The following is a 144179-nucleotide window of genomic DNA, read 5'->3' as shown; positions in this document are numbered from 1 at the left end:
AATATGCGATTTCTTCGGTGAATGAACTGGACAGCTGCTGATGAATAGGGTATAAAAATAAAAAAGACATGACACATTTCCTATAACCTAAACCTTAAATAACACTGAAGTGTACATATAAACATATTATATAAACTAATAATAAACTAAATACTATCTGCTCATAAATCACTGTGGATTGGAATCAATATAAATATGAAATGTTAAATGCAAGTGTGTGCATGCGTATTTTACAGCGTGATCGCACTATGCCACGTGTAGCGAGAGCATACTGAGTGCAATCGCACGATAAAACAATATTAACCAATATACTTTCGTTCATCCAATTATACGACTTCGACAGTATGGGACCTTATAAAAATTGGACCTTCTAAATCTGTGAAACAGAGCTAAGGACTTTGGTATTCCAAGCTGCCATTCAAATGTTTTGGCAATAATAAAAAACACATCTACCACTCTAATCTGCAAATGATTTTCAAGGTAATGTTATCAAGTTACAGCACTGGGGTCAGGAGTTTCAGAGTTTGAATACCAAACCTACGTTAATGTTCGGAAGTTCCTCCATCAATCATTTAGGAAAGTAAATGTTCAGCACCAAAAATTAGGAGACAGGAGCCAAAGCAGGTTGGTTGCATTGGAAGAGGAATGACGTTTCTAGTGTGGATGAAGATTGATATGTAGTGGTAGGCCATGTCAGGTGATTTGGGTGAACATATTTTGAACCATATACCAGAAATATATGTTTACACACGTTTTCAGCTATTAATACGGAGCTCACTTTTATCTCCTCCCGCAGCAACCGTAGTAGCTGTGGCTGACAGTGGCGGAGGTCGCTCCAGCGTCACTGCAGCTGACCGACCGTCTACCGGCAGTTAAATCTCAGGCAAACATACCTGCAAACCATTAAACAGGCCCTCAGCTTCACCTTGTTGCTGACATAGCAACCTGAGGGCATGCTATCCATGCCCTCTGTCAGCACTCAGAGCTCAGGACAGGAAAAAATTGTAGCCCTCATCTTTTCTCTCTCTCACTATGCAGTACTCTGCACTATGATTGGTTAGCTAAGCAAATATGGGCACGTTCATGTCTCACACAAATCTCTCCTACACCTGTGTGTGTGTGTGAAATGGCTGCCTGTCCATCCGAAAAAATGGCGTCCGTCGCATATGAGACGAGTACTCTGTGCTCTGCAGTGAGGAAGACATTAATGTTCACCTGGCCTCTCAATTAAAGCAGTTATTTAATCCCACCTGTCCTTTTCCTTCACTCCTGCCACTTTGAAATTTGCCAGAACAGGCTCTGGCGTACTGTGAACATGATGTTATGGCCACCAGTGCGGCATAAACTCATAGAACAGGTAGAAGAGGTCTTTACCTTTAGCTGCCGCCTTTCCCGTAGAGACTGGTTATGCTCACAGGTACTCGGATGCGCCCAGGTCTTATGCTCAGAGTAGTATGAGTTTATGCTAACACGGCAGCGCACAGGTACAAGAGGTACAAGAGGTAGCACACGGAGTAGTGGCAGGCCAGAGATCAGCGGACTGGACAGAGCACTAGAGAGTATGTCAGGTACAGGCAAAAGGGTCATGGTCACAGGCACAGGTTCAGGATCCAGGAACAGGCGATAGGTCAGGGTCACTAGCACAGGTTCAGAATCCAGGAACAGGCAAAGGTCATACACAGGTAATTAATCTCAGGTTACAACACTAAACACAGGAACTGGAGCAGGCAGCAGTACTGGAACAGAACGCTATAACCGGCAGTGAGGCTCAGTACTCACAGCCAATCAGGGAAGAACCCTGAAAGTATACCCAGGACTTGCTTAATTAATAAATGACACTACTGGCCAATAGGGAAGCAGAGTGCCCAGCTGCTTAACAGTCAAACAGCCATGAATGGCTGGCCCTACACAGACCTGCGCGCACGCGCCCGGCTGTTTGACAGCTGGCCGGGCGCAGCAGCAGAACTCCAGCGTTCCGGTTGTTGCCCTGGCAACCGGAACGAAGATACCAGAAGTGACGTCCCAGTCATCATAGCGATGGCCGGGACACTTGCAGGAGGCAGGTAAGAGTCGCGGCGGTGCCCACGACTAACACATGACAGCTGATTTTTCCAGAGATTTGACAGACATTGGTAAACATTGTTAATGAAAAATGGCCCTAACCAGTAATTGGTGTGTTTTATTGAGAATACACATACAATTAGCCATTTGGCATAAGTGAATAGGAAGTCTCATACCAACATGAATACATTACATACAGTGTATATGACCAATTGTGAGGCTCAAATCCAACCCCAGTGTGGAGTTGAGATCAGAGATGCTATGGGAATGAATACCAACAGAATTACTAGTGTTAATGTGTGCTAGAGTAGACACTCTAGGGGGAGATGGGGATAGTAAATCTTACACCGTATAGTGTCAGTTTGGCCCTTGCAGTAACTTGGATTCTAATCGGTAATCAAAAGGTGTTTGAAAAGCCATTACTCTACTACAAATCTATACTCCATTTTAAAGTAGAACTGTACAAATGTTTGGGGAGTGCTTTGCCTGCCTGTCATTTGCATTTGAATATCTGTCTTTAATTTGGGGAATGCAATTTTTGGACTCTACATCGAATTGTGTCATGGTTGTGCACAGTTAACATTAGCCCTCTTGGTAGTGCTTTCCTTTAAAAACACAGTACCTGTTAGTCACAGGATGGCCATGCAGACTAGGGATGTGCACCGGCCACTTTTGGTGTCTCGTGTTTTGTGTTTGGATTTGCTTGAGGTTTTGGATTCGGATTTATTTTGAAAAAAAAGCATAAAAAGTTCCAAAATCAAGTTTTTGTGCTTATTTTCACCTCAATAACATTCAATAACAATCATTTCCAGTCTATTCTGAACACCCTCACACCTCACAATATTGTTTTTAGTCCAAAACGTTTCACCGAGGTAGCTTTCTGGACTGCATAGTGGAGTGGTCCCAATACCCAATTTGGTACCGGGGCCACAATATATCACCCTCAACTGGTCTCAATTCCACCAAAAAAGTATCTGGACTGCGTAGTGGAGCGGTCCCCACAATATAATAAAAAATCCCTCAACTGGTCTGAATTCCACCAAAAAAGTATCTGGACTGCGTAGTGGAGTGGCCCCCACAATATAATAATAAAACCCTCAACTGGTCTGAATTCCAGTGCACAGATGGCGGACACCAGATGGACGTCTAAAACCAACATAGCAGTTAAGGGTGCAGTTCCTCTTTTTTGTGACTGCACAAACAATTAACGTAGTAATAGAAATGAGGTTTTTTTTTTTAAATATAGAAAGAAAGATGGTAGTAATAGAAATGGCAGTTATTCGAATCCCCAGGAGAGTCTAAGTGGGGTGAGCCACAGAGAGATTATTTCCCTCAGTTTCTCTAACAGGTTGTCAGTGTTGTGCCTCTTCTTAAAACCTGTGATACATAACTACACACACTCGGCAAAGCTTTTACAAATTATCTGCGGCACAGGAGAGTACCACTGGACTGTACTTTAATAGCAGTACCTATTTTTGGGTACAGCAACAGTGAATGATCATAGTTAGACTTTTAAATAGCAGTACAAGCTAGATTTTTTAAAATTTTGTAATATTTTTTTTCCAATTATTTTTGGAATTTTTTTTTTTATAAATTTAAATTAGTTTTTTTTAGAACTTTTGGATAACTTGGAAATAACAATGCCCTTAGCAGAACAGACCACAGGACACAGGAAATACAGAAAGAAAGAAGGTAGCAATAGAAATGGCAGTTCCTCTTTTTTGGAACTGCACAAACAGTGATGAAAATGAAGGTGGAGCTGGTGGCATGTCACGGACCTCTTCAGAGGACAATCTCCTGACCAGCAGGTCTTTGCACCGCTGTAGACTTTTGTCCGCCGGAAACAGACACAACACACGCTTTAAACAGAGGATCGAGAACGGTGGCCAGAATGTATTCCTCTGACTTTAAAAGAGTGACCACCCTCGGATCCTGGCAAAGCGTACGAAGGGCTTCATCCACAAGCGCTACATGCTTGGTGGAATCGCAATGATGTACCAGCTCCTCCCTCACTTTCTCCAGTTGCTTCTGCAAAAGCCTGATCAGGGGAATCAAGCTGGCAGTGTCGGAATGGACTTCTCGTGTGGCAAGTTCAAATGGCTGCAGAACCTTGCACAACACGGAAATCATTCTCCAGTGCGCTTGACTCAGGTGCATCCCCACTCCTTTTCCTATGTCGTAGGTGGCTGTGTAGGCTTGAATGGCCTTTTGATGCTCCTCCATCCTCTGCAGCATATAGAGGGTGGAGTTCTATCACGTCACTACCTCTTGTTAATTTAGATTGCAAGGCTTGTAAATACTTTGAAAATAAATAAAAAAAGCAGGCTGCACAGACTGTGGAGCTAGAAAGTGAAATTAAATGGACCACATTACTTTGGTGGCTATCTATGCCCCCCCCCCCCCCACCCTACACTTGTAGTTGAATATAAAAAAAGCAGCCTGCATAGACTGTAGAACTAGAAATTCAAACATACAAAGAAATGGACAAAGGCAGTTTGGTGTCTGTCTGCATCAGATCCCCTCTCCATTAGGAGCAAAATAGAAAACTATTCGGCCGTTATATAATCTAGAATATAAATTGAGAAAGGCAATTTGGTATCTGTCTGCATCATAATCATTAACATCCTCCTCAGTGCCAGCTACATCAATATCCTCCTCCCGGTGTACAACATTCACACCTTCATTAGCCAAATCTGTAACTGGACTGTGGGTGATCCTTCCAGCATATGCAGAGGGCGTGCTGCAAATGCTGGATGGAGTCACCTCTTCCCGTACAGTGATGGGAAGGTCAGGCTTGACAACCACCAACACCCTTGGACTCACCTTGGGGATTTGTGATAATTTCTCTTTAGAAGGCAGAGTTGTTTGCTGTTTTCTTGCTGACAGCATAACTCTCTTAAATCTTTTGTAGGGGGGGGGGGGGGGGGGGGAGAGGAGGGCTTAGTTCCTTGGGTGAAGCTGAACCACTAGTCATGAACACGGGCCAGGGCCTAATCCGTTCCTTGCCACTGCGTGTCGTAAATGGCATATTGGCAACTTTACGTTTCTCCTCAGATGATTTTAAGCTTCTCTTTTTGCTACTTTTACTGAACTTGGGCTTTTTGGATTTTACATGCCCTGTACTAGGAGATTGGGCATCGGGCTTGCCAGACGACGTTGATGGCATTTCATCGTCTATGTCATGACTAGTGGCAGCAGCTTCAGCATTAGGAGGAAGTGGGTCTTGATCTTTCCCTACTTTATCCTCCAAATTTTTGTTCTGCATTACATGTAGCACAAGAGAATGTACCCCGAAGCCACACACACTCGGCAAAGCCTTTAAAAATTATATGCGGCACAGGAGAGTACCACTGGACTTGTACTGCAGAATGAGTGAACTTTGTAATATTGCAGTACCAATGGACTTATACTGCAGGATTGTTTTGGGATTTTTTTTTTTATTATTTTTTTTTTTATAACTTTTTTTGAAATTTTTTATAATTTGGGAATAATGGGGAAATAACAATGCCCTTAGAAGGACAGAGCACAGGACACAGCACCACTGGACTGAGCAGAACACAGAGCACAGCACAGCACGAGATATAGCAGGACAGAGGACCACCTAACACACCCTCCCTCTACCCTGATCAATGCCCGAGTGAAGATGGCGGCGACTAGCGGGGAATTTATAGGATCCGAGTATCGCGAGATACGACAGCGGGATTATGACTCAGAGCCTCGGTTTCAGTTTTGCAATTGGCGGGAATACCCGGATCTGTCTTGGATCTGGCTCGGATCCGCAACGTTCGGGTGGGCTCGGATTTCAGAAATCAGAGTGCGCTCATCTCTAATGCAGACATGGCATATTCCTTGCCTATTAGCTATTTAGGTACACAAAACTCTGCTTACTGATTGGATATAAGTCTAAACACACCTTGGTGTAAATTAAGAAAAAAAAAAGTGTGTCTGCGCTATTCAACAATCTGAACCATATAAAAAGCAAATTTCTCCAATTGCATAAGGAGAAATTGACAGATAATATAGGGTATATATAAAATAACATTTACTAATAAAGATCCTGTATAGGATCTTAATTTCTCAAAAGGTTTTTATAACATTTTTAGTAAAAGAATATGTAACAAACATAGCATTTACCACAGAGTACAGTGTATAATGTAGATCCAATAAATCAGACAGAACTGCCCATAAACATTCAAAAAAGTAACAAAAAACAATAACACAGGAAGGATTCAATTACACATAAGACAAAGACTTCAAGTGGGAGGAGGGAGGCAGACAGGGGGGCAGGAGTCGGAGACTGGCCATATTGAACCCAATCAACCATAATGGCACATTTTGAAAACAGGGCATCTACCTCCAGAGAGGTATACAGCATGGGAGAGTTAGGTGGCAGACACAGGTCTATACTTAGAAAAAAATTCGTACCACGTGAACCATTTAACCAGGGGTGAGGAAGCCCTTGAGGTATAGTTAAAGCCTATGGTTGCCATCTCATAGCTGTGTTGAACATTTGCTGATGATTTTGGTAACAGATGGAACCAAGGTGGATTTCCAGCTTTGAGCTATTGCGGCTCTGGCTGAGATGAGTATGTGCCCAGCCACATAGTGGTAATGATGCTGAAGATGAGGGGAATATAGGTGTAAAAGCGCCATGGCCTGGGATGGGGATAAATCATCCTTAGAGACCTGGGTGATTAGCTGGAAGATTTCAACCCAAAGAGGTTGTAGCTTAGGGCAGTTCCAAAAAACGTGTATAAACGTACCAACTTCCCCACAATTTCTCTAACAGTACTTAGTTTCTGACGGACAGATTTTATGCAGTTTGTCTGGCGTAAGATACACCATGTGAATCATTTTAATAAGCATTTCTGAATGGTTAATACACTTTGACATTTTGTATATATTCGGATATATTTTCGCCCAGACCTCTGGCAAAATATCTAAGTCAAGTTCTCTCTCCCAGATCCCCTTTACCGAGAGATTTCTGCTGTCCACAGGAACAATCAAGAGTCGATACCAAATGGAGATGCCTCCCGCATGAGAAGTGGGAGAGATGACACAATACCAGTGGGAGTCGGTTTCAAGGCCGGTGGGGATGAGGGATGAGAATGTACCCAATGTCTAATTTGGAGGTACTTGTAAAAGTCACGGACTGGGACATCATATCTCTCTTGAATTTGGGGAAAAAAAAAAAAAAAAAAAGAGAGAAGTGAACCTCCCTCCATAAGGTCCTGCACCCGGCTAGCCCCCTGCCTGTGGACAGTGCAATTGTAGAAAGGTTAGAGGAGGGGAGATGAAATTCTGACAGAAGAGTCAACATCTTATCCCAGACAGAGAAAGAGTCTGACACTTCTCATGGCTTGAGAAGGACTCGGTCTACTTGGCTTGTCTAACCATAGCAGGTCTAGTAGTGGGATTGGGAAGAAACTATGTTGCTCAATGTCAACCCAAGGCTTCCTTAGCTGGGGATGGGCATGCCAATCCCTAAGCTGGTCTAGGAGAGCCGCAAACTGATATGTTTCTAGCTTAGGGGCAGCTAGACCACCTTTTACTTTAGCTCTAAACAGCTTATCTCTTGATAGTTTGGGACATCTATTGCTCCAGATAAATTTAAACGCTATAGAATAAAATTTCTCAATCAAAGACATAGGCACCAGATAAGGAATACAACGGAATAGGTATAGTATCTTCAGAAGAAGCATCTTTATGGCTGCTACTCTCCCCACCCAGGAAACCTCAAAGTGAATCCAGGATTTAGTGAGTTTATCAAACAAGCCTAGTTGGTTACCTGGTTGGTAATAAAATTGGATAGTCAGGTTGGGGTCAGATGGTATATATATGCCTAAGTAAGTTATGGAGAGGGAACACCAATGAAATTTATATGTAGATTTAAGGAGCTTCAAGGTATCTTGTGTGAGGGCCACCCCCAAAGCTTACGATTTGGTAGTATTAAGCTTATAATAAGATACCGCTGAGTAATCTTGTAAAATTCTGGATAGGGCGGGTAGGGAAGACTCAGGGTTTGAAACAAACAAAAAGGACATAGTCAGCAAGCAAATTTTATGCTGTTGAGAACCCACCACATTTTGATCCATTCTAACTCTAGCCGCCAGAAATTCCATGGCAAGGATAAAAATCAGGGGGAAAATGGACAGCCTTATCTGGTACCATTGCTAATCTGAAAGGCAGAGGAGTGGAACCCATTACTGAGGACTGTAGCAGATGGAGTAGTATACAAGGTAGCTATAGCTTGCAGAAAGGAGCCCCCAAAACCAAATTTAGTAAGAACAGCCATCATATACTTCCAGTAGATTCTATCGAATGCTTTTTCAGCATCCAAGGAGAGCAACAAGAGGGGCACAGAGCTAGTTGAATGCGTCTCTATAATGTTCAGAACTCTCCTCGTATTGTCTGGAGCCTGTCTACCTGGAATGAAACCTACCTGATCCATATGGATTAATTGTGGGAGGATAGGGTTTAAAAGGTTAGCAATCAGCTTGGCAAATTTTTTTAGATCTAACTTAAGGAGCGCTATAGGCCGGTAATTAGGACATTGTGTGGGGTCTTTCCCCGGTTTTGGAATAGTGATTATCAGCGCCTCTAACATTTGCGCCGGTAAAAACGTGTCATTAGTGGCGAAATTAAATAGATTAGTGAGCACCGGGGACAGTTCAGATCGGAAAGAGGAATAGAAGTATTGCGTGAATCCATCAGGGCCTGGGGCCTTCCCACGCTTCATGGATTTTATAGTGGTGTGGACTTCGTCCTCTGTCCAGTCCAAACATAAAGCCTCGGCATCCTCGGGAGACAAAACAGGAAGCGAAATAGAGGCAAGAAAATCATTAATAGCCTCTGGGGAAGGTTGGGTCAACGTTATATCTGACTTTAGATTGTATAAACTTTCATAAAAAGAAGCAAATCTGTTTGCTATATAAAGAGGATTAGATATATGGGTACCCTGTGCATTGCATATAGATTTAATTCTGTTAATAGCTTTCTTCCCACGTAGTTTACGGGCAAGCAGCTTACTAGCTCTGTTACCTAGAGGGTAAAATTTTTGGTCAAGCTTAGCTATTGCATTGTTAATTTGTAACAGAGATTTTCATTAATTTTCCTACGGAGAGTTACTAGGTCAGCTTTAAGGGGTACGTTTATGAAGAGTCTCTAACGATGCCAGCTGTGACTCATGAGGGGAGCACTTCGGACTGTGTTTTCCTAATTGTTGCTGCTGCCTGAATTGCCGCCCCTCTCATTACTACCTTAAGGGCACACCAAATCGACATATACTGAGGTGTCCTCAGGTTTGTTGGTCTCCAAATAAGAATCCAAAGCTACCCTCATAACTTGATTACCTTCAGTACTGGTTAATATATGCTCTGCTAGTCTCCAGGCCCTCAAGGGCCGGTCTCTAGCAATGGTCTCCAGATGCCAAACCAGAGGAGCATGGTCCGACCAGGTGATAGGTAATATCTCAATTTTCTCTATACGCTGGAGGGAGCATTTGTCAGTTATTATTATTATCATTTATTTGTTAGGCGCCACAAGGTATCTGCAGAGCTGCACACAGTACTAAAATTGATTCTTGAATATGAGTTATGAACATGGGAGAAGAACATATAGTCCTTTTCCCCCGGGTGCAATACACGCCAAACTTTGTATAAGTCATATTCCGCTAACATTTGGGAAAAAGCTAAAGAAACAGCATTAAGAGAAGATTTAGATTGCTTGGAGAGACTCGAGGAACGATCTAACTTTAGATCTGAGGCAACATTATAGTCTCCCATACATATCATTCTGTGTATTAACCTTGTAAACAGCCTGACAGAGCTTCCTGAGGAACGGAATTTGTCGGGAGTTAGGCGCATAAATAGACAAGCCGATTTTCCCCACCAGGATTAGATATCTACCATTTTTATCAGAAACTTGTTTATCTAGTTTAAAAGGACACTTAGCTCCAATATAGCTACACCATTTCTCTTAAATGGGCCAGATGCGGCATAACAAATAGGGTATTTAGAGTTATGGAATTGGGGTGAAGCATGTGATGAGAAATGAGTCTCCTGGATAGCTACTATGTCAGCCCCTTGGGATGTAAAACTCTTAAGGGCAATCAGTTGTTTGTTGGGGGAATTTAGACCCTTTGCATTAACAGAAAGAAACTTGAGCATATCAGAAATTTTTTAAGATAAGTAGTACAGCTTACCCAGGCTTCCATCTTTTGGGGCCTTCTTCTCCATAGAGTCTCCGACAGGAGACAAAACACAAAGGAAGACACAATAGGGAGGGGAAAGACAAAGAAACACAAATAAACTGAAATAGCACCCATGAGGGAACTAGTTCTTTCCCACTAAATAGGAAAATAAAATAGGTAAGTGGCAAAACTGAGTATATATGTGAGGACGTGCGCCCAGGACAGGGGCACTCTAACCCAAGGAAAGAAACCGTCTAAACAGATAACTATGCTAAACAGTCCACTACCATAATGTGATATAGTATCTATCAAATAGGTAAAACATTCCTAACTATGGGTAAAGGCGGTGTGTGCCAGATTTAAACCTAAGAGCTCGATCAACAAGAAGAAATGGTAGCATGATAAATCAAACCATATTGGTAAAAAAAGGTATTGAAAAAATAGTAACATTAGAAATTTTGGACCGCTGGTCCTGAACACAAACTGAACTGAAAAATAGGTTCTTCGCCCCAACACCTTCTCAGAGAGAGGGGTCAGCATCCGGAATTCCAAGAACCATTAAACTATTTCAGATCACTACGGGATGTGACCAGAGCAACAGGATGCGTCGACCACCCCTCGTAGAGGAAATATAAATTGTGTAACAAAACAACTCTTAAAATACCATCATATATATGAGAGCTCATGTATCAGGTGTGGACCATTCTCTGGTGACCCGGATGGGCTTAGGTCTGGCTGGTGGATCTTGGAGCTGAATATCCCATTCCCTCAGTAATGCTGAGCCCTTTTCAGAAGAAATTACAAGAACTCCGTTTCTGTGAACAAGGAGTTTGTATGGAAACCCCCAAGGATATTGGATGTTGGCCGATCTCAGGGCTGAGGTTATATGTGAAAACGACCTGTGCTTAGCCAATGTAGGCACCGAGATGTCTGGAAATAGCTGGAGATCTCCCAGTTCATCCCTGGAGGGGGAAGACGGCATAGCGGCTCTCAGGATCTGTTCCTTGATTTTGTAGAAATGAACTCTGAGTAGGGTATCCTTAGGAGCTGTGGTCGGAGCATTCTTAGCCTTAGGCAAGTGGTGAATTCGATCTATGAGCAAATCCGTGTCAGAGGCAGAATGTAGAAGCTTGTGGAACAAATCTGTGGCATACTGATATAGTTCGGCGTTGGTGACGGTCAGGTATACCTTGGATCTTAATGTTGTTTCGGCGTGACCAAGGTAAAACTAGTTTATTTGTATGACCGGAGACTTCCTCCTGCAGAAGGTCATGTGCTGAGATTAAGGTATTGTGGGAGCTAACCAGTTCTTCAAATTTTTGTTTCATATGGTCTCTTATAGATCAGAAGATATCAGCTTTAAGAGCAGACAAGAGAGAGTGAATGGATCTCAATGTAACCGGACCATCTATTTCTGATGCCTGTGTGTCAGACATATCTCTAGATGTTTCCGGATGCACCCCATACCAGGCAGACTAAGGTAGCTGGTGAGGTTGGCGTGGCACAGATTGTACTTAAGAATTTTCCGCTGAGGATGAATTGGAACCAGAACTGAACAAATTCACAAGAGGTGCCGATTTGCTCGGTTTGACTTTTTTGGGAGGCATAATGTCCAGGATCACCTACAGGCTAAGAGGCCCAGCGGTCTTGATATTACATACAATAACTGATGTTAGGACATATAAGATGGCTTAATTACGTTAGAGCATGGCCTGAAAGAGTAGTTTTCAATTAGGCATCCTCAGTCAGGCATCTAAATTGACAAAACTTGTAGACTGCAGCCCTCTGAGGCCTCATAACATAGAAGGGCTAGTTGATGTAAATCTTTGAAATGCTCTAAATCTTTCAACTTCAGACTTAATGTTGCTGAAAGGACACTAGATGGCAGCAGAGCTGCACCAATCAGATCTCATTGATGCTAGAAATAGTAATCCTTCCAAATGAGATATAAATACTGCCAGTAGCTGTTAGATAATCAGAGCAGTTTGACAGGCTAAAAGCAATTAGCTGAGAAGACACCTTCACTGCTGATCACTAGAACAGGTACTCACTCAGTGTTCTGAAGTATTCTCAGTGTCTCCGAACAGAGGTAGACAGGGGTAGTGAACTTGACCACAGAGATGTAGATGGAGGAGCTGGCTTCAGACAACAGGACAGATGGAAATCCCAAGGTAATAATCGCCACCTAGCAGATCCTCTAGGTAATGACCAGGCAAGATGAAGCCGGAAAAGAAGAATGGCAGCCACAGCTTCCGATCAGCGCAGGGGATGGGAGCACAGTTCAATTTTTTGGGCAACAAACCCAGGGGGGGGTCTTAAGCCAGTGCTCACTGCCCTTTCAGAGGGTCCCGCCGCCCACACACTCCGATCATGGGTCCGGCCTCCTCCTCCTCACCACCAACCACTTCAGGGGCAAACAATGGTGGATACAGGATGCAGCAGCACCACCTCCAATCAGGGCAGCCAGGCAGCAAACAGGTAAGGGGGTCGCTGAGAAGGCATTTATTTCCACCTTATAATAGCTCTCAGTTTCGGGAGAGCAGCGAGTGCGTGAAAGGGGTCACTAAGGGGGTTATGTACTTCAGCCCCGCAGTCCTCACTAACGCTGACAGAAGTGCCACAACACGCCAGGGACAGTCTCCCCAATCTCCCCTATCCCCAAATGCCAGACTCAAGGGTGGAACTGACAGGAAAAGCAAGCAGGCACGGGAAGGAGAGAGCTGCTCCAGCATGCATCCATTCAGAACGGCTGCTAGGCCACACCCCCTGTATAGGATCTTAATCTAAACTAAAATAAGCCTGATCACGTAACACACATGATAAACGTAGCATGTATATAAACAATCACAAGTATAATACAAATAATAATAAAGAACATACAAAAAAATATGCACAATTCCCAGGTTGTAAAGAGAGCTGAAATAGGTATTAGCATATAAATAAAGATTCAAGTCAATATATTGTATAATGCAAAAATGAACTCGTTGAAAACGTGGATCATAAAGCTGGATAATAAACCAGCTACTCACGATTGGTAATAGAGTAATGGTCCGAGTTGAACACTGCAGTGTTTAGATAATTAATATATCCTGTGAAACAGCTGAAACTGTGTAGAAAGAACCAAACTGGTGTCACTACACGGGTTTCTTCTGACAATAGGTACAGTAATAATGCAATGGTGTGCCAATTGTTACTGAACAGATCTAATTGTACAATGCTGGCCAAGGATTCAGCCCGATCAATCAAAATGGGTTTCTTTGATGGTAGACAGAGATCTGTCTAGCATACACCTCAACCAGGGTTCTAATCCCTTTGAGGACACAAAAGGCAAAGACCTCTCCAATATTTTTGTTCTTTTTAGAAATAACATAATATATTTTTATCATTTCAATTAAAAATCCAAAATCAAAAGAAAAATAAAAAAAATTAAATAAAAAAGGAAAACTTAAAAACTATGAATGAAAAAAAAAAAAAAAAAAAGCAGAAACAAATCGTAAATCCATAATGAATAATGATTACAGCGATAATAAAAAGTATGAACTAAACATTTAATCAAAATTGAGATCAGTGAATTAATTCAATCCATTGGGTCTTAATGTACCCAAACAATGGATCCAATGAGTTTCTCGAAGGCTTAGCCATTGCAATCTATCGCCTCCTCCGATAATCGGGAGAACATATTCCAGACCAATAATTCTCAAAGAAGGGTTATTATTATGATATAAATAAAAAACAAGACAATAGTATACCACGTAATTTTGAGTTATAACATTTCGTCTGTGTTCCATATAACGGATCTTTAACTTTCTGGTTGTTGTCCCCACATATTGATACCCGCAAGGACAATATAATAAATACATAATGTATTAGGTATTACATTTAACGTATGTCTTTAATGGAAATTTTTCTTTAGTAGAAAAAGATTCGAAAGAATGAATGCAATCAATAAATCTGCAAGTAGTACATCTATTTGCTCCACATTTAAAGCATCCCAAAGATTTTTTGGGAGCCAGTAACCAAGTGAATTCGACCTTATCTGAACAAACATTTCTTTTAACAAAGTAACTAGGGGCTATATAATTGCCTAGATTTTTGGCTTTTTTAAAAATAATTTTAGCTTTAGTCCCCAACATAGGTTTTAACAGGGGGTCTGAACACAGAATATTGAAATTGTGATTGATAATATTTCTAATTTTCATAGAACTCTTATTGAATCTAGTAATGAATAATGGTTCATGTTATATGGAGGAGCGAACTGTAGTTTTGGATTATAGAGACCCATTTTCTCTCAATAAATCTTCTTTATTAATAGAAAAAGAAGTCTGTAGTGTATGTTCTAACTAAGAGGCTGGGTATTGTTTTTCTTGAAAGTATCCATAAGGTCTTTAGCTTCTTCTTTAAATCTAATATCGTTTAAACAGTTTCTACGTAGCCTCCGTAGCTGTCCCGATGGAATATTATTGAGCCACGTTTTTTGATGATTACTAGAATAGTGGATAAAATTGTTAGAATCAACTTTCTTTCTGAAAGTGCAAGTTTCAAATTTAGTTTTCCACTATCTTAAGTGAGAGATCTAGAAAATCCATACATAGTGTACTTGAATGACCAGTGGAAGTAAGATTGTAGGTATTGGAGTTTAAATATGCAATAAAGTTGGCCCAATATATGAATTACACACTCACACTACTTACAGATATTCCCAGACTGAATGTGGTTTAAGTCTAAGGTTTGATTATTTCCGGCCCCATTACCAATGTGAATGCTAGTGCAAATCACTAATAAATTCTTACACCCCCAATCCAATATGAACATTTGATTTCACATCCAAACTACTTGTACCCCAGATTTTGAGGGCCACAAAATACACAATATGACAGGTGTGTGCAAGCCAACAACCTGTGTTTTCACACACATTTTACTAGGCTTCATAGTGTGTATATGTGTGTTGCTGCAATGGAACATTGCATGACTGAACCAATACACAATATAGTTGATGTGTAACATATGACAAATAGCGTAGGACGCCGAACAAAAGTGCAGTCCAAAAGGGAATTTCAAAGTAATGTAGAAACAGACTTGCATCTGACAAAAAAAGCCTTGGACTTGATTATGTGGACTTGGAATTGTGGCCAAATGCTACAAAGTTGCGTTTGTGACGCAAGTCTATTTTGGGCCTGTTTGCTTCAACAGGTCCTAGCCTAGGAAGTGTTGTGGTCAATGTGATCAACATTTAAGGAACACCCTTTTAAAGAGGCGTTTCCCAAATCTCTATAATTAAGTTCACACACCATGTTGAACGTGAACAATACCACCTCCTAACACGTGGTACAACCAAAGAGACCAGACATACTAAAGACGCAAACGAACAATCAACAAATGTGAAATCACCCATTTTACATTGCCAGTAATTATAATGGTGGTTGTTGTCATTCGAAAGAGTTTTTAAAGAAATCTTTACACAAAAGTTTAATGTTTGTGCTAGATAAAAAACATCTAATACTTTTAACCATGCACTCAGCACTCCATTCAGGCAGGTGGAATGGTATTTACAATACCCTAACCATCCATTCCGGCATACATTAAGGCAGTTAGAACAGATAACTAATCTATAGGTGGGATCTCCAATAAATATATTAGAGATATATATATATATATATATATATATATATATATATATATATATATATATATATATATATATATATATATATATATATATATGCAGTACTCTAGTATGTGCCAAATTTGTCCCACATAATCTAGAGAACATATCTGTGTAGCATACCAAAACGCAGTATACAGGCCTAGAAAAGACAGCAAGCTTTACTCAAGACACATCAAACAGCAAAGGGCGCTATATAAAGCCGACTCATTCCGGCGTTCCTGCAGTTCCGGATTTAACCCAAAGGCCAAAAATATCAATGCGATGGAGCTTGAGACACGTAATCCTTTACGCAACAGATATTCACACTTTGCGCACCATATTGTGGTGGTTTCCGCAGTGCAACGCCCTGTTTCGTGCATGCACAGAAATGATTATCTTATTATCCGCAAGATGTGCAGATTGCGTAGCTTGATGAATCAGGCCCGCAGTGTGGAAATTTGGGGGGCACTAGTGCCATGCAGTAAAATGAAATATGTCTTTCAAAGAAATAATTTTGTTAAATTACCCTGATGTCCCGACTCCCTACCCAGTCCGGGAAAGCTCTATCCACAGAGAAGGCGATGAGCTATGGTGTCCTGCTGGTGGTGCTGCATACAATTAATTATACAGCAAGTGCCACTTTGAAATTATTTACTGCTATAAGTGCCTAGACAGTAAGAGTGCACACATTATCTGCATCAGTGCATATGCAAATATAATTATGCATGATTTAAATATTAGATTATATGATATTTTCCTGCAATATATTAAGTATCAACATGGTATCTGGCAGAGTGCATCAATTGGAAGCAATATTATACTATGAATTTACAAATGCAGTAGCTATCCCAAAGACAAATACGTTTGTGTGCATTGCTTTATTTTTAGGGGTGATCATGATTTCTATATTATTTTTTAAGCACATTTAAAATCAACTAGTTGTTAGGCTGACAGTCAGTACACAAACTCACAGAACTAGTTGGCGGAGGTCTTCACCTTTAGCAGCCGCCTTTCCCATAGAGCTTTATACGCTCACCGGTACTCAGATGCCCCCAGGACTTATCTTCAGATGTAGTGTGAGTTGGTGATACTAAACCGTAACGGCAGGCCAGGAGGCAGTGTAGAATGCAGTGAATGGTCAAACGAAAGCAAAGGTCAGGGGTCACTTGCAAACAGGAATAATCAGAAAACACGCCAAAATGTCAGGGTCATGAGCAATATAGCGGGGTCCAAGGCACAGGCAAAATGAATCAGGTGTCACAGGCAAATCCAAGGTACAGGCAGGGGTCATAAACGGCAAAGACAATTCAAAAAGGGTATATACCAACAGCACATGAGCAGGCAGAGAACTGGAAGCTATAACCGTCAGGGAGGCTAAGCCCTCCCTGCCTTAAATACTAAAAGCAGTCAATCAGAGCCTGGCTCTGAAGCATCCACAGCCCCCTGCATATGTTAAATTAATACTCATTATTTAGCCCGCAGGCTAGTGGGGAGGCTTTGCGCACGCGCCCGGCTTTCTTTCACTGCTGGGACGCGGCGCTGAGGAGGAAGGGACGTCCCGGTCGTCAAGGTGACGTCCGGGACGCAGGGGAGCACAGGAAACGAGTTGCGGTGGCTGTGAGTACCGCCGCGGCTCGTTACACTAGTTCAAATATTTATTCTATAGTAATCCTTACCTATCCCACTGGAAAGCATCACAAGTAGGTCAGGGGTCAGGGTGGGTAGGGGACTATCAGGGGCATCTGCCCTCCGGGCCAGTCCCACAATGGGGTACCTTGGGTTTGTTCACTGAGCCACCTGGGTTTTTTTTCCTTAAAATAGGCTGCTGAGTCGAATCTTGCCCCTTGGGCTGAAATTTGCCAGACCTCCCCTGGGGACTATGCACTTACTTTCTATTAAGAGCCGCAGTGGCCTTCTGCTCCTGGCCGTCTCCATGACAACCGGGACGTCACTACTGGTATGCAACCTGGCTGATGCTAGGGCAACGGCTGGACGCTGAGTTGTCAGTTCTCATGTCCCGGCAACGCAGGGCAGCCTGGCGTGTGCGCCACCAAGCCTGTGGGCTGTCAAACATTAACAACATTTGTTAGGCCATACCTGGGGGGCTCAATATGCCGTTTCCCTGCCTGTCCCTGATTGGCTGTCATGACCATTTAATGCAGTGGGGGCTTAGCCTCCCTGACAGTTATAGCGTAGATTCTGTCTGTTGGTGACCTGCTCCTGTCCCTGTTTGTCCCAGTGTTCCTGTGGACCTCCTGTTGTGACCCGATTGCTTGTTTCTGGATTCTGCTCTCGTGCTGGTGACCCTGACCCTTTGGCGCGTTGACTCTCCTGCTTGCTTGTGACCCCTAACCTCGGCTTACGTCGGACCATCCATTACCATCTATATAGCCTCCTCTGGCCCCTGCCGCTGTGCTGTTGTTAATGAACTTACACTACATTAAGAGTAAAGTCCTGGGGGCATCAGAGTACTTGTGAGCGCATAAAGCATTACGGGAAAGGCGGCTGTTATAGGTAAAGACCTCTTCCATCAGTTCTGTAAATTCATTATCAGACCTGCAGCTTAACATTATAACCGGCCTAAAATTCTAAGAGGAATTCCTCGGGATGGATGAAAATGAAACGAACATCTCCAGCTCAAGTCCTGGCTGATCAAATTCAGACCTTGTCTCAGATGGTTCAGAGTTTATCGCATCGGCTCTCTGCTCAAGAGGAAGCCTCTAGGACTTTACAAGTCACATTGCAACCCAAATTAAAATTTGCCGGACCGGTTTTACGGGGACAGAGCACTGTTCCGGAATTTCAAGGAAAGTTGCAAGCTCTATTTCCGTCTGAGACATAGGTCTTCCAGTTCTGAACAGCAAAGGGTCGGTGTCACTGGCTTTTAGTCTGGCTCCAAGTCCAATAATGCAGTCTGTGGATGCCTTCTTCAATGCCTTGGGTCTGTTCTATGATGACCCGGATCTAGCAGCCTCCGCTGAGGCTCATCCGAGGGCCTTGAGGCAAGGTCGGCGTTCTGCTGAGGAGTACTGTGCTGAATTTAGACAATGGTCTGCGGATGGCGAATAGAAAGATCCGGCGTTACGTAGTCAGTTTCTCCTAGGGCTGTCAGAACAGATCAAAAGAACTTTGTACAGTACTCTTCTCCACCATCTCTGGAGACCCTCATACAGCTTGCCATCAAAATTGACAGAAGGATCAAGGAGAGGAAGGCGGAAAAGTAGTCACCATCTTTTTCATCTGCATTTTTTCCCGAATCAACGGACCTTGAAGAACCCATGCAATTAGGAGCATACAGTCTTTTGTGTGAGAAAAAGATTAGAAAGACAGACTCAAGGTCTCTGTCTTTACTGTGGCATCAAGGGCGTTTCCCGCTCCTGTCCTAACAAATCTGGAAAACAGCATGCCTAGGGAATGAGGGGGAAGATCACATAGGTCTGCAAATCATCTCCTCCAAAAATGCAGTTCTAGTTCCTGCACAAATCACTCACGGTGCCTGTTCTGAGGTTGTCTCAGCCTTTATAGATAGTAGTGCCGCTGGCAACTTTATGGACATGAGGTTTGCTCATTCCTCTAGGATTCCTTCTGTGAAGCTTGACTCTGCTATAAAATTGTTTGTGGCCTGGATGATAGTCCATTGCCTGGTGGTAAAATTGTTTATGAGACTCCTCTGCTGCAGTTAACCGTGGGTGCTCTCCACTCAGAAGCCCTGTCCTTTTACCCCATCGATCACCCATCTGTTCCATTAATTTTGGGCCATCCCTGGCTCTCCCTCCACAACCCTGTAGTGGATTGGGTTAAAAGGGGAGATTACTTAATGGAGCCCTTACTGTTCACAGTCCTGCTTGTCCTTGCACCTCCGGATCTTGCAACCAGTGGCTGAGCAGATTCCTCAATACCATGAGTTCCGGGATGTGTTCTCTAAAAAAGCGACTGACTCTCTGCCTCCACATCGTGACTTTGATTGCGCCATTGAACTGATTCCTGGTTCCAGACTACCCAAAGGGAGGTTGTACTCTGTCTCTGGTCCAGAGACCAAGGCCATGCAGGAGTACATAGAAGAAAATTTGGAAAAAGGTTTTATTAGGCCTTCTATATCTCCAGTAGGAGCCGGATGCTTCTTTATTCTCAAAAAAGGACGGTGGATTGCGGCCCTGCATCGACTACCGGGGTCTTAATCAAATCACAATTAAAAACACCTATCCTCTTCCCCTCATCTCTGTGCTTTCTGATCAACTTAAGACTGCCACCATCTTCACCAAAATTGATCTCTGCGGAGCATATAACCTTATCCGCATCAGAGAGGACGACGAATGGAAAATGGCATTCAAACAAACATTCTGGCCACTACAAGTACCTGGTCATGCCGTTTGGTCTTAGTAATTCACCTGCAGTGTTTCAGGATCTAATTAATGAAGTGCTCTGTGAATTTCTTGGTCAGTTAGTTGTCGTGTATTTGGATGACATCCTGATGTAATCAAGTCATTGTCTCTACATCAGTGTCATGTTAAGCAGGTTCTCCAAAAACTTTGTGATCACCATCTTTTCGCAAAGTTGAAGAAATGTGAATTTGAGGTACAGAAGGTATCATTCCTGGGGTACATAATTTCCTCTGCTGGTTTCTCCATGGACCCAACTAAAGTCCAAGCCATTCTAGATTAGGTACAACCCAATAACCTCAAAAGCTGTCCGGAGATTCTTGGGCTTCGCAAACTATTATAGAAGATTTATCACCGGATTTTCAGATCTAGTGGCCCCTATTGTTGCCCTTACCCGTAAAAGGAATGGATCCCACTAATCGGCCCCTACAGGCGGTAACTGCATTTGAAGTCCTCAAAAAGGCATTTGTCTCTCCTCAGGTTCTCAGACACCCTAATCCAGATATACCCTTTGTACTAGAGGTTGATATCTGATGTAGGAGCTGGCACTATCCTCTCCCAGAAAGACCCTCATACTCACGGTTTACATCCCTTGTGCATATTTCTCCCGTAAATTTTCTGTTGCTGAAACTAACTGATTTAGGTAAATTTTTACCATCAAATGGCGTCATTGGCTGCAAGGAGCCATTCATGCAATCTCCGTTATAAACTGATCATAATCTTCAGTACATCGAGTTTGCCAAAAGGTTGAACCCCAGACAGGCCCGCTGGGCACTCTTCTTTACCCGTTTTAAGTTCATTATTACCTACAGTAACGGTTCCAAAAACATTAGGACGGATGAGTTATCAAGGAGCTTCATGATGCATCATGTGCCCGTTTCTGAACCACTGCCTATTATTCCATCATCTACCATTCATGCTGGATTAACACAAGACTTGGGTGTCACTCTCTGTAGATTTCAAAAGATAGCACCCGCAGAAACTCTGGTGAACAGTTTGTTTGTTCCAGTCCACTTAAGAAAAACGATCCTTTCTGAAGCTCATGACAACCAGGACGCCCAGCGGTCTTGCATCTCTAAGACAGAGGAGATCCTTGCACGCTCTGTGTGGTGGCCCTCATTGTCCTCAGATGTCAGGAACTTAATCTTGTCTTGTGAAAGTTGTGAAAGGATTAAGATTCCCAGGAACTGTTCTTCAGGCCAGTTTGTCCCATTGTTTATTCCTTTGAATCCTTGGACCCATTTATCAGTGCACTTTATTGTTGATCTTCCATCTTCTGCAGGGCATAACACTATATGGGTGTGTCACGGCACCAACGAGGAGAAGTTGGGATCCGTGCAGGCGAGTGCACCCGGGCAGCCGCTGCAAAGAGCCAGAGGAAGTGTGCCGGCGGGGACGGAGCGGAGGGGCAGCAGGTGAGTGCGCTGGCTCCTGGACAGGCGCTGCGGGAGACCAACTCGTGACAGTACCTCCCCACCTAAAGGCAGTCACCGAACAGATAGAGCCTGGTTTCTTCTAAAATTTGGTGTGAAAACTCTTTAGCAGTAGGGGAGCATTGATATCAGAAGCACGCACCCAAGTGCGTTCCTCGGGACCGAACCCCTTCCAGTCCACTAATTAACTCCTCCTCTAGAAGTCTTGGAATCCAAAATTCGACTGATCTCAAATTTGTCACCTTGTTGAAGGAGAGGAAGGGTAGTAGGCGTAGAAGGGTTAGAGAATCGATTGATAAGAGGTCTTCGTAAGGAAATGTGGAAGTCGTTGGCACAGCGAAGTACGGATGGTAGCTGTAATTTAAAACAAACAGGACTGATTACTTGAGCGATTTTATAAGGGCCAATGTAGCGAGGAGCAAATTTCATACAAGGCACTTTGAGACGAATATTCCTCATAGATAGCCACACCTTGGGCCGGATTCATCTAGCTACGGATCTTCTGCATTTTGCATATAATACGATAATCGTGTCTGTGCACGCGCGAAACAGGGCATTACACTGCGGAAACCACCATAATCTGGTGCCCAAACTGAGAAAGGAATCAAGTGTCTCAAACTGCATCGCAAATGCATTTGCGAAGCTGGCTGACCACTTGAGAAAAAAGGGATGGGAATGGGAGGAGAATGGGCGTGGAGTGGGCGGAGATCGTAAATAAGTTGAGAAGAGTAGGCGTTATTTGTGAGGAGTTAAGAAGAGTAGGCGTTTCCTCAATCCGTGTAGGATAGATGAGTACAATTGTGTCTCAACTTGTTGCTTAAAGTGAATACAGCTCAGGGTCATGTTTAAGTCCAAAACAGTTAGCTAAAACAATTAAACTGGTCAATGCATCGTTTGTTTAAAATATGCACAACATCCATACATCTTAATACATTTTTTGGGTGGGAATTTTCACATTTGGATATCTATATATCATTAAACAATAGCTCATTTGTGTAAAATAAGCCCCTTTTCCTTACAGCCACCTTTGTAATAAATGCCACTGTAAAGTGTGCCGATATTTTTGGGCTTTGGGTTATATCCGGAACTGCCGGAATGAGTCAGCTTAATATAGTGCCCTCTGCTGCTTGGTGTGTCTTGCTGTCTTTTCTAGGCCTGTATAGTGCATTTTGGTATGCTACACAGATATGTTCTCTGGACTATGTGGAACAACTTTGGCACATACTAGAACATTGCATAGATATATATGCATAGAGAGAGATTATATATATATATATATATATATATTTATATTTTGGAGATCCCACCTATAGATTACAGTTATCTGTTCTAACTGCCTTAATGTTTGTCGGAATGGATGGTTAGGGTATTGTAAATACCATTCGGCAGCCGGAATGGAGTGCTGTCTATGTACAATAAAAAAGTTTATAAAAAAATAAAAAAAAAAAGACAAAATTAGCACTCATGTGTAAAAACCAAACAAAGCAATGTTTGTTAACAAAAAGTGTCTACCAATACACTTACATCAAAAACTATATACCGCCTGCTGACATTAGGAGTTGCACAGCCATAAACAGTTTTCCCATAACTTAAGAATAGCCTTTGCATCTTGAGTTGACAGCTTCAATATATTTACTACTTTGTAACTTATATACTTTGCAATAGTACAATGCAATAGTTCTTGCACCTTGATAATGGACATGTCTTGCAGTAAATTGATGTTGTCTATTTTATGTGTACAAACCTTTGTATAAACTTGTATCTTTGTACATTCATGGAGTAATTTCAGCTGTGGTGGGGTGTGGGGCACTTCTGATATAACCAAAAACTACAAGTGTGGCATGTTGTGTACACCTGCAATCAGTGACATGTACGTCTGCTATACATGGCATGGTTGTGTCACATTAGTCTTCTCCCCTACTTTCGGGTGCTGGAGTTAGGGTTTTTAACCTGAACAAGCACAAATTAGAAGCAAATTTAGCATAATAAGCCAAAATAAATCAAATTGGTAAAAAAAAAAAAAAAAAATCACTTAAGATTGTCTTTTATATATGGACCCATGTATAGTGTCAGTGTGTGTTTATGGATCCCTGTATAATGTCAATGTGTGTATATGGACCCCCTTGTGCAGTGTCTCTGTGTATATATAGACCCCTATATATAGTGTCAATGTGTGCATACAGACCACCGAATTCTAAAAGCAAAACATAGAATACTTATTAATAATAGAAACCATCACACTTTCTATGCAAAGCCTTCAGTTGTAAAATGGCAAAAGATTTGCAACTAGTTTCACTTTTATTGAAGATAATGAGGGGAAAAATGAATGCAAAGTATCTTAAAGCTGTATTACAAACTATTGGTAAAATGTTACTGGTCTGCTCCTTCTCCCTCCCAGCATCCCTGGTAGCTGCTCCATGCAACCATATTTTTTCCAGGGCTCCCACATCCCCTGATCAGTCATTTTAAAGAGGTAAACATAAATGTTTTGCTGGTTAGGTGGTAAGGCAGCTTTAATAATGAACATTTACAACAGTAAATTCATCATTCTAAACTGGTCTTAAAAATTAATAATATGAATGACAAATGTTACTATGCCTGTCACTCAGCAGTGCAAAGAAACTAGCATTTTATGTACAAAAGTAATCACCAGAGCTGCTTTAAGTCACTAAAAGGGCCACACGCAAAAATCTGCTTCATCTGGAGCATACCCTGGATAACACACACACAGTGGCCTCCAATCCAAGCATTCACAAAAAAGACAACAAAATAGGCATATTAAGCATCTATTGTATTAATGTTAAAAGGAGTTGCCCGACACAGGTATGGCAGCTATCTTGTGGACTTGGGAGTTTTCCGAGTAAGGGATCTCTCAGTAGTTTGGCACAGCAGGCCTAAACTATTCCAGATTACATTTAAGAATTACTTCCCCCCCCCCCCCCCCATCTCATCCCTCATACTGCCCCTCCTTATTGCAACTGCAACTGCTGGAGTTACTCAGAATTTTCAGAAAAGAGGTTCCATACTTTGTCCTTCAAGGCTTCTTAAAAAATTGGCTCCTCAGGGGCACAGTGTTAGGATCTATATAAGTCAAATAATTCTACTACTCACTTTAACCCATATCTGTCCAACAACTGGCTCTACAGATTTTTGAGAACATCCATGCCTTCCCATGAAGAGTTTAAAAACAATATAATTTACTCAAGTAGGTATAATTCAGTAAAGCTTTATTCCATAGGAAAAAAAATAAAATAATCATATACATATTATATTCACACAGACATACAGTCAGCATACACCAGCTCTGAAAGTGTGTACTGAATGCTAGATGGGAGAAAGAACTAAAATATTCTCTGTTACTAATCAGTCACTATTTTTTATTTATTTTTTTAAGACCATTCTCTTCTCCAAAAAACAAAAGAATAACTTCCCACACGAAAAAAAAAAAGGACCAAAAGAAAAGTGCCCAGTACACCAGAATATGCACCTCATTTAGCATTTTAATTTTACAGGATTTTAAAACAAAGTCCACAAAGGCTGGAATTTTTTCACAGTGATGATTTAGAGAAACAAAAGGCAATCAAATATTTGCTGAATAGATTATTACAAAAAGAGCTTACACAAGCCTCAAATACTGGCCTGACTCTGGGCCTTCTGGATAAAAAAAGAGTTGAACAAGCCCAATTTAGTATAGGAAATTAACAAGTTTAATACATACAAAATAAAAACATTAAAAACTATCCTTCTCCTCTTAAGGCACTATTTTATGCTAATAATGAATACTGTAAATTAAAGCAATTAGCTTGTTACAGGGGTTTTATAGAAAGACTTGTCCTTTTTGCAAAACACACTAAGCATTAATCTGAAGATTGTAGAGGTGTCTTATAATAATTTAACACATAATTCAGGGATACCTTAGCAACCTGCTACTGATACATGGACTTCAGGAAATGGATTACATTTTCACTTGTCTTATAAACCATAAATCAAGTATTACAAAAACACTATATAGTGCCAGCTCCCTATCAAAAGGAAAACCGCCACATGAATTCAGGCCAAAACTCATATTAATGTTATTGTGTATAAGAAAAAAAAAATACCACCTATGCTTAATCTATGGTACTGAAAATTAAATATCAAAACTCAGCATTAAAAAGCTATGTCACCGAGAAAATGCATAGTAAATAATAATATAAAGGATTCTGAAATCCACAACAAAAGATTCAAGTTCTTGTGTGCACTCTGGTTGAACATAAGTTATATTACGTGTAATGAAAGATAATGACCTATTGAGCTTTAAGTCCAACAGAGGAGCAGTAAGAGAGAATTAATTCTGATATACCCTAGGTGGCCAATCATAGAAGGCACTCAAGTGATGTGCATCAGGTATGTGTGGGGAATAAGTTTCAGGTGGCAGGTGCTTTCTCAGCCTTACAGGTGTGTGTGTGTGGGTGTGTGTGTGTGTGTGTGTGTGTGTGTGGTATTCGCCGCATATCCATAAGCAGAAATTTGAGGAAGCACCTGACATGTCACAAATGCACCTATGGATTACAATATCAGCAGGTAGGTCTCAGTCTCAGAACATGGAACACTGCTCTACCAGTGTATATACGAACAGACAAAAGTGCACAAAAATAAATTATTTACACTGCTTTTTAATATTGTTGCAGTTATTAAAAACAATTCTCATGTCTGGTACAGAGTTAAATAAATTACTAAGACCATTAGTATTGTAACATTGTTTAGTATTTTCTATTTGGTTTATGCATTTTCCTGGTGGCATACATCAATCAATTTTTTATTTTGGCTTGTCAGCCACGAATGCCACTGTACCACTCTATGCTGTGTTGTTTTGTATTCATTTTGATGCTAAGTACCATGGCTGTAATAGGAGTTTCTTGGAATGAATGTTTTCATGTTTTTCATCTTTGCTATGGGTACGGGACTAGAGTACTTGTAATATTAGTGGATCGTCTAGACTTCTTGTGCATTCTTTGCAACCACTACCAATCTTTAAATAGATATTGTAAGATTCAGTCTACACCCCCAATACCTTCTCTCTCTAAATTGCAATCAGAAGACTAATCATAAATCATATAGTAAATACTGTGGCCAATCTTGTAATTCGCAAACATTTAACATTTTGAACAGATTGTATATAGATTTTATCCCATTGTTGTATAGGACATAGACGACACTGAAAGCTTACTACAATATTCAGTCGTATAGTCGGTTTAGTGGTGCGGAGGCTTCACAGACTATAAATTAGCTGCCCTCTTTGTACTTGCCAATTCAGTGTTGCTTACAAAACAAAGAAATGAAATCCCTGTAGAACAAACTTAAAGTAGATGCAGGAGTGTATTTCTCTAGAAACACCAGACTTGTGAGCAAACATTGTATTCATATCCAATACCAGGAAATATTACCCTTATAGATTACACATATGCTATTTTGATCACTGAACATTCATTGAAAAATATAATATTTCCATGTGCAAATTTAGCATAAAAAAAACAAACCCAAAACAACAGTCTTTAGAAAGCAAAATGTTCTCCAACTGTGGATGCGAACTGGAGAAGAAAGTCCATATTTCACATGCATTTAAGGCGACCATGGTCATGTTGTGGCACATTAATTGTATCATAACAGAAAATAGGATTATTTGGAGAGGTCCACTGATGCAAACCTCCAGTGCCGCACTCTGTGGATCATCCAATAGCATACATGGCAGGAGCAAATACAACATATTCATCCCTTTTCAGTAGCGATTACTTATTACAAGTCCCATAATCGACACCGCTAGGATCACTATACAGTTTCCTAAAGAAAAAAAGAAAAAGCACATTAAAGATAACAGCCACAGAAAAAGGGTATAGATTTAGAATACAGACTGGCAAAGGATAGACTCCAATAAGGAGTACCATAGGTTAAAAACACACATAAAGACATGGTTGCTCTACAGTTTATAATGATCGACTCCTGTGGGTCTGGCCTCTGGAAGGAACACAGGATTACCCACATGGATAAGATTGTGTTATTTTATTTCCCACAAGTAGACTATGAAGCATACTCTAGTGTTTGAGGATACTTTTCTATTTGAACTAACCGTTCAGTTTTAAATTACAGTTTTGAGAGTTCTTTTCCAGATATTACCACCTCATCAGCCTCCCTCATTACAGATCATATACTACTCACATTTCCATTACCCCTATCCCATCCGATTCATTTTAAGGCCTTCTGTTTTGTCCGATTATTATGTTGACATGTACTGTCTAATCTGAAGGGAGGACGGATCTCAAAAGCTTGTAATTAAAAATTAATAGTTAAAGAAAAAAGGTAAAGAAAGAATACTGTAGTGCCAAGTTTACTCTAATGGTTCCCTTTCTAAATAAGGGGCCTGTAATATAGGAGGTCAATACCATTGGCGGGGTGCCTGTCAGCACACCTTACCTGAAATAAAGAATATGGGCTAGATTTACTAAACTGCGGGTTTATAAAAGTGGAGATGTTGCCTATAGCAACCAGATCATATTTGTCATTTAGTGCATTCTACAAAATGACAGCTAGAATCTGATTGGTTGCCATAGGCAACATCTCCACTTTTATAAACCCGCAGTTTAGTAAATATACCATTATGCATTCATTCTTAATAAGGAGTTTCGCAACTTATTGTGTAAAAGTTCCTGGAGCTTTTACATAACCGAACATTTTTTATATAGGACGCATGCTACAAGTTCTATATACACCAGACTTGCCATTCACTTAAGACAGTCCAAAGCTCTCAGACAATTACAGAATGCAATACGTATAAAGGGTGTATCAGACATTCTGTTTGGATATTTTAAAAAACCTGACATTATGGGCCTGATTCATCAAAGAACGCAAAACGTATTGTGCGTCTGTTTTTGTTTTCTTAAACACACATATAAATCAGGCATACACATGTCTGTATTCAACAAGGAACGGATCTGAAGATACATCTGTTGATGAATACGGGTCCATGTTCGCTCTGCTCTAACAGACTAGACACTGCAAGATACGGCCAATACATATGTGGAAAGTCACAAAAATAAAACTATTCCATGATTGTCACCTGTTAATAACATAGTAATTAATAATAAAACTATTATTTTAAACCTTTTTTTTTTTCATATTTTTAAAGTTTCCTCATAAAATAAATTTATATGGATGTTATTGTCTACTGCACTTAAAATAAAAATATATAAAGTGCTCCCTAATGTCAAACATGTGTTCTATTGCGCATACACAAATCATCACTACATCACTAGTAATCGGCACTTTCACTAGCTACAGGTCAGGTGTATGTTACGACTGAAAAGCCAATACCTTTGAGATGCCCAAAAAGTGAATCGGAAGCTGCAGCATGCACTTGAGCGTCGCACACTTACTGTACATTGACTACGTGCAGACGCCCTGTCCCCTCCCCGTTTGCCCCTGAATTCGTAGGCTGTAATAAGGGTACTTGGCATTCTAAGATAAATTGGACGTTTCGGTGTTCTCTGGCGTATACTCCACTTATGGGCATGTGCAGTGCAATTTTATGCAAAATACAGCACATATGTGTATTTAGCCTACTTAATGAATCAGGCCTTATGTGTCTATAGGTCAAAGAATATGCATTTAGGCAATTCACAAATCTGGCCAAAAACTAGTAACATGATATTTTCCTATTAGGTCTTCTATATACTCAGTTGATCATAACCTCTTGCGTTGACTTTTCTAAAATTAAATGACTGTAGAATTAAAAAATATTTCATTGGTGAAGAGGATGTGAAATATTTCTTATATCCCCTACATTTGACTTGGAGCACATCATAGGAGGCAGAATAGGATCCTAAGAGCTAAGTAATAAAGGAAGCCTATATTCCACAGTTCTGCAATGGTCCATTCTAATTGGCAACAGACACACACTCAGTTGATATTACTTGAATGGGTGCGACTGAAGATTACTTATGGGTAATAAAATAACATTTACATGTGTAACTGGAGCAATACAGTATATATTATATCTAAAGTGGAAAATGGGAGATGGAGTAAAGTATAAGCATGAGACAGAAGAACAGACAGTGAAAAGTAATAAAATGGTATATGCTCCTAAGTTCTAAACATGAACACAATGTTATCTGCAGACAAAACTATGAAACACTAAAAAACATACAGATGTAAGTTACAACTAAACAGGAGTTTTCATTTAAAAAGGGGTTATATTCCAGGCTTTAAAAAAATACAAAATTTGCATTCCCATTTACTGAAACATGAGTTTACCATTGCTTTGTAAGGAATCATTTAAAACAGAAACTTTCATGTGTGTTAAATGCCTCCTTCGCCCTTTGTTTTGCCAGAGATGTCTCCACTTTTATAGAAAGCTCTGCAGACACATCTGTAGACTAGGCACAAGTATTTAGTAGCAAAACAGTATACTAAATACTGTGTATGCAAAGTCACAGCTTTTTACAACCCCTTTAAAATGGACAGCGTTAGTCTTATTTCAATAAAACATAGCAATAAAAACAAACAAACAAAGCAGCTCTTTAATGTAACAGATCAGTGACAAAGGTTAATGAAACAAAGATAGACAATGTCGATCTACATGTGTATATATCAGCAGAATTCAATCTTCTTACAATATGTATCCCCCTGTAGTTCTGGAAGACAAGTATCTTGTGCCTTTTGGAGCATGCTGATATCTAAACATGCACATTAAAGTGTACAGGAAATATAAAAAAGTTCCAATAGGAAGTTAAAACTCTGCTTTTCAGCCCCAGTTATTCATAGGGAAAACATTGATAGACATTCTCCACATTTTTCTGACACATATTTGGTGTGGGTGTGAATTTCCTCCAGGTTACACACATTTTACTAGTGTTAGTCGCATTAGACATGCAAATGTTACAACATTCATGAATGGACGAAGCACTCCAAGCGAAGCAGTGATGAGGTCCAGATCATTTTTGACAGATCTACCTGAGCTTGAATTTGAGTCACATCAATTTGTTCCATGGGTGTCTGATGGCTACTTGGTTTGCTACCATTGGAGTGGTTTCCAAGTTGAGATAAATCACCACCACCACTGCACAATTATCATCACCACAAAGAGAATGAAAAGATAACTGTATACATGGAAACTTAAGAGCAATGTGGAACATGCTTTGCATATTAACTAGTTAGATTTGTACAGTTGAAAGTTCACATTTTGTCATTGATATTAAGACTAATCAAACAAAAATGTTGAACAACCTCTCATTAGAGTAAAAACAGAGATATGCCCCCACCACCCAAAGAAAAACATAAAAACGCAATTCAGGCTATTGTGATCTGTCTGTTGTCCAGTTCAGCAAACATAAAATATTTCGACCTTAAAACAGGTATCACTGATCCCTATGCAAAGCAGAGGGTTCAGTGAAGCCACAGAGGGACAGTTTTTGGCAGAAGGGAAAAGGGAAACTCCTCATCCCTTGGGTATGCCAGACTGCAGATAGTGCTACTATAATTTTAAAATGAAAAAACAACTACATGTATATATGTCTGGTTTTATTTTAGCCTTAAAACCCACTATATACAAGTAATACATGATAGAAACAAATCTCCACTTATCCTGTTTGAGCTTTCTAGGAGCCCAAATTCTAGGAAAATAAACATTGAGTTTAGTGGGGAAAAAAATGCAAATATTCTGCCAAAACTAAGACGAATGGGAGCCCCTAGATGAAGCCATGTGGGCCCCTGCAGGAAATTGCCACTGGTTACATCTCTATGTGATTTAACTAGAATTTAATTAAATATATACTATTAGTTCAACTAATGTTTGTTTAGAATTTTACATTACTCGTTTTAATCAGCCCACTTTATTCTGATTAAACTAAGAAAACAGGATGGAAACATATCCAATATATTTAAACATTATTAAGCTCACCCTCTCTTTGCCTTACACCAAAGAGTTACACCCACAATTGCAGAGAGCGCCACAATTCCTGCGATAACTCCTCCTTAAAGGAAACACAGCAATGTTACATACAAGGGCATGTTTATTGCATACCTCCCCAACATGAAAGACCGTGACAGAGGACAGGGAACATGGCCATATCACGATGAAAGGGAGGGCTAGGGTGTCTGCCCTTTAGCCATCTCACCTCCGCCAACATTCCCACACGCTGGACAAACATGTCCCCGGGCAGGATAGGGGGACAGAGCCCTAAATTCAGGACTGTCCTGCTGGAATCAGGACAGTTGAAAGGTATGTTATTACAGTTCAGTGAGGATAGCAAAAAAATGTAAAAAAGAGGTTTCCAGCCTATGTTTACTACTTGACCAATAAACCATAGGATAAAGAATAAAAAAAAAAAAAAAAAAATCAGTCCCCAAAAAGACCAGTAGTTTAACTGGCATTGGTTGCAGTCACAACGTAAAACTGAAAATAGGCAAAGCCAGTTACTTGGATGGGCGTGTTAATTTGTATGCATACAAAATAAAACATCCCAGCATAGTCAGGGTCATATATAAATATCTGGGACTGCCCCATTTACCTATAATCATGGCTGTAAATGGGCAACTTTTGGAGCACATTTGGCAAAATTTTCAGTGGCCGAGACAGCCCAACTTGCTAAAGATTAACAAGCGACAGTGTCTGTGGTGACGTCTACATGGAATTCCGAAAGAGAAACCATCATAAGCAGAAGGCAACGGTGCATATTCCAGGATTATGATATCCAGGTGTTAAAATCAAAGAGCAAGGCAAAAACAGGAAGACAATTGGAGGTCAATTGACGGCAAATTTCAACCTGTGACGCGAGCAGTCAGTTGAATAAAAAACAAACGAACATCTAAAAACAACTCCATAGACGGGATATAGAGCATAAAAAAGTTCATCACACCTGGTCACATATTTACGATTTTAGTGTTGCAAAGGGCAATGGACTATCAAGCAGTGGAGAAAGGCGAATCATCCTTCACCATGTTCTTGAAGAAACAGATGGATGCAAGCGTGTCGCCAATTTAAAGAACTTCCTGAGTGCTTATTTCCTATAGCGAAGGGTTCTGGTGGTTCCTTAATGTCGTGGGTCATATTTCCCGACATGGTTTGAGTAATTAGAAGGCAAGCTCTTACATTACGCAAACACATGTAAAAGAGCCCTAATATATCGGACGATCATAACTGGCTTTTGACTCAACCAAAAAAAGCAACCCCCCCTACTTCGTTATATTTGCAAACTAGAAACCAAATGTAGGTTGTGGAATGTCAGAGGTAAAATAATCACATTATATTTATTAACATTTATGTGTTGATCTATGCACAGCATATAAAATCACTTGTCTTATAACAAAACATGTTATTAAATGCAAACAGTCCTTCTATAATGCATTTGCTATAGGATTATCAACTGCACTGCTTTGTAGTCAAATCTATTTGAATGAAGTCTAAATAAGAAGGTATGGTTTATATGTACTATATATGGGGTTATTCAGACATTTCTATGTAATGAGACTTTAATGAAGGACTAAGTACTTTTCTATTCCTTCATTACTGCATTTTTACAATTCAGCACCAGGGGGTAAATGTATCAATGACTGGATTCTTCAACTGCGGCGAGATCGGCGTCTTCAGCGCTTAAATTTAAAGCAGCGCTGCCTTGTAAAGGGAAGTTTATCTTTAAATTTAAGCGCTGAAGACGCCGATCTCACCGGAGTTGAAGAATCCGGTCATTGATACATTTACCCCCAGGTGTCATAAGATCTAGAAGAGGCGCTGTGAAAATAGCCCTTAAGATAATGTGACAATTACCATTAAATAAAGGGCACACATCAATGTTAACCATACAGACTTTGCAATCATTTGAAAAGGATTTTAAAAAAAGTGTTTTACTTTCACTCTTTGGAGGGTATTCAATTGTTAGTTTTAACGCGCTAAAACAAAAAAACGAGTGCTCGAAAAAAAACTTATATTATACGGTAATTTTGCACGCGTAAACAGTTAATACGGTACTTACTCGCTCCCAGCGGGCTGAATTTCAGCTCGCTGCTCAGGGAGCTGCGAGATGAAATTTAGCGAGTAATTACCGTATTAACGGTAATATTTTTAGAGCGCTCGTTTTTTTTTTTTTTAGCGTGTTAAAACAAACAATTGAATACCCCCCTTTGCATCCTGTACATGCTTTCAGTTGTCAACTGTAAATTGTATGTACTTTAATTGTTAATCCTTTTAATTCACAAGTATTAAAAATTCATGCAATTTCAAATTGATTTTCACAATAGTCACAATTACAGATTGAATCCCGTGTGCAGTGAAGCAATGCATACTGTGATATTACTTTAAGATATAGCTACTTTCACCAACCTAATTGTTTATTTACAACATATCTGAACATAGACCAGTTTATTAGAAAACAAAAAGAAGAGTTGTCTTACCTACGATAGCACCAACATTATTTCCCGATCCCCCTGTAAGACATAAAAAATAAAAAAATTTAAAAAAAAAAAAAAAAAAAAAAAAAACCAACAGAATTAAAAAAAAAAACCCATCAGAAACAGTTAACTTAATGGAGTACAAAATATAGTAAAAGAAAACTTTTTTACATACTGCCATAAAACACATTTGTTCAAAGTAACATACAGAACCAAATCAATAAAATATTCTATAGTTTATTTTTATTTTGTTAAGGAAAAAAACAAAAAAAACCAAAACAAAAACACCACCACGTGATTCTCAGAAACTTATATTTAAATAACTAAGAACCTGTGAACAAGCCATACACAAATTAAAATTTAAGTAGAATTTGTTGTCTAGATTGTTCTAAATTACATTTACTCCACCATTTGACATAAAATAAAAAAACACCATATTTCCCCATGTATAAAATGCACCATTTTTCCCAAAATTTGGGGTCTAAAAACTGTGTGCGTCTTATACAGTAGCAGCGGGAGATCCAGGGGGTGCAGCGGTATTAATGTTTTGACCGGATTCGGGGAGGAGCGGGGGGGGGGGGGGGGGGGGGGCGATTGCAGTGGCTTGCAGGTCTGTTCCTACTAAGAAGTGTACTGAGATTGCAGGGGCTTGCTGTCGGCGGCTGCACACTATGTGCAGGTCTGTTCGGCAGAGACAGGCAGGGAGAGTGTGCTGGCCGGCTGCTCTGATCAGCGTCGGACTGGCCCACCGGGATACCGGAAAAATCACCGGTAGGCCCCGCTGCATTACGGCCACACACCCTTTTCGAAGTAGGCGGAGCCCATCCAGCTTACTTGGGTTGTCCTCACCAGGGGTCCGCTGCCTTCCCCGGCGTCTCCGCTGCTGCAGATCACTACTGGTTCTCACTGACAGCCAGTCATCTTTCCTGGGCGGAGCTCAGCGGATGCCCAGGAAGAGAGATGTGGAGCGGACTAAATAATACCGGACGGAGCCACCGAAGCCGAACTGTCCGAGGAGGAGGAGCCATAGGCGGCGGGCGGGGTGTCACTAAACCTCCGCATTCAAAAAACACCAAGATGGATACAAACCCAGCTCCGCAGAAGAATTAATTATCATCTGAGGCCCTTGTGTGCAAGTCCTGAAAGAGTGAAGTCTGGAGGACAGTATGGATGAAGCGTTGCAGAGAGGAGACATTGAGGAGGCGGAGCAACTTCGTGACAAGCTGGCGACCCAGGAGGCAAATTACCGTATTCTATAAATATAAAGATGATTATATATAATGATGAATACGTATGTTCTGCAGGAAGATATCAGAGAAGTACAATATCCCCACTGCATAGTCCCATAACGTACAAGAGGCAAAATAGAAACTGTACTGGAAGGTTTATACCCAGACAAATGTGGATTTAATGCTTTGAAAACCCCAGTGTAGAGTAATGCAAGGATGGGTCAGATACTGTGATAATTGTTGTATGGAGATCCCTCTTCTGATCCTCTAAGGCTGGTTCTTTCCCTGTTGTACCTGGTGCAGTTATAATTATTTCTTACACCGTCCTCCTCACTATAGCCTCTCTATAGGATGTAAGCTCTTATGAGCAGGCCCTCCTCCCTCCTGTCTCTCTACCTTCTCTTCTGCTCCAACCTCAATATATTTGCCTTGCCTGGAGCCTCTGAAGTCTTGGTATTACTCGTTCATGCTTTTGTACTGTTATTCCCTGTACTGTCCATTGTTTGCATTGCGTACGGTGCTGTGGAAACCTTGTGGCGCCTTATAGATAATAATAATACGATCGCAGCTGCAATCATGTGACCTGCCCCCTCCACCTGTCAGCTGATTGTCGGATGTTCCCGCCGCCGCTGAAGGAAGGAGCAGAGAGGCTGTAGTAATAAACATATGGGTAAGTAGATTTTAACCACTTTATACTTATTGTGCTATCACTAAATATATATATATATATATATATATATATATATATATATATATATATATATATATATATATATATATATATATGTCTGGTCTCGCCTCTATGGTGATTGACCACACCCCCTCTGGTGGGCCCCTACCATTGCAGTCCCCTCATGCCCCAGTCCGACACTGGCTCTGATTGTCACCATCAGAGAGCGGCCCGGTCAGCACACTCTCCCTGCCTGTCTCTGCCGAACGGACCTGCACATAATGTGCAGCCGTGGGCAGCAAGCCCCTGCAATCTTCACACGCTCAGCACACTTTTTGACAGCCAATATTTTTTTTTTCAAATTTCGGGACCAAAATCAAGGTGCGTCTTGTACATGGGGAAATACGATATATAGAAAAATATACATCACATGCATTATATTTTTTTTTTCTCCAATATTAGTGGTTTTGTTGTAAATTACAGATTCAGATTATACAGAAACTGAAGGTATCTTTGGGATTTTCTTCTGGGTTCTGTGTGACAATCGTGCTTATTTTCAATAAATTTAGTGTTTTAGTTTGTCAGATTTGCCTTAGCGTTAAAGGGTTTGTATTTTCCAGTAGTTTATACAGTTTCTAAACACGGATACAAAAAAACAAACTAATAATTGTATTAAGCCATGCATGCACACATATAGCAATTTACATATTTAGAATGAAAAAAAAATGCAAGCTCACAGAAGTTTATTTTTGTTCTAACTTAATCCTTTATATTTCCCTACAAATAGTTACTATATGCCATCACCCAAAATAGTAAAACAAGCTTAATTATATCTAGAGAACCCCAATCTTATCTGCCTGTTCCTGTGATTCCTGCACCTCTGACACAATAAAAGTCACTCGTCTCCTTACTCACAGGGCCGCTAACACAAACATATGCTCAGCTAGATAGTATCTAGTAAATTACTAGACATGCGATACGGGCTTAAACTTTTTTTGTACATTAAAAAAAAAAAAAAGTAACCAACCTTACCCTAACTAAACCAAGGTATCAAGTAAACCAGTATCAGATTCCAGCAACCTTCCTGGACAAGTGACTGTCTGCTGGATCCTATACTATACTACCAGCTTGACAATGCATGAAACCATGACTGCCAAATGTAGAGTTCAGATTAATACTTATATAAATATAAAGGTGTTGTAAGCCCTTTTTCCCCCCTATTTGTATATGCCCGAGGAGGGAATCTGCACTTCCACGTTGATAACACTTGCTGCATTTAAGGATTGCCGATCCTCCTGCAGTGGTTAGTAATGCCTGGTTATTTGCAGTATGCCACTAATCTAAGTTTGAATCAGTACTGAACAGACCCAGAACGCTAGGGGAGGCATAGTACTCGCCTCTCCCCTCCCCCCCCCCCCAAATCCACTCCCCTCCCCCTCATATCCACAGGGAAAAAAAAAAAAAACCCAGAGCCATAAGTGCTTTTAAGTTTTACCCCCAGTCTCTTTCTCCTTTGTGGTTGATGGTTTTTGAGTGACAGTTGAACCTAGGATTAAATAAAAAATATGACCAACACATCTGCTAAAATTCAGATAAGAAAAGTGGTAAGCATATATTATTCATGGCCAATCTTGTCATGCAATGCAAATAATCTAACATTATGGTGACATTTCATTGAATAAACGGCTATGCTAATACATGCAAATATACAGATTAAGATGAATCAACATGAAAGTATGTATCATCAGCTCTTACCAGTTCTACTTAAAGAATAAACCTATTTTTTAAAAGCTTTTTGAAAGTCTCTTCAGATGATCTTGCTGATTTATATATATGACAGTTTATTGTGTGATTTTGTTTTTTATTTTATTTTTAATGAAGTACGAGTAGATTCCTATTGTACCTGCAGTTACCGTCTCTTTTGCCCTTTCTGTCGTTGGCTTCTGGGTGACAACTATATAGATTTTAAATAAATGTGTGTCAATTTGTTAAATGTTAGAGTTTTAAAAAGGAAGACAAAAAAAAAAAAACAAAACAATGAATATATTAGTTGCATTAAGCCTTGCAAACAAACAAACAAACAGCATGTTAACTTTAGTAAAAGAGGGTGTTCAGAAATTAGTTTATGCTCCAATTTTAATACCTACAACTAGTTACAATATTCCATCCCCTAAAGCAGTAAGAAACTTAATTACAACTAGATATCTGCAACTTACTACACAAAGCAAAAACAGTGGTAAAGAAGAACCTATGTTCAAAAATATTCCAGTAAATTATGCAGCTATAAGTAGTCTGGTATATCAAACCAACAGTTCCATAACAAGGGTCTTTAAAACATTACCTTATTGAGTGTTAAAACATTAAGATTTTGTAGTAAATGCATTTATATGCATTTACTACAAGAAGATGACCAAACATGCAATGACACGGAGAGCTAACAAAACATGAAATGATCTTGAAAATGTTTCGTTATGTTCTAAATTGTGTCTTTTTTCGTTTGTTCTCTTGCTCCAATATTTATTTGTATTACGTTCTGTTTGTGCATTGCCGACTGTATGGTGCTTCAGAATCTGTGGTGCCTCATAAATGGATGATCAATGTAAATTATAAATGCATTGCTTACATTACATTACATTTTATAAACAGCCAAAACTACATTTACTCCACCACTGAGGTTTACAGTGAAATTGTCAGTTTATGTTCATCAATTTCAGTGATGGGCAACAGGCAGCCCTAGGACCGCATGATGGCCTCCCAGCCTTCACCTGTGTTCCCACCACCTTCCTGCTTTATCAACAGATTTGTGCTATAGGTTGTAACACGTTTAAATTGTCTACTGATAATGTTATTACAGATAGGTGTTTTTACAATAGGCATTTGGGCTGTATAATAAATTTTATTTGCAGCATCAATTTGTTGGTCAGTGGTAGGCAAGACATTGTTATCACCAGTGTGCATAGCTCCACCCCTAAAGCATTTGTGTGGTTCACACATTTTAGTTCCAAATTTTGGATACATTCGTCCTGGCCAGTCTTCAAAAACAGCAATTGAATAATGACATACTAACCATACTCAAGAGTAACCACTAAGGTTCAAAAAACAAAACAAAAACAAACCAACAAACACACCATTGACCCATTCTGCCTTTCATATTCATAAATGCTTTAAGATTTACCCTCAGTCTCTTTCTCCTTTGTGGTTGATGGTTTTTGAGTGACGGTTGAACCTAGAATTAAATTAATAGTTATGATGGACTTTTCTGCTAAAATTCAGATAAGAAAAGGGTTCTGCATATATTCTTCATAGCCAATCTGTCTGAGTAGAGGAAATTCAATCCAGGTTATTACTTGTAATGCCAAGCAAGCATTGAATCATATTTCTAGATAACATGGCCACTGACCACAATTAGCATCTATTAGATAATTATTGTATATTGGGAAGACAATTAAAGGCAGTTATCACTCATGTATAAATAGCTGCTGCTGCTAATTATGATGATGTAATACATGCAAATATACAGATGAAGATAAATTAAAATGGAGTAAACCAGCAAGAACGCATCACTAGTTTATTTAAAAATGGGTTTAGTTATTCTTTAAGTATGAGTTTCAAAAGTCTCTTCAGACCATCTTACTTAAAATGTACTGAACATGAACTGTTTAATTTTATTTATGAGGGCTTTGGTATGCTTTTCTGTTGTTGGTTTCCGAGTCCCAATTATACCCGATTTAAAAAATGTGCGTTTGTTAGCATAAACCACAAGAACATAACAACAAGCACGGAGGCCAAACGGAGTCTTAAATACAGTTTTACTGTCCTAAATGAGGCTCAGAGTTCTTAGAGTTTTGGAGACAAAGATGGTCAATAAGGGAACAACTAAGTATTTGGACTATTTTACTCCTGTTTCAAACAGGCATGTTGTTTGCGCACACATTTTGACAAAAAGCTTGTGTAAACATATCCTTAAATTATAGCCTACCATAACAAAAATACACTGTCCACCTGCCCTGACCCTCTAATACAGAGAACTGCTTACATTAATAGAGGCCGAGCACCACTTTGTGAGAACTATTATTGTCTGAATACAAATATCTCTAACAAATTAATCACTTTCTGTAGAAGTAGATTTATATTGCACCATTTTAAACTAGCGTCTTCAAAAATCAACACTAAGGAGCCTATTTATGAACTTCCATACAGGGTTAAATCCCCCCCCCCCCCCCCCAAACTGTAGTTTTTATGCATTTTAAATATCTGCTTCAATCCTGTAATAGTAAATAGCCTCTTCAATAGAAAATCCAGTCCCCATAGGTGTCTATGTGGACTGCGATTAAGCACTATTTATCAAACTCTGAAATTCGGAGCTTGACCAAAACAGCCAAGTCCTCTGAAGATGGCATTAGCCGTTGTAACCTATGGGGCGAGCTTAGTAGGAAAGTGATTTCTGGATCCCTCCCTGGCAGGCTTCATGCTCCGCTCTTCGTAATTTCAGCCAGGCCATATAAACCAGTTAGTAAAAAGATCACTTTACTACAGATTATTTGCCAGGAGGCTAATCAATTTTAATAACTTGCCATGTTAATTTCCTATCATTACGATAATTGATAATTAACATGAGCAATTTGCGATTGGTCATAAATAGAGCCATAAAGTTTGTCATATACACACCCCACAATATTTGTAAACTGGTGAAAAATCTCCACACTTGACAATTAGCATCAATATGACATCTGACAACAGTTGTCTGGTCTGCAGATAAAAAGCCAACTACATGCAGAGGCAGACATTTTTTTTAATCACTTCAACAGACCTGCCTTATGGTCTGGCCTGTGTGGCTAAATCTGACAGAGAGAACAGCAAAAAAACATTTTTTTCAGTCTTTGTCACATGATCCCCTATATACTCCTAAAGTCCTTGGGCCTGATTCCTTAAGAAAAGTAAAGCCAAAAAATGAGTAACTTTGAACCTTGGCAATGCAAGGGGATGCAAATGAGTTTATTATTTTGCACATAAGGAAAATACTTGCTGTTTTTTTCCAAGTAGGATGCAAATACTTGTTGGCTTTATTTCTACACTGAAATTAAAAGTTGATCTAGGACAGTGATGGCTAACCTTTTCAGCTTGGTGTGTGAAAAATCGGAAAAAAAGTGTAGCCTTCCTCGGGTCGCGTGTCATTAAAAAAAAAAAAAAAAAAAAAAATGTATGTATATGTGTAATATATATATATATATATAATTTATTTTTTAAAAATGTAATAATAATATAAATCGCTACATAAGATTGCTTGTGGCCAGTATCTGGTTTCACCCTGTAGCCCAATGACACTATATACACACACATACATACATATATATATAGCCACAATCAATCTTATGTAGTGTTTTTATTATTAGACAAAAGACTCCATTTCTGGTGAGCCTGCAGGGTATGCAGAGCTGTGTGTGCGATTATATATAAATATTGTATTATAGGATTAAAAAAGTAGAGGAATCCTCTACTTTTTTAATCCTATAATACAAAATAAATTATATATATATATATATATATATAATCACACAACTCTGCATACCCTGCAGGCTCACCAGAAATGGATTCTTTTGTCGAATAATAAAAACACTACAGAAGATTGTGGCAGGATCTAAAGATAATATATCAAATATTAAATTGTAAAATAAGTGCAAGTCCTACTGTGCTCCAGGTAATCCAGCCAGTGATGCCGGGAGATATGAAAAGGAGGAGCTGCTGGGACCGCGCATGCGCAGCAGCTCCATTTCGCCGACGGGGAGATGTACAGCAGCCGCGGCGCTGTCAAAGAAGCGTCCGCGGCTGCTGTACAGAAAAAAATATTTGGTATGTTTAAATCAAGCAGTTTGACTGAATCGCCTGGCGTGTCAGTCAAACTGCCTCCGCGTGTCACGAGTGACACGCATGTCATAGGTTAGCCATCACGGATCTAGGACATGCTCTACCCAATTAAATATCTGTCCTCAAATTTTAAATTTACCTCTCCCTTCAATGCAACACATAGTTGCGAACTCTCCCGAATTTCTGTGAGTCCTCACGCACCCCCGGGAGAGCAGGCAAACCTCCCGATTCCCAAAGAACTCAATAGTAAGGTGGCGAGGCTTATTACGCGAATCACGAGCCATTGTCGCCCTGCCACCTGCTGTAATTGGTCCCAAAAATGGATTGCTGTTAAGGAAACGGGGCCAAATGGCACGACCCGTCGGGCCCCGCCCCCAACGCGCCCACCACCCTCCGATCTCTCGGTGCACTAATTGCCAATGTTGGCAAGTATGATGCAACAAGGTTTTGCCAAAGTTACTAATTTTTTTTGCTTTACTTTCCTTAATCACACTTCAGTACATAAACAGAAGGGGCCTGATTCATCATCATCTCAGTTTGAAGGAAAGGCAAATCCCTGATATCATCAGGGAACTAGCAGGTGAGAAAAAAAAAAAAAAAGGTATGAAAATATGACAGAAGGCATAGAGGAGACTGCCAAAAGCCCAAGTTCAATACCTGTGCAGAGGGGCAGCAGAAAAACAAACCATATCACGCATAGGCATTCCCACCTATTAGGCAAGATTAAGGTTAGAGTGCATGAAGCATGTAACATTTCTCTACCAATGCTCTGTACGAGACAACTCATCATCACATAGCAGGGGAGGGGCCCATGATAAACACAATTAGCAGCATCAAGGCCCCGCCCAAGTCACTTTCTGTACAACAACGTTTTTATGTCAATTTGTCACTGGATATCTACAGAACATTACCCTCTGTTATTTCTATATTGTACAGTCAGAAGCACGTAATATACTAACAATTGTAATTATTTCTTGGACATGACAAATTTTAAAAAAAATATAAAATAAAAATATACATTTAAGCCCATAATAAAACAGTTTGGCAAACTATCGCCACCCCAAATAGTGTCCCCTCTTATATCTCTGGGTGACTTATGCCTCTCTGTGGTAGTGGGTGGTATCTCTTATCAAGAATAGGTAGCAGTCAGAAGTGGGTGTACTTTACTTTTAGCTCAATATGCTACAGACTACATTAAGGTTCGGACTTTTTGCTCACCAACAAACGAGCACTGCACATACATCATGTGTTACTGAAAATGAACAGTGCTTATTACTAGTCCTGCCAGCAGCTATTTGTGCACATGGGCAAGGTTCAAGACAAATGGGAGATGTCATTCAAAACTTGGGAGAGTACTGTCTAATGAATATAGTACCTGCCTAGCCACATCAGCAGCAAAATGACACTGGTCACAAAGTATGTTTGCACCACTTAATGTGTTTATAAGCAATGCCCATTTGACACTATATACACACACACACACACACACACACACGTTACTGTACAGTATTATTACACATTATGGGAATTCCAAAAGGTTTTAAAACATTACTTGTGTGACTGCCCTTCATATTTTATATTTTTTTTTATATTTTATAGCAATGCTGAGAGGGAGTGTGTTTCGACAATGCATTTTGTATAAATATTTAACAAAAATCCCCAAAAACTATTTTTACTGTTGGGCAAGTCACCCGAGTGAGCCATTTACTAATAAAGGCCAAAGTGCCCCCCATAACCACAGAAGACTTATGTGACTTGTAATATTCTTACTCTGTATGGAAAGAAACAATTTTAGTACTTTATTTTAGTTCAGTCATATAAAAATAGTACCAAGATCACAGAAAAGCTACTTACGATTACAAGAAGGTAGAGAAGGGTACCACATGCTACTAGCATTGCACGTTACATGTCCAGATCCAATCATCGTGAAGCCATCTAAACACCGAAAACTGACAGCGGAGTTTAGAGTGTATGGACCACTAAATCCAGATAATTTCTCTGCATTTAGGACCTCTGGATTGCTGCAACTAACCACTGCAAAGGGGCAAAACATGTAACCTTTGGTGAATACAAAAGATTAATGCACAAAACATGACTTTTCAATAATAATTCCTAATAAGAACATTTATTCAGCATGTTACATATTAAAAATACAGGATTAGAACAAACACAAGGTTTAAGATTAACATGTTACTGCAATCCTTTCATCAAATGTGACCATCCAACACATTCAATATCACTTTCAATTAATCATAAGGTCAAAAGGATACAACATCTTATTAAGTAACTAAAACAATCACTTTAGTTCAGTGGAACTCACTACAAATTTTTGAAGAGCCACTAATAGGTACTAACAAGTAGAAGTGAACCGCAACCCAACTGAATTACAAGTGCATTAATTAACTACAAACAAGGCTTGTAAAATAGAGCTACAGAATCCGCTGGCGCTATATTAAAGGTTAATGATGATGATAATACTACTACTATTTTGCCACCCTTATATCTCCTAGCTCAATGCCCTCTTCCATAGTTACTCATACTCCCCAATCCCACTTATCTTTTGACAGGCCGTTCTGCTGTTGCTCCAATGAGCGTTCTGCTTCAATGCTGCTCAGACAGGAAGTGAAGAAATATGAACACACTTCCTTAGTGTGTGCAATAATCTGGGGTATTCTGCCAGATGTCTCCCTGGTGAGCTCAGACTAGCCTTGTGCATTTTAATGTGCATGAGGCTAATAACTTTGAGGGGCCGCAATTACAGCTGCGGAGGGCCGACTTGGAGTACCACTGCTCAAGTTGCTCACAAAGCAGCAAATTACATAGCTTTGCTCAGTTAAACTAGAAAGTGGAAATGTGACCCTTAAGCTGGGTACACACTACACTGTTTTCATCCAATAATCGGCTCAAACAGCCCACATACGACCGCTCGTTCAAAAGTCGGGTCAGTGTGTGCAGTGACACGATGGTCGAAAGTCTGCCCAAATGGACGATTATCGCCTCATTTGGTTGGTCGTACCGTTTAATATTTTCGTTCCAATCTCGTTTCCGCTGTGTAGGGTGTATAAACTTCCGACCGATCCACAACAGGGAGTACGAAATTACAGTCATTGCTCAGGACAACATGGCTGTAAAAATTGCTAAAGGGACATCCGCTCTTCCCTTTATCGTCCTAAACAAGGCTAGTGTGTATGCAGTCCATGGACCGAGCGATCGGAACATCGATCGCATGTAAAATCGCTCGGCATAAAAAGTTGGTCGAAATTTCTGTAGTGTGTACCCAGCTTTACTAAAAACCCTTATATTGCAAGATATCAATATGTTAAAATTTACAATGTAAAATGTTTTTATATCAATACTGGAAAGCTTTATACAATTGAAGCCAGATAATCGTTTCACCTGCATATGGTTTAGAAGAACAGAATACAAAAATGACCTAAAACTAAAAAAGGCCCTGTTATTAACCCTATTGTTTACATGCTTGTTAAGGAGAGATCCAGTAAGGTTCCCTCTAGAGCAGTGATGGCTAACCTGTGACACTCCAGGTGTTGTGAAACTACAAGCCCCAGCATGCTTTGCCAGCTATCAGCTAGTTATTTACTGGCACAGCATGCTGAGGCTTGTAGTTTCACAACACCTGGAGTGTCACAGGTTAGCCATCACTGCTCTAGAGCAATATACGTTTCAGCTTACTATCATATGCTGGATACTTCATCCAGCACGAACAATGTGAGGCTTAGTTTACATCCAGCAAACTAATAGACATCTTATATTAAAGGAACACCATTCAAACCTTATGTAATCTCTCTTAAAAGACACAAGGCCAATGAGTGAGCTCCACCTCTAAATCTTCCTGGGACATCTACATCTATTTATATATAGGACATACGCACAGATGATGTTAATATATTCCAGTATATAGTGTTCGTGTTCATTAAAAAAAGTGTATCATAAAGGAATAATGCACTCCCTAGTGTAAATTATTATGGATAATAAATGTCATTTAGGACCATGCCGTGACTACATCCTGTGCTTTAATATGGTCACAGAACTTCTCAGTTACTAATACCCTTATCAGTGTCAGAGCTGTATTAAAAAAGTGCATTTTTATTAATAATTGTATGCTGTCCGTTAACTTTTTGTTTGTTTAAACCTTTTATTGCTAGTGTTTGTTGGGGGAAGTTTGAGGGCCTGATTGAAGAAGAACAGTGATCACATGTGTTTGTTAACCATATATATTCATTGTAGAATGGCTGCAAGCCAGTGATGGTATTACGGGCAGCACGGTGGCTAAGTGGTTAGCATTTCTGCCTTCCAGCACTGGGGTCATGAGTTCAATTCCCAACCATGGTCTTAGCTGTGTGGAGTTTGTATGTTTTCCGCCCACACTCCAAAAACATACTAGACATCCCCACCATCATGGGTGATTTCAACATCCCGATTGCTAATCCACGTTCCAATGCTGCTTCCAAACTACTCTCTCTAACCTCTACACTTGACCTCTCCCAGTGGATTGAATCCGCTACTCATCAGGATGGCCACTGTCTTGATCTTGTTTTTTCTAAACTATGCTCAGTTTCTGATTTCCTTAATACTCCATTCCCCCTCATCACCTTATTATATACTCATTCACCCCCAGTTCTTTAGCATCCCCAGTATCAAACTCTTCCAAGCCTTCACACACCTGCAAGAATATTAGCTATCTTCCACACTCCAAAAACATACTGGTAGGTTAACTGGCTGTTAACAAATTGTCTGTGTGTTAGGGAATTTGGACTGTAAGCCCCAATGGGGCAGGGACTGATGTGAGCGAGTTCTCTGTACAGCGCTGCGGAATTAGTGACGCTATATAAATAAATGGTGGTAATAATAATAATAATAATAAATAGATTTTCAACAGTTTTCCACCTCTCTTCAACACCTTCTCTCCCCAATTTCTACATTCTCCTCCCCCGATAGGGCTGTATCCCACTGTCACCAAACCCTAGCAACTGCCTTTGATCAAGTGGCTCCAGCGACTCTACATACTCCGCGTAGACTTCATTGCCAACTGTGGCACACTAAAGTAACAAAAACTATCTCGTACAGCAGAAAGACACTGGCGTAAATCTTGTACCTCTAATGATTTCATCACATATACTGTTATCTACCACTCCTATAGAAATGCTCTGGACACTGCAAAACAAGCATACTTCCAATATCTCATCTATGCTCAGGCTTCTAACCCCAAACGCCTTTTTAAACACATTTAAATCTTCTCAATCCCCCCTCCCCAAACCCTCAGACTACCATTAGTGCCCAGGATCTTGCTTCCTATTTCAAGGACAAAATAGATCAGATCAGACTTGAGATGGTACCATCTCCCTCGACAAGCAATCAGCTCAATTCCTTTGTAGCACCCTCTGACACTCTTCATTTGATCCCACAAATGAAGAGGAAGTTTCTACTATCTTCTCATCTTCCTACTCTACCTCCTGTCCTCTTGATCCCATTCCCTCACAAATTGGTAGGTCCCTGTCTCTTGTGCTCATTCCACCTCTAACTAAAAAGAGGATTTATACTTACGATAAATTGGTTTCTCTGATTCCATCTGGGGGACACTGCTAACCATGGGGACTTACTAAAGCAGCCCCTCTGATGGGTGGGACCGCTCTGATAGCCCAGCACGTAGAGCACTACGGCCAAATGAGGCGTCCTCAGACGCAAAGACATTAAATTGGTAAAATTTTGTGAAAGTATGGACCGAGGACCAGGTGGCTGCTCTGTATAACTGATCCGCTGAGGCCCCATTACGCGCCGACCAAGACGCCCCAACCGAATGGGTAGAATGGGCAACAATACGCTCCGGCACAGGACGGTTAGTACGGACATAAGCCTGCTTAATTGTCAGGGTAAGCCATCTAGCAATTGATTGCTTAGACGCTGGCCATCCCCGTCTAGAAAAATCAAATAAAACAAATGGGAGAACTGCAAAGATTCGTAAGACAGATTCTCTAACGTAAATACGTAAAGCCCTAACCACATCCAAATATTTCCTTCTCCCTGTTCCAGAAGCCTGTTCCCATCGGGTCATATCCTCCTCTTGTAGCAGATATAATGACCCAAACTTTCTAGGCACAGTGAACCTCTTATCCGGATGCTTCCAAGAGGCCTCTGCAATCTCTCTCAGCTCTGCAGAGGGAGGAACTTCCTGCGCAGTATATCAGCGATCTCCACTTCTCCACTAAGTGGAATCGCATGATATCTGCTAAACTGTCCCCTGAAAAGCGCTGTTACAGCACGGCCATTTCCCCAAGTCCCCCCCCCCTCTTTTCACTGAGGAGGGGACTTGGTACGCTCCACTCCTCCATGCAGTGGCCCCGGGGAACGGCAGGAGTACTGGCGCCGGACCCTGCTAGCAGTGTGAGAAGTCTCACCGCTCCATGTGAAAAACTCAGCGGGAGCCGCGGCTCCCCTGCTGACAACTGCTTCTCTGTTCACGAGTCTGCTCTGTATTACAGAGCCACTCGTGTGCGAGTCAACAGAAAAAAAACTCTACAAAGAAAAGAAAAAACCTAATTACAGTGAACCCTGTTCACTGTGCAGCTCTTCAACTTCAGCCCATACTCCTTGGTCACCTACATCAAACTGAGTTCCGTTGGGAGCTGGCAGGGGGATGGCCTGTCAGCAGCAAAAAGAATTAACTATTTAGATGCCAGACTCCTCCCTACCCTACTCAACCCCATGGTTAGCAGTGTCCCCCAGATAGATGAAAGAGAAATCTGTAATCTCTCTCTCTCTTTTTAATTACGAATTACTCCTATTTTGTAAAAACAAAATTCTGACCCAATCTCTCTCTCAAATTACCGCCCCATCCCTCAGCTCAAATGCTCCTCGAAGCTTCGAGAGAATTGCCTACACTCGCCTCACACACTTTCTTACAGCAAACCACCTACTGGATTCTCTTCAGTCAGGCTTTCGCTCTCAACATTCCACAGAGACTACGTTGACCAAGGTTGTCAATGAATTGATCACGGCAAAAACTGAAGGCCATTACTCTCTTCTAATTCTACTTGATCTCTCTGCTGCATTTGACACTGTTGAACCACTCTCTCCTCATACAAACGCTACAATCCATAGGTCTTGACGGCACTGTCCTATCCTACCTATTTAAATCGCTCTTTCCGTGTTAATTTCTCTGGATCCACATCTGCGCCGCTACCTTTATCAGTTGGAATACCACAAGGCTCAGTCCTAGGTTCTCTGCTATTTTCTATCTACACCACTTCTCCTGGAAAACTAATAAACTCCTTTGGATTTCAGTATCATCTCTATGCGGATCATACACAAATCTATCTATCATCTCCTGATCTCTCACCATCTGTGTTGTCTCGCGTTACTGACTGTCTGCCATTTCAGCTTGGATGTCTTCTCGCCAATTCAAACTCAATCTTTCAAAACACTGAATTAATAATATTCCCACCTAAAAACAGAAGCTTCCTGCCTGACATTTCTATTTCTGTTGATAACATGACCATAAATCCCACCCTACAAGCTCGCTGCCTAGGTGTAATCCGTGACTCGTAACTATCGTTTGTTCCCCACATTGATTCTATATCTAAATCAGGTTACATACATCTAAAAAGAACATTTCCAGAATACGCACATATCGCACTGCACTCATCTCCAGCATCGACTATTGCAATTCCCTCATTACTGGACTTCCCAAAATCAGACTTGAATCCCTACAATTTATTTTGCACGCAGCGGCTAGATTGATTTTCCTTGCAAACCACTCTTCCTCTGCTGAGCCACTCTGTCAGTCTCTACATTGGTTGCCTGTTTTTCAACGAATCCAATATAAAATTCTTCTACAAACATAAGTATACAAAGATTTTCCTCTAGTCTACAAACCTTCAAGCACTCTCTGAAACCCACATCCTCAGACAAGCTTATGATATTCCTCAACCAACAAAACAACAACCCTATTACCAACAATGCTGTGCGACTGATCACACAGCCCAATCAATACTTTTTACCTTTGCATTTTAGCTGGTCCATTGTGCAATATGATGTAGCACGTGACCTTGTATTTTAAACTCCCATTGTCCCATAGATTGTAAGCTTGCGAGAAGGGCCCTATTACCTCTCTGTCGGTATGTATTACCCAGTATTGTAGTATTAATGTTTTCTGCCAATTGTAAAGCACTACCGAATTTGCAGACGCTATAAATATTGATGACGAGTACCCATAGAATTTACAGTAGGGAGTGCTTCTTCTCACATCTAACATTAGAATATATAATCTATAGAAGAAAAAATAAAAAATGATGCCAAAGTGGGCTTAGCCTTTCAATAACTACATACAGAAGCAAATAGGATTTTGTAGAAGCAGTGTTTTTATTTCTTCACTATTAATACTTGCTGGAAGTTTTAAGTAACATAATATATAAAAGTCAATAGTTTGAAATTAGTGACGAAGACACTGAAATTCAAAATTTAACTCACAATCCATAACATATATATAAAAAAATAAATAAAATCAAAAACAAACACAAAGTAGTTAAGGTTTCTAACCTTTGCACTTTGGGGGATCAGCGCTCCAACTTCCATTAGATGTGCAAAATATGGAGGCTTCTCCAATAAGTGATAAGCCACTTTTGCAGGTGTAGGTCACAGCATCCTGGTATGTATAATCAGTTTTATCAGGGTTAAACGATCCATCAGTAATTGCATTTGGAGGAGGACACACTTGAACTGAGAAAATAAGAAAGAGTCAATTAAAATGCATATGACGTGTAAAACATAGTAATTTATATACAGTCATTGCTGAAGGATATTTTTTTTTTTTTATAGTTATAGCAAGAAAGGTCCAGTGGTAAAGTGCACTGATCAAATAACATTCACAGCAAGTGACTTATGGAGTTTAAAATGCCAGTTTCTCCTCCTTCTGCTTTTAATAAAGTCAGTGTCTCTTAAGGAAGAGGGTTTATTTACGAACATAGTACAAATTTGCAGTGCTGTCTGACTTGACTATAACGTTCAAAGGAAATTGCTGATTGATTGAAAAAGGTTACTGCACAGTTTCTTATGTTTCACTTTGTTGGTAAATAGAACTTTCTGACTTCCAGACAATAAAAATACATTGTAAGCTTGACTGAGCAGGGAAACTGTCAACAATGCTGTGTATAAATGGCTACATGCATACATTTTATCACATTAATCAATCTATACACTTGCAATAAGGGTCAACCATCCTTTTCAGCTAAGGTGTTAGAGTATCTTAAACTTCTAAGAGGGGATAACTTGATCACAGATGGTTTGAACTGGGTAATGGATCCCTCATTGGATTCCTTCAATGCTTGCACAGAACCTTCACACTCTTACTTGGAGGTAAAAAAGCCTGCTACATGACAACTAGATTGCTGACATCTGGGAATGCAACACCCCCACACATACAAGTATACTTCTTCCTTGATAGCCACAGACATAGATCCTTGATATCAGTGTAGTTTAGGTCAGATTAAATATTTGGATCATGCCCCAATCTACATCTCAGTTAACCCCGAGCAAGCCCCTCCCCAGCAACTTAATTAACCTTTACAAAATCTTGCATCCAACTTAAAACCGCAATTGTGGATTACATGACCCTAAATGATCTACAAAGAACATTCCAAAATGATCATACAAAAATATATAACTGTTAAAAAGAATGAATATTGTGGATGTTTCCCCCTTATTAAGACTATAAAAGCCTTATTTGCACGTGTGATCACAGCACATTATAAAGAAAAACGTTATCTTTTATTTATAAGACGTCACAAAAGGTCCACAGCGTCGTACACGATATATACAGAACATTTTACATGATACACGAAAAAAAAAAAAAAAAAAAAAGATACAAAAATCAGACATACTGAAGAAACATAATATAGAGAGAAGGAGGTTACAGTAATCAAGGCGAGAAATTACAAGGAAATGAATACGTTTTGAGAGGGACAGAATGTGAGGTTTGCAAGTCGAGGATGACACCTAGGCATCGGATTGAGGGACAGAAAGGAGGGTAGTGTTTTTAACAGAAAGAAGGGGGGGGGGGGGGAATGATTAGTTTAGTGTTAGAAATATTTAACTTAAGAAAGCTGGGACACTCAAGATCAGATGGCTGAGAGACAGCAGGAGACAATACATAAGGGGAGGGTTAAGGCCAGGGCATGTTTGGGCGTCATGAGCATAGAGGTGGTACTGGAGGTCGAAGGAGCGGATGAGGTCACTAAGGGCGGAGGAGGTGTAGAAAGAAGAGCAGGGGGCCCAAGAACAGATTCCTTGGGGAACTCAAACAGGTAAGAGGCAGATGTGGCGTCAAGTGTAGAAATTGAAAAGGGTAAGAGGAAAACCAGTAGAGGACAGTCTTACAGATGCCTATAGTTTAAAGAGTTTGCAAAAGAAGGTATTGGTCAACAGTATACAAGGCAGCAGAGAGTTCATGAAGTATAAGGAGGGAGACGTGTCCTTTAGATTTAGCAAAGGGAAGGTCATTAGTGAGAAGAGAGAAAGTAGGGGAGACGGTTGAGGAGATGAGGGGATGGGTTCATGTAGGCAGCTGAAGGGGGATGAGGAGGAGAAAACGCTGATTTCATCTACAGATGCCAGAGTGAAGAAAGAGAAGGATGATAGGGGTAACAGTGGGGAGCAGGTGAGGAAGATGACGTTCACAGAGGAGGGTGGGAGGGGGAGAGGTTATTGAAAGAAGGGACTAATGGGAGAAGATGTCATGACATATTGACTAAATTTTGGAGGTGAAGTAGGTAGCATAGTCGATAGAGAACAAAGGGAGTGGGGAAGGGGAGAGGAGGGAGCTGAAGGTAGCAAAAAGGTGACAGGGGTAGGAGAAACGGGAGTGATAGGGCAGAACTGTAAGTTGTATGAACTTAAGGTGAAGTCAACATGAGTGATTGGATTTCTCCAGACCCGTTCTGCACTATGGCAGCATATTTGAAGACAGCGGGCAAATTTGGAGTGCCACAGCCTCATCGGAACAAGAATGAGCGGTGATGGGGGAGAGGAGTGAGTCCAGGGAGGAGAGTGTAGATTAATGGTGCCAAGATTACATCTGGTGAGATGGGGAAACGTAAGAGGAGGGGAGAGATGATGAATTTATATTACAATAATATATATATATATATATATATATATATATATATATATATATATATATATATATATATATATATATATATATATATATATATATATATATATATATACACATACACACACACACACACATACAAATTATATATAAAAAAACTGCACACCTGTTAAATGTGAATTAGTTTAATTTAGTATGGGGGCGGGGGGATCCAAATCGGTCAAATAACTAAAATCATGAACAATTTTTTTTAAAAGTAAGAACAAAACAAAAAACCACCACAACAATGTCTCATAAGCTTACTAGCACAGAAAGGTACTTCATTACTCCAAGTTCCATCAGCTTGGCATTCTCTGTAATCCCTTTTGGACTCCATATTGTATCTAAAATAAAATAATTTTAAATAAATATATATGAAACAAAAGAACACATCATACAGCATTAGTAACATGTATTACAGAAGTTTACAGGCAAATATTTATTGGTGAAACACAGATTGTTTTTGAACAAGAAATACAAAGAAGTATGAAATAAAGCTGAAAGCAGTTCAGACTGCACAGTCGCATTTTGTAACTTGTCAAAATGCAAGGTCTAAAGGTTTGTATAGAGCATATATCGGTTTAGTGACTCGCAAGATACACAGCCTTTTTTTTTTTATTGCTTGTTAAATCCTCTAATGACGTACAATGATAATACATCTGCCCATTAGAGATTTTTAGAAATCCGTTACAATATTATTCCCACATTTAATGTGTTTTTTTTTTTTCTCTAGTCTGCTTAAGCCTTGATATATGTATTTTTGTATTCGTTGGCATAATGCCATATATTATACGCCTGCGTGATTGCAATATGTCTACGTAATGTGAACTTCAAAACTGACGTCTTTTGTCCAAGTAAATCAGAGTTCTAGAAAAACAGACCTATGAGTTGCTTAACTCCTGGCTGGCTGACACCTTACCTGATCACTGACCACTCAAGAAATATTGCTATCATTGTTATTGGAAGCCATGTATAAACCTCTATCTTCTCAGTTAATTACTCTTTCCTATTGTTTAAAACTTCATGTACCAATAATAAATCTCCAATAAAACGACATCTACAAGTACTCCTTATGTAGATTTGATTGATATAGAACTAGATAGGAGAAAATATTTTTGAAGGAGAATCAACCTAAATAAAAGTTTTTTTTTCTAGTAGGGCAATGATACTGCTCACCTCTTCAGCAGCGCTAACATTAGTGTGTGGTTTTTTTTAGCAGTTTTGGGGAATGAGGATAAAGTATAGTTTCTTTGGTTTATTGAATAAACAATACATTAGAAATATTATATTACAGGAGCAATGAAGTGAAAGGGAGATAAACAAAATACAGATATGAAGAGAATTTTTTTTTTTCAAAGAACAAGTTGCGGCTGCAATAAAACAAAGGCTGCATTTTGTATTAATCTGAAAACAAAAATGAAAACACCTCATGGCACACAGCTAATATGCAATATTATACTGCAGTACTATTAATATCACTATAAAGTTCTAAACAACATAATAGAACCAATATTGCAGGTTAATATTTTAGAAGTCACCATGAATTTCTGTGACCTGTGTAAAAAAAAATAATGAGACATATACACACACAATAAATGTAAGCTACATCATTAAAACTTGATGACCAGGGTTTTCACTTTTTCCACAAGGCTCATTTTGAAATTGTTCAACTATTAAATGTATAACATGTTAGTGAAGGCAAACACTGGAATATAAACATAATTTTCCATATTGAACCACATTTATACAAGCACATAGTCCCATCAACTATCTAAAAGCACTGCCTTGTGCAAAAAACAGACACTACACTACTCTGTGGCTTTAGTATACTAGTAGTTTACAGTAGTGGCTGCATCGTCAGTTACAATACTCAGGGGCATATTTATTAACTAGCGCATTTTTCACAGGCTCATTTTCATTCTTTATCGCAAAACATTTATTAAAAGTGTTCTGCCGGAGAGTGCGTGGCTTGGTGCAGGATGGAGTAGGATGCTAGTTTCCTGAGCTCTCACAGAATCCGCTCTAATCTATCCTAATATCGTCATACCAGCTGCCGCCACAATCTACATTTAGCGGCACTAGTCGTTCAGACCTTATTGAACTAATTCTAGTACAGTTTACAACCTTCGTGAAGCTGGTGCTGAGTAGGGATCGGAGCCCGGCGTGGCAGGGGTGAGAGGCGCTCATTACCTGTCTATCCCTGAATGCGCTGACCTTCCCGCCTGCAAGCCTGGTGACTACTTCTTCAGGTGTTCGGCCAAACCTGGTGGTTGCGGACTAGACTCTGAAGAGGGACTGAGAAGGGGGCCCATCGCGGTGTGACTGCGTTCTTCATCAGTCTGGGACGAGGCCTGGCAGGCTATACACATTTTCTTACAGCTCTGGGTAAGAGTACTGTAGGACGAGTGTAGTTGAACAAGGGGCATACTACTCAACTGCCCATTTGCTATACCGACTGGCTGACAATTCTTTCTCTGGGACCGGGAGGTGATTGGTGCGATCTGGAAGAGCCGCCCGCCATTTTGTACTCCTTTGCACTGGTTACCCTTACCCTGCTGCTAAATATTGGAGGCAGCTGAGGTAGGACACTAACCTGCAGGGATCTATGACTGCATTTCACTCACTAGCAACGCATAACTCGCAGTTCTCACAAAAACTGGCAAGCTGCACTGCTAAATCTGGAAAGTTAAACACTTTTTATCCTACTGCACAGCTTTGTCAATACTTCATGTGTCCCTGCATAACAGGCTTTAACATGTTGACATGCTCTGAGGCAAACCTGTCCAATACATTCAGCTGTGTATTGAGGGGACTTTGGGATTTGTCTTTACTTCGCTGGCCGCGTAACCATATAAGAAGTGAACCATTGCAAAGGAGTTATATTGGGGACACTTTGTGGGTTTCTGCATGCTGAATATTCTTTTTTATCTCACCGGTGTACAGATAACATGGGAAAACTCAGCCAGGCGACGGCTGCATTGGCTAAATTGGAGCAGTATGCCTGTCAATCTACATCAGCCAAAGGACACCGCTTTGTCTGCCCAAACACCGAACACTTCTCCTGTTCCAGATCCACAGGTCACTGAAGTTACTCCCTCTCTGCAACAGTTAGTACTAGCTAATGCTACCAGTGAAAAGAAAGTTACTGACAGAATTGGGGAGGTGCAGGCCGACCTCTCCCTTATCTGTTATGACCTTCAGAAAATGTGTGAGCGAGTGGATAAGTTGGAACATAGGGTCTCTCCACTGGAAGATGTAAATGGCACCATAATGGAACAACTTGCAGATCTGGCGACCCAGGTAACCCACTGTAAGCAAAAAAGTCAGCTGTGGAGGGGTGGCTTCGACGAAACAACTTGAGATATGTGGGTCTTTCTGAAAAAGTGGCGGACACTAATCCAGAAGTGTGCCTAGAGACTAGGTTGCTCCAAAAGTTTGAGTAAGAGGCTCTCTCCTCACTTTACGGTTGAGAGGGTGCATCGCCTCCCTCCACAGGTTCCTCCACCTGGCGCCCCTCCACCTTCCCTCATTGCAAAGATCCTACACTTCAAGGACAGAGACGCAGTTCTTAGGTTGGTGCGCCAGCATGACCCTCTCAAGTATGACAACCATATAATTTCTGTTTTTATGGATTTCGCTTTGGAGATACAAAAGAATAGATCTCAGTTCACCCAAGTCAAAAAGAGACTGGGAGACCTATATCTGCCTTACTCCATGCTATATCTGTCCAGGCTTCGAGTGTCTGCGGACAGCAGACAACACTTCAGCTCACCTAAAGATGCAGTCGACTGGCAGAAGCTCTGGACCCCTGAGGACACTGGGCTCCTGATTATTTAGCATTTGATGTTCTGTATTTGATAACTGGGTACTTTTGTGGGCTGTTGGCGTGCCAGGCCCTGACTCTAAATAGTGCCTTTATTAATATGCCATTCTAGTGGTAGTAGTTGGTTGAGGACTCATATTAGGAAGAACTAGTTATAGCTTCATAACCTTCAACATCCAAGTAGATAGTAGTTGTTTTTTGGGGTAATTCTATAGTTTTAGCGATCCAAGTGTACTCTAGCTGTTTTAAGTTTACTGGGAATGTGGGGTGGAACAGGCAGGTTTGAAATTTTCTATGTCTGCACTTTGTTTTCCTTTGTTTTTTTTAGCTGTATAACCATCTGGGGGTAAATGTATGAATCTCCGGATTCTTCATCTCCGGCGCTGCATTATAAAGGGAAGTTTCCCTTTACAATGCAGCGCCGCTTTAAATTTAAGCGCTGAAGAGGCTGAACACGCCGGAGATGAAGAATCCGGAGATTCATACATTTACCCCCTGGTGTGTTTCTACATATACTTTCTGTGGGACTTTAGTGGTGCAGGTCCAATTTGCTACTAGTCAGAGAAATTTTTATTTTTTTTCCCCTTCAAATTGTACTTCTATCTTTTACATACCGAACATACATGGCATTTTGCATAGGTTTCACTCCGACACGCACTAAGCCATTAATGTAATTTTTCGCTCAGTCCTGGGTTGAGCAGATTATGGGAGTCCCCTTTCTAGACCGGGTGTCCTTTGCCTGTCATCTCTTTCTCTGGTCCCCAGTTTCTCACCTGACTCATCATGGCAGTAAGTAATCCTCTGGAGGGGGCTCCGCCTGCTCACCTGGATTGTAAGGGGCTTGAATGTTAAGTATAATCTAGTACTCTCCAAGCTTCAAAAATACGCAACAGACATTATTTGCTTAGTGGATAAACATTTTCATGGTGGTAAGATATTAGCACTTAAAATACCATGAGTGGGATGGGCCTACTACTTTGTATATTCTCCAAACTCTAGGGGAGTTTCCCTTTTAATAAGGAAAAACTTACGCTTCACTTTAGAACAATTACAACTAGACCCTTATGGTAGATACGTCTTTATAGAAGCAATAATTGAATCCTCTCCAATAATGATTCTTGCTATATATATATATATATATATATCCTGCCCCCATATGGTGCCCAGGTGTTAGGAAGGGCAGAGTCCTTCCTATCCCAAATGACTGATACCCCTCTTATTACAGTCGCTCATGCATATAACATGCTTGATCCCAGCCTTCACAGATGGAAAGAGGCCTCTGTTAGGACTCCCTCAATGCCAACGACATTCTCCAGGAGATGGGACCTGTGGATGGCTGGAGAGCCCGCTACCCAGACACGCAACAATTTTTCTGCCCCTCTATCACTTATAACTCACTCTCCCATATAGACCTTATGCTTCTGTCCCCCTAAATCGATGGCCCTGGTATCCAAAACTGAATATTTGCAGAGAGGCACTTCCAACCATTCTTCTGTTTTGGCCCAGGTTGACAATGCAACAGATAAGGAAACTCACTTCTGGAAGATACATCCAGTCTGGCTGCACCCATTGGCTGCAAGTGCTGATCTCAAATGTCTGTGGGAGGGATATTTCGGGGATAATTCTCACGACAATCCAGCCGTTTTATGGGATGCCTTCAAAGCTTTCTTGCGGGGAACTCTCATAAAAAAGGTAGCAGACACCCAAAAATTTAAATCAGTCTCGAGAGATGGAACTTGAACAATCATGTAGAAATCTAGAATTTATCTTTCTGATATCATGAACGCTGGAGGATAGGGTTTGGTGGCTCGATGTGCAACATAAGTGATCAGAGTTTTTATTTGACAAATCAAAAATGCGGCTTTTATTCGCTAGCCATTCACAATTTTTGGTAGCCGACATGGGCGGTAGTTACATTGCTTGCTTGTACCAGGAGGAAGGGGCTAACAGGACAATCACAGCTATTCTTTATCATAATGTAGTGTCGCACTTCACAGGAGTGGGTATTGCTAATACTTTTTTAAATTACTATAAAGAGCGGACACTATAGCTCTATATGCAGTTGACATGCTATTGTTCCTGTATGAAGCGGATGTGTCCCTAAATAATCTTCTGGAGACAGTTGATCATTTTGGCCATTATTCTGGACTTAAAATTAATTGGAACAAGTCCAATATTTTCCCAGTCCATTGCATTATCCTTTTCCAGCCCTCCTCTGATCACCTCCTCAAAATGGACACTGCGTTTTAAGCACCTTGTTATATGGATCTCCCCTAGACCAATAGACTGTTTAATTAAATGTTGACCCCATCACTATTTTACGCTCAGATACCACACATGGAAAGGTCTTCCATTTACTGTGACTGGAAGAATTAATCTCTTTAAAATGATAATGCAGCCCGAATATCTTTACGTACTACAGCATTCACCTGTCTACATTCCTAATCAAATATTCCAGCTCATTAACTCATCACACTCCTCTTTCATTTGGGGAGACAGGCGGGCCAGGATAAAACTACATACTCGGTGTACAGTCATGGCCAAAAGTTTTGAGAATGACACAAGTAATGGTTTTCACAAAGTTTGTTGCTTCAGTGTTTTTTAGAGCTTTTTGTCATTTCATAAGTGTCAAAGGCTTTTATTGACAAGAACATTAAGTTTATGCAAAGAGTCAATATTTGCTGTGTTGACTGTTCTTTTTGAAGACCTCTGCAGTTCTCCCTGGCATGCCGTCAATCAATTTCTGGGCCACATACCGACTGATGGCCTCCCATTGTTGCCTAATTAGATGCACTCACACCTGACTGCTTCCATTCATGAGCAAGCTCTGCACTGGTGGTGCCCCAATCCCGCAGCTGAATCACTTTAGGAAACGTTCCTGGTGCTTGCTGGACATTCTTGGGAACCCTGAAGCCTTCTTCACAACTATTGAACCTCTCTCCTTGAAGTTCTTGATGATCCGATAAATGATTGGTTTAGGTGCAATCTTACTAGCAACAATATCCTTGCCTGTGAAGCCCTTTTTGTGCAAAGCAATGACGACTGTACGCGTGTCCTTGCAGGTAACCATGGCTAATAGAGGAACAATAATTTCAAAAAAACCACCCTTTGAAAGCTTCCAGTCTGTTATTCTAACTCAATTAGCATGACAGAGTGATCTCCAGCCTTGTCCTTGTCAACATTCTTACCTGTGTTAATGACAGAATCACTGACCTGATGTCAGCTGGACCTTTTGTGGCAGGGCTGAAATGCTGTTCTTGAGATAAAGTTCACTGTCATGGCAAAGAGGGACATTGAAATGAATTGCAATTCATCTGATCACTCTTCATGACATTCTGCAGTATATGCAAATTGCCATCATAAAAACTGATGCAGCAGAGTTTGTGAAAAATAATATTTGTGTTATTGTCCAAACTTTTGGCCAGGACTTTAAATCCAAATCTGCTGACGGCCTGGTACTACCAAATCTTAAGTTCTATTATATGATGGCTCAGTTGTCACAATTAATTGGATGGCTGAACGTCTGTAGTAACAGCACTCTGATGGGCTTCCTTAGTGAGCGGGCGGCGCCTCTGTTTAATCCACTGCAGGTACTTTTGATGGGTCGGTCACTTAGTTCTGACCCTCCTATTCTTGCTCAGGCAATGAAGGTGTGGAACATGGCACACAAAGTCTTTGGTGGGGAGGGATTGGATGCGGACACCCCAATCTAGTAAAACACTGCATTGCCTGAACTAAACAAACTGAATAGTGACAGCTTTTGGCGCTGTCTCGGGGTGTCTGCATTGGGCCACCTCTATGAAGCAAATGTATTTAAGTCTTTTGCGCAGGTCCAGCGAGATTTTCAGATTCCTCATAATGCAATCTATCGCTACTTGCAACTTAGGCATGCCATTCAGTCGCACATTTGCAGCTCCTCCCCCACACTTTTAGTTTCTCCCATTAGATCACTTTGGAGAACTATGGGCAGACGCAGAGTCATCTCCACGGTATACACAAAGCTTAACTATCATTATTCCATTAACAGTGCTATCCTTATAGCTAAATGGGAATCCAATGTTGGTATGCTAGTTAAGGAGTATGAAAAGTATAAAAGATACAACCTCATGTGTCAGTTTTCAACAAATTCACCTCTATATATTGCACAGGCTGTATCACACCCCGACGTCATTGGTTGGAAATTGCGGGAGACAAAATACTGACTCCTCTAAATGTGTGGCCTGTTGGGTTGTGACTTTTGGCACCTGTTGTGGGAGTGTCAGGGGTACATGCCTTCTGGAATAAAGTGTGGGAGTGTATTGGTGACACTGACCCAGGGATCTCCCCTTTGACACCTAAGATATGTTTATTTGGTATCTTCCTGGAAGATAGCTTGAATAGACCTCTTTACAAATTTGTTTTTATCCTTATAACCTTGGCAAAAGTTATTATAGCGCGCACTTGGCTGGCAGATGTAAACCCAGATTTTTATAAATGGAGGGCACTGGTAAACGATACTATGAATCATGAGAGGTATATGTACACTGAGAGGCGGGTGAAGGACAAATACCACAAATATGGTCTCCATGGTATGAATCAAGACACCGATTAAACATATCAGGGCATGATTGCAGTTATGCCGCTTCACTTCAGATTTGTCCTCCTTTTCTCTCTTTCCCCATGATGGCGGCCTCTTCGCCTCGAAGCTACTAACCCCTGCCTTTGCTTTTACATTAGTTCAAACTCCCCTCTCATATGTGTAGTGAGGACTATCGTAATAATCAATCTATGCTTGACACGTGTTGCTATATTTAATTCTGTAAAATTCTTATGGTCTCTGACACTGCATTTTGCTATGTTAACTTTCCACGTACTCACCTAATTGACCTGAGAAGATAATGACTGCTTTGTATCGATCCACCTGTAACCAATTGTTGACGGCTAATATCTGTTTGTATCTTTCTTTTGTTTATACTGTTTTGTGTCAGTCTTTTACGTTTTAAAATCAATACAAAATTTACTTAATTTGAAAAAAAAAAAAAAAAAAAAAAAAACACACAAATGTACCTATCTCCTATCTTCTCTATGGTCACTATGGTCTCTATCGCAAAGTGGCCACCTTTGCAACAGTAACCGAGGGGGAGAGCAGGTAAGATCTGAGGCAATGCTCTCCCCATAGGAATCAATGGCTAGCCCTCGGGCACAAGTTTCAAAGATCTTTGATTTTCAGAGCTTGATAAATCATGAAAAATAGCAGTCCCTATAGAAACTTTACATGGGGACTGCTATTGCATACGATAAAAGATCTACGATATCTGTTGCGATCTCCTAGTTATAAATAGAGGGGATACGTAAAATTGCTTTGGTCCGTTTTCGAGGGATTAAGAGCTTGTTAAAAAGGCCCCTCAAAGTCATACTGACAGACATGAAATTTTCCTCTCAGAGCTCAGCTCCAGTCAGTGAATGCTGCATAGTGGAGAGATGTGGGCAAGGACCTGTCTGCATGGCTCTGTTTGCCAGTGAACTGTATAGCTCTGAAAATATGGAATTTCCCCTATATAATCCAAGTCACAGAAACTCACCCAGTATTGCATGTATAGGTTACTCTAGATCCAAATAGGAAATTATCACCATGCATTTGCCCATTGTCTGGTTCTGCAGGGTTTCCACATGATCTCCCTACAATAGAAACAACAGAATTAAAAGTGCACGATACAGGAATGGGTGTAGAACATAGGAGATAAAAAATAAATAAAAAAAATAGATGTGTGAGACATATAACCTGTGTGATCAAAGAGTTCCAGATAGAAACCTGAAGTGTAGGTACAGTGAAAGCAACATCAGTTATTACAGAAATACTCCTGCCTATAACTTTGACTGGAAGCACTGTTCCAATTTAACTAGCAAAGGGGCATGGGTACAGTATCCATCAAGCATTCAGCTGCCACACTGATAGCAGAAGGTAGTCAGATTAGATAATAAACATTCAGGGAGGAAAATGGACCGGTGGTAATGTTCTACCCCACTGTGGAAAGTCGCAGCTGGGCGAAGGGGTTACTGTGAAAACTTTAGTGTATGGAGTTTGTTTAATAGAAAGTATTTAGTAGAGCGTTCTGAAAGAAAGAATAAACCCAGCTATAACACAAAACCATCACCAATGTCCCAAACAACCAAGGGTCATTCAAAATTCAAGGTTCATAGCATATGGCTCTAATAATGGAATACATTTGAACAAAAACTAAAAAAATTCAAATATTATTCCCTCTTCATTAAAAAAAAAAAAAAAAAAAAAAAAAAAAAAACCCTCATTCTTGAAGTACGCCCATTTACTGGCCATGAATTTGTAGCTTGAATGTCATCAATAATAAAAAAAATATATTTTTTATTTCATAAGTTGCCAATTTCAGGTGATGCAGCAGTCATTATGTCACTGTTAATGACCCCTACACAGGTAATGTGGCTGAGCAGGCAGTAAAACCCAAGAAGAATAAAGAGCACTTACGTTTGCAGAACTCGTCAGGAATAGACCATGTGGAGTCACTTAAGCAGGTTATAGTGTTACTGATCGCAGGATCACGAGTAAATCCAGGCCGACAAGTATAGTTTACAATTGAATTTACAATAAAGTCGTTTTTACCAATAAATTGTTCTCCCAACTCGCCAAATAACAGATTGGGAGGAGCTGTGCAGTTACCTGATGATAAACAACACCGTTAAGACACACACATTCAAAAAACAAATTTTGAATTCATTAAAATTGAAGTTGCATACACAAAATGGTGTCTTTCCTTGTGTGTAGGTGATCAGTGCCCTTTAAATAATGATTTCATCCTTTTTATTATTTTTCCTTTGTTTTATTTTATCATTCTTATGCCTATTTCAGAATTATACTCTTCATTTCACCTTCCAAGCACTCTTCTCCTTTGCTCTCATGAGCTTGTGTTTCCTAGGTTGTGGGCAAGTATGTAGGATTTAAAGGGTGGTATCCCTACCACCCAAACATATTGTGACAGGGGACCTCTATTGGAATGTTGCTGTAATGCCAGACGAGGGCCAGTTGACCCATGTGTGCGTTCAATTGATTGACAGCAGCACTTATCCAGTCAGGAGTCTGATGACAATCCATTTGCTTGGATAAATCTTCCTGCAACACTTGCAGATTGTTATAGCATCAGTCTCACAGCCATTTTTAATACCGGGATCCTGAGTAAACGGTGGAGACCCTAAAGAGCCTCCTACAAGTGAACTAGAGTATCTTTTCCAGAAGGTGGAAAGTCTCTATAAACCTATTATATCAAACACAATAAAAACTCCTTCCCACATTGTGAAATTAGAGAACATAATAAGAGCACAGGTTACTCTTTGACAATATAACATATGCTGTAGGACTACACAAAATGCGATGCAAGGCAATACATTCATTTAGGCTGTGGGTGTCACTGCTACTGCAATTATGATAGCACAAGTTCTATATATGGATTGGAAATGGTCACTTTCACTACGCTTATTTCCCTGTCTACGAACAAAAGAATGGAGTTTCCCAGCTCTAAGAACGAAATTATAGTCATGTTCAATGCACCAAAATGAACAGCTAGAATGGTGGTTTAGGGAAGCGATAAACATAAAATCTTACATCTCCTAGAGGTTATTAAATAAAAAAATACACTCAGTGAAGAGTGCACAGTATAGAAAAATATTTAAAAAATGCTTTTCTAATAAAATAAGATGTATATAAATGTATTTTCACACTGTGTGTATGAGGGGAGGGGTGGTATATTATGCATAAATTAAATAGTTTCAGTTGTGCCATGTAGACTGCAAATATGCACAATAATCAAAAATATTGTGACCGCATCACACATCACATTCATGTTCTGCAATGTCTGATACTTGAAGCATAGCTTACAGGAACACAGGACTTACCATGACTAGCAGCAAAGAAGGCAAAAAGGCATACAAGTAGAAGTATCCAGTGGTTTCTCATAGGGTTTGTTAGTGGAAACATATTGAACCAGGATCACAACAGAAGAGATCTATCATAAAAGAAAAACAACATTATTTCAGTTTCCTTTGTTACAAGTTAAAAAAAAAAAAATTATTTATGTGCTCAAACACACATGGAAAAATAATGTATTCCCCATTCATGGAAGAAAAAGAGTATTTGTCAAATGTATCCATGTAGCACTGATTAGAGAACCCAAATGTATATTTAAAAGCATAAAAACAAATAAATGAAACACATGGATAAAACAGGAGTAAACAAGCATATTAAAAGCTGGCGTTTCTACACAGGTGTGGCTTACGTATTAAAAAAATAACATCCATTGACAGCATCATGTATAAAAATCTGCACTGTCCTAGCGGCCTATAGTTATGGTTAACAATGCTGTAAGAGGAGACCTCAATGACCGAGAGTGTGACTGTTGGGGCATGTTTTGTAGGAGCTTAAGCTAGCTCAACTAATATTCACGAACAATTGTGTCTAAGGTGGTCTTTTTCCTGTGAGTTCCATGCGAATATTAGCAATAGTCAACAGTGAGAGGAATTGAAAACCCAGAGATCATTATGCACGTTTATTAATTTTACATGCAAGGCAAAACAGGAAAGTGCCTGTAGATCAATTAACTAGAAATTTCATCACATCTGACAATGCAATGTGTGTGTGTTCAGTGGACTGCCAAGCAGTGGAGCAGTGGATACGGTCAGATCAATCACCATTTTCAGTTGCACGTGTGGCGCCAACTAAAGAACTCTACAGTAATGAGTGTTGTTTAACACTTAATGGACAGAGTTATCATCTTCATCCCATGTTACATGAAGGGCAGTCTTCCAGAATGATAACGTCCCTATTCACAGAGCATGTGTAGATGCCCAATAGTTTTAGGAACAGGACTTAAATCACATCCATATATCAGTCATCAGATCTGAACCCAGTTGAGCAATTATGGGATATTCTGGAACAACGGCACTTTCCACCACCATCAATGGTGTGGTATCTGCACGTGGTGGACCAATGTTCTATTAAGTGACGCTTCCTTTTTTTTTTTTTTTTGTCCTACACCTGTAGATTATTACTGTTTTCACCATTCAATTCACAAACTTTAACCATACTCTAAATATAAGGAGAATGGGACTACATGAGCCACTGGTTACTGAGAAGAGTTACTGCTCCACCCATAGTTAGGGCTGTAAACAGACAGTCTATAAAGTAGTGACATTCTTATTAGGATAAAAGCTAAAGGTCATTTAACAATAAAAACAAAAAAAATACTTCTAGACACTGTATAAAAAAAGAACCAAGTCAAATATTACGGAACACTATTGGCCACTAATTCACTGTGTTACCCAATCTTTCTCTATATAAAATGATTAGCATAAAAGTAAAAAATAAAATGCTAATGGTCAGTAAAAGACAAAAAAATAAATATTTACAATTATCTTGTCACAATCTTGTCTATAACAAACAGAAAATGAGCATTTGCCTACTATATGTATGTATTATTTAATTACACAATAGTAAACATTTAGGTTTCTATGACAAAAAAAGAAAAATGAAAATAAACCCCACAGTAAATGGTATTTCTAATTAATAGAATAGTAGAAAGAAGGTGTAGAGAGATTAACCAGGTTCAATTGATTAAAGAGCATTAAAATTGATGTAGGTTTCAGAACGTATCACACCCAGATACTTTTTTAACGAAGTGCAATTATGCAATGTCAAATTGCAACTGATCAGCATTTAGCTTAGGCAAATTTAGGGTGAGACATTATGAAAGCAAGTGTCTAAATGGTTGCCATAAGTTACTATACATTTTGAGGAGCTCAGCCAAGGGTAGTGGCACTGTGACACTTTGCGCTCTCAGTGTATATCAGTCACAGAACCACAGAGCTCTTTTTAACTTCCACCTATTCCTGCTGTCTACACGTGGGGAGGATCTGGTGTGACGCTGGCATGTGAGTATTCTCAAACTAGCTAGGGACCCCAGAGTTCTTCTAATATCAGGGCAGAGAGGCTAGCGTATGCAAATGTACTTTTAGGGTGGACATTCTCTAATTAGAGAGCCAATTAGGAGTCAATGCCAAGCCAAGAATATCATCAGGGCCACACATATTATTGGGCCCTAAACATAATTGTTTCTCCCTGCTAGCTTATTTTGTATAGACGGAACAACTTGGTATGCAAACATACCAAGCTGGACATTTTCTGGGGAGAAATGTTGTAGTGGAAAAAATAACATTGTAGCACTAAATGGGTGTGGTTCAGTTTGATTGTGGGTGTGTCTTATTCAAAAGGTGTGGCCTGCATACAAATGGAGCTCTTTCCCTGATGGCAAGTATACATTACCAAGCTTACAGAGCCCAGTGTCTGCAAGCCCAGTGAATATAATAGCTAGCCCCTGGTGGTAAGATGTACATTATGATGCCCAGTCCCTAATGGGACATGCACAAAATATACCCAGTCCCTGGAAAGATGAACAGAAAGCTTACATCACGTTTGCTATTGTAAATCAGAATATTGTAATGTTGTCTAGTGTAGATCTGGAAAAATACATTACCATTGTTTTCATTACCAAGCCAGATTGCCTTGTTGTATGATGGCGTACTTTTACGATATGTACAGTTGTTAACTTGATTGCTAAAATATACATATTCCAGATTTCCTCTTTATAATTAATGAATCTAAAAATATTTTACTTCAGACAGGATTCAATTCCCAGTCTTGCACACAGACAGACACACAGGTGCACGACATGGGTGCGATTGCTGTGGCGTGTTTGTTAAGAATAATAGGATTGTGGGATCAAGTGGGGGAGACTGATGCTAAATAGCACCCGGACGATAGCTAGGGCTGGTAGATCGTGTCAGGAAATTTTATGTATTCAGACCAATTTCCCTGGCTAAAAAAAAATAAATAAAAAATAAAGAGTAAAGCACACACAAGAATAATGAGGGAAGATATGTGTTGGCATTACAAGCCAATTCACTCATTACTATCATAAATGTAACATTATACAACAAGCTGAAAGTGTATTTCAGGAAGTGTTTGATCAACTTTTTGTTGCAGTATTGTCATGATTGGAATCATTCTACCAATACGAACATGATACTAGCCTAATGTATCTACACATTAAAAAAAAGTTAATTTAAGGTATATAATTTATGCACAAAAATATTATAAGAGCCAATATATCTCCTGGAAATTAGCCATTAAAAATGCAGATAATAAGAGGAGCATGTAACATCAGATGTGGGGTGGGGGGGGGGGGGGGGATAGCCACAACTGCAAGCTGCATGAAGGTGGAAATAATCTATGCTATGTTTACCTCCAAAACACCAGGTCATGTGAAGTTAATATTTATAATGAGATTAATATTTGACAACATAATGGAAGGGAATCCAGCCTCAGCTTCATTTTTCGTAGCTAATAATTAACACAATTAGTTAATCCTATCTAACAGTAAAGTCAGAACACAAGTTACTTTGTAGGACAACAAGAAAGAAAAAAAAAGAAAAAAAAAAAAAGAAAAAGACCATTTATTGTACAATGTATGGACTACAAATTGAGTATTACATGCTATTCAAAATCTGATCATATAATGTAGAAGTAATAACACCCAATAAAAATTGGATTACATTGCATGAGGATATTTATAGACCTGGAAGTGTAGGTCCAAATGGTTTGCATGGTACAACCAGCACAATGAAATTTTAACTATTTGGTAACACATGTTAATGGCCACAGTCCCGGAGGTTTAGCATTTATGCCTTACTGTAGAATTGCAGCATTTGCTGGCACCACTACAAAGTTTTTTTGACCCAGAACTGAATACAATTAGTGGGGAAAGGTTCCAGTAACTGTGACCATTATTAAAATGACATATAGAGAAATTAAGTATCAAATAAAAAACACCACAGTTGAAAAGTAGGAACTGTATGACAAATGTAAGACTAAGCGCTTGGATGCCCGCAGCTCGAATCCCTTCAGCAAACTTTAACCAATTCTAAAAAGTAGTTTCTTTTAGGTGTAATTTTTTTTTTTTTTTTTTTTATAAAGTCCTTTGTTGAAATGCAAAAGTCTTCATCATTAAAAAGCACCCACTTTCATTCAGGTGGCCTTCACTATCCTGCTTGTTCATACAGGAAGAAATATAATCTAAAAAGTCCCCTCCTAGAGCAGTAATGACAATCAAGTGCTCTATCACACCTATGTAGAAAGTGCATACAATATATTATCTGTATTATATATTATCTGTAAATATCCACAAATCCTTGATAACCTACTCAAGCAGCCATCTGCTCCACAAATCCATATGTGGTAAAAAAAATGAAAAACAATGTGTGATATTGCAACAATATACACCCATGTAAACACACAATAAAGAAGTGCCTCCACACTAGACAAAATTCATAAAGGAAGTTATAATTCTTAATTAATCCAGAATCTGTCTTTCGCGATTGCGATTTGCACTGAAAAAGAGATCCTTACCAATCTTTAGCTAATCACCAGTGACACTAAAGACAAAGGGCTAGATTTACTAAGCTGCGGGTTTGAAAAAGTGGGGATGTTGCCTATAGCAACCAATCAGATTCTAGCTTTCATTTATTTAGTGCCTTCTACAAAATGAAAGCTAGAATCTGATTGGTTGCTATAGGCAACATCCCCACTTTTTCAAACCTGCAGCTTAGTATATCTAGCCCAAAGTGTCTATTTACCAACAATTATATATAGAATCGCGTATCTCCACTCAAAAGGTCGAAATGCGTTGAGGCCACCTTGAGAACTATCTTTTCACTTTTACCTAGAAGGGATGAGGACTTGACAGCCAAGTCTCTTATTTTTTTACATTGATGTACGTGCAATATTATTGATTTCTGTATGTGACGCATATTATTTTTTAAAAAACATTTGTCACATACTGAAAATATTGCACCTACATCAATGTAAAAAAATGATGCGCCAGCAAAGTTTTTTATATTTATGTAGGTGCAATATTTTCAGTATGTGATAAATGTTTTTTAAAAAATAATATGCATCACATACAGAAATCAATAATATTGCACGTACATCAATGTAAAAAAAATAAATAAGAGACTTAGCTGGCACATACACTGATCAGCACAACAATAAAACCACTGACAATTGAAGTGACCAACATTGATCATCTTGTTACAATGGCACCCGTTAAGGGATGGGATATATTAGGCATCAACTGAACAGTCAGTTCTTGAAAATGATGTGCTGAAAGAAGGAAAAATGCGCAAGTGTAAGAATTTGAATGACTTTGACAAGAACCAAATTGTAAAGGCTAGATGACTGGGTCAAAGCATCTCCAAAACGTAAAGTCTTGTGGGGTGTTCTCGGTATGCAGTGGTTTGTACCTACAAAAAGTGCTCCAGGGAAAGACAACCGATGAACTGGCGGCAGGGTCATCATGCGGGAGGGGGCAAAGGCTAGCCCATCTGGTCCAATCCCACAGAAGGGTTAATGTAGCCAAAATTGCTGAAAAGATAGTGCTGGCCATGATAGAAAGGTGTCAGAACACACGGTGCACAGCAGCTTGCTGCATATGGGGCTAGGTAGCCCTTATACCCATGAGTGTCAGAACTAGACCATGGAGCAATGGAAGAAGGTGGCCTGGTCTGATGAATCACATTTTCTTTTACATCATGTGGACGGCCGGGAGTGTGTGGATAGTTTACCTGGTAGTGAATAAATATAAAACGGTGTGGGTGAGACCATTTTATATTTCTTCACTATCATCTGCTTATTGATCCTACATTTATGATTGTAAATAGTGATGTACAATCCAGGATGTACGTACAGTCTACCAGGAACGACAAAGTGTACTGGCCCCACACTGTTTCATTTAGTGTTGTGTCAGTCTCTATATTGAAGATTTCATCAAGAGACATTAAACAGAGTTTGCTTCTGCTCAAATCAGACATGCATACCATCATCCTTTTATGGAGTCAGTGTTTTATGCATTATTTTGAATGTAATCATTCTGAGATATATAGGTTATATTCATAATATTAATATTTTTTTCTAACACATTTTTTAGTATTGGTCAAAATAAAGATTTTTTTGTATTGCAGACAAGGTCCGCCATCTGTTCCTCTTTCTTCTAATAAAAATTATATAATATCTTTTAGATTATTCAACTATTATTGTGGTTTGTTCCTTGGGCGCACCTTACTTTGTATTTGTTTGTTAATGCACCCTGTCACACTGAAAACAAAATGTTCAGGAATGGTTTGAGGAACAGGACAAAGAGTTTAAGTTGTTGACTTGGCCTCTAAATTCCCCAGATCACAATCCGATTGAGCATCTCTAGGATGTGCTGGAAAAACAAGTTTGAGCCATGGAGGCCCCACCTCGCTTCTTACAGGACTTAAAAGATCTGCTGCTAACGTCTTGGTGCCAGATGCCACAGGACATCTTCAAAAATCTTGTGGATGGGTCAGAGCGGTTTTGGCTGTATGAGGGGGACCTACACAATATCAGGGAGATGCTTTTAATGTTGGTGCTCTTCGTGGTCCAATGCGTTTCGACCTTTTGAGTGGAGATAGGCAATTCTATACATACACACACACACACACACACACACACACACGAGTATACATGTAATTGTTGGTACATAGGCACTTTGTAGTGTCATTGGCAATTAGTCAAAATCTGGAGACGATCACTTTTCATTTGAAATAATCATAGAAGGCATTCTGCATTAATTAAGAAATATAACTGGTTGAAATAATTTTGCCTTGTACGGAGGCACTTCTTTAATGTGTGTACACAAATATTACACTATGGTTTCTCTTTTCTTCACCATATATGGATATGTGAAGCTGAGAGCAGTTTGAGGGTTATCAAGGATTTGTGGTATACAAGATTTACAGATAAACTATATATTATTTCATATATGGGACACATTTTCTTCAGAGGGGTGTGTGTTACTGCACTAGGAGGTGCCTTATTTCCTAGGAGATTTACATATATCCATGTCAATGGACATACACACCTTACACTCAATGAATTTAAAATCCAAGTTGCTACATTCATAGCAATAATTACATCAAAGTCAAAATGGCAATCAATCATAAATAACCGGATTGATGCTAACATGCACTTCTCCTGTAACAATAAAATCAAAACAAGAAAGTATAGAGCAAAGAAAGACATACACACAACTCTAATTAACCAGTCATCAGATTAAACAGTCTTCTTAACACAGTAAGCTATTTTTTTTCCTCCGTTTGGTCTAAAATCACAGACAAAATCTTTACTGTTGTGCATAGGACATGACTCGCCCCATAATAGACACCTTATCAAATTCTCTTTCTTCAGATAATGTCAAAAAGCTTTTGTGTATGCAATTATTAAAATTAGTAGTAGCTCATATAGAATAATAAGCATTCTAGGCTTAGAGATCTGAATTGTACGGTACAGATTTCTGGTTTCAAGCATGAGGGTGACTGGTCACATTTCAGGTTTTTCCTGAAAGAATTTGATACTATTGTCTTTGCTCTCAGTATGTACAGTGCATTATGACCTGATTTTAAGAGCTCCCATTTGGCATCTCCAGGCAATAAAAGGTGCAAATGTATCAGTTTTAAAAGGCATGCAGAGATGCAGTCATCATGGGGTTCTAAAATACATGATCTTTAATTACTGTGTTTACTTACACAACAGTAACACTACACAGTTGTTCAACCAAATCAGTTGTGACAACACAATCTTGTTCATACTTCAACCAGCAAGCTTGTTTCAGTTATATTTTCACACATTTCACAATATGTTCCATTAATTCCTGTTCACTTATGATAATAAGCGCATGTATGCACAAAAGTAACCTTTTTTTCCTATCTGTATTTTTATCTCCTAACCCTGGCACTACCTCTTTGGTGTGTTCATAGCTATACATTTAAAAACTTTTAAACACAACAAAAAGTTTTAATCCACATCTTTTACAGTACAAACTTTTACAGTACTTGCCCACAAACACTTGTGAGCCTTAGCTTCAGGTGTTTCAAATGGATTGTGTAAGGGGGAAGTCTTAAAAAAAAAAAAAAAAAAAAAAGTGTTGAATCTATACAAGTGGGATAATATGGTGATATTGGTAATAAAAAAATAAAACAAACTCAAAAAAACCACAATGTGTCAACTGACATTTGGGAAGCACGGGTTAGGTCATCTTTAGTGACCAATGAATGTTTGCAGTAAACTGTATAAACCACAGTTCCTCTTTTACAACGGAATTATTGAAAGTCATTTAGTTTTATTATGAAAGTACCCATTAAATTAAACTTAAAAAAAAAAAAAAAAGCTGGATAAATTGAATGTATTGCTTTGATAAGAAAGCAATTATGGAATAGAAATCATGAAACTGTATTCTCTTTTGTTGGGACTAATGTTGCCTACAGTGCACGGCCAACAGAAGAAAAAGAAACATAAAAATACAATTGATCGCAAACACACAAACAAAACAGACTACTTTATTCCCTAACAAAAGTTCTTGTAGGTTTAACAGTGCATACAAAGAGTGGTCTGGTCATGTCTACAGCAGTCCCGAGGGTGCATTTACTCAACTGCGGGTTTGAGAAAATGGAGATGCTGCCTATAGCAACCAATTAGATTCCAGTTATTATTTAGTACATTCTACAAAATGACAGAATCTGATTGGTTGCTATAGACAACATCTCCACTTTTCAAACCCGGAGTTTAGTAAATATACCCACTGGTTTGAAATGGGGTATCTGTAATGATAATATAATACAACAAAATGAATAATCACTTATTAAATGTACAATAAAAATCAGTACATTCACCAGAAAGGTTGCCGATACCATATAATGCAAAAATAACAGAATATCCCAGCAATACCCTAAAGCAATTTTGTAAAATCCAGTAGTGGCCATATGCCCCACCAAACAACTAGCGTTCCTCGGGCTAATTACTTAAAAAAAATAAAACAAAAAAAAATGTGTTAAAAGACACATCTGAAAAGCCAGTGGGTGTGTAGCATTAAGCTTTAAAACAAGGTAGAAGCTATACATTTTAAAACCAAATACACACACTTCTGAGAAAAAGTAGAAGTTATCTGTATATCAGGCCCCCAAAAGAAGGGACATTTCTAAATAAAGTTGAAGACAGGGACCCGGGACAAAGAAATACAGTTTTGAGGGATATTTCTATAATTTTAAATATATTATAATAAAACATCAACAGTAATCCAGAGCAACTGTAGTTAGCATTCATCTAGGGGGGCACTGTTGAGTTGTTATACACATTGATTTCAAAGGACCCCAACACTATCCGTCTGCTTAAAGTCCTCCTGGATAAATTCTGATGCCCCATGATCACATTGTGACCCTAGTAGTGATAGTAATACCGCTTTCATACTGCCGCCCCGGCAATATCCCGGGTTTTTCAAGCCGGGTTTTTGCCGGGGCTCGGAGTGTCGCAGCTCAGAAACACCATTCATACTGCACCTCGGACCCGGGAATTTCCCGGGTTGACCCCATTCATACTGCACAAGTCTGTGCCCTGGAAATTTGTGGGAGTCATCACCAGAGCAGTTTTCATTGGCTGAAAAATGGTCGAATCTTCCACGGGCTCCCACCGATGACATCATTCTCCAGAGACAGGCAGACAGCCAATCAGCTTGTTTTCTGTGCAACCCGGGTTGAAAAACCCGGGTTGCACCATTCATAGTGCAGGCAACCCGGGTCCGACCCGGGAATTACCCCTCGATAAATCCCGGGTTGAAGACCCGGGTTTTTTGACTTGTACCATTCATACTGCACCAAGACCCGGGTCGTTTGAGCTCGCCGCGGTAAAAACCCGGGATTTTGGTGCAGTATGAATGGGGTATTAGTGATCCATTTAGTAGATTACAACAAAAATCTGTTGCTAATGCAATTTATTATGCAAACCATCCAGGCTGTTAACCTGTTGCAACAATATTCTATTAAATTATTCCGTAACTGATAAATGTGTGTGGCAGATAGCTGGATTGATCATATCGTGAAGAAGTGTCATTGAGCATTTTGATTGCATGTTACCTGAAAATAATTGTATGTGTGGGTATATTAAACAATCATAATAAAAAGGAGGCACACAGAACTTAGGAACTGGTGCATATATGCTATAAATAATGCAACTAAACTGGCTCAAAATTGAAATGACTCCTCTAAATGGTTTAAAGTACAAACACTATGTGTGCATAAAATGCATCACAAGGTACAATAAAGGCAATTTTATTTTTTAATAATGTGAACAGTATTTAAATTTGATTTCAAACTATTGTATTTGGGTTGTGTTAGGAAGCACGGCTTGTAAAATCAAAAATAGCTATAACCTATATATTACTAAACTCAGATCAGTGTAGTCATACCAAGCTACAAGTGACAAACAGTTTGTTTCCTTCCTACAACAGAGGGACATAAAATCAAGTTGAGAAACTCTGCTTGTTATCTGAAAAAACGTCCAACAGACTCCCAAGCCAGGCGTCACTTGGCCTGCTTTCTATAAAATTTTGAACTGCGACAGTCTAAGACAGTCGCGAGGACGAAATGTGCCATAAGGGAAATGGTTAATTGGCTTGGGGTTACGGTTTACGCAGAAAACATGTGACCAGTGTAAGATACATATCTTAGTCCCTGGAGGTACACTGTGTCCACATATTGTTAAATCCCTGGTGGCCCAGTGTACTATATACCGATGTTTCTCAAACCCAGTCCTCAGGACCCCTAACAGACCATGTTTTTCAGGTGACAAGGGAAATGATTTTACCACCTGTGGATCTATTACAAAGTGTCAGTCAGTAATGAATACACCTGTGCTAAAGCAAGGAGATAAGCAAAACATGCACTGTTAGGGGACCCAGTGTGCCCCCATACAACACAGTCCCCGGGGACCCAGTGTGCCCCCATACAACACAGTCCCCGGGGACCCAGTGTGCCCCCATACAACACAGTCCCCGGGGACCCAGTGTGCCCCCATACAACACAGTCCCCGGGGACCCAGTGTGCCCCCATACAACACAGTCCCCGGGGACCCAGTGTGCCCCCATACAACACAGTCCCGGTGGCCCAGCGGTAACACTTCTCCATTTTCACTCCTGCACTAGACGCTAGCAGCCGCACGGAGTTCAGCGCAGGACATGAAACGTTCCCCACAAGCCAGTAATATAACTCAGACTGTAGTGAGGAAGATCGGCAGCTCCCCTGCCTGGCAGAAGCGCTCGGTCACTCAGCGTTTTCGTCTGGGTGGTGATAACAGCTAGGGGGGCTCAAAAGAAACCTCCTACACCTCTCCTTCGACCCACACCCGACCTGGACATGTCAGGTGGCCGAAGATTGTATCGTGAAAAGTTACCAAAATACCGTTTAAAAATACACCAATTTAGTACAATACATTGCCATAGATATACGTGTGCTAGGCGATATTTTATAATCAGAATAAACTTGTAACAACCAGCTCAGCTCTCCCCTCTTACCTCGGTGTAAACTTCCGGGTTTAGTCAAAGAAAAAAACCAATCCACCACTTGTGCTTATGTTCCAGTGTAACTTCGCAGTGACAGCTCTGAGAATCGTAATCAGTATATAATGCTGTGAACACACCCTCCACACAACAACACCCAATGAATCACCCGACCTGACCAATGATTAAAGGGAGCAGCTTTACGAAAAACAAAATTTAATTTGTGACGTGCTGAATTTTGGTCTCCATGAAAATGTCTTCCGTTGTTTCTCCCCTCCAGCCCTAAAATTAAATTTAAATAAAACTGTTTTACGTGATTGTAGTTATTTGCAACTGTTGTAGTTTAATATTGAGAGGTTTGGTTAAGGGAATAGCTAGACTGATAGGCAGTAAGTTCTATATGTCATATTGTCTTGTGCACACATTAACAGTTTCTTCTTAACTTTCTTTTGACATTTATTGGCTAGAAATGAAAATCATCCAAAAAAATTTGTAGTGTTAACACCATTTAAAAGGCGCATTCCTCCCAACATTTAAAAAAGCCAAAAATGGATTCTTATTTCACGATTTGCATTCAACTACATACTATTGACCTTTGATCAGGGCTGGCTCTACCACTAGGCAGCTGCTAAGATTTCCAGAATTTGGAGGGAGGAACATGAAGTGAAATTGCAGTTAAATTAAATATATCTTTAAACAAATGTGTTAAAGTGTTAAATACCCAGCAGTCTTGACTCCATACTTAAGCCAGGCAGAAAAGGCGACAAATTATCCTGCATAACATTAATTATATAATTATAGTGCAACTGTTACTTTGCAATCATTTACTGTTGTAACTGCTTGGACAATATAAATACACATACTGGGTGTGATTGAGAATGGAAAGCGAAGCATAAGCGTAGCTTGCATTTGAATAAGTTGCACATAAATTAGTGTGTATTTATGCCGTAATCAGATTGGAAGATGCGTCTAGGATTAAAACACAATCTATGGCTGCCTGTCTGCCGACACGGACCCGCACATAGTGTGCAGGCTGCACGCCCCTACTAGGGAGGGCAATGGCCCTGATCGCTCCCCACTGGATCCGCCACTGACACCTGCCCCTCACAAATAATATTTATTTTTCAGTCGTATCTGCGATTACGTCATAGTCTGAATTTGTACACAATAGCTTGAACACACCTTTACTGTATACGGCCTATGTTAGTACACCCCTTCCTAACCCCATCACAGGCGTAAGGAGTCATTTGTGTCCAAATCTTGCAGGTCTGAACAGCCGCAATGGCAAATATTCACTTTCTGAGCATATGCAGCATGAAGAAACGTAGAGGCGCTACACAAGGCATATTTTTCACTCTGAATCAGGCCCATTATCTGCGTCATCAGTTCATTTGCATACTTGCCATTAAATTAGGAGGAAGTAAGAATTATTATTTTTATTTTAGCTCACCCTACAAACACACACACACACCCAAAGTGATCACTGATTGGCTGTGAGTTGAAGAGGTAAACCCATTATCTTATCTGTGTACCGCTTCCAGGGCTGAATACTTCCCAACATTTGGAAGTCCGATACCGGGACAAAGAAGCCGCGACCCCCGGTTTGCGCAGTGTGCGCATGCGTAGAAGCGGCTGAGGGACAGTTCATACATGCGCAGAAGCATTTTCTGGACAAGTCTTGCCCCACTTCCTCCTAGAACACTGGGGAAACTGGCTGCTATGTCCCGATATTGGAGCGTGCGCTGCGATACCGGGGCAAATTGTAAGTCGAAGAGGGACAGTCCACTGAAATCAGGACTGTCCCGCTGTAATCAGGACCCTTGGGAGGTATGGGGCTGTTGCTAACCCTAGGCAAACCAAGGCGGTCAAGGATCATATAAATCACTGAATGAGTGACATAAATTAACTGGACAATTGTATGCAAATATTCAATTACACAACATACAAAAACAAATTACGTGTAATTAAATGCAAATATAATTATGTGAGATTTAAATATCAAATTCCATGGTATGTTCCTGCAATATATTATGTATCCCCATGGTATTTGGCAGAGTCCATCAAACTGGAAGCAATATCATAGTATTATACAGGAAGAAAGGGGAAGAAAAGCGTCACACATGGTGTTGAATTTTTTTTAAAAAACAGGTGAAAATACCAAAGGATAAAAGGAGAGATCTTATCTGTAGGTATAGTTGTTGTAGGTGAAGTGGTATTCTTACGCAGACTTTCAGATATGTGTTCCAAATGTAACTGCAACTCAGAAACAGAGCCAAAGATAGTGTAGTACATTCCAGATCACAAGTCTCCAAATAATCAAAGAAGGTAACTCCAAAGTATAACATTTAATCATAAAGATAAAAATAAATACATAAAATCAAGCCATTGCCCATACATAAAAATATATGTAAACAGCTTATTTGAAAACCATCCAATCAGGATATGTCAAAAAAAAAAAAAGGAGGTAGATGCTTTAAGGTCAGCCATCCATCTGTCCAGACTTTACCCTTTGATAAAGTCTGGACAGACAAAACATGTCAGAAAACGGCTGGTCTCATAATATTTTCCCTTGGTTTTTTAAAAAAATTCTACACCATGTGTGCCACTTTTCTTCCCTTTTCTTCCTGTATTTTAGATGACACTATTGCAAACAAGTGACAGAAGAAGAAGCTGCCTACCATATATGTACAAAATAAGCATTTTTAAACTGTTCTTTATTCACACTTCTATGGTATTGGGTGTGTCACCTATCGCCTGCAGCGCTTAAATTTGTTGTTCATATCATAGTATGAATTCACAAATGCAGTAATTGTAGCCCAAAGACAAGTAAGTTAATGTGCATTGCATTATTTTTAAGGGTGATCATGATTTGTATATTATTTTTTTAAGTACATTTCCAATCAGCTAGTTCAAATATTTCTTTTATACTAATCTTGACCAACCCTACTGGAGAGCATGGAAATTGGGAGTTTCGTTTATGGGCGATAGGCCCTGGATCTATGTACTCAGTACTTTTATATTGGTGATCCACTTATTTGCTTACATTTTCTGAGTATTTTATATTATTTCAGTTGTCATTGTGTCAGTTCACCAAGTAACTTTGTTATTAAGCAAGGCTGTGTACACACTACAGGTTTTTCACCCGATTATTGGGCCAATCACACAATAAATGACCGTTCGGCCATTATTGCATTATTGTGTACACTTCAACAATGAATGAGTATCGTTCCAAAGCACATTATATTGTTAGATTTCATTTTATTAATGGACTTAAAATCTCCTTCAATGGCGAAACAATGTTGGGCAAATTCTGCAGTGTTTATGCACTCACGAACAGTTCTCCATAGAGTTACAGAGTCACAATCTTTTCAGCCGATGGTTATGACAGATGAAGAGCACAGATCGGAAGATAAATCTTTCAAAACGTGTATAGTGTGTACACATGAATCGGCCGATTGGGATTTCTCCTTTGTTGGTAAAAATCGTTAGCGCTTCAGGAGAAATTTTCTCTAGTGTTTACCCAGCCTAAGAAAAAAGAGACGTTACAGAAAAGCAGTAATAATAATATATCCCTAAAATGTTGGTCAAGAAAATGTATGTTTAGGGTTTTGTGCTTGTAAAATGCATGTTATAGATACCTAGTGGTGTTTTACCGCCTGTCTAGTCACCTTTTGCGACTTAAGTTTACTAAAAATAAGAACTGTGGACCTGTTTAAAATAGAGATGCTCAGGCTCGGTTTTCAGAAAACCAAGCCTGAGCATCTCTATTTTTAACCCGAACTTAGGGGATCCGAGTAGGCTCACGAGCCAGCTCTGTACTTTTGCGTGTCCTTGAATCTGAATCGAGGCAAAATGTTATTGTTGTGTTGTCGGATCTCTCGGGTTTTGGATTCCATAAGTACCTCCCTCCCAAGGAGATCCAGCTTCATTGGTCACACAGAAACAGAGGTAGCAGTGTTCTTGTCACTCTCCAGTGCCATTACTCAGTGCCATTGCTCACACAGAAACAGGAGAAGTAGCAGTGTTCTTGTCACTCTCCAGTGCCATTGATCAGTGCCATTGCTCATACAGAAACAGGAGAAGTAGCAGTGTTCTTGGCACTTGACAAAAATTGACTGTAAATGGCAGTAAATTAATGTTATTGAGATTAATAATAATGTAGGAACAAAAAAGAGCCATATTATGTGATTTAAGAGAAAAAATAGGGATCCAAAACCAAAACACACAAGAGCAGTTTTGGCAAAACCGAAATCAAAACACGAAGTTAATCCAGATCCAGATCCAAACCAAAACACGGGGGTCAGTGAACATCTCTAGTTAAAAATGCTTAATTTTCAAATTGTTAATAATTTTAAATTCTGCCCTATTTTTACCATAATGCAATACCAATGTTTAAAATTTGTTCTGTGTACTCAGCCAGAGTGATTCAGCAATTCTGAATTTTGTCTCAACCCATAAAATGGATGATGTAATGTATGTGGATGATGAGTACACATTTATTACACAAACAGTGAAATTCGCTCTAAAGTTTATGTAGCTGTGTTTCAGAGATTTTTTTTTAGGAAATTAGTTGGCCTGTGCTTGCCACCGCCCCCCTCCCACATGTGTGACAATGGGAAGAACAGTGGGGGAACATATGTGACAAGGGGAGAATGGTGAAAGTATATGTATCACATATGTCCTTCCTGTTACGGCTAACGGCTGTTATCATAAGCTTGCAGAACTAGGAGTAGAGGTCTTCAACTATAGCAGCTGCCTTTACTGTACAGTTTGTTACGTTCACAGGTACTCAGATGCCCCCAGGTCTTAAACTCAACATAGTGCAGCACAGAATAGGAGGTGATGTCAGTAATAAGCCGTGGTCTAGGGACTGAAGCAGATAACCTGGTCAGGTACAGGCAGAAGGTCAGGGCTGGCAGCTAATAAGAGTATCTGAATAACAAAGCAAAAGTCAAGGCTGGCAGCAAGCAAGAGTATCCGAGTATCAAAGTGTGACGAAAGCCAGATAGTTGGTATGGACTTGATCTCTGCTTGAGTGACAGCTTACCCCCAGAGAGGTGTGGCGTCTAACAGAGGAGAGGTATTCACCAGGGATTCCCACAAGGGAATATGGTCTTATTTGCTCTCAACCAGTCCTCTAGGGGGTGCAGAGCGGATAATTTGGAGAAGCACAAAGTAACTGTAAGGCAGAGTGAAATGTAGCCACTGGTGTATGAGAATTCAAGAACAGGACAAATGCTGTGCGATGAAGTAAAGTCTCAGGTCTTAACAGCAGAATAAGCTGAACGATGATGCTGTGAAGCGATGAGCTGCAGAACTCAGAAGGACTAAGGTATACGCTAGTGTAGTTTTTCAGGAACAGGACGGATACTGAGTGAACCTCTATAGTCACAGGACTTAACTGCGGAGTAAGCTGAACAAGTATTGCTGTGAAGCGATGAACTGCAGGGAGCAGTAGCACTGAGATCCACACAGGTGTTATAACTCCCGGAACAGGACTAACGATGAGCGATACTCTGTAGTGAAGCCACAGGTCTTGACCGTGCTATAAGCTGAACAGGTAATACTGTGAAACGCTGAACTGCGGAGAGCAGAAGCACTAAGATTCACACAGGTGTTATAACTTTGGAACAGGACCAATGACAGGTGAAGCTGCAGCCGAAGAATGAATGGCCTAACTCGCGAAGGAGTCAGAGGAGAGGCTTCCAATCATGTAGGGAGACCTGAAGATCTAACACTCATAGAAAGGAGGAGAACCCTTATAAAGGGAACTGGTTGGTGATCATCCTATCACCGTTGAGCAGAGGGTTTTAACGGTTCCCGGGTTGTGCATGTGCAGAATACTTGGCGAGATGGTATCCGAGAATAGAGAAATGCCAGGCTGTTCAACAGATAGGAGTAACCACGGGAAACCCATGTATACAAGGATCAGAATGGGACTAAACCGGTGAGATGCGTTATACAGAGATCAGGGCAAACAGCAAACCTATCAAGGTCCAGGGAACAAGCTAAGGGTCATGCACAGCAAATCAATCCAAGTTCCAGAACAAGAGACAGGAGCAGGTCAGCTATCAGGAGCTTAATGCTATAACTAGCAGGGAGATTAAGCCCTTCCTGCCTTAAACACATTAGTAATCCAATCAGGAGAGAGGAGGCACAGGAACCCTAATCAGCCACAGATGGCTCTTAATAAATTAAGTCTCTTGTGCATGCACCCTGCTGCCCAACATGCTGGGATACAGTGCTGTCAAAAAAGAGTGTCCTGACCATTGCCCTGGTAACGCCCCGGACGGAGGGGATGTGACACCCCGGTCGTCATGGTGACAGCTGGAATGCAGCTTGGAAGAGCACAGAATGTTGCGGCGGCTCAGGTCACCGCCGTGGCTCGTTACACTTCCCACACTCCTGTCATCACATATGCTCCACCACATTCTCCCATTGTCACATGGGCACCAAACTTTCTCCTCCACAGGTCCCTATCTACTGCAGTTTAAGGTGGAGTAGCGCTCTAGTCTTCAGAGCAGCTCACACCTCTGCTGCTCCATATGGGAAGGAACTCTGTGATAAGCACAAGTGACTCCCACTGATGATGCCATTGACTTACTTAGTCCGTCTACATCTTGGAACAGCAGAATGAGCTGTGTAGTGCCGAGAAGCTCTCAGACCCTTCCTCTAGTGGACAAGAAGCTGTCAGGCCCTTCCAGATACCACAGTAGGGTAAAAGTTGCTGTCAGGGCTGGATTAAGAGAGTATGGAGATAGGTGGAGTGGAGAATGGGCTGAACAGGGGGGTGGCTTATTTTGAGTATATAGCTTTGCATCACTATATTGTTTTAATTCACTAAAAAGTATTAAAAATAATCTAAAATTAAACCCATTAAAATACTTAAAGTTTCAGAAGCTAGGTGATATCCGACCATTCAGTTCTATTTTCCATACAGCCACTTCTGAATGTCCATTATGACCGCAGTGTATACCATTTTCATGTGTAGTGATTGCAGGGACATTTTGGAGAGGAGTGCACCATGTTGCCTGGATCTTTAGAAATGATTACAATGGTTATTGTGTGTGCGCCTATGTAAAATGACTCATATTATTTAGAAGGAAACATTTTTTCATCCTACAAATATATGTTGCAACTGGGACAAGGGCACTCCTTGTTACACTGTAAGGAAGGCTTGTCTGTGTACTTTATAGTGACGTGACAGGTCTTTTAGTCAGAAATGTGAACACTCATCAGACCTTCTTGTGAAACACCTAACGTATAGACACTGCAGTAGCTTTTGCTGTTTTTATTAATAGCCTTTCCTCTTGCAGGTGTCATCTAATATGTAAAGTATTGCAAATAAGATCAGCAATTATCAATAGTGGAAAAAGATTCACAATTCCGAGTGCTGGCAGCTGTAAGGAAGAGAATAATTTAAATATTTGCACCACAAATAAGGCATTATATTATATAAGTTTACATCAAGGTTTGTATACATTTTTCACAATGGTAACTTGTACCCTTATCTGACATCCAATCAGCATGTGAATTTGGTAAATCTCTTGTGGTTTATTAAGCATGTAGGACTTATAATTGAAAGTGTTCATTTTGTATTTAAAGCACATAGTATATTAAAGTTATAATATTGTTTTCCAAAAATCATTGTCTATGCGATTTGTGTGGTTCCAAAGCACAAGCAATTTATTTAGCAAAAGCAAATGAATAACAGTTCAATAAATTAGTACAGCCAATACATATGCTGCGCTGTGCACTGCTGCGCTCTGCTGCATCCAGCTATACAGTCATTCAATCCTGAAGTCTGTGGTCAAAGTGACTGCAAGCCGATTCCAGAGGGTAATATATATACAAGTACTGTTACAGAAAATACAATACAGGTGACTTGGCATGTTTTCATAGGTTCAGGCTCCAGGACAGTCCAGTGTAATGCAGGTCATTGGCCAGTTCAAACTACACCCTCCAAGGGTGAGGGTCAGCTCTCCAAGGGTGGGGGGCAACTTTCCAATCAGATGCATACTGATCTTCCCGCCAAGAACTACTCAAACTGGTCTATTTACATTACACAGACAATACCATTCTGATCACTAATTCCCTATATTCCATAACTAGCATACACAAAGTGCGATCTTATAGCTGATAGGACCAGATCACTAAATATAAATAGGGGATTAGAATGACACTAAACATGATATGTTTCCTGTAGCCTGAACCTTAGATCTCACTGAAGTACATATAACCTTATAATATTTAACTATAAACCAAATAACATCTGCTCATAAACAGCTGTGGGTTGGAACTATTATAAATATGAACTATGTGCAAGTGAATGTGTAACTGTAAGTGTATGCGTGCGTTACTTATCGTGCGATTGCGTCATGACACGTGGCGTACTGATCGCAATCGCACGGTAAAACAATATCAACCAATATGCTTTATTTCATCCAATTATTTGACAAGTGCTAAACTAAAATTACATAAATAAATAAATATAATATATATATATATATATATATATATATATATATATATATATATATATATATAATTGTTTAGTTTTTTATTTTATTTAATTTTGTCCATCGGAGTAACAGAATGATGTTCCAGAGATGTCAAGTGTGGAGTTTCCAGGTGATGTCACCTGTCCGTTTGGGTTAAAGGTTGAACGTATAGTAAGCCAGATTCTACTAACAGCAGAATAATCTAGACACAACTACATGAAAAATTCACATTTTGAGGCTCTCCATAGTTCCCTCTGACTCGCTGGCTTAAAACTCCCCTCTTGCCCTCTCCATAAAAACTAAGGCCTACCATTTATTATATCATTTTTTTCAGATAGTAGAACACCTGTATAGTTGCAAATTCTACTTATAGCTTATGTATAACATATTACTTACCTGTGCAGTGTCACAGTGGCTTCTTATCTATTGCAGAGTTGCCAACACTGATCTCCTGGTTTATAGTCTACATTGAGGCAACATGCCCCTAACCATGCTTCCACTCTTCACTCACTTGCAAGTCTACTACTGCAAAGGTGTTAGTGATTCTGTTTTGCACATTTGCCATGTAAAGTAATTAATCATCTGAAATGGCATGTTTCTGTTAAGTTTCATTTAACATTCTCTACTAGTTCTGGATTGTAAAAGGATAAAATGAGCGAAGACAGGAGATTAGTTTGGCTGTGTTGACCAGTGGTGGGAAACAGGTGTCCCGCGTACCACCCGTGTCCCGCTGAGCCTTCACCCGTGGCCCCAAGCCAGCTGCTCCCTGTCTTATTATCTACTTAATAAGCAGAGGGAGTGCACTGTGCTTTTCCTCCTTCCTCTGTGCGGCCTCTTTGAATGTTCTCCCGCTTTTTTAATTGCCTATCACTGGTGTAGACTTAAATAGGCACTTTTAAATAACAAAATAGAAAAATAGGTATTTGTTATTATTTCCAAGTTTATAGTTAAGATTTTAAAATGAAAATGTTTAGAGTAGGATGAATTGAATCTGCAGGATAAATTAGTATTAATAGCCAAACATCTGTTGCTAATTTATGTTGATTGGGTCTACCCCATGATTCCAAGTGTGATCTAAATTTGTAACTGCACCCAAGATGTTGGAGTACTTCTGCAGCTAGTGTTAATACTAATTTAGGCAATGGTTGCAGGGGCAAACGCAGGATTTGTAGAGGGGGGTTTCCACACCACGCCACCAGTGGGCGTGACCAGCATGCATGGGGGTGTGGCTATAATTTTAGAGAGTGCTTGGCTGCTCTCCAACTCTCCCTATCCCCATAATGTACATGGGCAATGCTGCATGAACTAATGTTAGGTGCATGCAGCTCTCTATTTTCGAGCAGAGCCGTGTGAAGCGGGGGAGGGTCCAGTCACCTCAATTATACAGTGCCCCAGGCTTGGAGGGGGGTTTCCAGGCACTAGGAACCTCCCTCTCGGTTTGCCTATGGGTTGGGGCCTACTCACAACTCTTTCTAACTTGTGTCTAAATTGGCAACACCACAGGGTTTTAATATATGTTTTCAGCACAAGGATTAGGCCTGCTCATGCCACAAGCGAGTTGTTCCAAACGGCAACCAAAATGGTCAAACAGGGCCAGTTTTAGACAAAACTGGAGCCATAGCACAAACAAATGTTGAGGCTCTCTATTGTTAGAACTGTACTCAGGGCCGCCATCAGGGGGGGTACAGGGGGCCCACATTTCTTTTTAATTTTTAAAACTTTTCTTTTTTTTTTGCACGTGCACGCACATGGGGGGGAGAGGGCGGGCGACCGCGGGTGCTGGTGTTCGGTGGTTCGTTGGTGGAGGGAGCAGGCTAGATGGGAAAAAAAAAAACATCCACAGATACTCACCTGTGATGGCAGCGCTGGCGTCCCTCCTTCTTCCTCTCTGCACTATTTACACTGAATGTCAGGCGTAACATCATCAAGTCACGCCTGACACTCAGTGAGGAACTGTGCAGAGAGGAACAACACAGAAGCAAGAAGACAGAAGAAAAGAGAAGAAAACAGCAAACTCCTCTCTCACGCATGCGTGAGAAAGAGGGAGAACGCGCGGATTGGTGAGTTTATGTTTTGTTTTCTTCTGGCTTTCCCGTGGCAGAGGGGACCGAGTGAGAGGGAGCGTGGCAGAGGAGAGGGGACAGCGTGACAGAGGTCAGAGGAGCGGGACAGTGTGACAGAGGGCAGAGGAGGGGGACAGAGGGCAGATGAGGGGGACAGAGGGCAGAGGAGGGGGACAGTGTGACAGAGGGCAGAGTGAGAGGGAGCGTGACAGAGGGCAGAGGAGGGGACAGCGTGACAGAGGGCAGCGTGAGAGGGGGCAGAGGGGGCAGCGTGAGAGGGAGCAGAGTGACTGGATGCAGAGGGGGCAGTGTGTCTGGATGTAGAGGGTCATTTTTGCATACAACTAAATAAGTATTTCTGTCCTGACCTAAATACTTATTAAATTTTTTTGACCCAACTACTTATAAAACAGGACTGCTCAATAATTATTTTGGAGGGGTGCCTTGAAAAAAATTATGGAGACTCTAAGGGTATCGCGAACTGCAAAAGTTTGGGAACCACTGGTTTAGACATTTTGGGTTCTAAATTAGAGGTAGAAACTTTGGAGGAATCTTCACATGTAGTCAGTGAAGTATAAAAGTCACCTCCAGCATACACTTGCTGCAGGCTTCCATCCTCCAACCTTTTTTGGTAGTCACCTAGTATTCAGAAGGACAACATCTGGCATTGGCTTTTTATGGGTCTGTATAGATATGTTATAATATAATACAGAGCCAACTTATATATGTATGTAGTAAGTAACTTCTACTACTGTTCTCATATTGTGTCTCATAAATGTGTTTAATTACCTTCCTTGTGTCTTATATGCTTACATCACTGTTGCTGCTCCAATACCTATATCACTGCTGCTAGTATATAACTCCATTTGTACTAATAGCAATTAAGCACTGCTTCCAGTATAAATCATTGTTCAATACAACATTACTGCTCTTATTTACAAACATCACTACTGCTCCTAGTTAGAAGCACCAACACTGTGCCTAGTTGCAAGCACCACCTTTCTCCCAATATACACATCCACATGATCTTATATGGATCACAGCACAGTCTCTATATGCACCATAGCACAGTCTGCATATTATCCTAGATGCTTTGAATATGTGCTATGTACATCACATATGTATAGATGCCCTCTCTATGCTTACTTATGTATAGATGTCCCTTGTATGCTCTCTTATGTGTAGTTGTCCCCAATGGTCTTCTATGTATAGATGTCCACATATGCTATATAGATGGTGAGGAAGAAGGGAGTGGGACGTGGGGAAAGAGGGGTAGGGAAAAAATACTAATGGCCAGTGAAACCATAGTTGTTTTAAAGAAATGAAACAGCTGTAGTTTCATGTTAAAAATACACTGCCTCTACTTGTGATACAGTAATAGCGAATTCAGTTAATGACACTTGTTGTTGATATTTCAAAAAGTGTAACCCGTTTGGCTTTACTGTGGCCGCAGAGAATTGGAAGATGGCTGATAGTTGTTAATGACAGCTCCCTTATTTCACTACCACCATCAGCTGGTTAATTTACCCTACCCCAAGAAACAAGCTACTGACAGTAAAGGTAGGGGAAGACAGGGCTTCAGTTTCCCAAGTAGGGTCAAAGCCCTGTAAAATTGCCCTGACTTCTCTCCTAAGCTCTTAGTAAGACAATGTCCGCAGTCAAAGCAGACAAGAGGAGAAGGCAATGGGAAAAGTGAACAGACAATGAGGCTCATTTACAAAACTGGGAAAAAGGAGCCCTGTAGCCCTTGTCAGTCTTGTACATAAACATTTATGCTTACCTTGTGCATATGTACATCCACACACACATTCCAATTCTTGGAACTGGTTTTGGTAAATCACTCTGTGACTACTTTTGTATATCCAGCTGGAAATGCAGACAGAGAAAAGAATAGAAACATCACATCAAAGTTCAGTCTACTATATACTATTGTTAAATATGATTTTTTGTTAAGGCCTCATAAGGCCTTTGTTCAGCCATTTTATTGTAACTTGTATAGAAATATTATTTGCTAGAAGAGATTATTCATTTTTCTGTTAACTTGCAGTTTTGCAATATGTGAGCCTATGGCCTTGAAGTTGAACTAATAGAGAACACCTGAAGAATGTAACCAGTTATGAAAACAATAATGAGCTTCATATCCAGCTGATTGAAGCGCTTCCAGATATACTTGACACCACAGGCAGACTTGGGTCAGAATTTTAGATCTAACAACTTGGAGGTCGCCACAGAGATTCGCTGTCCAGCAGGCTACAAGACAGACAACGGAGGTTTCCCAGCACATTGAACCCCAACATCCGCGGTCAGTAGATTTCTACTCGTTGGTCTTCCTAGTCTGGGTCACCTCATGTCTGTCTGAGGCACCTGACACGCGAATTTGTGAGTCTCAAGTATCATCTGATTAATATAATACAGTATTAACCCAATTTGTTTACTGTAATTGTATTGTTGATTAGATTTTTGAAAGATGATTGAATTTTGAGTGCATGTGTTTGTACCTATGTATGATGTATAAAGCATAAAAGTCACATAAGACATTGATCAAAGAAGCATGTAATGGAAAAGAGGGATTTAGACAGTTATTGTTTTGAACATTGAGTGAACATTTTAGACACCATCCCCAGAGGTATATCAAAGAAGGGAGATTCTGTAATCTGCCCAAATTGTGTAAGAGAGATTTCCAAAAGACCTTCGTCCCAGATACTGTCAAAGAAGCTATTTAGCACGGACATCCAGTACAAGGAGTCCACAGAACGGGACGTCCAGTGCAAGGACAACCCACAGAAACTAGATAAGAGTCCCGATTTGGACTCAACAGAATACTGTCAATACGAGTAATATAGATAGTAAACAAATGACAGCAGCTCCCTCATAGATATGATGCACAAAGACTAAAGGAAATGGGGGAGTAGAAGGTCTGCAGGGAATTTTTCAAGAAAGCGGGGATAGCCAAAGATATGTGTGGATGGAGAAACAAAGGTGTTGCAAGTGGTAATGTGACAAGAACAAAGGGGTATTGAGATCAAACCCCAAGAGATTGTTTGAGGTGGCACAGGAAAGTTAAGAGATCTGAAAAGTCGAAATATATGTGGATATGCTAAATGCATCGGAAGCTGAATAATGAATCAAGTAGGTTGTATATTATAAATGTATGTTTGATCCTGTGCAGCTGAATAAGTGAAATGTGCCCCTCCCTTATTCTGTGTAAATGATTTCAGTGTGTTGAGATAAGAAGCACACTGTTTTTTGTTTTTTGACAATGTATGTAAAATTGAAAAAATGTGTCCGGAGTGCTGATTGATGATAACATGTTGAAGCTAACTTGTATTTAGTGTAATGCTGGGACTTGTAGTTCCACAGCAGTAGGCTGGAAGATGTCAGTTAAGTTTTCTTTCTCTGTATGTGAGTTTTGTCTCCGTCTTACTGCGTGTGAGAGAGATCCGTGATAATTCACATTGTTTGTTCTCTGTCTTAGTGCTCTATAAGGGAGATGTTTGATTTACTTTAAATCACAATGTTTGTCTGTCTTGTCCGTTTTTTACAAGAGACATGTTTCAAGGTTGAAAAAGTTGTACATTCATTGCTTAATGATAAGCTTTTAAAAAGATACAAAAGAAGTTTTAAAATGTTTGGTCCGATTGCACGGACAAGATTGTAAATAATGTACATTATCACTATAAGTACTAGTGTCAGAACAAAGCTGGCTGGGATCCAACAAGCTGTTTCTGTATTTGAACAAAATAATTTTGTTTCTGAAGTTCAGAAATATAGCTTTCTCTTTAATGAAGTTGAGAATTGTGGGAGTGAGCTTACATGCTGTTTTTATCTGTGTTAAAATGGCGCTGATGAATGTTCTCAGAAATCAGGAGGGTTTGTTATGCCTTTAAAGAAATGTTACGAGATAAAATGTCGTCTGTGAGCGAGACTTAAGTGAATATATTTTTACTTTGAACACGAAAATCACAGAATCTAGAAATATGTGTGAATATTTGGTCACGGGAGAGAGATTTTGTTGAGAAAATGTTGAATGATTTACAGACACAATGTATTGTGTCTAACGAGAGTACTCTGATTTATGAGACAGTGCTGCTTTTAAAATGGTTGAATACTTGGAACCAAGATTCCAGATTGAATGTTTCTAAACCCGGAAATTTAATTAGTGTCATTTAAAAGGGCTGTACTAAGAGATGATAAGAAAGGAGTGGCTTTGAACACTCGCCCAGGTCTCGTCACTTTGACATTCTCTATTTGTGAAATTAGGGACTGCCCCTTTGAGGAAATCAAGGCATGGAACGCATAGCGTCACAGTTAAGCTTTTAGCATCTGTTCACTGGTTACCTGATAACAGTATACACGCATGTTACAGTTACAGTAATTCCTAGTAAATAAATGTTAATCTCTATGCAAAAGTTTTTTTATTCACAGGTCTCCAGCTGCAAAGACCCATTAGGCAATCCAGATTGCATTGATTTAACTTCCAATGCACCATCTTTGCACCACAACAAACATAAGTATAAACTAATGAAGGATTTAAATAACGTAAACTCTTCTGAGTAATGATTACCTTGTTTTGGAAGAGATATTAGAGTTTATGTGCTATTCACATAGCAAATGCATGAACTAGGTGGTTTTTCTGTATGTGCAGAAAGCAAAAGGTTTTTATTTGTATCCTCATTACAGTTTTGAGTAAATCAGTGTTTGTAAAGACATTTACTGCCCTTATTTACTGTGCTATAATTGTCATATACTGTAAATAATTCTTTTTATTGTGGGTATGGTAATGCATTGATGGGAATTCTATATTTTTACAGAAATGAAAAAGATTTAAGACTTTAAGAGCAATTGTATGTGCTCCTGCATTAGCACTTCTGGATCATAGCAAGCCATTTATACTCTCCTCTGAGCAGAACCAAATGTTTAACCAATTTTAAGCTGAAATAACTTCAGCGCCAGCACTGGCTTTGCCAGATTATGACAAGCCTTTCACATTATTTTGTTATGAAGTCAGTGCACATGTACAAGGAGTACTGACACAAATACATGGTCGCAAGCTAAGGTCACTTGCATACTACTCTGCTTTAGTGCTTGAAAAGAGTATAGATATTGTGCTAGGACACCCAGTTACCTTAACGGTATCGTACGTTGTGACAGAAACCAAGCACAAGCAAAACATTTGTTACCGGCCAGATTTACTAAGTATGAAGATATACAGCACAAAGGACATTCCCTCCTATTGTGAAATGAGTGACATATAACACTTGCCGAGCGCACTGTGTATTTTCTTCCTCCCTTTCCTTTTTTATTAGAAGAAAAAAAAAAAAAAAAAAAGGAAGCACAAGAGGCCCCAGAGCCTCTCATGTTCACAGATATATGTTAAGACCTTCAGACAAGGGGAATCTGAGTAAACTGTATTTTAAGTTTTTTAAAGGTCCAAGGGAGACCAGAGAGGGGAGTTCATTGATATTAGCAGGAGGAATATAGATTGCACGTTATTTTCCTTTGCTGTGCGCTGTAGATGTGTACTAGACTAGAAAGGAAAGCCAAGTTTGGAAGAACCAGACTCAGGCCCATAGTAATGTATAGATCATTATACATAATTAGAAAATTCTAATATGAAAGTTTAACCCAACCAAATAAAGAAAAGAGCAACCCATGACTACAGGGGTTTACACCCAATGCAGGAATGTGTTTGTGAGTATTGTGGCCCAACACATTATTATATACACTAATAGAACTGATGATGTGGCTTATTAACAGGTTATTTAAGCTAAGTGTTTCTCTTCCAGAAGAATTAAAGTTACCACATCTGTCTTAACCGTTGTACTGTACACTCCATCTAATGAGTGTAAACTTTGTGGAACTCAGAAACCAAGAACCTTGTCCTTGGATTCCACATGCTCCTTACTGAAGCCTATCCTAATGAAGTAGCACTGCTTACTCCCAGTAACGTTACACTTAAGCAGTGCACAATGTTGAATCCTGCTGCCTTATTGCAGCAAGTTTCAAAAGATGGGAGAAGTACCTGTATATATTGGGGTTACCCTAGGGATTTGGGGGAATTCCATTCCAGCTTGAACAGAAAGAAAGGAAAAAAAAAAAATGCAAACAAAATTTTTCTGAACATGATTACATAGAACTAATGAAACAAGAATCTCTGGTTTTATCTCACATTAAAGATAAACCATTACCAGATGCAGACATCACTCTTTTTGTAGATGGTTCACACTATCACATAGATCCTGTCCCGTATACAGGGTGTGCTGTAACCACACACACAGAAATAGTGATTCAACAGACTCTACCGAGTCACATGTCAGCACAAGAAGCTGAACTAAAGGCCCTGACACTTGCATGCATATATGCAAAAGGACAAAGAGTAAATATTTACACTGATTCAAGTTATGCATTTGTAATTGCGCATGATTATGGCCCTGTATGGAAAAGTAGGGACCTTATGGGTTCAGCAAGCAAACCAGTCAATATGATGAACATACCAGGGCACTGTTCACTGCATTCCAGCTGTCCTCCAAACAGTGATGAAGGTGAAGACACACACAGAGATACTACCCCCGAAGCTAAGTGAAATAGACCAGGCCGCACGAGAAGCCGCCATAGCCCCAGTACCCCAAGGGGAGTCTATTTACATGGTGACCCCCTGACCCCTGTTTGACCAGAGCACACTCCAACTTATGGAAAGACAAGCAACAGAAAATAAGAAAAAGACTTGGGCAATACATGGAGCACTAGAAGTGCAAGGAGTGGTGTAAAGGTCAGCGTTTGTGTCTGCCAAAAGTAGTTTATCCCATTATGGCCAATATAGCACACGAGAAAGTGCATCTGGGAAAAGATGCTATGGTTGTACTCACTAGCAGCTTATGGATAGTACCAGGGTTCGCCCAAGCAGCACAGTCGTTAGTGGCAGAATGCCTAGTCTGTGCACAAAGTAACCCGAGTAAGTCTGTCCTATGGAAAAGCACACCCCAGACATAATATCCCTATAAGAGGATACAGATAGACTTTATAACTTCCCAAATGCTCGGGCTTTGAGAATGTGCTTGTCTGTGTCAACTTCTTTAGTCACTGGCTGGAGACATGGCTGTATAGAAAAGCAAATGCTAAAGCATTAGCCAAGAAAATTGCGAATGAGGTAATCTGATGATATGGTGTACCAGAGGTCATTGTAAGTGACAGAGGGATACACTTTACGGGGCAAGGATTCCAGAAACTATCACACCCCCTACAGATCCCAAAGTTCAGGATGTATGGAGCGCCTTAATGGTACACTGAAATTGAAAATGCAGAAAATAATGGCTGAAACAGGTCTGCCATGGATCTCATGTTTACCTGCACTCAGTAAAAAAATACTGCTAGGAAAGACACAGGTTTAACACCATATGAGATATTGTTTGGCACAGCAAACAGAACAGGCTGTTATTTTCCATAGCAACTACACCATGTATATAGTGATTTGTTGAATTATGTTGCCTTATTATAGAAACAACTAACTGAAATACATGGTCAAATATTCTCCTCCATTGCAAACCCTAATTTTGATACAGGTACCCATAAACTGCACCCTGGGGGGCTGGGTGGTCGTGAGAAAGCACATCAGGAGAAGTCTTGAACCCAGATACAAGGGTCCTTATCAAGTCCTGTTGACAACTCCCATGGCAGTGAAAGTACAGGAAAGAGACACCTGGATTCACGCATAACACTGCAAAGTCTTCAAATCAGGGGAGTCTTGTTCTGATAAATAGAAATGACTGTCTCATTGTATTGATATGTCTTGCCAGAATAATTGTGACTGAAGTAGGGATTAAGGCCTCCCTAACCCAGTATGAAACAGACAGTTAAGTGACATATTGCCTATGCCACTGTGAGAAACATATGGGAAGGAGTGCTCAACAATTTGCACTCATAGTAGAGTAAACTCTGAAAATGTCTTTGTGCAGATGCATAACCTCATTGGTAAAGTTGTCAGTAATGATTCATGTTGGATATTGGAAATATTGGCATTAGTAGCAAATGGTTTTGCAATCCTGTTGATCGTATAGGTGATAATGAAACTAAATATATGGCTGATTAAGAAGTTACTGACACTTGATTGTTGTCTCTCCAAAAAGGGAACCACTGAAAATCCCGAACCTCTGATGATCACAGAAATTACTTCTGAAACCTGACCAGACTATGAGTGTCATGAATTATTTGGACTAGCAAAGCCAAAGAACTGCAGAGTTTGCAACAAGAAACTACTAAAGATTGAACAAAGGACATGCAAGGCCTGCAGAACTACTATAGACTCATTAACTATCTTTTAAGAAACCATCTTTTAAGAAACCATCTTTTCTAGACATGGACATTTGCCAAAATGCATCTCCTCATAAATCAAGTTAGGACAGGGAGGATCACAGGCTTATTAGTGGGGGATGAGTTGACAGATTCCTAAGGGGACCAACTCTATGCATGTGGCCTCCTACATGTGTATAAGTACCTGCTTATTAAGAATGTGGTTCTATAGATAGGATTAGGTAGGTAGGAGGAGAAAGGGTCGAAAATTGAATAAAAGATGGGAAATGTTAAATATGATTTTTTGTTAAGGCCTCATAAGGCCTTTGTTCAGCCATTTTATTGTAACTTGTATAGAAATATTATTTGCTAGAAGAGATTATTCATTTTTCTGTTAACTTGCAGTTTTGCAATATGTGAGCCTATGGCCTTGAAGTTGAACTAATAGAGAACACCTGAAGAATGTAACCAGTTATGAAAACAATAATGAGCTTCATATCCAGCTGATTGAAGCGCTTCCAGATATACTTGACACCACAGGCAGACTTGGGTCAGAATTTTAGATCTAACACTATCATACAACTTAATGTTTTTTATTTTATTTGAAGAAATGTGCCTAAAAAGTGCACAAGGCATCCCACCAAAAGGATACATGTAAATTACCACCATCACCACTTCTGAGGACATGTGAAAGTCAATTGATTTTATGGGGGGGAAAAGCCCTCTACCCCCCCCCCCCCAATATCTAGGGGATCCTTTGAATTTCATTTACATATAAATAATCCATCAAAATTAAATTTCATTTTTGTATGTGGGCATAATATATGGTGCACTAATGCACAGGGAACATGCCAAGCGGCCTAGATGTGCTCCATGTAAGGTGCATTTTGTGCTAAATATTGGGTTATAATACCAAAAACTATCACTTGAACTGAGGGGTGCAATTTTTCAGCCTTGTAAATAAGCTTTATTGGGTAAAGATACAGGTGACGAAGAAAGGGAGGAACCGAGAAGGGACAGTAGAGTAAGAGAAGGGACAGCAGGGAGGGAGGAAATAGGCGAATCCAGGGAGTAGACAATAGGCAAAATGAATAGACAAAGCGGATATGGGTAAGAGATATAAATGAAGTCATGAAACTGAGAAATGCTTAAGGACATGGTTGGTGTATTGTGTTTTGTATGCGGACAATTTGTTTGATGATTGAAGTGAAGGGGAGGGGGCTGGGTAATGCAGCCATGGTTCGTTTCATAACTGTCTCATTTTTTCCACCAGGGCTTTTAGTTACGCTACTAGGGTTCAGTACATTTAGGACATACCTTTGCCACACTCATAAAAACACAACACTGACTTGAAATTGAGGTGGAACAGGATTCTCTGAGCTGGGCAAGTCTTTGTGTCACAAAAAGGCATACCGATCCAGCTTTGGCACTGCACTTATGGTCTCAAAGTAGTGTACTCCATATATATTTAAGGAATTCACGACTGAGAGGAAAAAACAAAGCTTGTGCAACCCTAATGTTTTCTACAAAAGGAAATGAAGCAAGTTGATATATCTTTGTGTCATATCCCAGAGTGATGTATAGAGTTTTAGAGAATATTATAATCTCCTCTCTTCCTGTATCTATTGTCTATGATGCTACAGAAATGTAACACACTCTATTTCCTATAAAAACCTGCACTTGCAAGTCATGCGGTGAAGATAAATTTTACAGCGTGTTGTGTAATATTAATTTAAATAAATCAAAGGTAAGCTACGTACATGTGATTTCATAATTTACATTTGTCTGGTTAGAAAGCAACAGGAAGGAAAATCACTTCTTAGGAATGGGTGTGCACTGCAGTAGGTAACTCAATATTGAACATAAACTCGCTGATAAGGAAGTAAAGTTCAAATAGACACTGTTGTTTTGTAGTTATAACCATATCCCACTTAATTATCACTACCATACCACAAAATCATGTTAAATAAAACATTTAAAAAGCATAGTAGTGTAGCCTTATAACATGTGTGGCGCATTACAGGCTTTGTCATTAAGAAGAACACCAGAGTAAACAGCAATTATGCAATCTACAAGTACAAGTGGGAATTGAGTGTAGAACAAATGGAAAATAAGCAGCTGCAGTAAGTGTGAAAATATCTCTTCATTATTGCCATGAAAAAATAAGCGTAGTCCTCAAAGTACAAAACATATTTAATCCTCCATGTAGTTACAATAACTTTTTCTACAGTATACCCATACAATGTTATTAGACAGTGAAAATGTCTAGACAAAAGAGCTGACTCTCTAATCCACTCTGATTAATTTGTCTCTTATGTAAAATGAATCATAAGGTAGCTCATGTAGAGTTGGGCATCTGTTTTATTTGCCTAAAATACTAACTTTCGTGCTGCCCACGAGCACAAGAAAGACTTACTGTTCCATCTATATACAGATTCAGTTGCATCTTGCGCTTATGAATTCTTATGCCACTCAGACCTCACCACATTCCCCTCACATGCCAGTCAGAACACCCTACATGCCCTTCAGACCTCCCCAAGTGCTCCTTGCTTGCTAATCAGACCTCGATACATACCCTTACATGCCACTCAGACACCCTCATATACCACTCACATGCCCTTCACATAACAGTCAGACCTCCTGAAATGCCTTTCACATGCCACTCGGACCGCATAACATGCCCATCAGACCTCACCACATTCCCCTCACATGCCCCTCAGACCTCCCTACATGCTCCTCACTTGCCACTCAGACCTCCCCACATGCCACACAGCCCCACTCACATGCCACTCAGATCTCCCCTCATGCCCTCACATGCCACACGGCCCCTCTAACATGCCACTCAGAGCTCCTCACATGGCACTCAGACCTCACCACATTCCCCTCACATGCCACTCAGTCCTCTCCACATGCTCCTCAGAGCTTCTCAAAGGCATCTCACATGCCACGAAGACCTGACCACATTCGCCTCATGTGCCACTCAGAGCCCCTCACATGCTACTCAGATTTTCCCACATCTCCTTCACATGCCATTCAGAACTCCCCACATGCCATTCAAAACTTCCCACATGCTCCTCACTTTCCGTGTAGACCTCCCCACAAGCCCTGCATGCCACTCAGACACTCTTACATGCACTCTTATCTTCCCACATGCCACTCAGACCTCCCCACATGCCCTGCAGACATGTTTCACAGTTCCTTTATGGTTTATTTAATCACTCAAATGGTTGTAAGAAAGCGTGATGGCATTTTGAATAAAAATTTAAGGTAGATATACAACATTTTGAGTGAGGACTGCCAGATAAGCCAATTTGCTTAGAACCTCATAACCTCCTCATATATTACAATTAGTTAATAAGCATTATTGTTCAAATAAATAAGGTAAGTTTTATTCAATTGTGCATCTGTTTGCAGTGATCCTTAATTATTAAAAGAAAATCACTAAGCAGCAATACTAAATAATTATTTTACTAGTTAAAAGTCTGTCAAAATGATGGAAAAGAATACGAGTAAGATCATGTTGGACCAAAGAAATATATAGAAAATCGAGTCAATTTTGAATAGCAAAGCTCGTTATAAATGGTAACTGCCACATAAAAAGCGTAAATAAACCAAACAAAAGAAGCCAAAGAAATGTTGAAACTCTAGTCAGTAGGAATAGTCATTTGCAAACATTTTACCAAATTTGTGAAGGTGTGTGCTGGGGTGATGTGCGGAGGTGTGTGGTGTAGATGTGTGTCTAGTGTATATGTGCGAAGAAATGTGTGTGGTGTAGATGTGCGGAGATATGTGTGTGTGGTATAGATGTGCAAAGGTGTGTGTGTATGTATGGTGTAAATCAGAACCTGTGTGGGGAGATAGTGACAGCCAGTGACCCGAGGCGGAGGAAAGAGGTCCCAGGATTCTCTTTGCAATCTGGGAGCAGGTCTGTAACCTTGCTGCCAAGAGGGCCAAAGTATGTGAAGAAATGGAACAGATTTGTAGGAGAAATGACCTCAATATATAATGTTATGACTGAGCAATATAGCATCTGAGTGAGCATATCACAAGACATGCTGCTGGGAGCAGAGAGACAGTATACATTGAAGGGGCTGAGTGCTTGCAAGTAAGTATCAGAACCCAAACAAGTGAGTGATATTACCCCACAGAGGAGTGGTGAGTGAAACACTGCTATGACTGTCCTACTAACATATCCATTTTAATTAAACAATACCAAAGAAATGTGCAGGAGGAAACAGAAAGGTAGATATTTACATTATTATGGAAACTATTTAAGTATGTGCTGGAGTTGCAGTGTAAACAAAAGAGTTTCTATGTTGCAAGATAGACATGGTCAGGTGACCAACTAACTGTGAAATCAATTACCCTGCACCTCCACAATAGTGTGTGTGTAAAAAATATATATATATATATGTAAAAAAAAAGTGATTATATATATATTTTTTTACATATATATATATATATATATATATATATATATATATATATGGGCCCCATTAGCTTACCTTAAGTCTGATCCCCTTCTCTTTATTTCGGCGCCGCTGAGTCCCTTCTGCGCTCTTCCATGCTGTGCTCGCAGTGAATGCTGGGCGTGACATCACGCCCAGCATTCACTGCGAGCACAGTACGGAAGAGGGTACCAGGGAGAGAGCCGGATCGCCGCTGATGTGACCGCAAGGTAAGTATTTTCATTTTTATTTCAGGATTTTTGTTTTAAAGAGCTGCCTCGGACGGGCCCTCTTGCCCGCAGGGCCCCCGGGCACCTGCCCATTGTGTCCAATGGAAGAGACGGCCCTGCATTGTATGGAAGTTTTCAATTTACAGCTGCAGTTGTTTCTGAACCACAACTTCTATTATTGTATTGCTTTGATATTATTATTATTATAGTTATTTAACCTAATATATGTTTTCTTGCATCTGTTTTAGCAACAAAATGTCTGTTGTCTGCTTTCTCCAGGCACTGGTACATTAACATTCCTGACTGGTACATCAACATTCCTGACTGGTTCGTCTACATTTTACATATTCTTTTACACTATGTTAATGTTTTTCAGATATATACACAGAAGGTAAATAAAACAGTCCACTCATCCAAATAATTGTTCTAATTCCTTAGTATAATGGGCAGGTAGCTGGTTTTGTTTAAATAACAGGCAAGTTTTCATTAGAAAGTAAAGTAAATGTTGCAGCCTTCCTTGTTTAGTACTTGGGCAGAATTACTATTAGAGGCTGTCACTGAAAAGCCCAGTGCTCTGTAATTCAAGCCATTTACACTGCTGAGCCAAGTTTATAAATAAATATGAAAATAGTTTAGTATGCAAAAACTGGTCATGGAAATACAGTGAATATAATAAGTCTATACACCTTTATTGAAATTGCAGGCGTTTGTGATGTAAATACAGAAATGGAAGTTGCTCAATCCATTTATAGCTTTAAAAATGTGTGTAACTGAAAAATCTGCATTTTTATGTTCATGTAGAATAGCAGCTCTTTAATTGGCTCACAGCTGGGAGATTTTTCTGTGTATTTTTCCTTTCTGGACAACCTCACCCTTACAAGCACCTGCTGTGAACCTATAAATTGATTGAGCAACTTTCAATTCTGTATTATTGTTTAAGAGGCATGTTCTGGTATCAGTAGCTGTACCTCTATTGCCATTTGGAGGCTTCTGGGGTACCTATTGTAAAGTTAGCTCTCTATTTACAAACACATGAATGTATGACCCAGTATATAGGGCTCTCATTGTTTAGAGTTAGGACCACCTTATTAGCAGAAGTGCTGTGAAATGGCGCGTGGCTTATCATGTATTTGCAAATGCGTGTAACTGAGAATTCTGCATTTTTATGTACAAATTAGTAGAGATGAGCGCACTCGGATTTTGTGAATCCGAGCCCACCCGAACCTTTCCGATCCGAGTCGGATCCGAGACAGATCCGGGTATTGGCGCCAAATGAAAACTTGAAACCGAGGCTCTGAGTCATAATCCCGCTGTCGGATCTCGCGATACTCGGATCCTATAAATTCCCCGCTAGTCACCGCCATCTTCACTCGGGCATTGATCAGGGTAGAGGGAGGGTGTGTTAAGTGGTCCTCTGTCCTGCTATATCTCGTGCTGTGCTGTTTAGTTCTGTGCTGTGCTGTGCTGTGTTCTGCAGTATCAGTCCAGTGGTGCTGTGTGCTGTGCTCTGTCAATTTTGAGTTCAGTGGTGCTGCTGGGTCCTGTGCTGTGTCCTGTTCAGTCCAGTGGTAATGTGTCCTGTGCTCTGTGCTTCTAAGGGCATAGTTATTTCCCCGTTATTCCCAAGTGTTTTCTAAAATAAAAAAAAGTTATAAAAAAAAATACCAAAAAGTAATTACAAAAAAAATTAATTACAACAAAATTTGCAAAACCAATCCTGCAGTATAAGCCTATTGGTACTGCAATATTACAAAGTTCACTGATTCAGCAGTATAAGTCCAGTGGTACTGATATTACAAAGTTCACTGATTCAGCAGTATAAGTCCAGTGGTACTGATATATTACAAAGTTCACTGATTCAGCAGTATAATTCCAGTGGTACTGATATTACAAAGTTCACTGATTTAGCAGTATAAGTCCAGTGGTACTGCTATTACAAAGTTCACTGATTCAGCAGTGTATAAGTCCAGTGGTACTGCTATTACAAAGTTCACTGATTCAGCAGTGTATAAGTCCAGTGGTACTGCTATTACAAAGTTCACTGATTCAGCAGTGTATAAGTCCAGTGGTACTGCTATTACAAAGTTCACTGATTCAGCAGTGTATGTCCAGTGGTACTGCTATTACAAAGTTCACTGATTCAGCAGTGTATGTCCAGTGGTACTGCTATTACAAAGTTCACTGATTCAGCAGTGTATAAGTCCAGTGGTACTGCTAGTACAAAGTTCACTGATTCAGCAGTATAAGTCCAGTGGTACTGCTATTACAAAGTTCACTGATTCAGCAGTATAAGTCCAGTGCTACTCTCCTGTGCCACATATAATTTTTAAAGGCTTTGCCGAGTGTGTGTGGCTTAGGGGTACGCTCTCTTGTGCTACATATAATGGAAAACCAAAATTTGGAGGATAAAGTAGGGAAAGATCAAGACCCACTTCCTCCTAATGCTGAAGCTGCTGCCACTAGTCATGACATAGACGATGAAATGCCATCAACGTCGTCTGGCAAGCCCGATGCCCAATCTCCTAATACAGGGCATGTAAAATCCAAAAAGCCCAAGTTCTCAAAAAATAGCAAAAAGAGAAACTTAAAATCATCTGAGGAGAAACGTAAAGTTGGCAATATGCCATTTACGACACGTAGTGGCAAGGAACGGCTTAGGCCCTGGCCCGTGTTCATGACTAGTGGTCCAGCTTCACCCAAGGATCTAAGCCCAACTCCTCCCCCCCTACAAAAAATTTAAGAGAGTTATGCTGTCAGCAACAACAACAAAACAGCAAAGAACTCTGCCTTCTAAACAGATGACATCACAAATCCCCAAGGCTAGTCCAAGGGTGTTGTTGGTTGTGAACCCTGACCTTCCCATCACTGTACGGGAAGAGGTGACTCCATCCAGCATTTGCAGCACGCCCTCTGCATATGCTGGAAGGATCACCCACAGTCCAGTTACAGATTTGGCTAATGAAGGTGTGAATGTTGTACACCGGGAGGAGGATATTGATGTAGCTGGCGCTGAGGAGGATGTTGATGATTATGATGCAGACAGATACCAAATTGCCTTTCTCAATTTCTATTTATATTCTAGATTATATATAACGGCTGAATAGTTTTCTGTTTTACTCCTAGTGGAGAGGGGATCTGATGCAGACAGATACCAAACTGCCTTTGTCCATTTCTTTGTATATTTGAATTTCTAGTTCTACAGTCTATGCAGGCTGCTTTATTTATATTCAACTACAAGTGTAGGGCGTGGGGGGGGGGGGGGGGGGGGCATAGATAGCCACCAAAGTAACATGGTCCATTTAATTACACTTTCTAGCTCCACAGTCTGTGCAGCCTGCTTTTTTTTATCTTCAAAGTATTTATATTTACAAGCCTTGCAATCTAAATTAACTAGAGGTAGTGACATCGTAGAACTCCAAAAGGCAGTTTGGAAGCCCCTGTACAAACTGGCTCTATTTTTTAACTGAGTTGTCCCCCCTCCAGTGTGTACTTGGAAAGAGTTTTTAGTGCAGCGGGGAACCTGGTCAGTGAGCGGCGAAGAAGGTTGCTTCCTCACAACGTTGAAAAAATGATGTTTATAAAAATGAATAATCAATTTCTCAATGAAGTACAGCACTGCCCTCCAGACAGTACAGAGGGACCTGTGGTTGTGGAGTCCAGCGGGGACGAATTGATAATGTGTGAGGAGGAGGAAGTACACACTGTAGGGGGAGAGGAATCAGAGGTTGAGGATGAGGACAACATCTTTCCTCAGTAGAGCCTGTTTAGTTTGTACAGGGAGAGATGAATTGTTTTATTGGTGTGGGGGCCCAAACAAACCAATAATTTCAGCCACAGTTGTTTGGTAGGCCCTGTCGCTGAAATGATTGGTTTGTTTAAGTGTGTATGTCCTATTTCAACAACATAAGGGTGGGTGGGAGGGCCCAAGGACAATTCCATCTTGCAACTATTTTTTTTGGCATTATGTGACCATTCAACAGTCGTTTGCCATGTTCAAAAAGTAAAAGAAAATGCCAACAAATTCAATAAATGAAATCAAAAGTTAAATGCCCTGTCATTATTTAAACCAAGAGGTTTTGACGTGCTAGAATTAGTGTAGTGTTAATATGTTATAAACACTACACTTGGAACTTGGAGGAGGTATTGTGGCCCGGTATCAAATTGTGTACCGGGTCCACCCCACTACGCAGTCCAGATACTTGTTTAGTGGAATTCAGACCAGTTGAGGGTGTATTTATTTTATTGTGGCCCCGGTATCAAATTGGGTACCGGGGCCACCCCACTACGCAGTCCAGATACTTGTTTGGTGGAATTCAGACCAGTTGAGGGTGTATTTATTTTATTGTGGCCCCGGTATCAAATTGGGTACCGGGGCCACCCCACTACGCAGTCCAGATACTTGTTTGGTGGAATTCTGACCAGTTGAGGGTTTTATTATTATATTGTGGGGACCACTCTATACCACTTATTTAATACTTTAATTCTATTCAATACTTTAATTCTATTACTAATTCCCATAAAGAGGAACTGCCGCTTCTATTTAATACTTTAATTATATTAGTAGTTACCATAAAGAGGAACAAAATAAACAAATTTTACCAAAAGTATAATATGACTTACAAACACTACACTTGAAAGATGGTGCCTTTAAATGAAAAAGTCAGTCTTCATTGCACGACTATGTGCAACAGGGACAGTTTTTTGGTTTACAAAGTCAACCAATAACACTTCGACCCTGTCTGTCTTTAACATACTTGATGGGATCTCAATGATGAATGGTCTACAGCGGTGCAAAGACCTGCTGGTCAGGAGATTGTCCTCTGAAGAGGTCCGTGACATGCCACCAGCTCCACCTTCATTTTCATCACTGTTTGTGCAGTTCCAAAAAAGAGGAACTGCCATTTCTATTGCTACCTTCTTTCTTTCTGTATTTTCTGTGTCCTGTGGTCTGTTCTGCTAAGGGCATTGTTATTTCCAAGTTATCCAAAAGTTCTAAAAAAACTAATTTTAAATTTCTAAAAAAATAAATAAAAAAAAAAATTCCAAAAATAATTGGAAAAAAAATATTACAAAATTGTAAAAAATCTAGCTTGTACTGCTATTTAAAAGTCTAACATGATCATTCACTGTTGCTGTACCCAAAAATAGATACTGCTATTAAAGTACAGTCCAGTGGTACTCTCCTGTGCCGCAGATAATTTGTAAAAGCTTTGCCGAGTGTGTGTAGTTATGTATCACAGGTTTTAAGAAGAGGCACAACACTGACAACCTGTTAGAGAAACTGAGGGAAATAATCTCTCTGTGGCTCACCCCACTTAGACTCTCCTGGGGATTCGAATAACTGCCATTTCTATTACTACCTTTCTTTCTATATTTAAAAAAACCAAAAAACTCATTTCTATTACTACGTTCATTGTTTGTGCAGTCACAAAAATGAGGAACTGCGCCCTTAACTGCTATGTTGGTTTTAGAAGTCCATCCGGTGTCCGCCATCTGTGCACTGGAATTCAGACCAGTTGAGGGTTTTATTATTATATTGTGGCCCTGGTACCAAATTGGGTACCGGGGCCACTCCACTACGCAGTCCAGATACTTGTTTGGTGGAATTCAGACCAGTTGAGGGATTTTTTATTATATTGTGGGGACCACGTCACTACGCAGTCCAGATACTTTTTTGGTGGAATTGAGACCAGTTGAGGGTGATATATTGTGGCCCCGGTACCAAATTGGGTACCGGGGCCACTCCACTATGCAGTCCAGATAGAGGTGTATCAGATAATGAACAACGTTGACTGTTGCTGCAAAATTTTTAAATAATATTGTGGGGAACACTACATTACGCAGTCCATAAACTTTTGGGTGGAATTCACACCCGTGTAGGGTTTTTTAATAATATTGTGGTGACCCACTCCTCTACGCAGTCAAGGTACATTATTCGGTGCGATTCATACCAGTTGATGGTTTTCTTATTATATATATTGTGGTGACCCACTCCTCTACGCAGTCCAGGTACATTATTCGGTGCGATTCATACCAGTTGATGGTTTTCTTATTATATATATTGTGGTGACCCACTCCTCTACGCAGTCCAGGTACATTATTGGTACGAATCATACAAGTTCAGGGTTTTTAATTTATATTGTGGTGACCCACTCCTCTACGCAGGTACATTTTTTGGTGCGATTAAGACCAGTTGATGGTTTTCTTATTATATTGTGGGGACCACTACACTACGCAGTCCAGAAAGATACCTCGTTGCAACGTTTTGGACTAATAACTATATTGTGAGGTGTTCAGAATACACGGTAAATTAGTGGAAATGCTTGTTATTGAATGTTATTGAGGTTAATAATAGCGTAGGAGTGAAACTAAGCCCAAAAACTTGATTTTTGAACTTTTTATGCTTTTTTCAAAAAAAATCCGAATTCAAAACCTTAAATCCGAACCAAAACCTTTTGGCAGGTGTTTTGCGAAACAAATCCGAACCCAAAACATCGCGGAAATCCGAATCCAAAACACAAAACACGAGACACCAAAAGTCGCCAGTGCACATCTCTACAAATTAGAATAGCAGCTCCTTTACTGGCTCACAGCAGTGTTGCTGGGGAATTTTTCTCAGTATGTTCTAGACAACCCCACCCTTTCAACCACCTGCTGAGAACCTATAATTTGATTGAGCAACTTCCATTTCTGTATTGTTATTTGTGATGTAAAGCCTGAAATAAAAATAAATCATGTCAATCATTTTTTCCATCTTTAATGTGACCTTGTAACCAACAAAATTAAAGTGAAAAACAAATAGAAACGACATAAGTGTGCACACCCTTTCATGATGGGACTGTAACTGTATTTAGAGTTAACTGATCACCTTCAAAATCATGGTCAATGGTAATAAGGATACAGCTACCAACAATGAAAGGGATTGTGATTAGCCCCAAAGATCGGCTGTTCCTGTAGAATTTCCTTGCAGTTTTCTTGGTTCCTTTCCTACTGGGATAGTTATGGTCTGCAAGGAGCTTTCAAGCGGTAATAAAATAATTTGACTAACATCAATAAGCAGAAAAATTGTAGCACAACAGGAACATCGCTTCGCTAAGAACAAGACATCCTTCCAAAGTTGATGACAGGACAAAGGGAAAACTCATCAGGGAGGCTACGAAGAGGCCTACGGCAACATTAAGTTAACAATATTAGCAAGAAGCTGCAGGAATTTTTGGCAGGAACAGAGCACTCCCTGCATGTGACAACAATCTATCATATTCTGCAAGTCTGTAGGGTGGCAAGACCGAAGCCATTTCTCACCAAAAACACTCTTCCAAGCCTATCTAAATTTTTCATAAACATACACGCAATCACCCCAAACCATCTAGATAATGTCATTCAAGTCAGCAAAGGTATGGCTTCAGAAAAGGAAGATCAAGGTTTTGGAAAGGCCTAGTCAGTTCCAAGACCTCAATATCATTGAAAACCTGTATGATGACCTAAAGAGGGCCATGCACAAAAGTTCTCAATGCAATTTGATACACTTTTTTGCAGGAAAGTGTGGGATAGAATTCCAAAGTCCAGATGTGTGAAGTTAATAGAGACTCAAAAAAACTAGAGATGAGCTAGCTCGGATTCCGCTAATCCGAGCCCACCCGAACAGTACGGATACGAACGAGATCCGAGCACTGTTCGGATATTTCCAGCGGGCAAAAAAATGAAAACGAGGCTCTGTCGTCCAAGTCTCGCGTCGATTCTCGCGAGGGGTGGGAGGGAGGGCCCAGAACAATTCCATCTTGTACCTCTTTTTTTGGCATTATGTGCTCAAGCTACCTCGGTGCAACCTTTTGGCCTAAAAACAATATTGTGAGGTGTTCAGAATAGACTGGAAATTAGTGGAAATGATTGTTATTGAATGTTATTGAGGTTAATAATAGCGTAGGAGTGAAAAAAAAACACAAAACTGGTTTTTAGCACTTTTTATGTTTTTTTCAAAATAAATCCGAACCAAAACCTTTCGTCAGGTGTTTTGCGAAACAAATCCGAACCCAAAACCTCAAGCAAATCCGAATCCAAAACACAAAACACGAGACACCAAAAGTGGCTGGTGCATATCCCTAAAAAAAACTCACTCCTATAATAAAAGCAGAAGGTGTTTTTCCTAAAAGTTGTCTATTTGGTTTTCACTTTAGTTTTGTTGGTTGCAATTTGCTTTTAACTCTAAATGGGACTTGGCAGTTATGCATTCTGTAAAGGTGCAAACACAAGTTGCAATTTGGATGCTCAATTAAGCAGCAAATTTGTTGCAAATTGCACCGGTTTTGAGCCCGGAAAGACTGCTGAGCCCCTGACTAGAGCACAATCAGATGTTAATCAGGGTGAACAGTAGATGCAGTTGTATTACTGTGCTAATGGTGTCCTGCCAGATCTAGAGATTTGGCTCAAGTACCAAATAAGTGTATCTTTCAGAATTGTATTTGTATGGCCGACTCTGACAGAACTTTGGCCTGTCTGTGGTTGGACCAAGAAGCTGGTCACACAGTGTATGGGCACCTTGACATATATATATATATCTTGACTGGTCCACCTGCCAATCACACTGCTCCTTTAGCAGCACCAACCACTTCAGACCGGTCGTATGGGCACAGTCTCCTCTTGATGGTTATCTGAGACTCCCAGGAAAGGTGTCTAGGAAAGAGGTGAAACACAACACTCCTTCGAAAAGTGCTGTATATTCTTTCTAGTAAGTACAACCCACTCTAGTGATAACTACAACAGCAGTACCCTGGTCCTATCAACACTCTATGTGACCATTATGCTGCGCAATATTAACTTCTAACACTAGGGGGTAAATGTATCAAGTTCCGATTTTTTTCATTGTTTAAAAATTGCGGAAAATCGCTTTCAGCACTGGACGGGGTCTTCCTAGTGGGGGAACTTGCTCGTTTTTTTCGGTGGACCCCACTCCTGGGGTTGGTTGTCATTATGGCAGGGGACCCCCCTGCCGCGTGTCCCTCTGCTATAGTGCCACCCACCCCGGGCTCGTTTGCCTAGTGCTGGTTACATAAATATCGGGGGGACCCCACACAACTTTTTCCCCGATTTTCACGCAACCAGCAGTAGTCTGGCAGCCAGGGCCGAATTAACCCTAGGTCTAACTGGGCTATAGCCCAGGGGCCTTGGGCATCCAGGGGGCCCTTCAAAGTCCTCAGCAGCATTATTGATCGGTCCGGGGGCGGGGGCGCCCCCATCCCGATCAATGCTGCTGAGCACTGTCAGTGCAGTCCTCCGTCCCCGACGCCGCTCAGTAATCTGCTTACTGAGGAGATCTCGCGAGAGTTCACGAACCCTCGCGAGATCTCCTCAGTAAGCAGATTACTGAGCGCCGCAGAAGAAGGACTGCACTGACAGGTAAGTGCTTGGGGGGGGGGCTCACGGGGGAATGGAGGCCCCCTTAGCCCAGGGGCCTCCATTCCCTTAATCCGGCCCTGCTGGCAGCGCTAGGGTTAATAGTGCTTGGATTCAGATGCTTTTTTTTTTTAAACACTTTCATCTATTTTTAAACTTTGGACAGCAGCTGGGTGCTGCAGCTGTATAGACAGACAGTGTAACAGTGATGAGTGGCACACAGTCGGGACTTCTATCTGCAGCGATTTTGAAAATGGTGATTTTGACAGAAACATATTTGCATAAAATCTCACTTTAATACATCTGCAAGATGAAACACCCACAAGAAAATCGTGGGATATTCAAAATCGGAGCTTGATACATTTACCCCTAGGTGTTGTGTTCTAACCTATTTAAGTCACCCACAATACCATACAGTAAATCAAAGGAGAAACAGGCTTGTAAATACAGGACAGGATACCAAAAGCCTACCTTTAATGGTGGTCTGACTAATGGATCATATACAGGAAAGCACATCAAAAGTCTACCTTTATTGGGGACCTGACCAATGAGTGCAATAACACAATACACTGTGTTAATCACAGGTCTTTAAGAGACCACTACAAAATAGCCGCCAGGATGAGGGTAGAAGAAGACGGTATCAGACTGGACACGGTCTCCAAATAAGCTGGCTACCCTCATACCTGATGCCAGGCCTAACACTTAAATTGCCCCCACAGTCCTAGTGCCTGAAATATAATGGTCACAGGCTATGGCAGAGTTAAATTGTCCATTTTATTGTATTCTAGGCTCTGAGCCTAATAAATCTGTGTCCCACAGGCTTCTAATCTAGAATAAACTGTGCACTGAGGCTTCAAAACCTGAATAACTGTGACCTGGAGATCAAGGAAATGAGACCTACAATACCACTAATGGGTTCCATGAGCCTTGTGACCAACTAAATGCTGCTCGGGCCCAGTGCCCCCAAAAATATGCCCACGTGCCTTGTGACTGTAAATAGATGCCACGGGTCTTCTTCCTGTATCTTTCGAACTTAACAACCGCCAATCGCAACAGCTAAACATACGCCGTTGTGAGGGGGCGGGGCAGAGACATAGCGACCCTGAGTTTGGTCGCTGCTGCATCAAAATTCAAAAAGCCTGTGTCGAGCGCTGATTGGTTCGCCACAATGGCCTGTTATTGGACCAAAGTGAATGTCATTAGATTTGCCTTGTCCAAGGCTGGATGAAGACGCAAGTGCCGGGATCATACCTGTTCGGTGTAAGTCAGGTAAGGAATCTTCTGGTTTTTCTTTCATTCTCCTCACATATATACAGTTAACAAGCAAGATATTAGCACAAAATTTATATACAGTCTTGAAAGTGGTGCTGTGATGTCATTGAAAAAGGTAAAGGGCTTTATTTACTGGCACAATTTGGCCAAAAAACTGCATGACTTAGCAATTAGCAGCATGGGTAAGCGATCCCTGCTGATAGATAAACGGGAACAGTGTCAGTGCCCCTGTATTGCTATCTTAGTTCTTCTAGCAATTGATTGGAGTAAAAGGGCCTTAAATGCTGAGTTGAACTTAAGCCAGTTTGTATAGCGTAAATTGCGCAAATTCGCACTATACATTCCAACAAAGAGAATGTAAGCACATGCACCAATGAAAACTTGCACGTATCTGGCATTTGCTTCCCCTTACATCTGGAGGTGGAACATGGGAAAGAACGGGCATGCAAACGTAAGCCAAGTACAGTAAGGGAGTGTTCATACAAATGCGACTCATGCAGACCTGCAGGCACATGCATATATGTCTATCAGGAGGTTTATCTTTTGCAACTACTAAAGGGCAGGTGCAAAGACATGCTTTTGATGACTTGGGGTAAACCAAACACATTCGGATGCATCTTGAAATGTATATGGCTCTGCACATGTGCGGAAATGTACTATTTTTGTGCCTTCATTTTTTTAAAAAGTGATTTACACCGATTTTGTGACTGTCGGGGACATAGAGAACTTACAGTTATTTATAAGGGTTAACACATCACATAACTGTGGGGAATAAGGCCTAAATCATAACTGCAGTGTAAATGTTGTATATTAATTGAATCCATTGATAAGTTGAACTACTAAAGTGTAAAATGTGAAGATAGAAAGTCTGTTGTATGTGTATTTGATGGCTCTGCACATTCCAGCCCCTGCTGTGAGATATATCCTGGCCTGGGATGGAGTTTTGACACCTGAATAGACTTGTAGGAACCGCTCAGCATAGTGTCTGGCTCAAAGAGACCATGTGCTGACTTGGCTATATGTGATTATAAACAAAAATAATTCAATTTTAAAGTATGTCAATCAATAAAAAGTAGTGGACAACCACATATTCCTCAATAGCATGATGTCAAATTAAAAATTCTGCCCCACAGAGAAGTTAAGGAAATTAGTGTAAGCTCTTTGAATACACTGTATTTAGGCATGTTTGGTATCAAAAATTCACAAATTCAAAGGGGGTTTATTAATAATAAAATTGGATCTGTGTGACGCTCCACAGTAAAGTTAGGTCACATAGTAGAATTGGGTAGTAAATCAGACAACATGCAAATGGTGATTGAAAAAAGTATCACAGAGCACAACCCCCAGGAGGTGGGAAGGTGTAAAGGTGTCTTTAAAAAGCTGAGACCATTAACAAGAAATTGTCAGTCTTTTGGGAAAATCAATAGACATTGATAAGTTGTCCATCTTCCAAGCCAATTTCCCATGGCACAGATTATACAACTCATGTAAGTTATACTCTGAATGTAATCCTTTTTATTTTAAACTGTTTTGCTTGTGTATGTTATGTCAATGTATTCATTGGTTGTTTTATATCTGAATGCCCTATACTTTTGTATATTAAATCTAGAATTTAATATGTGGTGCCCTTGATACTCTAACGAATCCATTAGCCTGTTAAGAAGAATATAGCTCGGCCAAGTTAACCCTTTGAATGCCGGTGTGGGACTTGTTGATAAATTTTATTAACAAGCTTCGTGTGTGCTTGCATTTACATTTGTGTAACAGTCTGGAGGTGTGAAGAATTATGATATAGCCCTTATTCTCTTTGTTAGCCTGTGGTCGGTAGAAGCCTTGTGTGCCAGTGTGGGACAGTATATTGGGGTCCTATTGCCCGTATTCAATAGGTGGTGGCAAACCTGAAGTGTGTGGGGGTGTGAGCGCTGTCTGGGGGCGATTCAGTAGGTCTATAACCTGTGTGATAGGTAGAGAGAGACTGCGGGCTGGAATCGCGTGCAACCTCATATAGCAAACACCCCAAAGTCACGGCAGCTGGGAGCGTGTTCGTGACACTGACCAATTCTGCATCATTCCCCAAGTGAGCAGCATACAAAAGTAAATTATAAAGTAATTTAAAAATTCACACAGTGTTTGGTAATTTTCTGTTCTCCTCTGTGTTGAAACTGTTCTTATTTTTAATGGAAAGTACAGTATAATAAAGTATTCAGGCCTGCCAGTAACAATGTTAGCTATTGTGAAAAGCTCTGTAACCAGTGGTATATTTCTTGTTTAACAGATCCTGATGTAATGCTTAAACTGGTGTCCCCTCCAGTTCGCAAGCCTTTAGTTTCCTATTTTCAGAGGGAACAAAATGTTGCTCCAGAACAAGATTGCACAATATTAAAAATGGTGATGACATCACAACTGAGTGCTCTGGGATATTTCTTTTTTTTGTGTAATCAATTTTTATTGAAACAGATACAAAAAAGCAGATATATACTAGAGATGTTCGCAGACCCCGTGTTTTGGTTTTGGTTTTGGATCTAGATTAACTTTTTGTTTTGGTTTTGGCAAAACCGCCCTTGTGTGTTTTGGTTTTGGTTTAGGTTTCGGATCCCATTTTTTTTTCTAAAATCCCTATTTTTTGGGTAAAATCACATATTTTTGCTTTTTTCCCCCTACATTATTATTATTATTATTAACCTCAATAACACTAATTTCAAGTCATTTGCAGTAAATTTTGACCATCTCACAGATCACAATATTATTTTCATACACTTTCAAACAAAGACTGCAGCAACCTGGCTGGTTGCTAAGCGACAGAGCAATGTCTCAAACACATGGCAGTTCATAGCATATTTAGGAAACATTGCCACACAGCAGTGGCAGAACAGAAATGTGGTGAAAGATGGAATTGTCCTTGGATCATGAAATCAGTTATGGTTCATTTGATCACTCCACCCGTTCCTTGGATAACTGTGGTAATTCTACAGCTAATACATGGCAACAAGCGCCAACCCCCGCTGGAATGCGTGCTTTTATCAGACCCAGACAAATGCAGGGTGCCAGACAATGCACTAAAAAGAGCCATTGTAATTCACAGCAAAAAGCAAGTTCATCACTGAGTTTCGAATCAGCCCTAATTCCCAAAAAATTATAATATAGTTAGGTACCTTTTATGTAAAGTGCAGATTGCAATCACTTTGTGCAATACTGATGAAACAGCAGCAAAGTGGAAGGTAATACATATACACATCTATTTAGACATCCATGCCTACATTACTGTGGCTTTACAATGCTACAAATGGCTTGACAACTGTTGTCAGGATTTGGGTAAAAATAATTCCACACATGACAATTGCCTTCTTCTTATCACATATACAATACACATACATCATATAGAAGAACTGCTTCCACTGGTGCAGGACTTACACAAACAACATCATCCTCATCAACATCCTCATAAGCGCCCTCGTCAGCTACACAAATATCTCCCTTATCCTGTTGCAATTCTAAAGTGGCATCCTCAATTTGTGTATCACCGGCTACACTTGGGCTGTTCATGCACACATCTGCAGAAATGCTGAAAGGGGCCTTCTTTATGGGTACACTATCAGACAGGTCAGGATTACACATAGCACTCATGGATAGACTCTCCTCAGGGATTTGTGTCATTTCTGAATCAGAACATACATTTTCCTCTAATGCCTTACTGTTTTCTTCCAGCTCGGCTTTTACACGTAAAAGTAGTTGGACACCACTTTTGGAGTCCGAATGACAAGATTGGTCATGACTGACCTTACAAGAAGATGCCTCAGTGACAGTTGCAGAACTAGCAATCATAGAGAAAGGCGAAGGCCTCATTCTTTCCTTGCCACTGCGTTTGTAGAATGGCATATTGGCATTTTATTTTTTTCTGCAGATCACTTTGCCTGGATTACAGGTCTTTTTTTCTTGACTAAGGTGAGAGTTGTTTTTTTACATTTTTGTTTTCCTGACTTAAAAACACTATGTACTTTAACAAAGGCTTTAGCAGATCACGTAGAGGGATTAGTATCATCATGACTGGTGCCAGCAGCTGCTTTGTGCTCCTGGTCTTCTGTGTACTGCTGTGAATCCATTTTAATAACACAGTACAATGTGACTGAAGATTAAGAACAACACTGCCAGCCCTATTTTCTATTTCAGCAAAGACAATTAGCAATGGAGCTCTCCTCTTTGTGTTTTACCTATATAACACAGTACAATGTGACTGCAGATTTAGAAGACCAAGCCTGCCAGACCTATTATTTGTATTTCAGCAATGACAATTAGCAATGGAGCAATTAGCTCTCCTCTTTGTATGTTACCTATATAACATAGTACAACGTGACTGCAGATTTAGAAGACCAAGCTTGCCAGACCTATTATTTGTATTTCAGCAATGACAATTAGCAATGGAGCAATGGAGTTCTCCTCTTTGTATGTTACCTATATAACACAGTACAATATGACTGCAGATTAAGAAGACCAAGCCTGCCAGACCTATTATTTCTATTTCAGCATTGACAATTAGCAATGGAGCAGTGGAGCTCTCCTGAATGTCACTGGAGATTTTGAAGCACACTGCTACCCTTCCTCTTTCTTTTCTACCTATGACGCTGCCCAACTGCACTAGAGATTGCCAAGAACTGTGCTACCCCTTCTGTGTCCCTCTGTGAAATGGTGCTGGATCGCCGTGGAGGGCGGTACTTATAGAATCCAAAACACGCAAGATCCGAGATTTGAGACCCACTGACGTAACAATGACGTTTTGCCTCATTTTCAATTCCAAGGGCCGGGAAAGTACCGAGCCAACTCGGCTTGGTACTCGGATCTACTAAGTTCGGGTGTTTACGGTTCTCGGGGAGCCGAGCCTGAGCATCTATAACATATACCATGCAGTAAATTGGTACAATTTACTCATTTGCTATGGACAAAGGTTTCTATTTTCTTTAGATAACAAGAAAATCTAAAAAGACATAGTAAAAAGTACTGTGATATTTCATATTGTGAAAAGCCCCTATCTTTTTAACTGGTCACTGCCCCGATATATGCTGAACATTTTGTACACAATTTAGTATGAACACTGTGTGAACAGTCACAAGGACTAATAACCATTTAGCATGTGTACCTGCCTTAGATCTGGATTACCAGGCTGTCAATGACAGGTGTGGTTTCCAGTAATGACAGCACCAGGGGAGGGTTGTCAATTATTAGCCCAGGTGGCAAGGCTCAACATGAAAAAACAGTCAGTATTTAACTTATGTGCAAAACAGAACACTCATTTGCACCCCTTGCAATGTAACATGGTTTTGTCCAGGAGACTTAAATAAGGATCCTCTTCATTTAAGATCCTTAATGAATCAAGCCCCTAGGGAGGATGTGTAGAGTGAGAAAAGCAGGGGGCCAAGAACGGAACCTTGAGGAACGCCAACAGGCAAGGGAAGAGGGGGGGATGTAGAGCCATGTGTAGAGACTGAGAAGGAGCGGTTGGTGAGCTAAAAGGAAAACCAGGGGAGGACAGTGTTACAGAGGCCTATAGAATTGAGAATTTGCAAAAGGAGTGCATGGTCAACGGTATCGAAGGCAGCAGAGAGGTCAAGAAGGATAAGAAGGGAGTAGTGTCTTTTGGATTGAGCAAGGAGGAGGTCATTAGTGACCTTAGTGAGGGCAGTTTCAATGGAGTGGAGGGGGCAAAAACCGGATTAGAGCGGATCAAGGAGTGAGTGAGAAGATAGAAAGGAGGTGAGACAGTTGTAGACAACCCATTCAAGGAGTTTGGAGGCAAAAGGAAGAAGCGAAATAATGCGATAATTAAAGAGAGAGCCAGGATCAAGGAACGGTTTCTTAAGTATGGGGGAACAAGAGCATGCTTAAATGAGGAGGGGAAGATTCCAGAAGAGAGGGATAGGTTGAGGAAGTGGGCAAGGTGGAAACAGGCTTCAAAAGAGAGGGAGCGGAGGAGGTGGGGGGGGGGCGGATTGGGTCCTATGGGCAAGTGGATGGGGGTGAGGAAGAGAGAAGGGTATGGACTTTATCAGCAGATACCAGTGTGAAGTGTGAAGGATGAGAAGGAGGGTGAGCTAGCAAGAGGGCAGGGGAGAAAGGAGATAGCAGTTGCAGAGGAGGGTGGTAATGGGCACAGAGGTTTCAGCGAGAGTGAGGAGGTGGGGTAAGAAGGGACTGCTGAGAGATGTCATGACGTATAGACTCAATCTTGGAGGTGAAGTGGGTAGCAAAGTTGACAGCAGAGAGCGTGGGGGGAGTTGGAGAGGGGGAGGGGAGTGGAGGGAGTTGAAGGTGGCAAAAAGATGATGGGGTTGGAGGATTGGTAAGAAATGAGAGCTTTAAAGAAGGATTGTTTAGAGAGCGATAGGGCCGAACAGTAAGAGGCAAGTATGAACTTGAAGCGGAGGAAGTCAACATGAGTGCGTGACTTTCTCCAGAGCTGTTCTGCACTGCGTGAGCATTTTTGAAGATAGTGGGTAAGTTTTGAGTGCCACTGTTGCGGTGGGGACCGACGAAGCTTGATGGTGACAGCCGGGGTAACAGAGTTAAGTGCAGTGGTAAGAGTAACCTTGGGAGATGGGGAGGGTGAGAGGGTGGAGAGATGCTAAAAGAGAGAAGATGGTGGTGCGGGAGAGGAAAAGGTGAATTAATGAGGCAAGAGACAGTACCGAGGTGTGAAAAAACCAGGTCAAGGGAGTGGACACTGCGGTGGAAGGGAAAGGAGGTCCATTGAGAGAGACCAAGGGAGGAGGAGAGGGAGAAAAGTTTGGAGGAAGCAGGGTCTGAGGGATTGTCTATAGGGATATTAAAGTCCCCCAAGATGAGGGAGGGAAGGCCAGAGGAGAGAAGGTGAGGGAGCCAGGTGGCAAAGTGATCAAGGAATTGTGAGACAGGACCAGGAGGATGGTAGATAACAGCAACACTGAGGTGGACTGGGTTCTGCTTCACACTGTACTGCTCGTGCAGGCAGAGCTGCGTGAATCTAACAGTAGTGCACACAGTTTTGCCTGTATATTTGTCTAAAATGTATCGAAAATGATAACCCCCTATCTTAAGTGCCCCAGCCCCCCCCCCCCAGAGCCTTTTTGCAGCTCTGGTGATACTTTAGTGGTTCTTACATTGATTCCATTGCCTCCTTCTACCTTGCACTTGTCCCATTCTCAGATCACTTTGTTGAAAATATGGCCAGCCTCCATTGCACTGACAATATCATTAATCCTGCCTCCTTTGCACTTAGTATATCACCAGTAAACACTTGTAATATCTTTCCCCTTTACTTATGCCATTGTCTGTAAACCCTCCCTAGATTGTTAATTCAAACCACCCCCAATCACTGGGCACATTTAGGGCTCATACACATTTGTTGCAAATGAAGTGTTTGTTTTTGCAGATGCTACTTCACCTTTGTGATTATCGCACCTGGACATCCATTTATTATAAGGATTATTATTAATGCATTTTTGAAACACATTACACATGAATTTATCTAACTTCCAATGAATAGTGTTCTGGAAAGAGATATTAGACTTTATGGGCTATTCGCATATCAAATGCAAGAACTAGGTGGTTTTTCTGTATGTTGTAGAAGGTCAGAAGGTATGTTTTTGAACAGAGAAGGAGAAATGGACTAACATAGTTGAATATAATGGTGTTTTGGTTTGTTTTTGTTTTTTTTAACCAATTGTATATTAGATGGTTTGAAAGAAAGTAATAAAATGTAATGTCAAATTATGGTAGATAACAAAAGGTTTTTATTCTTTTCCTCATAATCGTTTTGAGTCAATCAGTGTTGGAAAGACATTCACTGCCCTGTACTTTAATCGTCATATACTGCAAGTACTTCTTTGTATCATGGGTATGGCAATGCATTGATGGGAATTCAATGTTTGTACATAAATGGAAAAAACTTAAGACTTTATGAGATATTATCCCAACTCCATGGAAAAGCACAGCCCAGACACAGTTTCCCTATAAGAGGATATATATAGACTTTATACAACTTCCCAAATGCTCGGGCTTTGAGTATGTGCTCGCCTGTGTCGACCTCTTTAGTCACTGGCTGGAGGCATGGCCATATAGGAAAGCAAATACTAAAACAGTAGCCAAGAAAATTATGAGTGAGGTAATCTGCAGATATGGGGTATCAAAGGTCATTGAAAGTGACAGAGGGACACACTTTACTAGGCAAGGATTCCAGGAACTGTTAAAAACATGGGAATCATATCTACCCTTCACACCCCCTACAGACTCCAAAGTTTGGGATGTGTGGAGTACCATAATGGTACTCTGAAATTGAAAATGCAGAACATAATGGCTGAAACAGGCCTGCCATGGATCTCACATTTACCTATGGTCCTGCACTCAGTAAGAAACACTCCTAGGAAAGACACAGGTTTAACACCATATGATATCCTGTTTGGCACAGCAAACAGAACAGGCTATTATTTTCCACAGCAACTACAGCATGTACATGGTGATTTGTTGAACTATGTTGCCTTATTATAGAAACAACTAACTGAGATACATGGTCAAGTGTTCTCTTCCATTCCAGACCCTAATTTTGATGTAGGTACCCATAAACTGCAACCAGGGGACTGGGTGGTCGTGAAGAAGCACGTCAGAAAGAGTTTTGAACCAGATACGAGAGTCTTTCCAGGTCTTATTGACGACTCCCATAGCAGTGGAAGTACAGGGAAATGACACCTGGATACACGCATCCCACTGCAAGATCTTCAGACAAGAGGAATCTGAGTAAAATGTATTTCACAAGTTACTTAAAGGTCCAAGGGACACCAGAGAGTGTTATTCAATGATATTAGCAGGAGGAATATTGATTGCACGTTATTTTATTTTGCTGTAGGCTGTAAATGTGTGTCAGGAACACGCTCCCAGCTGCCATGATTTTGGGGTGTTCGCTGTATGAAGTCACACACGATTTCAGCCCGCAGTCTCTCTCTACCTATCACACAGATTATAGACCTACGGAATCGCCCCCAAACACAGCGCTTTCCAACCCCCAGACACTTCAGGTTTGCCACCACCTATTAAATATGGGCAATAGGACCCCAATACACTGTCCCACACTGGCACGCAGGCTTCTAGCTATTTACAGACTAGCAAGACCCACACCAGCACACAAAGGGTTACCTCTTCACATCTCCAGACTGTTACACAAATGTAAATACAAGCACACACAGCTTGTTAATCAAATGTATCAACAAATCACACACTGGCATTCCAAGGTTAACTTGGTCGAGCAATCTCTTCTAATGGGCAAATTAATTCGTTTAGCGCAATAAGGACAGAACTATTACATTTTCGATTTAATATACAAACAGTACAATGCTTACAGAGAATAAAAAAAAAGATAAAGATTTGACATACAAATAAAAAATGGCAAAAAGTTATAAAAACAAAAGGGATAACAGTACAGAGCATAACTTACTTATAATCTGTATGCCTGTAGGTAGGCGGAAAAGATGAACAGTCCTTCAATTTGATTGATTCCCCAAGAAGCTGACAGTTTGTCCTTTCAAAACACAGGTTTTAAGCAAAATGAAATGGGATGGTCTTCACAGGGGCAGTGTTTAATGCTAATAGGGGGTAGGGATGTCCCCTGGGTGTCACTATACTTTGCTCACATATATTCCCAAAGTCTTGAACTGTGGGTAATTCTTCACAGATATATCCCAGAGAAATAACTTCCCCTTCAATAAACCGGTCATAATCTCCCGCACATTTAAATACCAAACACGACGGATTTATGACAATGTGACATACCGTTCCCCAAGAGATGTGATTTCAGCTGTTCACGGATACCACCCGTACCTGTCATTCACAACCCTGGTGTGATTTCTGCTCCTCAGTATGGAGTTACACCCAGATTTCCCAAAATATGAGATCTGTAGACATTTTCCTTTGAATGCAATATTTCCATATATCTTTATAGGCAGTCTTCAAATACTATCTTTGTCTACAAGTATCTCACTTAGGCATATGGCTCTGTCATTTACATTTAGTGGTTCCTGGTATTTACACTACCTATTGAAAGGAAGTCAATTAAGTGGAATACAGGATCAAGAACAATGGATGCCTGTGATCTGCATATCTTAAGCAGGTCTACGCACAGCAGGGTTTGCTTAACTTAATTACCCCCTGCTGGGCTAAAGGTTTTCCTTTAAAAACATTTGGTCACACATTTATCTGAGTTAAAAATCAGGTTCATTTATGTATCAATGTCATGTTTTATTAGGGCCCTGACATTCAATATTCTATTGCATCATATCAGATTTATGCTCTCATCCTGACAATGTGTACCAGTCTAGAAAAGGAAAACCAGGTCTGGAAAAACCAGACTCACGCCAATAGATAATGTAGAGATCATTATACATAATGATAAAAATTCCAATATGAATGTTCAACCCAGCCAAATAAAGAAAAGAGCAACCCATGACTGGTTAATATTGGACTACCTGACAGCTTAGTCTGTAGGGTACTGCCTGACCCTAAATACTCAATTTGGAGCCCAGTGTTGCACCTTTTTCATAATGACACAGATGATCTAGAGAGAATAATTGATGAACACTTACAAAAAATAAGACATGAAATATAATTTTTTAAAGGAGCATGCTGGAGATGCTTATCTAGAAGGATAGTTTTCATGGCTGCACCTGTCTGATTGGTCCAAGGGTATGGGAGGATGGGTATCAGGTCTTACACATGTTGTACTTCAACAACTGTTACTAGTGCTTTTATATATATATATATATATATATATATATATATATATATATATATATTAATGAAACTGATGATGTGGATTATTAACAAGTGTATTAAATCCAGGTGTTTCTCTTCCAGAAAAATTAAAAAGTTACCACACCTGTCTTAACTGCTGTACTGCACACCCCATCTAATGAGTGTGAACCTTGTGGAACTCTCAGTACTACTGCCATCTGTGATCAGTGCAGAAACCAAGAACCTTTTCCTTGGAATCCACATGCTCGTTACTGAAGCCTATCCTTATGAAGATATATAGCACAATGAACAATACCTTTAATTGTGAAATAAGTGAAATATAACACTTGCTGAGCGCCCTGTGTATTTTCCCACTCCTTTTCCTTTTTCCTTCCCTATGAAATCCATAGTTAGGAGATAAAAAGGAAGCAGAAACTCTCATGTTCACTGATATATGTGAAGATGTGACATCAGGACATGCAGCGGGTGCAAGATGGTTGTCTACTCATTGACCAAGTAATAATATAAGCTAGGAAAGGGATAATGGAATTCCTATTGGTGGGGAATGGGTTGTTCTATGTATACAGGCATCTCTATGCATATGTTCTGTTAGAAGGGTGTATGTGTATAAGTACCCATTTAAAAGCGACAGCAAGAATGTGATCTCTAATAAGTGTTATAGGATAAATAATGAATAAATGATGAGAAATGAGAAATGTGATTTTGCTGAGCTGACGCCATCTTGTTACCTGTCAGCCATTTTGTCCTTGTACAGCTTAAAGACAGCTTAGATACAGCTAATTTGTAGTATTTATTCATTATTATCTTGTTGTTTACAAGGAGCTGCGTCCATGACCTTGGTTATGGCAGACAGGAGATAACCATCAGTCCCCTTGGGGGAATTCCTGTGAGAATCTAGCAAGGTCTGTGTAACGAAATCAGGCACAAACAGTGGTTAAGACAAAGATAAGACAAGGGCGTAGCTTGCTGAAGTACGTGATTTTGTGTAACCAAAGTGCTATAACTATGTGAATTTGTAAACAATGAAGAAGAGCATATTGTACACTCAGACCTTGCAGTGTCTTTTATTCTCTCCAGCTGAAGAGCTCATAAACTGGTAAACTGACACTTACAGGTGAACTGACTGATTAGACCCAATAATATATATATATATATATATATATATATATATATATATATGCTCCATTAATTGTAGTTGCAACACATAGTTATTTATGTCGACCAAGTGAACATGGAGAGTGTCCACTTAGGCCTACAAGTCATCTCTCCAAAAAATTCTATGCTTGTACCCGCTCAGCTCACCTTTAACGGATGAGATATTTCTGTCCCAGCCTTTCTGGACAGTGGAGCTGCCGTAAACTTTTTGGACTTGGCCCTCGCCCGGTCCTTGGGTTTCGCAGCCGTTCATTTGGAATCCATCATCACTGTTTTTGGATTAGATGGAAATCGTCTAGATAAGGGTGAAATACATCATCGTTCACCTTCTCTGCAGTTAAAGTTGGGTGCCCTTCACTCCGAGACCATCTCTCTGTATCTAATTAATTGTCCTTTGGTTCCTTTAATCCTGGGCCACCCCTGGCTTGTTCTTCACAATCCTTGTATCGACTGGACCAAGGGTGAAATCATCAAGTGGGGTCCTCAATGTTCTTCCTCGTGCTTGTCTCTACCACTCAGAATTACTCAGATCTGCCCTGAACGGTTGCCTTTTCATTACCATGAATTTTCTGACGTTTTCTCTAAAAAATAAGCAGATGTTCTTCCTCCACACTGGGAGTACGATTGTGCTATTGACCTTGTCCCTGGTTCTAGGTTGCCCAAGGGAAGATCATATGCCTTATCTATTCCAGAGACCCAAGCCATGGAATCATATGTAAAGGAGAACCTGCAAGGAGGCTTCATACGGCCTTCCAAGTCTCCCGCCGGAGCAGGCTTCTTCTTTGTGGCTAAAAAAGATGGTGGGCTTAGGCCTTGTATTGATTACAGAGGGTTAAATTAGATAACCATTAGATAACCATTAAAAATACTTATCCTTTGCCACTTATCTCAGCTATGTTCGATCAACTAAAGGGATCTAAAATTTACTCCAAAATTGACCTACGAGGGGCCTACAATCTGATACGTATCCGAAGTGGCGACGAGTGGAAGACCGCCTTTAATACTCAAACGGGCCATTATGAATACCTCGTTATACCCTTTGGCCTCAGCAATGCTCCAGCTGTTTTCCAAGACTTGATCAACGATGTCCTTCGTAAATTCTTGGGTTCCTTCGTAGTGGTTTATTTGGATGACATCCTGATTTACTCATTAGAGCAACACCGGGAACATGTTCGACAAGTACTTTTGAAGCTCCGTCATCATCATCTGTACACTAAACTAGAAAAGTGTGACTTTGAAGTCTCCAGGGTCACTTTTCTGGGGTATGTCTTTTCTCCTGATGGCTTTGCAATGGATCCCACAAAGGTACAGGCTATTCTTGATTGGGTACAACCCTCTAATTTGAAGGCCATCCAAAGGTTCCTGGGATTCGCCAATTATTATAGGAAGTTTATTAGCTCTTTTTCCATTCCCATCGCCCCCATCACAGCTCTCATCCGCAAAGGCGCTGATCCTAAGGTCTGGTCGCCTACTGCAGTTTCTGCCTTCGAAGCCTTGAAACGTGCTTTCATGTCTGCCCCAGTTCTGAGACATCCTAATCCAGACCTCCCTTTCATTGTTGAAGTTGATGCTTCGGATGTTGGAGTTGGAGCCGTATTGTCTCAGAAAGATCCTAAAGACCACCGCCTTCATCCCTGTGCTTATCGGTCTCGAAAATTCTCTTTTCCGCTGAAGAACATTACGATGTGGGCAATCGTGAGTTACTGGCCGTCAAATAGGCATTGGAAGAATGGCGCCACTGGCTTGAAGGAGCAAAACATACTATCACAATCTATACGGATCACAAAAACCTATCCTACATTGAGTCCGCTAAAAGATTGATCTCCAGGCAAGCACGGTGGTCCCTCTTCTTCTCCCGTTTCCAGTTTATTATTACTTTTTGGCCTGGTTCAAAGAACCTTAGAGCAAATGCCCTGTCCCGTAACTTTATTTTTTCTCAAAGTCCAGTTTCTGAACCCTGTTCCATTATTCCTGCTTCTTCTATTTTGATTGCCTTCACGCAGGAACTGGGTAAAACCCTTCAGCAATATCAACCACAAGCACCTTCTGAAACACCAGTGGGCAAACTTTTCATGCCTGTACACCTCAGAAAGTCGGTCCTCTCCTAGTGTCATGGCAACATGGCTTCTGGACATCCCAGTATTGCCAAGACCATTGAAATTGTTTCTCGTACCGTCTGGTGGCCATCATTGTCTAAGGATGTAAAAGAGTATATTTTATCCTGTGACATGTGCTCCAAGAACAAAGTTTCCCGGAGTTCCCCTTCCGGGCCATTACTGCCGTTACCTGTTGCAGTCAGACCTTGGACCCATGTGTCCATGGACTTCATCGTTGACTTACCTCTATTCTCTGGGTGTAACACCATCTGGGTAACCGTGGACCGGTTCAGCAAAATGGCCCATTTTATTCCTTTAACCAAGTTACCTTCTGCCCGTTCTTTGGTCACCTTGTTTGTCAAATATATATTCCGTTACCATGGACTACCGGAAGATATCGTGTCGGACCAGGGCTCACAATTCATCGCAGTCTTCTGGAAGGCCTTTTGCTCGCTCCTAGGCATCAGCCTCAGTTTATCATCTGCCTACCACCCGCAGTCAAACGGACAGACCGAAAGGGTGAATCAATCCTTGGAGCAATACCTTCAACTGTATATCTCCAAACACCATGACAATTGGGCTGACCTCCTTCCCTGGGCCGAATTTGCGTACAACAACGCATGCCACACATCTTCCCGGTACTTTCCTTTTTATTTCAACCTGGGGTACCATCCCAGAGTCAACTCTTTATCCTCTCTAGCCACTGATAGACAACCTGAAACCAGAGCCACGGCCATCCGCCTCAGGAACATATGGAAGTCTGTGCACCAGTCTTTACTTCGAGCTTCCTTTAGGTCCAAAGTTTTTGCTGATTTACATCGTTCCACTTGTTCATTCAAGGTTGGAGACTCTGTGTGGCTCTCCACTCGGAATATTAGACTCCGTCAGCCATTTGGGAAATTAGGACCTAAATTTATTGGTCCATTTACCATCCTTAAGCAAGTCAATCCAGTGGCCTTCAAACTGAAACTTCCGGAATCCTTAAAAATTCCAGTGTACATTTCACTGTTCTTTGTTGAAACCTGCTCGATCTTTCAAAAAAGTCAAACCTCAACCAGTTTCGGTGGATGGACATCAAGAATTTATTGTGGAGGAAATCCTGGATTCAAAGAAGGTCCAGGGTCAGGTTCACTACTTAGTCCACTGGAAGGGGTACGGCCCTGAAGAACGGTTGTGGGTACCACAAAGAAACCTACACTCAGATAGGTTACTCACTGAATTCTTTAGGAGATTTCCCGGAATACCAGGTTGTTGGGGTTCCTTGATCCCTCCTCAAGGGGGGGTACTGTTACGAGCCGCGGAGGCTCTGGCCACCGCCGCGACTCGCTCCCCTCTGTCGGGACGCTCCTTATGTGTAGCGCTGCATCCCGGCATCCAGGGCAGCCGGGCGCGTGCGCAAATTAGAGAGTAACCAGCTGGCCCATTAACCTTTCTGTGCCTCAGGCATTTCTATTGGCCAGTGCTAGTATTTAAGCCAGGGAGGGGCAATCCTCCCCTGCCGGTTATAGTTCCTGCTTTGCTGCTGACTAGCCTGCTGTGTTCCTGGTTTCTGTTACCATTGGATTGATTACTTGTTGCCGACCTTTTGCCTGATTTCTGACTCCGTTTGATTGCCTGTGCCCATTGACCTTTTTTGCCTGGACTCCTACGCTGCTGATTTTCCTGTGACCTCTGACCCCGGTTTGTGTACTGGATATTCTGTCTGCTGCCGGCCTCGACCCTTGCCTGGACCTCACTCTGCTATTGTTCCTATCCTCTATTGCCCAGTCAGCGCACAATTCACGACCTTTAGCTGTCTGCAGCCAAGTCTGTCACCACCACTAGGGGCTCCAGCGAAAACCAGACTTCTGAGTAGACTCCGGGTTTTGTGTTGCTGGCTGTTGGGGTTCCTAACAGAAACGTTATTACTATTGTTGGGAACTTTAAATTTTCTGCACAGAAAAGGTGTATGTTGTGTGTTTTTGTGATTTCAATACACTAAAGTTTGATCTATTGTTGAATAGAGTTTCAGTTGCTGTCTGACGAGGCAGGTGCCCTACTGGTGAATGGTATATTAGGCAGATATACCGAAGGCGAGAAGAAAACAGGTTTTCGCCAAGCGCGCCCAATAGATCGCATGGTTTACTGATAATTAGTGTTAGTAAGCGGTGCGATCTGACCGCACGGTAAGGACAACCGTGATTGTGAATTGGGAGAGCAGCTTGGAGGAATTATATTGGAAACGCAGGTTGATTGTATCAACTTTGCGCTACCAGTGATAATAAACTCAACAGATTTGGTGGTAGAGCCAGAGTATCGAGGAGCTGATAGCCCTGTGGCCCATAGTGATATTTCTGTGTTAGGGGTCCTCGTCTGGTGCGAGAGGAAGCGAGTGGACGCGGCTTGAGGAAATACGTCCACGGCGATTAGAGATCTCTAGCGGTAGATTGTTTGTAGCAAAGGGTTGAAAGTCTTTGCGGAAGAGACAGAGTATTTGTATTGTTCAACATAGGTGCTAAGCAGATGATAGAGATGGCCGAGGTAGTGCCTAAGGAAGGGCCTATTGGTTTAGCAAGGTTTCTTATGTGTGAGAAATATGGTGCATACGCAATGGCGTATTGCAACACGTGGGTCAAGATGACCAAGGATTGTTATAGGCCTTTTGTTAGGAACCCCAACAGCCAGTACCACAAAACCCGGAGTCTACTCTGAAGTCTGGTCTTCGCTGGAGCCCCTAGTGGTGGGGACAGACTTGGCCGCAGACAACAAAAGGTAGTGAATTGCGTGATGACTGGGGAGAACCCAGAGAAGCGAAGTGAGGTCCAGGCAAAGGTCGAATAGGTCACAGGCAGGCCGGCAGCATCAGAATCCAGGCAAAAGATCGGTGGTCACTAGCAAACACTCGTGGTCAATTTCCAGGCAAAAGGGTCAAAAGGTCACATGCAAACAATCGTAGTCAAAATTCCAGGAAATAGGTCGGCAACAGAAATCAGGATCAGCAGCTCTACTGAGAACAAGCAGGTAGTGTGCTAAGGAGCAGGGACTATAACCGGCAGGGAGGGCTTGCCCCTTCCTGCCTTAAATACTAGTGTGGACCAATAGGAAACCCTCCCTGGGAGGACAGGAGAACAGGGCCCAGCTGGGCAATAATTACTAGATTCTTTTGCGCACGCGCCCGGCTGACCTAGGTGCCGGGACGCTGCGCTACAGCCAAAGAGCGTCTCGACCGTTGCCTTGGCAACGGCCGGGACATAGCGGAAGTGACGGGACGAGAGGGCACCAGAGGAAGCGAGTCGCGGCGGTGCCTGAAGCCGCTGCGGCTCGTTACAGTACCCCCCCTTGAGGAGGGGTTAGGGAACCCGGACAACCAGGTTTTCTCTGGAATTTTTTGAAGAATTCAAAAAGTAGCTTGTCAGCATGTAGACTCCTTTGCGGCACCCAGGACCGCTCCTCAGGGCCATACCCCTTCCAATGAACAAGAAAATGAGTTTGTCCTTGGACCTTTTTTGAGTCCAAAATTTTCTCAACTTCATATTCTTGCTGTCCATCAATGGACAGGGGCTGAGGTTTAGAAGATCGTTGATGTCTGAACTTCATAGAGGAGCGAACGGGTTTCAACAAGGAGCAGTGGAACGTGTTGGGTATCTTTAATGATTCCGGAAGCTTCAGCTTGAAAGATACTGTGTTAATTTGTTTCAGGATGGGAAAAGGACCAATAAACTTAGGTCCTAACTTTTTGCATGGTTGGCAGAGTTTGATGTTTCGGGTTGATAACCACACGAAGTCCCCAAGCCTTAAAGGAACAGGCGGAATGGTGAAGGTCGGCAAAAGCTTTGGACTTAAAAGAGGCTCGGAGTAAGGATTGATGTACCATCTTCCAGATTCTTCTAAGCCGGGTGGCCTTAGACCTAGGTTCACAAGACTTATCGGTAGGCAAGAAAGACAATGAGTTGGATCTGGGGTGATATCCGAAATTGCAGTAGAATGGAGAATGTTGGGATGACGTATGGCATGCATGTAGGCGAATTCGGCCCATGGGAGAAGGTCCACCCAGTTGTCGTGGCTTTAAGAAATATATAATCGCAGGTATTGCTCCAAAGATTGGTTCACTCTCTCAGTCTGTCCGTTAGACTGTGGATGGTAAGCAGATGACAGACTAAGATTAATACCCAGCAGGGAGCAAAATGACCTCCAGAAGGCTGCAAGGAACTGAGAGCCTTGGTCCGATACTATATTTTCAGGGAGACCATGGATTCGGAATACGTGTTTAATGAATAATGATGTTAGGTTGCGTGCTGAAGGTAGTTTACACAACGGAATGATATGGGCCATTTTACTGAACCTATCTACAGTAACCCATATGGTGTTGCACCCAGGGGAAGGAGGTAAGTCGACAATAAAATCCATGGATATGTGAGTCCACGGTCTGGGCAATGGTAACAATAGCCCGGTAGGTGATTTCCGAGGAACCTTGTTTTTTGAGCACAGATCACAAGATAGTATGTATTCTTCAATATCCACAGACATAAATGGCCACCATACCGCCCGGATAAGATTTCAGTGGTCTTGGCAATTCCAGGGTGTCCAGAAGACTGGTTGTCGTGACATTCAGAAAAAACTGTTTTCCTGAGGTGGATAGGCACAAACAGTTTGTCTGTAGGGGTTTCAGGAGGTGCTTGCGATTGAGCTTGTGACAGAATTTTCCTCAAATCCTGAGTGAATGCAATCAAAACCGATGAGGCAGGAATAATCGGACATGGTTCAGTGGTAGGAGTCTGACACGAAATGAAACTACGGGATAAGGCATCTGCCCTAGGGTTCTTCGAGCCAGACCGGAACGTTATAATAAAACAGAACCGGGAGAAGAAGAGGGACCACCACGCCTGTCTGGAGTTCAACCTCTTGGCTGATTGGACGTAAGATAGGTTTTTATGGTCGGTGTAAATGGTGATGAGATGTTTTGCTCCTTCAAGCCAATGGCGCCACTCTTCCAATGCCCATTTAATGGCTAGTAGCTCTCGATTGCCTATGTCATAATGCTCTTCAGCGGAAGAAAACTTTCGAGATAAGTAGGCACAAGGATGAAGGCTATGATTTTTTGGGTCTTTTTGTGACAGCACGGCTCCTACTCCTACCTCTGAGGCATCCACTTCAACAATAAATGGAAGGTCTAAGTTAGGATGTCTCAACACAGGGGCAGATACAAAAGCCTGTTTCAAAGCTTTAAAGGCAGACACTGCGGCAGGTGGCCAGATTTTTGGATCAGCACCCTTGCGAGTCAGAGCAGTGATGGGAGCAACGAGAATGGAAAAGGAACTGATGAATTTCCTATAATAGTTTGCAAATCCTAGGAATCTCTGGATGGCTTTAAGATTCGAGGGAGTACCCAGTCTAGGATTGCTTGTACTTTTGTTGGATCCATAGCGAAGCCTTCTGGGGAGATCACATATTCCAGGAAAGTGACTTTAGTAACTTCAAACTCACATTTCTATAACTTGGCGTATAGATGATGATGACGGAGTTTCGTAAGAACTTGCCGAACATGAACTCAATGCTGTTTTAATGAATGGGAGAAAATTAATATGTCATCCAAATAGACCACTACAAAGGAGCCCAAGAACTCACGAAGAACGTCATTGATCAAATCTTGAAAGACAGCGGGAGCATTGCTGAGGCCGAAGGGCATTACGAGATATTCATAATGGCCTGTCTGAGTATTAAAGGCCGTTTTCCATTCCTCGCCACTCCGGATTCGTATCAGATTATAAGCTCCACGTAGATCAATTTTAGAGTAAATTTTTGCTTCTTTAAGCTGGTCAAAGATGACTGAGATAAGTGGCAAGGGATACGTGTTTTTGATGGTTATGTTATTTAACCCTCTGTAATCAATACAGGGCCTTAACCCACCATCCTTCTTGGCCACAAAGAAGAATCCTGCTCCAGCGGGCGACTTGGAAAGTCTGATGAAACCTTTTCGTAAATTTTCTTCTACATATGACTCCATGGCTTGGGTCTCTGGAAGAGATAATGCGTACAGTCTTCCCTTCGGTAATCTATAACCCGGGATGATGTCAATTGCACAATCGTACTCCCGGGTGAGGGGGATGAATGTCAGCTTCTTTTTTAGAAAAAACGTCCCGGAACTCACGGTACGGGGGAGGCAGAAACTCAGAACTAGTATGGGTAATCTTAATTGGCAGGGACAAGCAAGAAGAAGAGCATTTAGGACCCCATTGAATTATCTTGCCCCTAATCCAATCAATATGAGGATTATGCAGAGCTAGCCAGGGATGACCCAAGATCAAAGGCACTGAAGGGCAATGAATTAAGTACAATGAGATTATTTCGGAGTGAAGAGCGCCAATCTTCAACTGCAGAGGAGGAGAACGATGATGAATTTCTCCATGGTTGAGACGATTCCCATCTAATCCGCACACGGAAATTATGGAATCTAGGGGAACAGCTGAGAACCCCAAGGAATGAGCAAAGGTTAAATCTATAAAAATTCCCAGCGGCTCCACTGTCCACGAATGCTGGAACTGAAATGACTTGATCACCATATGTGAGTTGGGCAGGTATTTGTAAAGAATTTGTTGGAAAGATGGCTTGCAGGCCTAAGTGTACTCCCTCCATGGTCACTTGGCCAGATCTTTTCCCGGTCTAACGCGACAAGTACGAAGCAAATGGCCTTTTTCTCCACAGTATAAGCAGAGACTCAAGGTACGCCTTCGGGTACGTTCCTCAGATGACAGTCGATACGCTTCCAGTTGCATAGGTTCAACCTGATCCACGGGGGTGACTTGAGGAGGCACAGGAGAACAAGATGAAGAGTCTTCCTTCTCAGCTTTCCTTTCTTTATATCTCCTGTCAATCCGAATAGCTAATTTCATGAGTTCCTCAAGGGATCCCGCAGTGGGATAATGGACTAGGGAGTCTTTAATTTGATCAGAGAGACCCAAGCGGAATTGACTCCGAAGAGCTGGGTCATTCCATGCACAGTCTGAGGACCACCGCCTGAAGTTGGAACAGTACTCTTCAGCGGAACGTCGTCCTTGCTTTAATGATCGAAGCTGTGCCTCAGCATAAGCCACTCAGTCCGGTTCATCATAAATTAACCCAAGTGCTTCGAAAAAGGCATCTACGACTGCAACTGAGGACAATTGGGCTCCAGGCTAAACGCCCAAGATTGAGGATCCCCCTGAAGAAGAGAAATAATTATCCCCACTCTTTGCTGGGGAGAGCCAGACGACAGTGGTCTCAACTTAAAGTAAAGTTTACAACTTTCACGGAAGTTACGGAAGTGCCTGCGATCTCCCGTAAACCGGTCTGGAAGATGCATCTTGGGTTCCACAACAGAAGGCTGAGCAGCTTGTGAGACTCTGGACGCCTGTTCCTGGGCAGCCTGTCGCTGGGACAACTCCTGGACCATTTGAGACAGGGTCTGGATCTGAGCCGGACTTGGTTCCATAGGACTGGTGTCAGACAATTCACTCACTTCAAAAGAATTTTTGGGCCGGTTATAATGTTAGGAACCCCAACAGCCAGTACCGCAAAACCCGGAGTCTACTCTGAAGTCTGGTCTTCGCTGGACCCCCTAGTGGTGGGGACAGACTTGGCCGCAGACAACAAAGGGTCGTGAATTGCGTGCTGACTGGGGAGAACCCAGAGAAGCAAAGTGAGGTCCAGGCAAAGGTCGAATAGGTCACAGGCAGGCAGGCAGCATCAGAATCCAGGCAAAAGATCGGTGGTCACTAGCAAACACTCGTGGTCAATTTCCAGGCAAAAGGGTCAAAAGGTCACAGGCAAACAATCGTAGTCAAAATTCCAGGACATAGGTCGCAACAGAAATCAGGATCAGCAGCTAAGGAGCAGGGACTATAACCGGCAGGGAGGGCTTGCCCCTTCCTGCCTTAAATACTAGTATGGACCAATAGGAAACCCTCCCTGGGAGGACAGGAGAACAGGGCCCAGCTGGGCAATAATTACTAGATTATTTTGCGCACGCGCCCGGCTGAACTAGGTGCCGGGACGCGGCGCTACAGCCAAAGAGCGTCTCGACCGTCGCCTTGGCAGCGGCCGGAACATAGCGGAAGTGACGTCCCGGTCATCATGATGACGACCGGGACAGGAGGGCACCAGAGGAAGCCTGAAGCCGCCGCGGCTCGTTACACCTTTCCCAACAATAGGAAGTTTTAATTCAGAGGTACTAAATAATGCAAAAGATAAAGTGTGGTTGATTAAGTCAACGAAAGTGAGAAATAAACATAATGATTGTTTGAAATTGTGTCAAATGGAAGGCAACACGTGGCAGAGCAGCGAGTGCACAGCGGAAGTAGGCATGGCGAAAAGCGCACGCACAGCGGAAGTAGCCGTTGAGAAGCGTGGAGAACTCAGCGCAAGCAAGCCCCCGCCACCCTATGTGGCGGGAGGAGTAAGTACAGCCATTATTAAAAATGAAAAAAAAGGAAATTGCTAAGTTATATCCTATTTTAAGTCAGTTTAAAGCAAGTGTTTCTGATGAAGAGGATGAACCCACTGTAATTTCAGCCATTGCCCATGCTGTAAATATGCTAGAGGTTCAGCGTAAGTATGGAAAGGGGGCAATGGCTGAGATAGGTGAGGGTAGTGTGACCACTAGGAGGGATATCATCCAAGGTACTGAGGTAGTTACTCCTGGAGTTATTTCTGAAGATAGTGAACCTGTGGGTACATATCCAGTCCGCACAATATCAGTTCCCAATGGGAAGGCAGATAAGGATGGTATAGTTCCTGTAAGAAATGTTACAATGCATTGTCCTTGGACTAGATCAGAATTACGTTCCATTATGACTGAATTCCCAGATCCTAGAAAAGAGTTGGCTAAGTATCAGAAGTTTGTTAAAGACTTAAGAAATGCACACGAACCAACCAATAAGGAATGGCGTGTAGTGTTGAGGGCATGTCTTCCTCCCAATACTAACATACAAAAATTTATTAAAGATTGTTTGTTGGAGGGAGACGACACCTTGACAGATGAGGTTATTCAAGAGAATATAGAATAAATTGTCACACATTTAGCCATCTATTTTCCAGTAGTAGTAAATTGGAGTAAAATTTTCAACATTAAACAGAAAGATAGTGAAACAGCATCAGATTACTTCACTAGAGGTATAGCAGTGATAATACGGATTACTGGGATATCAAACATAGGTGAGGATCCAAATCTCAGGGAGGTAGCTGTAGGGGTATTAGAGGATGGTCTTAGGGAAAATTTAAAGACGAGGATACAAACCTCATTACCCAATTGGAGAGGCAACACAGTAGATTCTCTTAGGGAGTCTGCTGTGGAGCATGACAAAAATAATTTTAGAAAAAAGGAAGAGAAGAGTGATAGGTTGATGACGGTAAGTATACAGGCTCTATAGGGAATGCATACACGACCACCAGCATACAACCCACATAACAAGAAACATAAAATAACCAGGTGTTTCAACTGTAATGAAGAAGGACATTTCATGAAAGATTGTAAAAAGGAAAGACTCAATACACATAGGGGGGGGGCACGTAGATATCCTCCAAGGAGGAATTCACATAGACTAGAAGACTCACACCTACCCGCACATGTAATAGCAGCAAATGCTGCGCGGGAAAGCGATAGTCAGCGCTAGGGGTCAGGTCATACCTGTAGTCTACAGCCAGTGAGGTTAACTGAGAGTCTGAGAGAAGAACCAACAATGATAGTTGACATAGCTGGTAGGAAACAAACTTTTCTTGTAGATACAGGGATGGCCAGATCTGTGATAACCTCTCCTTTCAATCTACAGGTAACTAGTTAAACTATTCCAGCTATGGGGGTAACAGCAAGAGTGTTACATTATCCTTTAACTAAACCCACAGAAGTTACTATCAGGCCTCTGCATACCAAGCATTCATTTCTCTTGGCTGCAGCAGCTCCTACTAACTTGCTAGGAAGAGACTTGTTATGTAAAATGGGATGTGACTGTACCCCTGATGGTGTATTCCTAGATATAACAGAGAAGGTTGCGCATGAGGTACAGGATATATTAGACACCCCACAAAGGTTAATGTTGCATTCTACTGTTATAGAACAAAGTCCATCTCAAATAAAGGGGATGTTGCTGGAAATACCGGGGTCCCTATGGACCAGAGATGGACAGGACACTTGATTGATGGCAAATGTAGCTCCTGTGATGGTAAATCTAAAAAGTGGTAGGATAGCTCCAAAAATCCCACAGTATCCATTAAAACCAGAGGTGGAACTAGGGGTATATCCTGTTATTGAGAGGCTGTTGCAACAGGGGATTTTAATTCGTACATCCAGCACAGCAAATAGTCCCATTTTCCCTGTGAAGAAAAGTGGGGGGAGGGGCTATAGATTAGTCCAGGACTTAAGGGAAATTTATAGAGTTGTTGAGAGCCAATTCCCCGTAGTGCCCAATCCAGCTGTCATCCTCATGCAGATTCCACCGTCTGCTAGTCCCTTTACTGTCATTGATCTATGTTCTGCTTTCTTCTCAGTCCCTCTTCACCCTGACTGCCAATAACTATTTGCATTCTCCTACAGGGTAGTGCAATATACATGGACCAGACTACCCAGGGGTTAATTGACAGTCCCAGTATTTTCTCCCAAGCCTTACATGACTGTTTACAATCCTTCCAACCTAGCAATGGGTCTGTTCTAATTCAATATGTGGATGATTTGTTGTTGTGCTCTGATTCTTTTATGTCATGTTTACATGATACTAAATTGTTGTTGCTCCATCTCTCGAAAACAGCGCACAAGGTGGCAAAGGACAAGTTACAGACATGTCAGACTAGGGTCAAATACTTAGGACACTGTCTCACCCAGGGGCTAAGACACTTGACGACGGACAGAATTGAGGCCATACAACACATGACTCTGCCGCAGAGCCAGAAGCAAATTCGTACCTTTTTGGGGATGTGTGAATACTGTAGATCCTGGATCCCAGGTTTTTCTATTCTGGCATTACCACTGCAGGAGCTAGTCTCATCCTCAAAACCAGAACGGGTTGTACACACAGAGGAGTCAGAGCAAGCGTTCTTTAATCTTAAATATAGTCTGACTAGAGCGCCTGCATTGGGAATACCTGATTATGAAAAACCTTTTGAGCTATACTGTACAGAAGCTGATGGTTGTGCAGCAGGTGTCCTCACACAGAAACATGGTGGCGCTAACAGACCGGTAGCATACTACAGTGCACAATTGGACACTGTGGCAAGATCACTCCCAACATGTCTCAGAAGTGTAGCAGCAACTGCTCTTCTGGTAAGTAAGAGCGAGGACGTAGTATTAGGACATGATTCAACTGTCTATACACCCCATGCTGTATCAGCTCTGTTAAATTCAGCTCAAACCAGACATGTCTTTTCAGCTAGCTTCACAAAATGGGAACTAGCTCTGATGGCACCCTCAAACATCATCATCAAATGATGTAGCACCTTAAATCCAGCTACATACCTTCCATATGTGTCTCAAGAGGCAACAAAGGGTGGCAGGTGAGGAGACCCTGGTTGATGATGAGTTTGGCAAGACTATTGATACGCATGATTGTATGGAATACCTGAACCAGACCTTTACTGCCAGGCCCGACATACGTGACACCCCCTTAGAAAATGTAGATTTTACGTTTTATACAGACGGGAGTTGCCATAGACAGACAGAGACGGGAGAACTATGTACTGGCTATGCTGTTGTAGATGATCAGGATGTTGTAGAAGCTAGACCCCTTGGCCCACCTCACTCAGCCCAGGTGGCTGAACTAGTAGCATTAAGGAGAGCGTGTGAGTTGGCAAAGGGTAAATCAGCTAATATATATACTGACTCTAGGTACGCCTTCGGGGTAGTGCACGATTTTGGGGCCCTTTGTCGTCTTAGAAACTTTACGACAGCAGTAGGCACGCCAGTGGCACAATCACAACACATAAAAGGACTTCTGACAGCGATACAGTTACCCAGGACAGTAGCCGTCATAAAGTGTAAAGCCCATACCTCTGAAGAAGACCCGGTGTCATTTGGCAATAACAGGGCGGACGAAGCTGCTAAATGGGCAGCAGGGCAACCTATGACTGTATTGACCGAGACTATGATGGTTTTTCAGACATTAGACTTGCAGAAATTTATTGAAATGCAAGATATGTGTTCCCTGCAGGAGAAGGCGGTCTGGCAGGAGAAGGGATGTGGTCAAGAGTCTCAGGACTCTGGAGAGATGGACAAGGTAAGCCTGTAGCACCCAGAACATACAATCCAAGCCTGGCTGACGCAGCACACGGTTTGACTCACCTGGGTAAAGAAGGTATGTGCAAACTGGTGAGAGCATACTGGTGTGCCTCTGGATTTTCCTCTCAGGCTGGTAAGAAGGCAATGTCATGTCTTACTTGTTTCAGGAAAAATGTTGGGAAAACTATTCCAACTGAGCCATCCCACATCCCTCCCACAGACGGGCCTTTTCAGGTAATACAAATTGACTATATCCAATTACCACCTTGCAGGAATCTAAAGTATGTGTTAGTATGTATTAATGTGTTTTCCGGTTGGGTAGAAGCATATCCGGCAGCCACTAATACTGCTATGTTCCCTGCAAAGAAAATTGTACAAGAGTTTGTGTGTAGGTTCGGTATCCCTAGAATCCTCGAAAGTGATAGGGGTACCCATTTTACTGGTGATATCTTCCAAAACATGTATTAACTCATGGGAATCAGTAGCAGACTTCACATCCCTTACCGACCACAAGCCAGTGGTAAGGTGGAAAGAGTAAATGGTACTAATAAGAACAAGCTTGGTAAGACAATGGCTGAAACTGGGTTGGCGTGGCCTGAAGCTTTGCCACTAGTCCTCCATAGCATCCGAACCACTCCTAGACCTCCTCTTAATCTGTCCCCCTTTGAGATACTGTTCGACCGACAACCTCATTTTATTGTGAGTCCACAAGACGACTTGAAGTGTAATAATGAAGTGACTGTACAATATCTTATAAAAATGAGCAGACAGCTAAAGCAACAACAACAAAAACTAAAAATGCTGTCACCTGGTATCCCAGAAACGAACTGTCATGATGTTGAACCTGGGGACTATGTTATGATCTGCAATTTCTTATGCTCAGTTTGTTTAACAGACCGTTGGGAAGGCCTGTATCAAGTGCTGCTGACCAGTACCACATCACTGAAGGTTGCAGAGAGAGACACTTGGGTCCATTCCACTCACTGCAGGAAAGTCAGTAACCCGGAGAAAGTGCGAGATAAAGCTAAGACTGACGACACCGATCTGTCACTCGTAAACTTGTTCCGGAAGATCTAAAGCCTGCAGTTAAGACACCTGAGCCAGAGACGTTGCCTCAAAACTATCTTTCCAGCGATGGAGTGGCGATTTTTTTTTTTTTTTTGTTCCAGGATTTTTCTTGTTTTTACTTTTTTGTAGGACACCCTATTTTTGTGAAGGAGAATGGAGGACAGAGGAAGGTTCTGGTAGTGATACCGATGAGATGGATATAGAGGAAAAGTTACTAGAATACTCAGAGCAGCCCATTATCTTGCCTGGTCCAGGGGTTATGAAAAGGTCTGCTAGCTCTGGAACTCGGAGACAGTGTGAGGGGCTATTGTCTGATGAGTATTGTATCTGTAAGTTCTGTGACTCCCTAGTTGAAGAGAAGTGCATCAAGCGATGCCAGTCCACTGGTAATCTGGATGTGTGCGGGCATCCTCTGGAGGATTATCACTCCTTAGTGGGTAAGGTTCTAAACCAAACTGAGTGCTGGGTGTGCTCTCATGTACCTCAGGGTCAGCATAACATAGGACTAGTGCCGTTCCCACTAAACATCTCTGAGGTACTCGAATTAAGGGGAGGGAGGCCAATAGAAGGGAGGTACAATAACACTAGGTCCCCTAGTCTGAAGCTTAGGCAGTACTCCCTAGACAGATCTTTACTGTGCCTAATTATCTCTCATGCAAAGCGTCTGGAGAATTGGAAAGCTGACCTATCAGATCAGACAATGGCTCGCCACACTCATTTAGGAGGGAGACTTTTAAGGTCACCAATAGGCAGGAATGTTGATGGACACCACATTAGGGCGTGTGACCAAACATAAGAAAGTGTCCACTGGGACGGTCTCTATAGGTAATTGTAAGAATGTCATCCATGCTGACACGTGTCTTGAACAAATGGAGACACTAGGTATGGGTAGTTTTGTCAAAACCTTATGTGATATAATTAATGGGCATACTGTTCCTTATGTTCTCCCTGATGATGTGTACTTTGTTTGTGGGAGAAAAGCTGGGTGACTCCGAGTTCCAAGGGCTTGTGTTTCTTAGGTACACTGGTTCCTGAAATCATGACTATTACTCATGAAGAAATGGTTGGTATTCACAAGACTACATCACCACCATACATACACACACAGTATGAACACCGTGGCAAGAGAAATATGATTTCTGGTGAGGAACCCATAGCTATAAAATTGATTAGTGAAACCGCTGGTTTTCAAGTTATGGTTTCTCTAGATCTCACTAGGACCGCTCGGGGAACTTTAAACTTTAAATACATTCAAGACCCAGCTAAATTGATATACAATATCACCGAAATGTATGATGACACTTTCAGGTATATGGGAAGGGTGCTACAAGTGTACAAGAAGGAATTTGTGCAACACAGACTAGTACTAAATTAGCTCACCTCTATTACTAGTGGATATTGTGTGACATTGGCCACCCAGTTTGGTGTCAAATGCTACACTTACATCACCAATAATACAGATGACCCTAAAGAGGTTATAGACCGGAAGATGGATGAAATTCTGCAACTGAAATGGGAATTTCGAAGGAACCATAATTCTTTGTTATATGAGGTCGGGGAAAAGGTGGCAGGTTGGTTCTCGTGGTTGAACCCTGTAAAATGGTTCTCCGGTCTAGGGGAGTGGGTACAGGAAATGGTTGCTAGTGTAGGTAAGCTCCTTCTCCTTATACTTGGTGTCATTTTAGCAATTGGTTTGTGTGTCAAATGTGTTCCTACTGTGTTGAAGTGTGGAAAACAGTCTTCTAGGGGAAACACTGAAAACGAGACTGCAAGGGTGGTGCGTGATACCGAGGACATGGTCTGTAATGAAGTGTTGTATAATCCTGAACTTGAAACAGTGATTGTGTGATAGTTTATTACACTAGCAAAGGGTGGAGCTGTCGAAGTCAGCAAATTGGATAAAGTCATTTCAATTGATATCTAGCAAACTTGGTTGTCTTGGTCTGAAAATATGCGTAGAGCACGCTACGGCGTGGAAGGGTGTATCCAGCCGCAACACGTGCAAATAACAGTTTTTACACTTTTTATATACATTCGCACAAACACACACATTTGTAATTAGTACACATTAATTGTAGTTGCAACACATAGTTATTAATGTTGAAATATAGTAGTATTTATGTGTAATATTATAAGTTATCTGCATGTTAGTAAAACATATGGTTCTGGTGAAAAGAAAGGTGACATGTCTGATATCATTTTAATCCCCTATTCATCAGCAGCTGTTCTGTTCATTCAGGGAAGAGATCACACATTGCATACTCGAGTTATTGATGTTAGGGAATAAACCTTTAATGTGACACTAACTTTAAAATGCTAATGGACTAGTTGAAACTGGAGTCTTGGCCGGAAGATCGGAGCACATCCCCTGGAGAGATGACCCCCACCTTTGGATTCTTTAGTTTGAACTAGCCTATGATCTGCAACCCCCTGGACCTTCCTGAAGCCTGGACCAATAGAAGCAAGCCACACCATCTGAATTGTTTTACTGTATTTATGTTTGCATATAAGCAGGAGCTTTTCATCTGGTGTTCAGTCATCTTGACCACAGACTTCAGACCTGAATGACTGTTCACTGTATTCAGAGCGCCTGCGTTAACTAACGGCTGTACTTATTATTTTGTTTGAATTATTCTGCTACTTTATGAGAATAAATATTTGTGCGTTGGAAACACAAATCGAGATTCGACAATCGTTATTGGATAGCTAAAAAATGTGCATAACAATATATATATATATATATATATATATATATATATATTCAACAATATAGATATGAATGCAGTTGGCGCTTAACACGATATCTGCTATGAATAGATAAGTAATTCATACGAGTCCCATATGTACATGTGGCAGCACTTCTTCAAAACTGGTAGTTTAGTCCAGAAATATATGAATAAGTGTAAACAGAAGATATAGAAATAGAAATGTTCAAATTATATGCGTACCAGAAGGAAGATGGATAAATGCACTTCAATCACTGTTTATGTTGAGTTGATGGCTCTTCGGTATCTCAGAATCTTCACATGGATGTCAGGGAAGACTGGATGCTCTCACAAGAAAACAAAAAGAAGCAGAACAGGTGTAACATATAAGTGCCGTGAATGCACGGCACTTATATGTTACACCTGTTCACAGGGTGTATGGGCATTGTCAAATAACGCTGACTGGAGGGTTTGATATAACACTGTCTCCAGTTCTGCTGATATCTTATGCATGTTCTATATGCTTGCTTGTTATACGTGTCCATATACTGCTTAGGTAGCATACATATGTTTTATATTGGGCATCTAAACCTTATAAGGTAGATGCATTTTTATTGAAGTCCATTAAAAATGTTATTATTACTTTTTAAACATACTATACGGACTTGTCTTCTGCTAAATCTAGTAAACATCTGGATGAGATCACTGAGATATGCTTTTATAATTTATTCCTCTGGTACGCATATATTATTTGGAAAGTTTGATGGTGAAATTCCTATATATATTTGAAGATAATGCACTATTGTGCGAACATTTTTTGTTTTTTTTGGCATCCATGTAGAAGAACCTGTTACCTACTTCCATTGTGGTGAGATCCACTCTGGCACTAGAAGACCATCATTATACAGATGAGCTTATATTACTATTTTTCTGGTACGCATATTTCCTATTGAGTGGTTTCTGGTGGAGATTTCAATGTAACAGATGGTACTGCACCATGATATGTTTCTTTTTGTTTTCTTGTGAGAGCATCCAGTCTTCCCTGACATCAATGTGAAGATTCTGATATACCGAAGAGCCATCAACTCAACATAAACAGTGATTGAAGTGCATTTATCCATCTTCCTTTTGGTACGCATGTTATTTCAACATTTCTATTTGAAGAAGGCGCCTACTTCATATCTTCTGTTTACACCTATATATATATCTACTATATAAATGCCTAGTGGCGTGTGTGAAAAAAAAACAACCAAGCTGCAGCGCCACCTGCTGGGCAGAGTTATACACTGACCTATATATTTCTTGAAGGAGAAGTGACAGTTGGGAGTGGTTGGTGGTTGCCGGGGGTGACAGTGGGGAGTTTTTAACACCTTAAGTAGCTTGATGAAGGATGTGGCGATGAAGATGAAGTCTGAGGTGATGGAGAAAAATGATGAGGTGGTGACATGTGGACAAAACCACGTTAAAAAAGGGCGCTTGCATCGGGAAGTAACGCTCTTCCCCTGAGGAGGCCTGGGCTAGGCCCAAATGCATGACAAGAACCTTTTTAACACCTTAAGTAGCTTGATTTGACTAGAATGCATGAGTATCATGCACGGGTTAACTTGTATGTATGTATATATATATATATATATATATATATATATACACACATACACATAGCACGAGTAAACAAGTGAGACTTTATTGAGCATATGTCAGTGGCTTTGTGATCCTTGAGTAATGTGTCTCAAATCATTAACAGTACCCGCAGAACCTCACAAAGGACCAAAGTATGCCTAACTTTGTGGGTCTTGACCAACTCACAACTGCCTCTGTCTTGGAAAGATCAGTCTGACAAAAGGTGGCACTTATCCAACAACAACTTTAAGCCGTGCTCTAGTAGTAGTAGGTTCAATACCTTTAACAATCTTCTAGTGTGCTTCTCCAATATGCTCCCAAACACTTATCAAGTCGTCCAGATACACCAGTACTTCTCTAAAATGAATGTCATCCACAACTCTGTCCATACATCTCTGGAATGTGGCTGGAACAGTCAACACTACTTCTGGCATCCATTTGAATTTATAGAATCCCAAGGGCATATGAAGGCAGTTTTTTTCACATCTTTGGGATCTGGTGATAGTCAGAACTGAGAACCAGTGACTTCATTGAAGTCAATCTAAGGTCTCATCAATTCTGGGGTGTCACTCACCAGACCGTGAGTGCCTCTGCGCTGGTGCGTGGCTCCCTAGCCTTCCTGCCGGCACCTATCCTGAACCGCGGCCGTCCGCCATCCTGATGGTCTGCGGATGCGCAGCTCCCAAGAACTCTTGTGACTGTTGCTTTTAATCCAAATTGGTTGATCAGGCAACTCCCTATTTAAGGCACCTGTGTGCATTACCTCATTGCCTGATCTTGGAGTCTCATTCCCTGTGAGTCTCTGAAGGTGTTCCCTGTGTTCTACTAGTGTCTTCAGTTTCCTGCTGATTCCTGATCTACTCATCGCTGGTTTCCATTCCCGCTACTATCTCCTGTGTACTACTAGTGTCTTCAGTTCCTGTGGATTCCCTGTGCTACTCATCGCTGGTTTCCATACCTGCTACAGTCTCCTGTTTCCTGCTTGTGTCCTCAGCTGGACTCTGATTATCGGATCTACTCACCTGTGGTTCCTACACTCGTCTCTGCCGTCCAGCGTCTCTGCAGTTCCTGCATCTCCCTGTGGACAGACTGTTCTACTGAAAAGCGGTATGCCCATCTGTTATTGACTTTCTACGTTTACTCTGCATATCCGCTAGGACAGGTTTCCACGCTCAGCAGCGGTATCCATACCTGCTATAGACTGTTATTGTTACGCTGCATACCTGTTTGGAATTAACCGTACTACTCAGTCGTTCTATGCATATCTGTGATTGACTATCCATTATTGGCCTGCATATCTGTGCTGAGCAAGTCTCTACCAAGCAGCGCCACACATACCGTTATATAGACTTTGTTGGATACGCTGCATACCTATTGGGATCAAGTTCCTCTGTGCTCTCAGTGTCTGCATCCTATTATCTTTGTATGCTTCCACTCATCAACACTTGTACACATCCTCACCTATTAAGCAGTGGTACAACTTGCTATACGCAGACCACTGACTTCCCCGCTACCTACCTGCACATGTCTTCTCACCATAAGCAGTGGTACAACTTGCTATACGCATATCACTGACTTCCCCGCTACCTACCTGCACAAGTCTCTTCACCATAAGCAGTGGTACAACTTGCTGTACGCAGACCACTGACTTCCCTGCTACCTCCCTGCATCTACTCACGTCCATCCTGATCTCCGTGTTCAAATCTGCCTTTCTATTATATCAGCTAGTCGCTGATTCTTTGACCAAAGATTGCTGCAAGTCACTGACTTTCCTATTATTCATTGGCATTCTCTCTCCATCTGCTGTGATATTTGTTCCACTAGTCACCCCGCTACCAGAGAACCGTTGTGTGAGCTTCACTACTCTGGTAAGCCCAGTCATCTGGTGAAATCCTAGGCAAGACTCCTAGTGCCCGTGACTGTAAGATCAGGCCATGACAGACCCAGGATCGGAACAAACAGCTAAAGAGATGCTGCAGTATCTGGTCACCCGAATCGAACAACAAGATGTTCGCCAACAAC

At 40.9% G+C, this 144179-nt stretch overlaps 1 protein-coding gene and 1 long non-coding RNA gene across 12 annotated transcripts; one reads left to right on the top strand and one right to left on the bottom strand.

Annotated features, from left to right (window-relative positions):
• Positions 1–24918: 24918 nt before the first annotated feature.
• LOC142138994 (membrane cofactor protein-like) lies at positions 24919–76461 on the bottom strand. Of its 11 annotated transcripts, XM_075196193.1 has the most exons (14): positions 76355–76461; positions 64779–64888; positions 63358–63549; positions 62438–62534; positions 53318–53397; positions 50443–50622; positions 43744–43923; positions 39200–39250; positions 37928–37978; positions 37520–37570; positions 34129–34161; positions 31640–31712; positions 30694–30799; positions 24919–27528 (listed from the first exon to the last, which is right to left on the bottom strand). In XM_075196193.1, the coding sequence occupies exons 2-14, from the start codon at positions 64858–64860 to the stop codon at positions 27517–27519; spliced, it is 1188 nt and encodes a 395-aa protein (XP_075052294.1). In that variant the 5' UTR covers positions 64861–64888; positions 76355–76461; the 3' UTR covers positions 24919–27516. The 11 variants fall into 11 exon arrangements, with proteins under 11 accessions (XP_075052294.1, XP_075052297.1, XP_075052296.1 ...); XM_075196196.1 differs by lacking the exon at positions 30694–30799; XM_075196195.1 differs by lacking the exon at positions 37520–37570.
• Positions 76462–88834: 12373 nt separating this feature from the next.
• On the top strand, positions 88835–95012 carry LOC142138993 (uncharacterized). Its single transcript, XR_012688142.1, has 2 exons — positions 88835–91959; positions 92676–95012. It is a non-coding gene; the product is annotated as an uncharacterized LOC142138993 (long non-coding RNA).
• The last annotated feature ends 49167 nt before the right edge of the window (positions 95013–144179 follow it).

Source organism: Mixophyes fleayi, chromosome 2, assembly GCF_038048845.1.
Source record: "Mixophyes fleayi isolate aMixFle1 chromosome 2, aMixFle1.hap1, whole genome shotgun sequence".
Lineage (NCBI taxonomy): Eukaryota > Metazoa > Chordata > Amphibia > Anura > Limnodynastidae > Mixophyes > Mixophyes fleayi.
The sequence above is the reverse complement of the archived record's forward strand: the minus strand, read 5'-3'. Positions and strand labels throughout refer to the sequence as shown.

What these genes read in the sequence shown, in the direction of transcription:
- LOC142138994 (XM_075196193.1), bottom strand. Translation starts at nt 64,860, where the DNA reads ATGTTTCCACTAACAAACCCTATGAGAAACCACTGGATACTTCTACTT. An exon ending in CTTCTTTGCTGCTAGTCATG is followed by an intron (nt 63,550 to 64,778) that starts GTAAGTCCTGTG and finishes GTTTATCATCAG; the next exon opens with GTAACTGCACAGCTCCTCCC. An exon ending in TTCTCTACCTTCTTGTAATC is followed by an intron (nt 39,251 to 43,743) that starts GTAAGTAGCTTT and finishes ATTTAATTCTAG; the next exon opens with GTTCAACCGTCACTCAAAAA.